The sequence below is a fragment of the Aphelocoma coerulescens genome, chromosome 2 (assembly GCF_041296385.1).
Source record: "Aphelocoma coerulescens isolate FSJ_1873_10779 chromosome 2, UR_Acoe_1.0, whole genome shotgun sequence".
NCBI classification, from domain to species: Eukaryota; Metazoa; Chordata; class Aves; order Passeriformes; family Corvidae; genus Aphelocoma; species Aphelocoma coerulescens.
In genome coordinates this window covers 35,252,963-35,397,141 of record NC_091015.1, presented here as the reverse complement: position 1 = coordinate 35,397,141, position 144,179 = coordinate 35,252,963, and positions in this window count along the sequence as shown.

Genomic DNA, 144,179 nt, shown 5'->3' with positions numbered 1-144,179 from the left:
AATCTTCCAGGTATGACAAGATTTAAGTTACCACAATACTAGTTGAGAGGACATTTTTCTATAGCAGTTTCCTATGTTGAACAGTTGCTGTGAAGGAAGTGTAAGGAGGAAAAATGAAAATATCGAGTAAGAAAAACATGTACCTACATCTGTAGGCAGCTTACACACCTTCTCATTTATTGCACATGGAATTCAGTGTATTTCCACAGTTAAGGTTTGATTTCTCTAGAGCTTATCTGGTCATGTTGTTTGTTTTCTGTGTGATGTTAAAGCTTTCTGTTTAAAGCTTCACAAAGGTTTCAGAGGCAAGAAATGAGGTACCAAGACACATAGGCACTAGAATATAAACACTGCATTATTGCCTCTATATGAATGCTAACAGAAGTGATTGACAGCAAAATGAAAACCAAGGAGCACAAAATGCAGATTAAAAATCCTTCTTTATAGTTTTTTGAGTGTTGGTGGGTATTTAAGTGAAAACCAAAACATATAAGGACATATTCTATGTATGTGCTGAATGACACCAGTGTGAACATTTTGGTGGAATAAATATGGGCTCCCCTGTGCTGCCTGGGGCTTTTTTTTTTTGTGAAAGGTTGAAACCATCCTATGGAAACTTTTTCTAAAAGAGAACTGTCTGGTTTGTTATTGTTATGAAGCTACAGACACCTTAGAAACCCCCATATGCTGCCATAAAGGAGCTGGCATTTCACTAATATGGATTTTCACAGAAATGAATGAGTCAAGCAACACAAAGCAGTTTCAAATAGCTCAGAAACTGAGTCAGAAATTCAAACCGTGCTGAATAGCGCCCTTCTGGGCTATCTCCATTTCTAAGCCAAAATTCCATCTCTGCTTTAAGGGTTGGAATTGAACCTAACACTCTGAAAAAAAGGCAATTTCAGTAGACTGAATTGTTCTAACCACATTGCCACACAGGATTTGAGAGTTTTTAAAGCTCTGGAAAACTCTGATGTCTCCTGTGGTTTGAAAAACTAGAAATTCTATTCCGGTTCCTTAAACAACAATAAAATCAATTAATTCTAATGCTTCCCTATTTATAACCAATCTCTGAAGTTAAAATTAAATATTTTCTAAAGGAGAAGCTGTAACTCAACTTTTAAAATTTTTTGTAACATTGTATGTTCCTAAAATGGAGCAGGGATCCAGATTTCCTTTTCCATTTTTTCCCATAAATTCTGACTTCAATGTCATCGGGGGACCCAAAGGTTAAACACAGTAGGCACTGCCCAACTCTGACTCAAGTCACTTCATTCAACAGACTTTCTGAACAAGGCCCTGATCTTTTTCAGGTCCATTTTTAAAGCTCCCATTCATGCAATCCTAATTGGACTTCATAAATTCATAGAATTCTGTGGGTTGGAAGGAACCTTTTAAGGTCATCTATTTCACCCTGTCTCTGCAGTGAGCAGTGAGACTTTTACTGCCCTTATTGTAAAAAATGTCATCCTTATGCCTAGTCTGCATCTACCTCTAGTCCTATCGCTAAAGGCCCTATTTAAAAGTTGGTCCCTATCTTTCCTGCAGTGTCCTCTTAGGTACTGGAAGGCTGCTGTAGGTTCTCCTCAGAACCTTCTCTTCTCCAGGCTGAACAACCCCAGCTCTCTCAGTCTTTCCTTGTAGGTGAGGTGCTCCAGCCTTCTAATAATCTTCATGGCCTCTGGACTCACTGCAACAGGTCTGTGGCTTTCCTGTGCTGGGGCCCCCAAAGCTGGAGGCAGCACTCCAGGTGGGGTATGACAAGGGCAGAGCAGATGGGAAGAATCCACTTCCTCTCCCTGCTGGCCATGCTGCTCTGGATGCAGCTCAGGATGCAATTGTGTTTTGTCCATTGCCAGTACATGTCCAGCCTCTCATATACAACCCCAAATTCTTTCTCCACAGGGCTGCTCTAAATACGCTAATCCCCCACCTTGTGTTTTTACTGGGAGTTCCTCAAACCTGGAACCTTGCACTTGGTCTTATTGAGCCTTTTGAGTTTTTCATGGATTCGTGTCTCAAACTTGCACAGGTCCCACTGGAAGGCATCATGAATCACTTGGTGGTGCAGAAATTGAGACAACTCTTTTGAAACCTAAGAAATCTTGACATCACCCTTTATGACAACTTCAGCCTGTTTGTTTTTGAAAATCTTTTAAGTTCTCAGTGTTGCCAATAGGTTTTGTTCAGAAAAACATTCTTGCAATCTCCCTTGGTATTTCTACTGGTTTACAAGACCTTATCAGTCAAAGAGCCCATTATGGTTCAGCATAATTTTGGGAAGGATTAAGCACTCTTGTTTCAGCAAGATGAAGTTAACCAGATCCATCTATCTTTCATCTGCTTATATAGCTTCTAAAATCCTTTAGTTTCCCACAGCTCCCATGTACCTCACATATTCATCTGGCCTGGCTCCTTCACAGTTCTGTGCTGTCACAGGCCATCTCCTGAAGAGGAGGAGCACAGGCAGTGAGAAAGAGCTGAGGTTACTACTATGGGGTAAAAGCCTGTATGATGAAAGTCCTGATCTTCTGCTTTCTGGTTTGAATTTTGGCAAAAGTAAAAGCACTGTTTTCCTTATATTTCCTGAGCAGTGAAATAATAAGCCTCAGGTGTAGCCTCCCCACTTCGTCAGGTCAGGTACCCAATGAAGCAAATTTAAAAGCATGTTGGTTTTCTCAGAATCACGAAAATCATTAAAATGTTGGAAAACAAGACTTTGACTAGGGAAGCTAAATTATTCAAGCACTATCCTTTGTGATCTAACCAGTCTGAGTAGAAGATGGAAATTCCTAGGTAAAACTTTTTTATTTCCCTAAGGATTACTAACATGACTTCATATAGGACTTTTTAATAGTTAATGATAAGAGTGACACAATGCACATCACCAACACTTGATAAATGGCATTATTGTCTCTGTAGCAGAAAAGATTTATTTCAAGACAAAGAAATGTGAAAACTAATTTGAAGACTATGAAAGCAATTAGGAGAAATGAGTTCTATCATTCATTACCACGTAAGGTGTCTCATCCATTGAGCTCAGCTTTTATAGCAAAACTGTCAGGCTCAAAAAATGGACTCTTAAAGGCCAGAAAAATAAAAAAAATCACATCTAAAAAGAGACAGGAAGTGGTATGTTATGCAGGTTTGCTTAACATAAGGTTAGACCAGATATGTCACCTCACTCTTCTGCCCTGGATTTTAAGGTGCATCTTGCCATGTCATTTTTATTTCACTGAATGCAAGGTTCTCTTTTGTTCTTTAAAGTGAGAGACAGGTCAGGTAATCTTCTTTGAAGTGCACTCAGGAGAGGCAAAGTGTACTCTTTTCCCCATATCTTGATACTACATTACTGCCAGTCTATCCTATTCCTTTGGGAAATCCTACTATTCAGAAGATCAACCCCCCGAATGCAAGCTGGTGTCAAATATTAACAGTGAATTAAAACTGCAGGTAAAAATGGTGACAGTGGCATATTCCTGTCACTGGGCTTGACAGGAAATTTATTTTGCTGTAGCTGAAAAGTAATTAACCTCCACTGTGAGAAATTCTATTACTAGTAGCTATTCTGCCATGCAAAGTACACTACATGGAAATGTTACAGGCCATCAAGCAGAAAAGGCAGATTTGTCTGCATTTTAAACAAAAGCTGCCCCTGCCCCCACTTTCCATTTTTATTCTCTCTCTCCCCTCACTATATCTTCACTGAAGCTAGAAATTGAGATGCACATGTGGTAGAAAGAAAATGGAATAAGGAATAAGGATTTTCATAAGGTATTTACAGAAGTTAATTCGTGTGTGTGTGTATGTGTGTGTGTATGATAGCAGTAGTGTGCTCCTTTTAACAAATCCAACCCAAGCTCTTTATGGAAGAAATTTAGCAATGATCTAGATTGGTTTTCAAATCAGAATAACTTTGTTGCAAACATGTGTAGGAAAATGTCAACATATCAGCTGACAGATTTCTTATCTTGCTCTTCCTTACAGTCTGCTGGTACTGGTAAAAAGTACAATCATCCTCTTTTTTAAAGGGACAAAAACCATCTAACACTCAAAACCAGGACTATATTCTAAGTTAAACTTTCTCAAGTAGGTTGGATGATTGTACTTTAAAAAATATGATTGTAAAGTAGAAGGACCCCACCAGCTTCTCTGTGAACTTTTGCCTGCCTGAGAAAACTAGCATTTTTGGAGAGAGGAAAACTGTTATCAAGCTCTTCCCACTGAGATCAGTGGCTGTCAAAAATCATTAAGTATGAGAGAGAATCCACCAGTCTCTGTGTGTGTTACAGGAAATATTGAGATGAAAAACAAAATTGGTTTTCTGGCCTCTGAAAGAGAATTGCCTGGTTTTCTATTCACGACATGGTTATACCATGAACTAGGTGTGGTGGGTTACTATGTTTTGGAAGCCAAGAAAAGCAAATATACACAAAATTACAGGGGAAGGAAATTTTGACTATTACAGACTAATGGTTTTCGCCAATTGTTTTGCAGGCAGGTTTGTGAGCGACAGCTGTTCACTAACAGCATGATCTCCTCCTCCCTCTCTGGAAGAAGTGGTAGCTACAACATTGCAGGTATAAAATTACTTCAGCTTAATGATGGACTGTGGGCAAAAAAAAATACATTTTAGATCTACATTTTAAAGCGACAGTGCTCTCTGGGAATACAGATTACTGTTATTAATGAAAGAATGTTTAATGCTTTTCTAGCAGGGGTTTCTGAATCATGTTCCATTTAAAAAATATTTCACTTCTCTGTTAAAAAAAATGTTTTTGGGAACAAATAATTGAAGTTTACAATATACCACCAAGAAACCTATTCAAAGGTCTTTTATTCTCATTTTACAAACCCTCTGCGATCAAAAATCAGAAAATATATGTACTAAAAATGAGTAGTAGACCATAATTGGGCTTTCTAATGATTTCTATATTAATGATGACTCCCAAACCACCTCCAAGCTTTAAGTCAACATTTTACTTTTGGGATTTACAAACAAAACAAAATAAAAGAATGGGAGGACATTGGTCTAAGACAACAAATTGAAAAAACACGTATACTAGGAGTTCAATATTTTGTGTGATACAATGTTGAAAGCTCCAGAAATAACTGTAATGAGGAGGTTATTACCATGGGAAAATGCAAGCCACAATGTGGCTAAGTATATAAACAAATATATATATAAAAATATATATAACATGCAAGTATATATTTGCTTAAATATATTTTGTGCAAGGGACATCTCTTAAATTTTTGAACTTAAGAGTGCAGCTTTTATCTAAATTGTTTTCACTTTCAGCCTTAGTGCTTGCAAATTGAAATTATTCTTGTGTCAGGCTACCGATGCAGAATTCTGTCAAGGATGGATTTTTGTTCCAACCATTTTCATTGCATGTTTTAAGGTTAGATGGGCAACTTTCTGTAGATAAACCTTGTGCATATGACTTTCCATGGCATTTTACAAAGGAGGCAGAGCTTTGCTGAGATTCTGAAAACCCAGTGGGCTGCCTGTGTGTTGTCAAATCATGTTTCCTGTGGCTCATCTTTCATATTTTTGTTATAAAGACAGTGATTTGGGCCTTTGGGTAAGATCAAAATATGGCAAGGTTCACCCCTACCCTCAGATGTAGAGCAAACACCTCAGTTGACATTCTGATGCATTGTATGTGGTAGGATAGTTCTTCAATTTTCTCCATGGGTAGCAAAAAGCCACAGAAAATACAGCTCCCTTACTCATCTTCTTTTTGTCATCTAGACTTCAGTCCCAGATCCCTGGCTTTTGCCTTTGATACTAAAAATTTAGTGGTGGTCTCCCATACAGGACCCCAAAAGGCCATCTGTAACCCCCAGGACTATAACAAATTGAGTACAAGCAGTCTTTGGTCATCAGTCAGCTGCATAATTTATTATTGTTTAATCAAAATAGCAGCAGCACTGTCACCATGGCAGAAGCTCAGAACCCACCCACACTGAAATCTTTGCTTTTCCATCATTTGTTTGTTGTAGATCCAAGCTTTCCAAAATGGCATTTTTTATCTGACTTTCAGATGGTTCTGGTCTCTTTCAGAAAAATATCTTCATAGATGCTTTTTGGGTATTCTTCTATAATTTAACAGACATAAACCTAGATTTGAGTCTAGGTCAGTCCCATTGTTCCTTGCTTTAACATCTTCTTCAACCAAGCTTCTGGATAGGAGGTAAGGGAGGTGACAGTGATATGTTTGAACAGCATTTTGTTGCAAAAGGTTAAAGTTCTTGTCCAATAACAGTAGCTCATTTTCAAACATTGCTATAACAGTTCAAAAAAAAATGACCCTGAAATAAATGGATTTGATAAATGCACTCATGCATTTAAGCTATCTCAAGAAATAAGGATAAATGTTTTGGCCATTTTTCCCCCAGCTATTTTAAACAAGTCTTTGCCTGCTTGCCTCTGAAAACATGATATTTGGAGTAAACTATGCTGTCTCCCTAAAAATTCACTATTACAGTTTTTCTAAAATATACATCATCCTGTATCTGAATTCTAATTGCTCAACATTATAATTGGACTGGTGACAGCCGCTCCTGCACTAGTTTCTCAATGGTACAGGTCCCCACTACTAGCAAAACTTTCACAATTTTATTAATCTCACTTCATTGCCTGGTTAAATTTTAGAGATTATTCTGGGAGGTATTGAAAAACATCTAAAAGACAGCAAAGTCATTGGTCACAGCCAACATGGCTTCATGACAGAAAGGCCCTGCTCATCCAACCTGATTTCCTTTTATGACAAGGCAACCCACGAGTTGATGAAGGGAAGCCAGTTGATGTAATCTTTCTGGATTTCAGTAAAGCTTTCAATACTGTTTTACACAGCATCCTTCTAGACATGTCCAGCACACAGCTGGATAAACACATCATGTGATGGGTGAGCAACTGGCTCACAGGATGGGCACAAAGGGTTACAGCAAATGGGGTGACATCAGACTGACAACCTGTCACTAGTGGGGTTCCACAGGGCTCCATCCTCAGCCCCTTGCTCTTCAACATCTTCATAAATCACTTGGACACAGGACTGGAAGGGATAATAAACAAATTTGCAGATGATACAGAACTGGGAGGAGCTGTTGACCCCTTGAAGGCAGGGATGCCCTGCAGAGAGACCTAGACAAATCAGAGGGCTGGGCAACCATATAAAGATCAACAAGGGAAAGTGCTGGATTCTACACCTGGGATGAGGCAACTCTGGATGTACAGACTGGGGAATGAGAGCCTGGAGACCAGGGAAGTGGTCACAGCACCAAGCTTGCCAGAGTTCAAGAAGTGTTTGGATAAGGCTCTCAGATGCATGGTTAATTTATTTCTAGAAGAAAAATAGCCAACTCATGCCAAAATATAAATATTGCATACCAAGTGAAAATCAAATATAAAGTAAAGTATCTTCTCAGATTCTGAATTGTCTGCATCAGTATGAAGTGGAGCTACATTAATTCAAATATGTTCCTGGCATGTGAGAAAACTTGTCTTCAGAGATTCCAAATGTGATAAGCATACATTTGATATATATGTATTTTATATATATATACATATTATATATACATATTTTATATATATGTGTGTGTATATATATATACACATGCACAATACTAGAATATATATACATTATATTAGAGTTAGTATAAATATTTCAAATAGAAAAGATAAATAAGATGCACCTGTGTTTGGTCTCCCTGCTTCTTTCCTTTCTTCACAGTATCCCCTCTTTCTCTTCTTTTGGTGTCTTTTTTAATAACCTGGAGATTATTTTATAACAAGACAGCTTTCAAACCAATTCCTTGTTGCCACCCATTTTAAAAATAAGTAGGGAAAAAACAGGTCGGTTTAAATGACGAGATTTTTGCTTTGCTGAAAGTGGAAATGTATCACAGAAGCTGCTTGACAGAAACACCTGGTCTTCTTGTCAGTGTAGGTTTCTTTTTTCTGTTTTTCATTGTAACTCGTTCCAAGGGAGATGAAATAGCGATGTCTTTTTAAGCTGGTACTGAGGTAATTGAAAGAGAATGCAATCACTATCTTCAGGAGGGAAGAAATATAGAGAGAGCAGTAGGGAACTACCTCTGTAACAGGAGGCAAGATGTAGCTTTTTGATAGTAGAATTATCCTGAAAAGTAGCCAGGTAACTGAAGTGCAAAGCATAAACAAGTTAATAATGAAAGATCTCTCTTAACAATATTTTTATGCATCAAACTGATACATTTATTTGTAATATGAGGTTAATGCATTTGATAATAGAAGAACACAGATATTTCAGCAAATGAACAACTTTCTGAAAAGGAAAATGGTATCTACAGCAACAGTGACAAGAAGGACACCTGAACTGATATATATTTTATAGTCTGAGTGTATAAATAGTCCAAAATCCTGTCTACACTGCAGACTGCTGTACATTTTAGGAAGAACATTCATTTAAAGCTTCCCATGATGAGGTCTGAGAGTCCTTTTGAAATACTAATTCTATCTGTGCTTTCATAGACTATATTCATAGAATTTGGGTGCAGCATATAAACTCTTTATTTTCCAACAAAAAATATCATGCACATGTATCGGGCTTTGCTGTGAATATTTTGGTTTCCCTAATCTTCCTATGTCTTTTAACATAGGACTAATTTTTATTCCTGGCTCTTATTGTAGTGCTATAGTTGCCCTTCTATTCCCACACTTACACATCTTAGCTGGAAGCTTTAGAGGGTGTTTGACAAAGCATCAGGATACCAGGAGTTAGCAGTGATCTTCCTGGTGGAAATGCCTAAAGCATTGCAATCTGCAGTGAAAGGACTTGAAGTCTGCTCCCTGACTGGAGCCTGGGAACTGAAGAACTTTCTTGCTCTAACTTCATTGAAGAATGCAGGTTCTGGGTGGAAGTTTGTCTTCTCTACTTCAGTAGGTCATCATTTCAGGAAAAAGGAAATGGAAGAGGTGTGACCAAATGAGACACTTAATTTGTTCCTATTAAAGCAAGGGTGCTGTAGTTCTGATCATGGCTTGAGGGGCTCTAAAATCCCAAAATTACCCGTATAGAGAAATGCTCTGACAAATGCTGAAAACAAAAATTTGTAATTAACTTTTGATATGATTTTATGACTTATCTCTGATCATCAGTGGGGTGTTCTAGTGATCCTTTAGCAAATAAGTCTTTGACATGTGTCATGAGTCAACTCCACTGACCTCAGGTTTTTGTTTTGATGTGCACATCTCTGGGTAGCACTAGTTTCTTCTAGTCCAGATTATGTATTCTGGAACCGTGATGCCTCCCTCATTCTTGTTAGTACAGTTGGTTGTTGGACCATGCGGTGAACCAGAAAGAAGTATTGCTCTTTAGTATACGGGAATCTTAGATGACTCCATGTTGTCATATATCCACTTATAGCACAAAAAAAATTCTTCAAAAAGTAGCAGGAGCCTCCTGAATTATAGACATACACATGGGAAGAGAACTGTAATAACAATTACAAGTAACAAAGCAAACATAAATGCAAAGATACCCAAAAATTAAGAAATTTGGATTATCAACCTAAATGCATTTGCATATTTTTGTTGTTGCTGTTGTTAGATAATTGTTAAACCACAAGCACAAGCATAATCGTCACTATGATCTTGAACTATTTTGCAGAGATCCCTTGTTTTCATAAAGGGAGCTGAGGGTAATTATCAGTGAAGAGCAAGAGGGAAAGTTAATTAACCCAAAATCTGGAGGAGCAGAAATCTGTGTTTACACAATTTTGTCCATATAGAATTGTTTTCCAAAGACAGAAGGAGTTTGTTTGCACTAACAAAAATGCATACACAATTCCAGACATTCAGCTTTGATGGTCAGGTTTATTCAAAATTCATGAGACTGGAGCTATCCATATCTGAAGATTATGTTGTCATTTACACCTAAGTCTATTTGTCAACTTTTACCTTTCATATCTTGGCATGTTAAGTGTATGATAATGTTACAGTTTTAAATAAATGTATTTTAATAAGAATATGCTAGATCAGCATGCACGGTAAGAAAAATGTAAAAAGTGAAGGCACTGAATTATGCTGATAGCCAAGCCATAGAAATACTTAAAGGTCTGCTTTTAGATAGGATCCTCTCATACATGAACATTTTTTAGTATAACTATTAACTTCTTAGGAATTCATTTATAAAAAAATCTTGGAAAGTATGTTGCTGTGTTATGGTTAGGGTTTTCTGAAGGCAGAAAAAAATTTTAAAAAATGGAATAAAGAAATTAACCTAGGATCATCTACCTTCTTGCTTTTATTTTCTCTGTCACTGCATGATGTACACAGTATCTCAGCTAGTGTACACCACTTAATAAATTAATAACTGTTCCAATTCTTATCCCCCCCTTTTCTTTTTATAAGTAAAGTACAGTGATTTTTTCTAGAACATGAACTTGAATTCAAAGGCATTGTATGAATCACAGATGATATACAATTTCTGTGTATCTCACTCATTGGAAGTACAGTCCTGAAAGCTTGTCCCAAAGGCATCATATATGTAAAATAATGTGATATAACTGCTGTTCCTGATGTTGGCAAGTGAAATAAAGGGTAGAAAAGGCTTTTCTTTTTCATGAAGTTTTATTTTAGTAGCAAAATTCTTACAGTGTAACCCTGATCATATATTTACCTAAATTAGCAGCAAGATTGGTTATTAGTTAGCTGAGAGGCATTAGCATATATAATATCAGTTATGAATAAAGAAAGCCTTGGATTTTCCTGAATTGAGGTAAATAAAAGGCTACGTAAAAGGAATCCAGTCATCTGAAGTCACTTGAGGACATAAAAGCTATTTGAATAAGGCAATTGCTGTTTGGTAATAGTATGACTGTAGTTATCCAGATCTTACATATGCAGTGTTAAATAAACCTCTGCCTAAACAGATGGGCTGCTTTCTGATCTTTCTTGAAAGCATCTAAACCTCTAATTAAGGGCAGTGATACAAAAAGAAGGAAGGTATGCTCTTTTAATTGGCAGGGTGCACATGTGCAAATATAGAATGAATAATATTAACTAAGCTAAGTAAATAGAGGGCACTGTGAGTTTTGTAACTTCACATGAATGAAGAGCCAGTGGAGGAGTTTGCTTTGAAAATGGATCCTGATGGACATTTTTGTTCCGTTGTAAATGCTGCAGTAAAAACAAACAGGACAAACTTTTACTAAAGATTGCATCTCCTGTGTCTTTTTGAAGTAAAGTTAGCTGAGAATGAAAACTGAAAAACTTCCAGTAATACTCAAATCACATTATTCTAATTAGTTTGAGTATGGATTAAGACAAAACTTTTTCAAAGTGTTGGGGCTGAAGTGTTCCTCCTTTGCATTGACTAAAACAGTAAAGTTTGGAAAGATCAAATAATTCCTTCAGACATAACTGAGCATCACTTGTTCAAAGTACCATAGCTCATTTAAGTGGCATTGATGAATAAAGTAGATTTAAGGAAAGGAAGATCTGCTAAAATAACCCCTACTTTTAATAGTATAGATCTTTATTAATAAATATAAACTATTCTGTCAAAAGCTACTTCCAGAATGAGATGTTCCTATTCCTAGTATCATAAAAGAGTAGATAAGATAGACACCATCATATCTACTTTTATTTGCACATTTTTCTGTCCATTAAAATTCTTTTGTCTTTGTTGTTTCCCACTTAATTTGAAAAAAATACCTCTCAGCAAGTCACATATGGCAATACACGTGTACATTTACTTACAGAACAGAGCAAAAACAAAAAGCAAGTGAAAACAGTAGTGAATGGCTTTGTTGCAAATAGCTTGTAATATAGTGAAATAACGATCATACTGATAATGGCCCTATATTCTAATGCAGGTAAATTCTATATTGAACATTCAGCTGTACTAAGCCCTGAACTCTGGTTTTGTTATTTGTGTGTTGGTGATGTTCAGGTTCATATTTCCTTCCTTATATCTTTGTAGGGTGCTTGACACTGGGTCTTTGAAACTCAGTTTATCTCTTGCTAGTTGTGTAATATTTGATCTTGAATATGGACAAACAAATATATTTATTGATTGACCTTGTTTGGCAGCTTATGATCTCTGCTCCTTTGGGTTTCTTTCCTTTTTAAGAGATTATATCTTTCCTCCCAAGCTCTGTTTCTACTTACTGCCATTACTAGTTGCTTCATGCATTAATACACCAATCATAAATAAGTGTATTGCTGAAATTAAAAGAGAATGTGCACATCTCTAATGATAGAAACAGATCTAGTTCAGCTACTGTGGCAGGTGGACACCTTCCTTTAAAATTTAGATGGAAAATAAGTTATGCTTTAGTTGTACTTGCTGCTACAATTTTCTATCAAACTCCAGTTAACTTCAAGATTAATTATTACAAAATATGGTTAGACCTCCTCTGTGTTCCCATTAGGTTGTAGACCATGCGAAATTCTCTGACCTCTGCAACTTTTCATGCAATTTGTTTTCCTATCTAATTAAGTTTTCAGGACACTGTATACCCTGAGCTACAGAAAGTGTTTAAAGTGCAAGTCATATATGTTAATTATTTGAAGACTTAATTGGAGAAACAGAGGAAAGGAACTGAACATGAAATACATAACCACAGCATATTTATTGCTGTCACTGTAAGTGAATGCCTTTGGCCTTGAGGCCAAGATTAATTAGGAAAAGCGAAGAAATGTTAAAAGCTCAAGAAATGTTGCCAGTAAGGGGAAGTTTCTCCTCTTGTGAAAAGTTTTTTGATAATGAAAAGATTTGATTTTAATTGAGACAGTGTTTCAGAAGATTTTCTTGCTTTCTAGTTGACAGCCAGTAGCTTGTTAGATGTTATTTTACTTTTTTGCTACAAGAACTTGAAGTTTGCATTTCAGAGAATTGTCTAGAGGGGATCTCTAGCTCAAACCCCCTGATCAGAGTAGGGTCCACCAGAGCAGCTTGCTCAGGCCTGTGTCCTGTTGTGTTTTGAATACCCGAATGTATGGATAGCTTACCAACCCTCTGAGCAAGCTGTTCCTCTGAGGTTTTTCCAATAAACATTTTTATCTTGAAGAAAGGGACATGTTTCTTTGGAAGAAATTTCAAACATATCAATTGGTGTTAAATACTGTTACATCCAATTTACAAATATGAGAAAAGCGGTTTGGAGTCTTGACCCCAAGAAGGAAAATCTGTGTTAGAGCCAAAAAGCATTCAGTGCTGCATAATAATTATTATCAATGTCATTTTTTGTTAAGCCATCATGGATGATCCTTCCAAAAAAACCCACCACAACAAAAAAAGAATTAAATTATAAAAGACATAAAAAATTACAAAACTCATGAAAATATTCAGTTTAAAGGCATCTGTACTGAAACCCTTTTGAGAGCAAATATGAAGTGGGATAATTTCATGTTCCTCATACTATCTAATGAACAGCAGTATTTGAAGACAGCAATTTGAAAGAGATGCAAGCAAATTTTCAATCCTCAAAGAAAATTCATGGTCTCAAGGGTGCCAAGCAGGTGAAATATATATCCAACGTGTTCTTTTCCTGTCATATGGAGAAAGGGAGGCTGGGAGGAGACCTTATCGCTGTCTACAACTGCCTGAAAGGAGGTTGTAGCCAGGTGGGGATTGGCCTCTTCTCCCAAGTAATAAACAACTGGACAAGAAGAAATGGCCTCAGGTTATGTCAGAGAACGTTTTTGACAGGATATTAGGGAAAATTTCTTAATGGAAAGGGTTGTAAAGCATTGAAAAAGGCTGCCAGGGATGTGGCTGAGTCACCATCCCTGGAGATATTTAAAAGACATGTAGATGTAGCACTTAAGGTCATGTTTAGGGGTGGATTTAGCAGTGTTTTGTAAATGGTTGAATTTGATGATCTGAGAATTCTTTTCTAAGATCTTGATTCTGCAAAAGGAGTGAAAAAGACCACAATTTGTTCATAAGACTTAAAGTAAAACAAAGGGTTTACTTAAATGCATCTGAATTTGACCATATTTTGACCAAACCCACTAGATTAAGTATTTGTTGACACCTACAAATCTGCTAATTCCAAACGTCCTATGCTGCTGGGAAATACATGAGACTTAGTGTTTCTAAGTTGAAGGAGAAAATATGAATTAACTCTTCCTTTTCCAAATGTTTCGCTCCAAGACTAGCAGTGGTTAGCTGTGGTTACTATTGTGCAATGTTACAGTTTAGAAACTTAAAAAGATCCACTTGCAGCAGTGATAGTTCAACAAAAGACTCTCATCACAACAGAATAACTGAATGCTTTTTATCATTGTGACCACAGGTTTTCATATTGACATATCTATTCATTTACATTCAGATTTCCAAAACTTATCATTTGCTGTCCGGTTCTTTACAGAATAGTCCATGCTGTATTTCAAGAATTCAGGAGGTATTTTGCTATATCCTCCAGAAACACAAATTTTGAACATTGTATACCTTGAGTTTTTTGTTAATGTTTCAAAAAAAAAGAGTAAAGGCATCTCTCTCTCTCATGTTTTTGAAACATATTTGCTTTGAAATGGAAGCAAAACATCGAGAACTTCAGCCAAAAAGACATGCATCTGAAAGAGTTAGGAATAACTAAAATGTTGCAGTTGCTTTGGTTGATTGCTTGTTGCACTAGGTTTGATAAATCTTGAATTTTTTATGCCTCTAAAATTATATCTTGAAATATGTTTTCACCATAATTATTTAGATTTATCATATTTATTAATTGTGTCAATTGCTTATATCTTTCAAATTTTTTCTTGTCATGCTGAAGCATCTTGATTTAGGCAACACTTGCAAAGTATTCTAGTTTCTAGCAAAATAAGAACTGAATTCATTTAGTTACAACTCAATGCTATTGCATTCAGTAAATCTGCTAGGTGAAGAATAAGTAGTTTTCAAAGAATGACTGTACTGTAATTACTAACATGTGAAATTTGTCTTGACCCTGACCCTGAAGAATAAAGTTATTCTCCATCAGTTTCTAAAGCCAACTATCATATGTAGGCATCACCTATTAATGTTTAAAGGCATTCAGTAACTACGTTTCATAAAGGGTGTGAAGCCATGTGATTCAGGACCGAAGAATTTCATACTGAAGAAGAGATTGTTTAAAAATAGGGCTTTTTTTTTTTTTTTTCATTCTCAGAGTCCATGTAGCAATTCCTTTTGGTATATTATTAATAGTAGAAAGTATGTTTTCTTTTATATGACATAATTCGGCTATGTCTCAAGAATGACTGCACTGAAGAACTAAATATTTTCTGAATTCTAATACATAATGCAGATATTTGGAAAGTTTAAGCCCCTTTTTTGCATCTAATTTTAATGTTATTTATAGTCATTCAGTATTCAATAAATATAAATTATTATTATTCAATAAATACAAATTATAATAAGCACCAAGATAATTAAAGTATTTTAAGCTAAGACTTTAAATTTTTAGCTGCCTGTTCCTGATGTTTTCAGGTGTTGGTTTGTCGAGATTTGGGCTTCCTTTTCAAAGGACACTAGTAATTCTACTCATGCTCACCAGGTATCTTGTAACGAAGTGGTAACATCCTACCTGACATACATAGACCCTTATAGAGAAGGTACAGCTTCTGCTATGTACTCTCTACAGTCCAAAATTCTAATTGATATTCTGTAACACAAATACTCTCCTCAGCTGCTAGGGAATTCAACAACAAAGGCTATTAGAAGTTAATTACCACTGTAATGGAGGGCTTTCACCCATCTTTCCTTCCATTTAGAACAAAAAGGAAAAACTGATTAAGGAAATCAAGTAGAGATTTAATAAAAAAGATAAAATTATGCCACTTACTGGGGTGTGACTAAATGGGGAAGAACTCAGGAAGCCTTCAATTTCCCATCCTGGTACTTGCACAAAAGTGAGACCTCAACTTATAAAAACTGGAGGATGCAAATGGTTGGTGCAAAGACACAGCAAAGTGACAATATTTGATAGTTTCCAATGTGACAGATATCTATCAAATATTCAAGTATTTTTACCTGTTTTGCACTTTCTTTTCCTTTTTTAATTTTTTTTTCCTCCATTGTTTTTTAGTCCAGATAATTCCCTTTTTTACTTTCTAGAGAAAGAATCAAAGACACCACTTAAATATCCTCCATCACAGGAACTTTTTGGAGATGGATTAACTGATAGATGTACATTATTTCTCACAGACAGTGGTACATAAGTACAACATGCCTATAAAGCATTATAATCCTTATAGTTCTATGGTCCCTTTACATGAATGGTTTCTAAGAGCTGCTGATGAATTAGTCTCACACTGCTCCTTTGAAGCAGCAACATGAGAGAGAAAAATTTTGATAAATAAGTTCCCCAAGTACAATGTATGTTACACTAAGTGCCTGTGACTTGCCCAAGGGTTCACAAAAATATCAGTGGCAAAGATGGAAAAAGTATTTCACTTTCCTTAACTCTAGGTCCTGTTCTGTTGGCAAGAGATCCTCTTTCTCCACTGTAATTAACATTAATACAAATTATGCTATAATTTAACTGATTATAGCACCAGTCAATTAGTGTTAAGAGACGCTGCATTTTGTGCCTTCAAAATAATTTTTTTCAGAAAGATAGGGCCCTGATTCCCCTGGGAATCTTATGTACCAAAGCATTGAAGCAACGTACCGAGAAACCAGTCATTGGTTTAAGTACTTGTCCTTCTCTTATGAATCATTTTGCATTGCTTTTATGGTGTTTATATAAAAATCCAGGTAAACAGCTGGCAAATCAATGTAGTAACAGGGATTTGGTAAAGCTCCGACTATTTATCTCAGTTGGAAATTTCTTTTTACTGTTATGTTGTTGTTGTTTGTAATAATACATTTCAGCCATCAGTAAAATAACAAAAACTACTTCTGATGACTTAGATTTTAACTTTTATATTTTTCACTGCCTAGTGTGCAACTCTGAAGTTTCTTGTAGCCTGTTAACTACTGTTCTCTCATGCTAGGTAGGCATAACAAAGCCTCGCCAGGGCTGCTCTCCAAGGACACTCAGACTGTCCTAGGCCCAAAATGTGTAAACTAAGAGGAGGGCAAACTTGGGGTAGTTACATCATTAACTGAAGTTTTAATTGGAGAATTAAGCCTACTATGAAAATGAACCAAACTTATAAAAGTGTGAAAAACCTGTGACCTGTCATCCATCTTGGGTGTAGTCTTTGGCCTGCCCAGGGGGTACTTTTGAAGGCCTTTCAAATAAATACCTACCTTTATTCCCTTATTCCTGTCTAGTCTCTGTTTTTAGGTGGCCACTTCAGGCATCACCTCAGATATCTGAATTTGTGAAACCAAAGAAACACAAGGCCATTTAAGTTTGCCTACCAGTTAAAAGTCCAAAACTATTTGTTTGACAAGTTGAACAAGATTGCTTTCCCTGATTAGGCACATGAAGAGTTGTCAGCAATGAAAAATATTCCCCCTGTTGGCTGACAGCCAACCCTGCCTTCCGGAATTTGATTTATTGAACAATAGGAGTTTCCTTATCCCATTCTATAGCAGATGCCAGAATGTCCAAATCAGGACTCCTCACAGCTGAGAACTGTACTTTTTTTCCCTACATATAAGTTCTCGCTTTTTTTGGAATCTTTTTTTTCTTCTCCTTTTCCACCACATCTGGCAACATGGTATTTTACGTGTTTGTCATGCACATTGGAATCATCACACAATGTATTTCACCAGTCAAAACAAATTCCAAAACAGGTGACCATAATTGGCTGCAGTGTTCTCTCTTCTCTATACTTGCAAATGAAATGACTGTACTGTTCTGAAATCAAATTACAGAAATTTGTATTCTCAGCATGATGTTCTGCTTCACTCAAGTTTTAAGTTCAAAGTGTAAGTATCTTGTTATTTCAGAGGAAGAGATGTTGTACCTTCACTATTTAAGTGAAATGAAACTACTTTGCAGCTTTTATGTAGATGTCTGAGCCTTATGCAATTGGGAACGTTTCAAATTGGGTTGAGTAGAGGAGAAAGAGATAATAAAAAATGGCTATCAAGCAAAAACACTGAAGATAAAAGTATATCCTGTCCTGGACTACATCAGCGACATGCAGTGAGTTTCTCTTGAGCTCATTAATTGCCTGATAGGGATAGGCAAACACTGAAATCAGGGTCAACAGCAGGATACCCAAAAGTTAACAAAAGATCATAAAAAGTCCAATGATTTTTCTCCCTCATTCACAGGCCTCATTGACCCTATCGGCCAGTCAAAGAGATAGAGAAAAAATCAGTGCACATCAACTGTGAGACAAAGATGAATGGAGATATAAGAGGAGATGGATTGGGTCAGAAGAATAAGGCTTCAAAATCCCAGAGTTAGGACAAGTACAGACCCAAAACCTTCTGGAAGAAAATCTTTTCATTAGCTCCTCCACTTATCATGAGGTTTAACATATCTACAAATGTGTGCTTATATGAAACTTCTCAAAGAAACAAACAACCAGGTCCAGTTCAGCTATAACGTAAACTCTACTGTCTGAGCAAATGCATTCAGAGAAGAGCAGGACAATGGTACCACGGATGGGCCAGAGCTACAAATGTGGTATCACACTGTTATTTTAATTGCTAACTATTTCTGGGAGAAATGAAGGCTCTAGGCCTTGTAATGTTATAAAAATCACAACAGTGGTCACAGTATGTCTACATTTATTTTAAAACAAAACACATGGCAAGAGGACAAGGAAAAGTGGCAATTACCCCTTCATTTGAGAAAGATGGTTCTGTAGATAGTGTAGTTTTGACTTAATCACCTGTGAGTTTTAAGATTTTTATGTTGTTAATAGCTAAATAAAAGCAAAACCGTATGTAAATAACCACTTCTCTGTGGCGCTTCTGCATTTGCTGTCTAAGCGCTAGCTGTCGCAGAAGTGGTTCTTGGGAGAGGCAAATCATCCAACAAAGGTGTGACTATTTTTTTTTGGTTTTTGCTTTTAAGAACTTCTGGTTTTCTCTGGAAACTTGCACTCAAGAAACTTCCATGAGATACAATTTTTTGAGATCTCTCGCTAAAGAAATAGTCACCATTGTCATTTGCTAAAGGTTTAACAGAAGGAAGGCTTCCTACACCCAGAACGTGCAGAATATTCCAGGTAGTTGTGTTCTTACTTTCTGTTCATATAACCTTCCACAATCTGTGACATTTGGATATTTGAATCACATAGACATTTTTGCAGGTGGGCTTGGAAGAGTCCTAATTGGAGTCCAGTATTAGCTGGAAGTGACAGAAGGAACAATTCTCTAGATTACTAATTCTGATGTTAATGGCCCAGATGTTATTGGTAGATGCCAGCTGAGAACACAATGGCCAAAACCTTTGCATGTGTAGTCTAATGCTGATGAGAAAATCATTTGACCACATTCTTGGCCTGCATGATTTTAATACCTGGTAACCTCATTATTTGAGTCTATGTCTTAGTGGAGAAATTATGTGAGCTGATTAAAAAAAAAATATTCATTTTAGCTTTCTGCTATTCTGTGATTTTCACAAATCACACTTTTACAGTATGTTACTTAGGATCTTAGATTAAAAGAAAAATCACATAGATTCCAGCATATATGTGCAATTCTACTGTCTTGTATGCCAAAGAAAGATTTCCCAACTTTGTGTCTTTTTGTCACTGTTTCTAATAAAATTGCATATTTATCACCTGAAAACCACAGGAGAACTACTTTTTAATTTTCAGACAGTATTCTCTAAGGCTGATATTTAAAGGTTATATAGAAGGAATTATGGCTGATATATTCTGTCATTTCAGTTATATATGCCGAGTTTAGCACTTTCTGCTAATGGTTTTGAATACACAGAACTCCTTGTAATAGTAATGGAGAACAAGTGCTTGATGATGTAGTTATTCAGTGGCTCACATAACTTACATGTGTCAATGGGTTTCACAATGGATACTTAAGACTTTTTTTTAGTACATTCAATTTAGACTTCTTAACACAAATGTTTTTCTCTGTTTTCTAAATAATATATTTTATGAAGCAAATGCATATATGGAGAATCAATTATAGAAATTATGACAAAATGCAAAGAAAATATTATACCTCATAGACCCTCCTTTGTAATTAGCTATATTATTAGATACTGATGGATGTGATCAAGAGAAAAACATGTCTATAGACATTAAAAAGATGGCCAAAAATGATAATGGAGAGAAAGACATGCAAGGTAGACATGATAACATAAATTTCTAGGAACTTTGGAAGGGCAATGTTTCCTTTCCTAACAATAGTTTCAGTATGAATTGTAGCAGAATGCAGATATTGAACAAAAGTGTAAATTATCTTTAAAAGTGTTAAGGTTCAAGGTATGCTTCAGACTTACAATGTAGATCATACACAATAATCCCGTTTTCCTTGTACAATGTATCTCACCAGATGAAACATAGTATGGATTCTAACTTAACAATTATTTGAAAATCTGAAAACAAAACTCACCTAGGAAGAAAACCAAAAGAAAGATAAATTTAAAATATTACATGACTAATGCTATGATTCTCTGTAGTTAGAAGAATAACAAATGAAAGTAATGCATATCACCATAGAAATACTCACATTCTTGTTGTGGCTTAACCTGGGAGGGAAGGTCAGCTCCACACAGCCTCTCTCTCACTCCTTCCCATGAGGGTTGAGAGAGGTCTGGGAAGGTTAAAGTGTGAAAACTCATGTGCTGAGATATAGACAATTTAATAGGTAAAACAAAAGCTGCAGACACAAGAAAAGCTGAGTGATGCAAGGAATTAATTCACCACTACCCATAAGCAGGCAGGTGTTCAGTCTTCCCTGAAGAGCTCCTTCACATGTAACTGTTACTTGGGAAGATAAACAAAACAACTCCAAACATCTCCTCCCTTCATACCCCAGCTTTTATTGCTAAGAATGAAGTCATATTGTATAGAATATACCCTAGGTCAGCTGGGGACATCTGTGTCCCCTTGTACACCTGCAGCTCACTCACTGCTGGGCTGGGGTGAGAAGCAGAAAGCTCTTGATGTTTTGTCAGTGCAGCTCAGCCGTAACTAAAACACCCCTGTGCTGCCAATACTGTTTTTAACTCAAATCCAAAACAGCCTTTTATCAGCTACTACAAAGACAAAACCAGTACAAAATTCTACAAATAGTAGTCTACAACTAGTGTATTTTAATATACTTGCATCTCAACTATGCCTGCAAGTAGGCAATGTTGAATCCAGAGCTATATTAGCAGTACAGGTGAGACGGAATAAATAAAACCATTCTACATCCAAAAGAAATAATGAGAACAAAACTCCTCCAAGTGTGCTTTCCACACAAAAAACTTCTGTGACATAAAAAACTGTGACAAAACTTCTCTGCAATAGATGTATAGCAAAGAGATGCTATGTATTTTGTCTTGAGTGACTCATGTTAACTAGATGGCTGTCTGTCTAAGGTTCTTGGCTAGCTAGTTCTTTCAAAGTAGATTTTACAACCTACATTGTGAGAACTTACTTTTCAGACCATTCCTCCTTTCTTTTTTTCAATATTTGATCAAGACTGACCAATGGTTTATGTAAAATATAGGAGAAGCAAGAAAAGACTAGACAGAGACAAATCTGGTCTTCTCATGAAATCAAACTAATAATTTCTGAAAAATCCTTTGAATTGATGTTCTCATACTGCTATAAAGATTGTCTAAAAATTATCATTCTGCCAGTTTGAATGTTGAGTATCTCAACAGAATAATGATGCTTTGCATGGAGTTTGTACCTCATTCATCTTGAGCCACATGTACTGTGGCATGATTTAAGGGACCTTTGTCATTTTATCTTGGTACTAAGACTGCAGTGAAAAACTATATATGAGAGCAACCACAACTGAAGTCACAGTGGTCAAAACTGAGTCTTGGATTTAGGATCATCTGTAGCTGGAACCAGCAGACTTGAGGCCTGTGAACCCCTTCTGCTCATTGCAGAAGAATGTTTAATGTATTGTAATGAGCTATAACATGCTGAGTGAGCAGGAAATTCTGAATATATGAGTAATATGCTGAACAGATGTTGAAAGAGAGGGTTGTCCTGTAGCCGGTATGTTTCTGGTGAAAAAAAAAAAGAATATCAATCACATTTAAACACCTGGTCTCAGCTCATAAAAAAAAAGAAAGAAGTGACAAAATGCTGTTTTGCAGCTCTTCATCTTTTTAGCACCTTTCAGGATGCAAATTTAGATTTTGAGGTCCCTCCATGACTAGGAAATAAACCACTTAAACCAGGAACATCATACACTGGGAGGACAGAAAGAATCCTCATAAGTTACCCCATAAGAAATGCAGAGGAAAAATTATGCTTTAACTGCATTCCACAAAAGCATTACAAGTGATTGGTTAGAAGGTGAAACTCCATCTCTACTTGTGAATCACAGCTGTGGGTGTTCTCCACATTTTACTCTTTCTTTAGAAAGTGAATTTCTGAAAGAAAGGTTTCTGCTTTTCTTTCTCCTTTAACTCAAGTGCACATAGAATGTTCCTGGGATGGATGTGATTTCAACTCAGGCTTTTTCCCAAATTGATTTATTAGGTTTTGACAGAAGTCATGAAATTACAGTAGCCAATCAATTGGCATTCACTGTAGCTAATCTATAGTCTGCTCAAGCATTAAAAAACAGAAAACCAAATCATCTAACCTCCTGGGAAGCCATTCTAGCTAATCAGCTATTGAATCACGCTCTGCTCCCAAATAGCTTTTGTTCAAATGTTCTGATGAAGATGTTCTTGCCCTTTTGTTTCCACGCCTTATCTCCTGCCAACATCATAGTAGTGAATTCCTTAAGGTTGAAAGATTGCCAACATTGCAAATAGTAAAGAATTCTACAGGATACATTAGACCTAGCTGCTGCAAAGCCTCAAGGAAGTAACTACTTTCTGTTTGTTCTTCCTCTAATGAAGTCTTTTGGGGCATTGACTTGGAAAACACTAGAAAATAAGTGGAACATTCTGGTAAAACAATTTCAACCAGAACTGTTGAGATCTATCTGTAATATGGTCTAGCTTTGCATATCATGAGTGTCATCCCTCACTGTCTTTAGTCCAGTGTCAATTTTGTGTCTGTATAAGCAAGGCTGAGACACGTATGCCAATCAAAAATTAAAGCATAAGTAATGTTGTTTTAAGTATCTTTTTTCTCTAAGAGAAGTTAATGGCATTTAAAGAGGAAAATAATGTATATTTTTAGGTTCTTGGCTTGTATTTGCTGGCTTGTGTTGGTTGTATCCTGTTGTTTCAAAAATGTAACAGTAAGTCTAATATTTGAATTGTCATATTTTTTAAAAATGCAAATTTCATCACTGCTGGCTTCATGAAGAAAAAGCTCCTATGGCAAAATACAGCACTTTTTTGATTCCTTTTTCTATGTGCTCTTGATTTCCCATCATATATTCTTCACCCCCCCATAATCTGGCTGTAGAATACTTTGAAAAAGAAAACCTTTGAGGTAGAACATTTTCAGTTTTGAAATAAGAAGGGTTATTTCAAATTTAAATCCACTTATATTTATGCAGTAATTTTCTTTGTCTTTAGTTTCTGTTATCAAAATTGCTTTTCATTTTCCTACTGCTAAGTATTATTCCTGAATTAAAGAAATTTGAATAAGAGGAACCCTTTAGAAAATATTTGCCCTTTTCCTCTCCCAGGGAGTAACTTCTTAGAAACATAATTTTGCTGCTGGTAATTAGTAAAGCAGAAGTAGATAAGAACCCTTTTTTGTAATCACAATTTTTAAAGCAAAAGAAAAAGAAAGCCAGTATATATATATATAAAACCAACCAAACAAATAACCCCTCTGTATCAGTTTAAACTTTTACATGGTTTGGGAATTCATTTTGTCTGTCATGATGTATATTCCCTTATGTGTCTTAACTTTGCACTATTAGGTAAATTCCTTCAGTCTGTAATGTTTCAGCTGTGGACTTAGCCACAATATTTTTATGCATGCAGAAAAATTTTTGCCCTGGAATTGAAACCTTACCCTGAAGATGTAGGTTTACATATCTGACAGTTGAAATGGTAGAATCCTGTGGAAAGGGTAATAGGTAACAGTAAGTTGAAAACCATGAGTCACAAGCAGCAGTGAAACACTACAGGCACTGAAGAAACCTGGATTTCTATAGATTTGAGCCTCTTGCAACTTAGCCTCCCCCTTCTCTTTTATTGTTAAGGGCAGTATTAAGGTATTTGCCCTGAGAATAATTGCTTATAGAGAAGTTTACTGCCTGTAATTTGGTAAGGAGGTGAGTTTTGAGTCCTGCATCAGCCCAGCTGAAAAACCTTCTGAAACAATTTAATTAGCTTTGTAACTTCTTATGTATTTTCACAAATCACTGAAATTCATTAGTATGCTCAGAGTGGGTAGAGAGAAAGGGTTCACAGATGGGCAATGAATAGACAGTTTCCTTAAGAAACTGGACTTCTAATATTCAACAATTCTTGCTGAGCCCAAGTTCAGCTGCTTTTTGCAACAGATGCTATTATATTATGTAAATATCAATTTACCACTTTAAAAAGACTTGTATTTTAAGCACAAGAGAAGAGCTTTGACAGCAACCTCCCTGTTCTTCCCTGAGATTTAGCAAAGTACCTGGTGGGAATAAAGCTTTTATTACAGCTACAAGATGTAGAGCAGATTGATGCAGTGCAGACGTACAAGAGAAATACAAAGGTGCAGAAGAGGGGTCAGCCATCCATCTACCACAATGCATCTGTTGTTTCTCACGTTTGAGAAACAGACAGCAAAGGAGATCAGGGCTGGACTAGCAGCATAAGTTTTCAATTTTGTGTCAGGACAGCCCAGGTCATGATCTGAAAATTGTGCTGAGAGATCATTTCTCTTAGTGTTACCCTTCTCAGAGACAGATGTAATTGCCCTTTTCTAGAGTAATGACTGATAAAGATTCATGCTGAGATTTAAAAATGTTTTTGAATTGATGATCATGTCACAACTTCATAAACTTATTGTGTGACTACAATAAAGTAAAAATGGAAAAGCTTGAAGTTATTTTTCTTTGTAATATTTTACAATATTTAATAGCATTTCATTGGGCCCATAGCTGACCTAGAGCACAAAAGAATAATAGAAATTTTGTTCCCCTGGGAGAATACTTGTAAGCAGTATTTCTGGACAATCCATTCATTCTAGTGAGCCAAAAAGAGTTTTGACAATTGACAGAATCACAGAACCAGAGAATATGCTGAGTTGGAAGGTATCCACACAAGGATCATTGATACCAGCTCCTGTGCCTGCACAGAACATTCCCAAGAATCATGTCATGTGTCTGAGAGCATTGTCCAAACACTTCTAACTCTTCTTGAGCTCTGTCAGTCTGGTGATGTGACCAATTCCCTGGGGAGCCTGTTTCAGGGTCCAATCATCCTCTGGGTGAAGAAACTTTTCCTGATATCCAACTTAAACCTCCCTTGACACAGCGTCAGGCCATTCCCTAGGGTTCTCTGACTGGTCACCACAGAGAAGAGATCAGTGCCTGCCCCTCCTCTTCCCTTCACCAGGAAGTTGTAACTGCAATGAGGTCTTCCCTCAGTGTCCTCTTCTCCAGGCTGAACAGACCAAGGGACCTCAGCCACTCCCTAAATGGCTTCTCCTCAAGGCTCTTCACCATCTTTGTAGCTCTCCTTTGGGCCCTTTCTAACAGTTTAATGTCTTTCTTATATTGTGGCACCCAAAACTGCCCCCAGCACTCAAGGTGAGTGCAGAGCAGAGCAGGACAATCCCCTCCCTTGCCCGGCTGGCAATGCTGTGCCTGATGCCCCCCAGGACACCACTGGCCCTCCTGGCTGCCAGGACACTGCTGACTCATGCTCCACTTTCTGTCAACCAAGAACCCCCAGGTCCCTTTCCCTGGCACTGCTCTCCAGCCTCTCATTCCCCAGTCTGTCTGTACATCCAGGGTTGCCCCATCCCAGGTGCAGAATCCAGCACTTTCCCTTGTTAAACTTCATACAGTTGGTGGTTGCCTAGTTCTATAATTTGTCAAGATCTCTCTGCAGGGCATGTCTGCCTGAAATCAACAACTTTAATAAGAGTGAAAGTGCTGACTTGCTTAGTAGGGACTCTCTGAGTGTTCATGTATACGTGTATGAAATATATGTGTACATTTATATACACCATGTTTTCAGACACGTATGTAGCTGCTATACACTTCTCAATCTGTGCACTAAATATTTAATTTACCCATAAGTGTGGAACACTGAAAACTTTGTCCAGAAATAATTTACTTTTTTATAGACTCTTTATGATGATTAAGAAATTATTCATTTGCTTTCTTAAAGAGCATTTCACACAAGCACATTTGTTTTAAACTGATTCACACGAACAAACCTGCTGAAAATATGCATGATTTGTCACATAAATCCAAGTAATATCAAGTAGAAGCAAATTCTGAAAGGTTTACTACAGATCATGTGGTAATGGCAGGGTGAAGCAGTTAAGGCCAGGATTTTCTTGAAACATAATTTTGATTTAGCTAGTGCCCTATGGTAAACAAGGAAGGAAGGGCATAAGACAAGGATCTTAGAATAAGAAAGTGGTCAGGCTAGAAAGCAAATTTTGACAAAGTAAGAATTTACATTCCAGGTACCTGTATTCAGAAGATCTGATTTTTGGGGTGCAAAATATGAAATACACTAATATAATTGCACTATGTAATAACTAACCACATAGATAGTCACAGATACTTCTTTTGGAGAGCATTTCATAGGAGATTCCTATGAAATTCCTGTCCATGTCTCAAAAAATCTGGAAAAAACCCAGAGTAATCTCTCACTCTCCTTAAAGGATAGACAATAGCTACATTTAGTAGGAGCTCTGGGGGGAAAAATGACCTTGGGGCATTTCCTTGCATGGTGTTCCCAGTACATAATTAAGACTCAACATTTAATAAAGAGGTTTACTTTTTTTTTTAGCTATCAAATGTGTTTTATTTGTATACATTTCCCTAGTTCCTTTTCAAATCAATTTCAGTTAATTCTTGCATATTTACATCATTAGTGTAATTACACCTAATTGCCTGTTTTAGTATAAATACTTCTCCTTGCATAATTAGAACGTAATTATGACTCTAGCAGATGATGAATAATCACATCATTACAATTTGTGATGATGTCACAAAAATTCCTAGAAACTCAAAATTTATTACACTTTAGTTATAAGAGGCACTGAAGTGAGGGCTGTCCTGAGTCCTCTTAAATAACCAAGTTAGCAGCATAATTCCAACGCAGAATATGATGCAGATAATTTATGCTTTCCCCAAAGGTAATATGGTAAAGCATAATTAGAGCTTCCAGACAAATGTATATGGAGAAAATCAACATAATTTTGACTGCAAGCAATGATGGAGAAACAGATAGTATGCACAGAGGCATCTAATTACGAGTTTCAAAACAGAGTATGTTAGTACCTTCCAATGATTTTTTTATGTTTTTTTTTTTTTTAATCATACATTTCAGTTTTAGATTCAGCCTTGAACAAAATATGGAGGAGAATGTTAAATCTAGTAATAGTGCAGTGGCTTAGATCCTATACAATTCCTTAATCTGCAAAAAAGAGTTGAATATTACTTAAAGTGTTACAGTTTTTAATTACATACAAGAAAAAGTACTGTACATCAGACAACCTAGTCATGAATGAGTTGGCAAGTGGCAAATACATACATAGGTCAGGCTAAATCTATGGAAGGAAATCCATTTCTCTAGCCCAACAGTGTCTCCAGGTAACTGAGGAGTGGACATGTACAAGATTCATGATAATGTGCTTGCTGGTTTGGGCTGGGGTAGAGTTAATTTTCTTCATAGTGGCTGGTATGGGGCTGTGTTTTGGATTTCTGCTGAACACAGGGTTATTAATATAGAGATATTTTAGTTATTGTTGAGCAGGGCTTACAAAAGTTAAGGTCTTTTTTGCTTTTTTGTGGTGCCAAATTGGTGATGATACTGGGGGTGCATGTATGGGAGGTGCATGTTGGGAGGAGACACAGCAGGATAGGTGACCCCATCTGACCAAAGGGATATTTCAGACCATGTGACATTTTGCTCAGTACACAAAGTGGGGTGAAGAAGGAGGAACTGGGGGGACATTTGGAGTGATGGCATTTGTCTTTCCAAATACCCATTAAATGTGATGGGGCCCTGCTCTCCTGGGGATGGCTGAACACCTGCCTGCACATGGGAAGCAGTGAATTAACTCCTTGTTTTACTTTGCTTGTGTGCATGGAAGACTTTAACATGCTGATGAGATAAGGAACGGAAACCTCATGAGGTTCAACAACAGTAATCACAAATTCCTGCATCTCTCCTAAATGCAAGGTTCAGACAACTAGCTGAAATTTATGATTCTTTTTTTTTTAATTAGTTGTACTAGCCAACATACAGCAGGTCTAACACAATATGTACACGAAAGGTTTTGCTTCATGCCCTCCAGGAAAGTTCAGAAAAGTACTTTGATTCCTCCATTAAATGTTATATACATTTCAGACAAGTTGTAAGGGTCAAATGAGAATAGAGACTGCTGAGCAAGTCAAAATTAGGTCTTTCAGTACGGGGAAATACAGAGAGACATTTACCCTCATACATCAATCCTCTTCTTTGAGAATATTGATGTATGATGCTTCCTATATGAGTCATTCTAAATAAATGCTGCAAAAGATTATGTAGCTGAAGAACAGAGTGGAATACTGTTAATTACAGGTGGACCTGATAGCAACACATAAAATTAAACTTGACTGACACTTCCCATTAAAAATCTGGTATTAAGTTGCTTATATCTTTGTCAAGTTTTGCTCCTATGTGTTGAAATTTGTTGCAGCAGGTGCTTGCCTCAGGCTTATATTTTCCTCTTCTTTTTTAAAGCTCTGTGATAGGTCAATTGTTTCCAAATACAGGACTAGAGAGATTATGTCAGTATAAGACACACAAGTCTATAGTTAGGAAATTCTACCACATTTTTTTTTGTGAAATATATTTGAAAGAACTGTAAAGAATGAACCATCCAGTTATCTTAAAAATCTGTCTAAATCTTGAGAACTACTAGATCCCTAAAAATTTCATCCTGTGTATTCATATAGATGATTACTATACTTAGGCAGCTAAAGCCTCTGAGAGCTCTTTCGTGGCTGAATCTGCAAAATCTTTTTACAATTCCCATGAGCCAACATCCCAAGTATTCTCCGCATTATACATGTTCTTATCTGTGCCAAGCTGATGAAATATTCTGGTGTGTTTAACTGGTATTAGATATCTGTCACGGGTTGGGTTTGTAACCAGGTGGAAACACCAATTAGTGTAGTGGTTTGGTCTAAAATACTCATTACTGTTTATCTTCTGTGAGATAAGAATTAGGAGAAACACAAAGCAGGCACCAAACTTGAAAGAATATAAAGGAGTTTATTAACAGACCTAAAAGAAGAAAAGGAAAGAAAAAAAAATTATACCACCTTCAGAACTCTCCTCCTCCCCCCACCTTCCTCCCTTCTCCCACTGACAATGGAAAGACAACCCTTAAGATGTTCAGTCTGTTTACCACTTCCATAATAACCTTGTTCAGTCCATTTAGAAAGAGAAGTCTCTTCTTGCTCGTGCTATGAAAACAGTATCACACCGAGACAGCCATCCACTTCCAAATATTGTTCAGTCCATTTAGGAAGAGGAGTCTCTCTGCTCACATGTGAGTCCCTTCCCCCGACTTGCAGCTTTTCCCGCAACTGCTTTCGAGGGTCCACTCTTGAAGTTTTTTGGGGTACAATTTTAAGGTTGAGCCGTTCAGAAACAAAGAAACAGACGCCCTTCTCCTTCCCTGGGAGCAAAGGGTCTTTCTTATCTTCAAGACTATCTCTGTGAGCATCTCTAGGAATTGAGGTTTTTCTCCTTTCCTCTTTGGAGCAAAAGTCCTCATCTGGTTCATCTGGTTCATCTCTCTCTGTCCAAACTTCTCATGAAATTACAGCTGCGGCAGCATCTGCCTATTGCTTACGAGTTGAACACTCCAGCCCCCATATCTTCATGAAATTACAACGGGATACTCTGATATATCATAGCTTCACAACAGACTTTCAGCTTTAAGCATCTCCTCTCTCTCTTCCCTCAGGTTTTCAGCTCTTCACAGCAATAAAAGGGTTAATCTCACCTCGGCCTTGCAGCTGGAATGTGGCTTATCGCAGTTGGTCACCTGACCTCTGCCGGACAGAGGTGCCGCTTTGCTGAATCTCGGCCGCAGTGGAGAGGGGGGAGAGCCAAGCTGCTCCGGCTGCCCACGGCAAGGCAGTGGGGGGGGGGTTCCACGGCTGGAACAGGCCCATCAGCTCCAGGATGGCCGTGGCCCGGCCCGGCCTGGCCCAAGCAGGGCCTGGCTGGCCCCGCTGGCCCCCACACGGGGCCTGCAGCCACCTGTGCCAGTGCCGGAAACGAGAGAGAGCTTGGGGGGGAGTTTGTCTATTCTTAAGTGTGGATCACAGAGGCGGTCACAACTTTAAGTGGCTTAAAGAATTGTCCATATTCAAACTGGCCAGCTGATAGGTTCTGTCAGGTCCCAGAGGAAGCTGTAAGCACCCCTTAGCAAGGACATCCCTTCCGGGACTATGCTTGTTAACCTATGACAATATCTTAGATTTTATGCCAAAAAGAGACTCAAAGTTTCAGCTCTTGAAATGAATATGATCAAAATATATTACATTCTACATACTTCATTCAACTACTTCAGAAGGATGTTTTGGTTTTGCCCCCAGGTGTACTAACTTTTGCTTACTTTCATTTATTTATGTTTTGGATTAAAGCTTTTCTGGAGATTTGAAATGTAGAAAGGAATCTATCATTTCAGTCCAAGCATACCCTGGTCCTTAAAGATCTAAATACACTTGGCATTTTTGGCTTCTTAACAGCTCTGAGTTTCCTTATAGATGAAGCATGACACAAGATAGAAAACTTGAAAAATGATTTCTAGGAAATGTTTTCTGTGGATTTCCATGCATCTGGATCCGTTGTAAAGTCCAGGGACACTGGTGGACTTTGTGTTTTATGTAGTGAGTCACAAAGTTGCCTCTATTTTCAGCTGGAGATTTTCCAGAGCTAAAGTATCTCTAAGTACTTTTCCCTGTGCCCTCTAAGTCTATTTGTATGGTGTCTTGCTGCATTCTCACAGCTTGTAGCTTTTCATTCCTCATTTCGAATGGCACCACATTTTACCATTTGAGTCTGGGGGAGGGGGAGGAAAACTTGACCTTTGGCTCTAATGCAGAGAGCATAGTTGGAACAGTATTCAAAAGAACCTCTCTACCCTTTGGGGTATACATGTTTCTTTTGATTTATTGAACTGTTGTGACAACGTAATGAATTTCAGTCCAAGAAATGCCACAACCATCAGCACGGTCATCTGAGACTCCTGCAATGGATGAGCTGTGTTGTTGGGTCCCACATTATTGTTTGAGCTTCTCAGGCAGAAAACAAAAAATGTTGTGAGACTTGCTTGTGGATACATGGAAAGTTATGGTGGAAGAGGTAATTATTTGCTTTAATAAAAGAAAGAATAAATTGAGACTTAAAAACCAACCAACTTGCTTGTGAAAAGCAGATGATGGTAGTTTAAATTTCACCATTCAATGTCACTTAGCTAAACATTAGGGGTACCTTCTCTTCCTTAAGATTTTCTTTCAGGTCTTCATATGGTCCTTTTACCTTTCCTAATTGATCGGCATCCCCAGAATATTTTATCTTTATTCTAAATATGTTTTAAAATACTGAATACAATTTTTTTTGTAACCCTGCTCTTTTTTGTTTCCCCAGAAGTATGGTCTGATAATGGTGCAGGTGCAGTAGCATCTGGATAGAAATAAATATTGAATAAACTTTAGCCAAAGAGTTAAGAGAAGGTTTAGAGCAAAGCAATGATATTCTAATTCTGCCAGAATCTGAAAAAATGGGAAAAAACAATCTCTCTAGTTTTACTGGGGAGCATTTTTCACGTATGATGAAGTGACTACTGTTTATGAGGTTCTTTTAAGTCCTATGTTCCTAAGGAAAAGAAATAAAGAAAGCAAATACTAAAAGTATTACTCAAGATGAGATTTCAAACAATTCTGGATTGGTAAAAATTCTTATATCTCTGCACAGAAAAATCATAATCTGATTTTGAGAAATGTTAATATGTTTTTCCTGTATGTTGTGTTTATTTTCCTTTAAACATAATATTTGGATTCTAAATGTGAAAGAAGATAAATTTAACAAGATGCAGCATTTTGTTTTTACTTCTGAATAATCACTAGTTTTGGGGTGTAAAGACTCTCATCACCATTGTTTCCACTGAGCCCTGAAATGGTTTGGTCAGTACTGATATATTAGCAATTTTCACTGGAGGAAGATCTAATCATGATCTTGTAAAGTTGATGCACAGACAGGAATGGAAGGCTTCATGACTTGTTTTCAGGCTTTTCCGTTGTGTGTGGTTGGGCAAGGTCACATCACCATAAATGCAAATTTTATGGTTTTTTTCTGTTTTTAGTATCTGGAGAAGATATTTTCCCTTTGTCTTAGGCATTTAGTGTGAGTTTAGTCTGTTCATTCTTTTCTTGAGTGAGCCTATCAAAACTGCTTGTTAATTTGCCTCTTCAGGAAATTCCTTATCATAGACTGACAGATGTGAATGGTTGGCCTAAATGGTTTGTTATAGTCTCATTTTCAAGGGAAGTCCTGATTTTTAGTCCTGACACCACTACTGAAGAAAGAAATTGAATTCTTCACCTTCATCTCTGTCAACCAACCTGAACAAACGCAGTTATTGAGCTCCTTAATGCATAATCTTGCCGGATTTCCACTGTTAAACTCTGACCTTTGAGAGCCAGGTCACAGATCTTCTACTTATATTTAATCTTTACTAAAGCCAAGGCTTACAGCTGATTTGATACTTCTTCATATCTTGTAATCAAACAGATTAGCTGCTCACTTTCTTTCCCATTTCACTTCTCATAAAGAAAGGTTATTGTATTCTGTTGTTTATGTATCAAAGAATTCCAAAGACTCTCCTCTTCCTTTTCTTATATCTAGCCCTGCCTCTCAAGGAACTGACAATGCATTTAGTCTGCTTAGCCTGCTTAGTCTTTTTTATTTGATTTGCATTTTGAGTAAAATCTTTACAAGACTCTACTTGGATATTTCCCTATGGATTTACTATCAATGTAAGGCATCCTCAATACCAAATTCATTAGCTATTCATTCAGTGATCATAATGAATTAATTTGGTAGAAATCTGACTGTCATTTTGACTTACATAAGAGAGTCACTGTAACTTATCTTGGTTAAACATTCATTAATCTGCAGACACAGAATATTGCTAGAGTTTACACAAAGTGAATCTGTAAGGCTTTCCTGATTTTCAGTTCACTGCTTAGGTGTGAATCTTTTGGACTAATTTTGAAAACACTAATATTTAACCTTTAATCTGGTATTTTTAGAGTTTAATTGGCTACCAATATATTTTTATTCTTTCTCATCAGAAGCACAAAAGGTTAACATATTCAAAAACATCAAAAGTTGATGCAGCCTGAATTCCCACCTCTGAGATTAAATTTTACCTTACTAATTCTGTTAGACTTCTGGCACAGTAGTGAATAAGCTTTTGGGGAGTGTTTAGCAGGTTAGCATTATGAATGAAAGGATTACTTAAAAGAGAAGAAAAAGCTCTCCACCTAAATAAACTCATAAAAGAAAATGGTTAATCCAGGAGTAGGATAGAATATTTCTTCAAGTTCTCTGTTTCCAGGATTTCATTGATGGTAGACATAAGAGTTCTGAAAGATGTGATCACAGCACACTGCTATGAGAAGTGTTACATTTTTCATGTAACTTCTGAGAGTCCAGGATTTGTGCTACAAGTGCCATAGTCCTTAGTGTTGCTTAGTACCTTATATGAATCACAGGCTGTTTTTGTAATCCAGTTTCTCCTTGCTAGTTGTTCTCGATCCTGAAAGAAAAAAATACTACAAGCTGTTTAAATGCACATTTTCCTGTGGTGTGCATTGTGGTGTTTTCTAGGTCATTTCAAAAAAAGAAGGAGCTTTTCCAAATGGTTATCTTGTTGAAAAGTGATAGCTGAACATTACCAAGGCTAAGAGATAAAAGGTCTTGTACAGAAGCTCCTTTCAAGCTCCATAGAGAGAACTTCTTACAGGGTATATAAAACAGTTGCTGTTTTCTAAACAGAGCTTAAGTTTCCATAGATACCTGAAAGTACTTCTGTAATTAATAGCAACCCAGACTTCCTGAGAAATACTGTTTGTGAGAGAAAACAGTGTGAACTCTTTAGAGAGGCAACAATGAACCAAAAGATCAGGTAAATAACTTCTCTCTGGCAGAGGCATTAATTTATCAGAAAATTTAGGTGAGCAGATGGGAATGGGAAAAGTGTGCCATAATATGGGACCATAAAATGAAAACTCTCACTCTTCAGTGGTAATGAGCTTTTTGTGGCACATTACTAAAAAATCAGTCTATGCTTGAGTGAAAGAAGCAGGTCAGAGAGAAAGAAACACTATTCAGTGAGGAAAGAGAGGGAATGAATTTTCAGAAACCAAGTCAGGTAAACTGTGAGAGTAACCTTTCTGTTAGGAAAACAAAATTCCTCCGTTGAGTAAAGTTTATTTCAAGGAAAGAGCATATTGATGGATTTTTAAACTCAAATATGATCGCATATCTTGAGATGTGTACATAGGTCCAGAAATGATGAAAAAATATACATAAAAATTACTCCTTCCTCTCAAGCACCCCAAAGCAGCAGTTTTGGAGGTAACGGTGATATCCTTCTATCATCTCTGTGCCCCATATTAGGAAAACTATTATGACATCTTATATGAAAAAAAATAAAATAAAATGTTGCCCAAGGTGGTAAGTCCTTGGACCATGTCTCTGTCTTGACCACAGAATCATCTTTTTAAGACCATGCAACTTACATGGTTGAACTACCAAAGTAGACCAGAGAGAATAATTTTCTTTTGCAAAGAACCCCCATAATCCCTACCATGGTGATTACATTTCAAAATGGAATGAGTCAATGGAGACTAATCTTTTTTAAGAAAGGTGTGCAGAAGAATACTACCGACTCATAGAGTCATATCTAGGCTACTGAGACAAATCTGGAATTAAAAGAAAAGTTATGCTCAGATTTATTTATGCACAAAACTGTCTTATGAATAGAAAAACTTTTTATGTTCAGTGTAAGGGAATAGGAATCCATTCAGCTATAAACTGGATGGAGGAGCAGTTTCTGGGAATGACACATGCGAAAAATAAAAGAGGATATCTGATCAGTGCAGGTCTGGAAGTATTTCCCAGCTTCCCAAAAATTCAACCTACCAATGTCTCCTGCAATGTTTACCTCTTCAGTGCTAGTATTTGATGTTAATTTCAGGTTCATGAAACTGTCCCCTTACTTTTTTCCTTTGAGATATAGGCCTTTGCTCATGCAATCATTTTTCTATCCAACCATTTACAGTTTCCTTTACATCAGGTCCTGAGTTTGTTCAGTTATTTATTATGATGAATATTTATATTTTCATTAACATCAAGGATATTCATGGGATTTTACAGACAAATTAGATAGGTCTCTGCTAGAAGAAGTTACTCATGGCTAGAATTTACAGTTTTTCACAATAGAATAAAAATCTTACAGAGGTTATAGAAAAAAAGCAAAATTTAAATAATAATCTGGCAGAAAATGTGTCAAAGTGACAAGTACATTAAAACATTCTTAATTTTAGGATTAATCTTTTCAAAATAATATATTAATACTTACAGTAAAATTATTACAGAATTTAAAAGACTTTCTTATTTGCCTTATGGGCCATGTTTGTAATCTCAGTATTCTTTCAGTAGACCATAACTTTTATAATAAATGAATAGCCCTAATTTATAAAAACTCCGTCTCCATCAATAACCCTAAAGGCAGATTTCCCTCTAACCTGCATGTTCTCTGACATTTCAGTGAAGCTGTCTATTCTCTTTATTATTTCATCTACCTATCTGAGTACAATATCCCAATCTGGAAAAGACCAGAAGCAAATGTGGTGTGTCATAATGTGGCTCTAAAACGTTTGAAGTTTTAATATAGGACTTCATCTTTTCACCTTTTCTTCTTAAAAATCGTTATGGCCACCCCAAAAGCATGATTGAAGTAGAGAGTAAAACTAATGTTCAGGAAAACAGTATACAGTATAATTATATCTTACTTATATTCCATTATATTCTATTTGTCGAATTTTTGCTGGGTACTAATAGAAGTCTTTCTGCCTTCTTGCGTTTAAAAAATATCTTCAAGCTTAAGATAAAATCTTCAAATCAAAAATAAAAATTTAAATTGAAAAATTGAAACATTAGGAAATGTTTAAATGGGACATTTTTCCTTCCCCATCTTGGTTCCCCCTCGTTAATCAAATTCTGTCAGAATTCTCCCTAAGCTTCTGTAAAGTTTTAAAGCATCTTCTAAAAAATGTTCATCAAATTCATACCTCAAACCTTTATCTCTTGGTGTGAACATTTGAGATGAAGAGTCATTAGCCAGTGTTACACACTTCTTACAAATGTTACAAAAAATGTTGCAAATCTCTTACATGCTGTGAAATCTTGATATTGATGAAGTTTTCAGCAAAACTCAATCTTACTAGATCAAAAATCCAAAAGCATAAACAAAAAAAATTATTTTTTATCATTAATATATGTGTTAACAAAGCCATATACAGTCAAAATGCCTTTCAAAGAGAAGTCTCTAGAAAAGAGTATTTTAAAACAAAAGGAATATGCAGTTTTAATGCATATTACTTTCTATTTTGTCTTAAAAAACGTATGTTTTTCTTATTATACAGGATATCTTCTGTCTTCTATATAGAAACAGTTTGAATGCATGAGCTATTTTCTCATCTTTTTAATAAAATTTTGATGAATATATTTTAAAATATTTCATTTTTAAAAATGAGGGGGGAAGAACTGTCAGTGTGTAGAAAACCAAAATGATGGATCCTCTTTAATAACATGAGGCATACATGAATTATATATGTTGACAAAAGTAATACCTTTTTTAAAAATGCTAATTTTAAAAGTGGGATTTTTTTTTATTATTTCTTTTATCAGTACTTTGGTTTTATGCATGAGCAATAGAAAATATCATGCCTGGATTCATTACCACATTAGGAAATATCACACATTTCACTAAAGCTCTTGAAAGAGAATTTGGGTAGAATTGGTCTTCTTAAAGTTGCATAAATATAATGCACCCTGCACAGTAACAGTTAACAGAGAACTACAGAAAATCAGTGCTCCAACCATGTGCTCTTCCCTGTAGGTTTTGATATATTTAATTTGTAAATAAGAAAAAAAATTCTATGTATTGCAAATGTCTCTGTCTTTACACTCTACAAACAGTAGTAAGTAATAATATTATTTCATTTTTTTCCTGAAAATAAAATTAATTCCTGGAAAGAATCCAAAGATTTGTAGAGATAACCTATGGAAGTACTTGTGGTTTTTCCTTCTTGAAAGACTGTGTTGTTCTTTATCCTTTTCTTTTTTGCCTTATTTTATACTTCTTTTTTATTATTATTAATGGATTGAAACTTTCTGATAAGCCTTGCAGTATAAAAAGGATAAATAAAGCTAGGAGGAGGATAGAAATTCAAGGATGGTATAACAGACATACAATGAGCAATGTATGTATTGTGGGATGTAGAGAGAAGCACAGACTCATACAAAATATGAGGTGGGACCTGGAGAGAACATTTCATCTGTTAACTTGCCGCAGGGTAGGACCAACCATATTTAAATTATTGCCAATAATTATTTGGGTAATGATAGAGATTCTAAAATCTCCCTAGGCAACCTATTTTACTGCTTATCTCTTCTCCCCATTAGCATTTTTTTTTAAATGTATAACTTAAATCTCCCTTGATAACATTTAAGCCCATTAAGTCTTGTTCTATGCATAGTAGACAATGTCTTTGCAAAAATCACTTAAGACTCCTGTCAGTGTTGTTCTCTCTTGAATAAACTCCAAGCCCCTATCATTTTCCTTTTACATGATTCTTTCTGACATTCTGAATATTTCTGTTCCTCCACTAACTCTTTTTTTTCTTTTCAAATGATTATGAAACTTACTGCCAGAATTTGAATGTAAGTGCTCCAGCTGAGCCCTTACAGTTCAAGGATTCCTTTCTGTGTCTTATAGAATAAGCTGCTGTCAGAATTCAGAAGACCATGGCTGCAGCTTGTACTTGATAGACAGTACTCGTGAGATTGTTTATCTGCAAATCAGCTTTATATTTGCAGTAAGTCTGATATTGTTCAACATAAATTATTCTGTATGCAGGCAAATAACATCAGTTCTTGCTTTCAGTCTAGGGGCTTTGAACCCTGGATTTCTAAACCCAAATGTGAAAACTGTGCTCGTAGAGAGTTACAAATACCTTTATGTCTCACAATGTAATGTCTGCCCTCTCACAGAACTCTGTGATGGTTTCACTCGTACTCCGCTCTGCTCTGCCTGTGATTTCTTTTAATCTCTGCATCCTGCAATCAAAATGTTTAACCAGGTTATATTTTGCTAACAGAATTTCTTACTCGTTATGTTCAGGTTCATCTTATTTTTGTAAAATTCTAAATCCAATCATGTACTCAAACATGATATTTCTTCCAGCTTAATGCTGTCTTCTCATGGTGATAGTAATGAGGCAATGTGCACACACTATAGATGTAACCGTCGAATAACATTAAACACAGGCATACCCTTGCAGAAACCTACTGAGTGATTCTTTCAAGAGGCATCTTCCAATGCATCTTTTACTCTGTGAGTACTTTTCCCAACATGTTTTTCCCTATCCAAGTAAAGTTTCATCTAGGCTGTCTTGTCCACTTAGCTGTAAGAATGCCATAAAAATAGTGCCTTCTAAGTAAACCAGCTCTTACTCAAATCAAGAAATATAACAACTGCTTCATGATTCTTATTGGAAATAAAAATTAGTCCAATTTAGTCAATATGACTTCTTACTGAAGATTCCACATTGGCTGTTACTCGAGTCTTCTGTTCCCTTTTTATCCATAGCAAATTGTGCCATGAGAAAGTCAGCCATTTATTTTGAAAGAGTTACTCTTAGGCTGTTTTAGTCTAAAATTCCCTGGTACCATTTTTATTCTCTTTAACAACAGACTCAATGTTAGACTGTTCCTCAAACTGTAATAGTGCCAGTTGTATGCCACTAGTGTTTTGAAATTTAACAACAGCAAGTGCTGGATTCTCCAACTCAGACCTGGTAATATGGGTTATATATGCCAATGAGGGGACAAGAGGCTGGATGGTAACCAAGGTGGTGAAAGGTCTCAAGTGCAAGTCTTAACAAGGAGTGTTTAGTTTTAGGTAGTCCAGCAAGGAGCTGGGAGTTGGATTTGGTGATTCTTATGGGTCCCTATTGGAACCCTGAGTTCTGAAAATTTCAGCCTTTCAGTGCTGACAGACAGTGATCCTCAGAAGCACACTGCATTTGACCTGAGGCCTTGGGAAAGGCTTCCCAAATTGTGTGATAACACTGAGTTTGTTGCTGTGTAATTAAAAGTTATATCACTGGGTGGAATATGTAGAGATGTAGAAAAATTAGGTTTATGGGATATATGTAACAATATGGAGGATTTGGGGTGTGGATTAGCTCTTCTTCTTTTCTCCTTCTTCTTCACAAATCTGGGTGTTCTGGTATTGGGTGTTCTGGTATTGGGTCAAAAACCCCACAGTGCAGATCATGAATGGTTAGTTATTGGATTATAAGTAAAAACAAATTAGTTGGCATTCCATAGTTGGGTAATTTGGACCTTAAAAGGCCTTGGAAGTTAGAACTCATGGCCATTTTCACCTTCTTAACTGGGAGGCACACTCTGTGCAGCTGTATTACAGATAAGATATAATGAACATATCAGTCCGAAGATAAACTCCCGGTCTCCTGTATTTTAATTCGAACTCTGAGTAAAAGAACTCACAAAACAAAGGCAAAGAAGAAAAGAAACGATAAAAGAGAAAATTAACAATTGGCACCCAATGTGCGAGGACTCAGAGTTTGGAAACGGAGAAAATTAATAGGTCCCTTTCAACTTGAGATATTCTATGTATCTATGAAATAATTGTCAAATGCCCTGAGAGCCTTCTAAACACCTCAGCTCAAGTTTCTTAGAATATGAGAAATCTGAAATCATCAAACATACAGCAATTTATTCTAAGCTAAGATTCCATGTCTCTGATGTTTTTATTAACGAATGATCTCTTTCCATTTCAGGGAACTGTTAAGCAGGAAAGCATCTGACATTTCTGTTCTCCTGGTTCAGGAAAGGATAAGTTCTACCTGCAGTTTTCCTCCAACAATTAGGCATCTTATAAAGTGATTCTTCTCATGACAATTCTGTCATTTGCTAAATACAACTCCTTTTCTTCCTTGTACTTCACAATTTTGACTTCTGACTTTTTTTCCAAATTTGTCCCAACTACTTTTTCTGATTTTCATCTTCTACATTCTTGTCTCTTAATCTTCAGTAAATCAGAGTTCCTATGCACCAGTATAATCTATTATTGCTATAAAAAAATTAAACTAAATAAACCAATTAAAAATATAGTGATATTTTCAGAATCCCCTCTAAAAGTTTATATAAGTAATATGAGGTCACCTTTATGTCTGAGAATCTGCAGAAGACAGGGAATCTTCTGATGTAGAAATACAATTCTTTCCATTAGGTCTGTCAAAGGTATATGAACATGATAGACTTTGAGATTAAAGTTCCACTTATATATAAACACATATCTATATGCCTATAGATTTTTTAGAGTCAGGTTTTCAGTTTAGAAGCCAGGTTTTGTAAATCAGAATGTGAGCAACTCCAGAAAAAAAGCAATTACTGGTCAGGGACCAATATAGTTTAAGGTATTTTTAGTTATATAATGACACAACATCAATGTAATGGTCCTGAAAGGTGCTGCAATTGCAAAGTAAATAAAAGCATTAGATTTTAAGAAAATCAGGTTATTCCTGCTGTTTTGAGACTAGAAGAATCAAATAATTTAATCCAAACTCAAACAAAATAGGAAAATTATGGATTGATATCAGGTTATGTCGTTATTTCACTTTTCTTTCCACACTAAAATAGGACTCTTAATAGAGTTGTTCATGTTCAGGAGACAAAATATATGTGCTTCAATTATTTCCTGTAAGATTTCTGTGTTTCCATATGTCCTATATGTTATGAGTAAAAAGTTCAATAGGAACCTATTTTTTTTCCTTACAATAATTAGCTCTATATAATTAAATATGAGCCACATTTTGCTACAGTAACATATTTGATATCTATACATTAGTCATGCAAGGGGTGCTTAAAAGGCTTTGGATGTTATCTCACAAAGATAAATGGTGGAACTTTAAATTAGCTGGGAGTTTGAGGGTGAGATAAGAAATATCACCAGAAATTAGAGTAGCTTCAGAAAACAGGTCTCATAGGAAAAAATGTCTTTCCTGAAAGAAATCATGAATGTCAACAAATGCTAAATATCTGGCTTTTTGAAATTGGAAACCTGGCACAGTTAAACTTTGAATGGGAATTTTTTTATTATGTTAGAAGACTTTTGCACTCACTGTTTGCTCAGGTGATATATAAGGTATTTGAAACCCATATTATCCAGCTCTTTTTCTACTTTTTCCTCCTTTTAATCTGAGAATCCATCTGCAAAACCTCATCTTGCATCCATGGATTTGACCTACCAAATACATTTATTAAGATTCCTTTATCTCTTTCCCAAATTTCCTAGGCAGATATTCATATATGATGCAGCACATGCTCAAAGATTCTGGTGTGTTGAAGATGTATTTAGACCTCCTTTACACAAAATGCACATACTTGGACAAGCAAATTTTTTTAAATGGAGGTACACAATATCACTAATCAATTGATTTTAAAAGGTGCCATCAGAGAGAGGACAAAAGAGAAGATAAACTGATAAAATTCACATATTTCCCGAATATAATCAAAACTAAAAAGGCACCTTCTCTTCTCAAAACCTAAACGTAAAAAAAAATAAAAACAGACTACTGGTTTTCTTTTGCTGGGTTTGTGTGTTAAAAATGTGGAGCCCTACCGCTGGATGACTGAAGGAAAGTTAGTTTTGTGATTATCTTTTGATGGACTAGAAGTTTCTTTCCCATCAACTTTTGACCTAGTCCAGTGGGCTTTTTGGCACTGAAAACATTTGAAGTCGACTCTCTTTGCTTTTAATTATTGTCTTTGTTGCAGAAATATTGCACGAGTGCAAGCACCCATGAAGTTTAAGATCCATGTGCACGAAGAGTTGGCTTGCTATTTTCTACCACCTTTACACAGTGCTGGACCATTGTTAAAGATGCAACAAGTCACTTGAAAGCAAATTTCAAGGTCAAACTGGAGGATTGGAAGGAAATAGGCCTGCTCACATACTCTGTGGAAATAAATATTTCCACAGAATATAGATGGATAGTGAAGGAGAGAAGCTATGAAACACCTAATAGGGCATAGCTGTGTATAGAGAAACTGCTACATTCAAGTGTAACTAAAATGTCAGCGTTAGTCATACCAAGCTTCCTCATTTTTCTTTCTTTGACAGCATTTTTTGTAAGAGAACTAGATCTGTATTGTCTGCCTGTTGTAGGGTAGGAAGTAATTTACAATAGCAAGAAATAAAAAGCTATAAAATGTGTTACCAAAGTTACTTCTAGTTTTTCCAGCTACAGTCAAGTTTTTATGGACAAGATTCTTTTCAGACTCGTATTGTGTGCTAAGTGCTAAAAGGCTTTGGCCTGTTCATGTAACCACAAGCAGAGGTCAAAAAATTTTTAGCGTACTGATTCTGTTTCCATTTAAAAGAATGACCCAGAACTATGTTCGAAATCAACAGAACACAGCTCATTACTGCACTCCTCACATACTTCTATCCACCTACACCTGTGCACAAGCACAAACATGTTCCCTCTTTCCTTGTGTTGAAGGTGGGTATTTAAGATGTGTTGCATTGAGATAAGTGCACATCTCCCTACACAAATTTTAGTAAGGATAAGTATCGGGATCCCATTGCCCATTATTCCAGTTGGGAGACTTCTCATATGTATCTCTTTTATTTCAAAGTATTTCCTGTAGAGATCCATTATCCAGTGGTGTTCAGATTCATAGAATCATTAAGGTTCGACTTCCGAGCAAACACCACCATTGTCAACTAAACCATAACACCAAGTGCCATGTCCAGTCATTTTTTGACACTTCCAGGGATGGTGATTTCCAACACTTAACCACCCTTACAGTGAAAAACTTCCTCCTGATGTCCAACCCAAACCTACCCTGGCACAGCTTGAGGCCATTTCCACTTGTCCTGTCATGATCCATGAGAGGAGAGGAGCAGAAGCCTATATCATTGTTGCAGCTCATTTGGTATTAACCTTCGTTTGCAAGCTCAGGACAGTTGCCTTCCACATGGTATGAATTTGTTTGTTCTTTTTGCTGTGTTCTGTTGTTGTGTTGACTGTGCATTTTAAGCCTTCTTACCCATCTGGTGCCATCTTTGAATAATACATCGGTGTGCCTCACTTTAAAGATTTACCAGGTCTATAAATCATTTGAAACACTGTTTGGGCTGATGATGTATCTGAGTAATACATCATCACAAGGTGCTGAGATGATATATTACTCTGAAGATGGCGCTGTAAAGAAAGAAAACCTGGACTACATTCAGTTACCTACCACACTCAATTTTAAAAGGAGCCACCCCTAATGGAGATACTCTTATTTCTTGACTGCATGTCACCGCCACTCTCAGAGGAGTTTAATAAAACCTCCTGTACCTTTTCCAGAAGAGAGATTCCATGAGATTACCAGTCTCTATTACAGTTTGAATTATTAAAAATTCTAGATTTTTTTTTTTTTTTTTGTTTCTTTCCCTAAAATTTATTTTGGATATTTGTTTTGCAAGTTTTTAAAGTCAGTCTAATTTAAATTAGAGAAAAGAAATGGAAATATATATCAGAATCAAAGGAAGAATGATAGATATAGAAAATTGAAGAATCTTTAGTGTATATGGTCACATAAGGGTCAATGAAAAACAAAAAAGTGGTCTGTGATGAATGTTGGATGAATATCCATCAAGTGAAAAATCATCCTCTAAGCTGCAAAATAGTAGAAGCACTTTATGTCAGAACTTTCAGTTTCATTCCACATACCAACAATCTAAATTTAAGTAAAGAAACCCATATAGAGATGTTTAAATAATTAGGGCATTAGTTCCATAATTATTGAAAATATAAAACAAAACCAAGCAATATTATTTTCTTTAATTGGGAAAAAAACCTCCAAAAAAACACACTCCCCCAATGCACACACACACAAAATCAGACCAAAACAAACCCCAAGATATTCTGAATAAGAAGAAAACCACAACAGTTTAAATGAAATATGGTATTTGTGTTTCATCCAAATTAGCATATCTCATTCAGTTTTTCTAGAGTTGAGGGCTTTTTTTCTTATTTTGTTTGAACTTGATCTAGAGAAACATTGGATTCAAATTAACATTAGCAAAAAATCATTTCAATTTAAACAGCAAAAATATAAAAGGCTTCTGTTGGAAATCAATCCACAAGTTCAACATTTGTCTTTTTTCAAATTAGGGAAGATTCTTGAGTAATGCAAGGAACATTTTGTCTAGAAAAGCAGCTAGATTTGTAGACATCATTCTTCAAAGAAAGCTGGATGGCTCATTGCAAGCTTGGTGAAATAGCAGTGTTTAGAGAAGTGCTGCTTCTTGTGCTTCCATCAGGCAGGCTAGTTTGTGTCACAGAGCAGCAAAAAGAAAACTTACAAGAAAAATCACGAATACTTACACTTTTGATACATTGGACTAGATACTTGACTTTGATGAAGCCCTTCTCAAAACCGATGCCTGTGAATGATGAGCCCTGCAGTTTGGTTGAATATCACCATTTATCAAACAGGAAATGAAGAAAAGTAAGAACAACTATATTAAATTAATACAAATGAAATTACGGAAAGTGATGCAGGGATAACAACATCACTGAAACTCTAAAATCTACAAATATGAAATTGCATAATTGTTCTACTGACATAAAATTAATAACTTGGGAGAAGAAAACAAATCAGAAGACATAATAATTTAAAGAAACCTAACAGGCATTATAAAATAATAAGGTGCTACATTGCTGTTTATTGTGATAAAGACAACTCTTCTTTAGACTGCAGAACTTTGCTGAACAGGTTCTTATTGGTTTTGAATCCTTCTTACCATTGAGAAAGACCTCCAAATGTAATTTATTTAGAAGAGAGATGTGAAAACTAAACATTTATATTTCAAGTTGTATTCTATTCATGTTCCTAAAACTTTCTACCTTTTTTTTTCCCAGAAAAGACATCAAGAAGATCAAAAGATCAAAGAGGAACTACTATGACCATTTTATTCCATTGTGAATCAAATGGTCTGAGCAGTTCTTTGTGACGCAGAGAAATTTAAGTGTTTTTCCAGTGTAGACAGATCTCAAAGGTCAAAAATTTGATAATGTGTGTTCTAAAACAATGAAAAAAAGGTGAAGTTTACTGAAACCAATAAAACCCCAGCATAAAAGGAGATTCCTGAGGAGTTTCTTTGTTGTAGCTAAATAAGAGGTTTTGATATATGGACGATAGCATAAGCTGTAAACAGTTCAATTGATTTAATAAATAAAAAAATAAATTAGTAATAAACATTATTTTGATGACAGCTTGATCACAAAAAGGCAAATGGGATTATTTTTCAAGCTTTTGAAAAGTTCACAAATACAAGGCTTAGTGAAAGCAAGCAAGTCCTTTACTAATATATAAATTCTTATATGGGCATGAGAATTACAGCAGCAGTGAGGAAGGCATACAACTGAGCTTATAAGTGGCCTCCAAAATTCTGAGTAGCTGATAGATATTTTTTGTTACTAGTAAGCCAAAGAAAAAGCAGTTCAAAGTATAAATTAATATTAATAATTCTGAAGTTAAAAAATAAATATATATAGTTGACTGATTACAAAGTAAGAGTTAGTCCTGTTGCTGGAGCAGGCAATGATTTGTCCCGGTTTGCGACAAAATTCAGAGGAGTGTCCAAAATGAATGTCCTCTGATAGAAGGCAGGTTTCAGTCCCCCCTCCCCCACCAGGTTCGGAAAGAATTTTCCTCGGAGGAAAGCGAAAGGGAAAAAACCTATTTATTTAACAGACACAATGTACAATGGGAAAAGAATAATGCTAAATAATACAACCTCTCACTGTGGGGAGAACCTGGTAAGATTTTAGAGTCCTTTCTTTGGGTGTGGTCTCTCTCTCTCGCCTCTTCAGAGCTGGGCCCCCTCTGGGCCTCGGTGGAAAGTTCTGAACAGTTCCAGAAGAGAAGAAGAAAAAGCCAAAGCCCCAGGGAGAAAAAAAGTTTAACTCTCTGTCTCTCTCCAGAGAAATAGAGCTGAAAGCTGGCTGAAAAGCAGCAAAGGGTGCTTCCTTTGCTCTTGCTGCCACAGAAGTGCACAGAGAGATAGAGTGACCTTGGAGCACAAACTGCTTTGAAAAGTTCATCTGGATTTTTTTTTTCTTTCTCTCGCACACAGTTTTAAAGACGCAGAAAGGCACAGGAATCATGTCTGGGCATAGAGTGGCGATAGGGGATGCACATCATAAAGTCACCCCAAAACATGATTAAATACCGATTTGACAAATGGGTGGTAATCATAATTCTTATTCGGAAAATGTTTCAAGTTCTTTCTGTTAATTCTACCATTGTATCAGTTATATGGTTGGGGCTTCTCAAATACAGCCATAATACAATCAAATAATAAGAAGAAATGACTGATTCTTCCAATTTTTATCCAGAGCTCCCCTCAGAATTAATATCTTCTGTCTCTTGAGAAGAAATAAATATATATATATATAGGAAAACAGGGCATTTCATTTATGACATAATGAGAAATCAGACAAGCTCTCTGAAAGGGTGAGAGAGTATTAAGAAATTACCAGAGAGCAAATAAATTACTGAAATCCTGTTGGATCTTCATTGATCTCTGTGCAAAAGCCAGTAATAATGATATTGGATCCATCTTTTACTGCTGTCAATTTACTGTATTTCAATCAGAGATAACAGAGCTGAACCAACATCTAACATTAGATCAGTGGAGTGAGGGTCTGTGGGAGAGCTACAAATGCAAACAAGCAAGAGAATTTATGAACTGAATGAAGCAATTATCTCTACTGAGAACAGTGACATTAGGGAACCAATGATTTCACATATTTGATTTTATGTACCTTCTACTGCATTGCTTAGGGAAAAGTAATCTTGTTTCACATTGAAGACAATGAGGCAATTTTTTCCTAATATCCTACATAAAACCATAAAATTTGTGATTATGGTATTTGTGGATCCTTAAGCAATCAATTTAGCTTATGCAGTCTGAGCATAAAGATGACTAATAAGAGGTAGAACTTCTGGTTTAAGCACTAAGTACTCAATAACATATTGTAGAGATCTGATTTTATTGGATGCATTAGATGTACTTTGCAGGACTTTACAAGTACTAGGATTTGACGAGTTCCCTTAAAGAGGAAATGAATCTTTAAATTTACCCACTTCCTTTACTCATTGGCAAAATTTCTAGCACAATGTCTTGATATAAAAAGATCATACAGAAAGTAAAATCTGTTTTAAGACAATGAATATATGATTTCTTAATGCAAAAAAACCCTAGATTAATTTATTAAATATCCAGATTTGAAAGAGAAAAAACATATATGATTGCAACTCTGTGTTTCTGGAGTGAAGCTTGCATTTAGAGAGGTGCCCATTCATACTGAATAGCAACATCTTAAGTAAAAGTAATACTGTTGCACCTATACTGGACTGAAGCAGTAAGTGAGAAAATGGTTGGTATGGTGAGGAAATTCTTTAGAGCATCTGATTTTCTTAAGAAAAACAAACAAGCTCTCAGGTGAAGAATCAGGTGTGGTGGGGGATGTATGTAGCTGATAGCTGTCTAAAGCCACACACCAGCTGAAGGTATAGTCAGATGTCCAGGTATCCAAAACCTGTTGGGACATAGCCTAGTTTTCATAGCTACTGAAAACACGATGGGTGCTTTCCATGGATGGCCAGGAAGTCTACCAAGCCCTTTAGAGCATCATATGTGCTTACCTGTATTGGGTTATTCCTATTAAACAAAATCTGCCTATTATTTGTCGCTCATCAAGAACAAAACTGAACATTGTGAAGACTAGATTTGCTCTCAGATTTTGTGGAGAAACTATGGGCTAATCATCATGTCATATAAATTACCAAAGTGGCTTTGATTGAGTGTGGGTTCTACAAAACTTGTCAGAAGCAGGATGATTTTTCCTAACACTTGACCTTGGGGTTAGAAAACATAAATCAGAATTATATATTGGTAATATGATTGTTAAAGGTTTGACATTTATATTTTGTACAATAAGAAAATATCAATACGCAAAAAGTTTAAAAGAGCTATTTGTCTTTGAATTTAGACAAGTCAATAAAAAAGAAGAGACTAGAAGGTGCTCACATGATTTTTAGAACTGTATTTTTTTACAGTAATTAAGCAATTTGAGCGTTGAATGTTTGGATATGTGCACAAAGGCATGTGTATGTGTTGTGAAAATGTGCATTTTCCAAGGAATTTCATTGTTCTTAGTTTGATTCATCATTTAACTCTTTTCCCGAGTGCACTAGTTTTACCATTTCCCAGAGGGGCATTTCACTTAATTTCCTTTTGGATTAGCTGCTGCTCTGAGTTTGAATTTAAAGTTTAAAGGAACCATTTGATTTTAATAACTTTTATGTGTAGTGCTCCATTGAGTTTGGATTTTAGCACAGAACACTACTTTTCCATAAGGTGATTTTTAGTAAATCCCTGTGTGTAAAAGAAAGATAAACACGCATCAGTGATTTTGTTACTGAAATTAAATTATTGGATTTTTACATTAGAATATGTTTTGAACACAGAAAAGCATGAAGAAACTGTTTTCTCATGTTGGTCATAGACACTTTTCTAACACTTCAAAACTTGAAATAAGCCTGTGTGTTTCCTTCAATCTCAGAGAATATTAAAATGCCATGGTCTTATATATATATATATATATAGTCAGTTCAGGAAAGCAGTCCTTCTTCAAAGACACTGTTAAGCCAAATTCTTAAACAGTAACCACCTCCTGAGATTTTGAACTCTTAGATAAATATTTATTTGATTATGATTACCGACTTACTTGAAATTCCACACCCTGCTAAATCTTCCTGTCCTTACTAGGTTTGTCTCTCTCCATTCCACTCATTGCAACTAGCTGTAAGGCTCAAGGTTGCTTTAAAGCAGAGTCCAGGCAATATTAAGCACTGATTGCACGCCCATTCATACTGTTTGTGTTTTTTTCTCTTGCCACTTCCAAGTATGAATTAAATACAGTCAACTATAAATCTTGGTAAACCAGGAGATGGCTGTGCACCTTTTGAAATATCATTCTATTAGAAAGGCTTCCGTCTCCATCAAAGTTGAGGAAATATTCCCTTACTATTCACAAGATAAAAACAAGAAGACAAGTTTCTCCTTTCTTCCAAAGGAAAGATAATCCCATATTTTTAGGAGACTTTTTTGGGGTTTCTTTTCGTGGGTTGTTTTCTTTTTGTTGGGTTCTTTGCTCTTTGTTGTGTCAGTGGCCACTCTTGTTCTTGATCATTTCCCTTACTCATTCAGAGAAGCTGCAACCTGTGACATGGGTGTCACAGTGGATCTTCATAGGTCCTGACTTCTGTGTGGACACTAAGGGAGGCTCTTGACTGAACTATTTGATTTAGAAATTTTTGGAAAGAAACATAAAATCTTATCCTTTTGAAATTGCATCTTTTTATCAGAAGACAACCTCTTAGACAGAAAAAATCACCTTTACAGGTACATGAAGTGTTATACATAACACATCCAACACATGTAAAATCTAAAATTTCAACCAGTGTGTCACCTTCTGTTCTCTCAAAGGTCTAGGAGAAATTGGAATTAAAATGAGTTCTGTTGGCCACAGATGTACAGTATTTTGAGACACAGTGGGACATTATATGAATCAGTGTAGACACGTTATTGACATACTAACATACCTGCAGGCTTGCAGGATGGGTCTGCAGTCAAACTCTGGTTTTTTTTAATTGATTCAAAGGGGAGATTTTAGCAGTGCCAGCACCAGTTTAATGCTATCAGTAAGTTAAACTAAAATGTAGGCTTGGAGCTTGGTTTTGCATTACTGCAAAATTGTGCAGTTCAGGAAAGCAATAGCAAATCATACAATTTCTTTCAAGGTAGAAAGAACGCAATGAGGAAGAGAAGATGCCAGTACTATGAAGAGACTTAAATTGCAACTGGCTGATGTTCAACTGTAACTGAACATATTTTTCACAAGTCATTACTCACAGTGGGATGTGCTACAGTTTTCTGTACCAGTTTTTCCCACTACTTATAAACTCACTTTCTGGATTCATACTTCCCTACTGAAATTGATACCAGCATTATTTAATTTCAGCTATTTTAGATGACAGAGACATAAATAGTGGAAAATTATGGTGAAACATAAAAATTTCCCTTCTTAACTAATGGAGGTAAACCAGTTCTTCTGGTCTCTGAAGATAATGTTTTAAAACTGTAAGAATTCAAAATGGCCCTGTTGATGTTCATGATAATGAAATAATTAATCACTGTGATGTTTAGGACACTGGTCCCTGAAGAAAAATAATTAATGCATTGAGAATAAATAAACATTTTAAAGTCTTCTATGTATCAGAGAATTGGCACAAATTTAAAGTGCAGCATTGTTTAAGATGTGATTTTCCTGTAACAAACCTCACTGAGTAATTCTTGTGTAGGGAGATTTCCTTTGCTGAAAAGTAAGGCCTTTCTCCTTCAAAACATCACTGCTTCTTTCAATGTCTTACATTTTGCTAGCTGGAAATCTTGTCTGCACTCTAACCTTGGTGTTCAAAAGAATATGGTAGTTTTCTAGGAATCACAGTTTGCTAAGAGAATATTTGTCTTTGGAAATGTATTTTTGTGTCACGTAACAAGGAACGGTACTATTTGCCCTCTCCCTGTTTCCACTTCTACTCAATTCTGTTCATCATCTATCTAAAATTCAAACATCCCTGATTTTAAAGAATGGATACTATACAGAAATTTCTAAAAGGCCATTAAAACTATCTTTATACTCCTCAAAAAATGTATTCAAATGAAAATGAGCTATCACAATAATAATCTTTACACAAAACCATTGGAAAAATTCCATTAGCCCCCTCAAGAGAGAATAAGACACTAGGAGGCATAGTGTTGTAAGATACGTTAAAATAAAAAGCAGACTCAGAAATTCACTTCTATCTGTACTGGTTCATACCTCCCAAGTGTTCTTCCAGCACAGTGTCAATAGTGTCAGACATTTATGATAATTTTCTATAGGTTATATTCTTCTATTCTGCTCTTTTTCCATAAAAGTGGAATAAATTTAAAGAATTTTTAAAACACCTCTCTGGTAAATTCTGCTAATACTTCTGAACAAAATTTACCTTTAATATACAGGGCATCAGCACTTTAAGAGTACATTGATATTAATTTTAAGGAAATAAATATTTGGATAGAAAGCACAGGAAATAGTCTACTGAAGTTACTAATGCAATTGAATATTAAGCAGAATAAATGTATTATTACAATCAAGCCTAAAAATGAAGGGAGAAAAAAATTTTGAAAAAACCCAGATAAATAACATGAATCAAGCTCAATCTTATGGATCTTTGATTAAAAGAATATCTAGTCCAGGTCTTATCTCTCAGCACTAAATAAAAGGTAAATAAAATTTGTTAGATTTATTTTTATTTGCAGGACCCTTCACTATATAATTCTTTGTCTTTAAAATTTATCTGATGCAAGAGCAAGCCGATTCAAAGCTAGTATTGGAGGCTGGATTTAATGAAACTCTGCTTTTAGCTTAGCTCATCCTCCCCTCAGGATCCTGAGCTATACCTGGACCTCTCTGATTCCCAAATATAATATAAGAAAGAAGATGAATTTGAAAATTGCTTTTATTTTTCACATGCTTTCCATGTTCTAAGAGATATTATTCTTGTGTGGTTTTTTAACACCATTGCTGTTCAGCATGAAGTTGTCCTCAAGAACAGTAGGGGCATTTGAGGTCTACCATATTGTTTTTTAATATGCACTGGATCCTTTTGTCTTTCGATGGCACCCATGAGACCCCATAATGCCAAACAACAGAGGATATTTTTTTTGGTAGCATCTGGCTTCTTGGCTCACTCCCCAGATAATATTGGCAGCTTTGTATTTGCTTTCAGAGCTGTCATGTATTTCACTTCCTGATAGGCTGTTAGTATTACCTTGGCCTTTTAGATGTGATCATTTGACTTACGCTTGTTTCTTACAACTTTTTATCAGTAGCTTAAAAAACTTCAACACAAGTGTATTCAAAAGCATGTGAAGAAGCAGTCCAAGTTGCTATTTGTACAAATGAAACATTCCATTTTCTTAAAATAAAAATGTGCATGTGAAATGGATCCATTGTTTCATACTGTGTGACTTCATTTTGCCATTAGAAATCAAGTTTCAAAATCCATTTGCAAAACCACAGATTGAAAATAGCCCTATGTTATTTACATCAAAGATTTAGGAAACGACATGAAGGTGAATCCCATAGTGGATGACAGGAAACCCACTAAGTCAATCACATGTCCATTTTCTTCTAAGTTCATGCAGAAATTGGATCAAAAGAACACTTCACTATCCTTTGGGCAAAGGCTTGGCACTTAGCTGCAGCCCTACTCAGGGTCCCTGTAGGGTCTGCTTCTCTGCTGGAACCACTGAACCTGGAAAGAATCCAGGCAGTGACACTTTGAAGCAAGCATATTTGCTCAGCCTGTGATCACATCATAAACAGAATAGGCTGTGAATGCCAGCATACCAGAATGTTGTTGGAGAGAAACATATGGGTGGAAATACTAATTCACTAATGTCAAAATTTACTGCTCTGACATTTTTAGAATAAAATAATTCTATTTTTCATGGCAGATCATTCCATTTATATTGGGGTTTTGGGTATAGATACATCCTCCCTCTCCCCCCAGAGTTAGATTAATAATTTTTTATCAAAAATTCATTGGAGGAAACTAATAAAATAAACTAATTGCAGTGAAATCCCCTGGTTACACCAAATCAATAAGGAAATTAATAAATCAAATTTTTTTTTTTTTAAAGTAAATGTATTTAAAGGAGATCCTTCATGTTTTTCCTTTTGTTGTTTTTAAATTAGATCACAATCTCAGTTTTTATGAAGTCAATTAAATAGTTAAAACTGCAAAACCTTAAACTAAAAATAACAGGAAAAAGGAATAAAACATTTATTAGAATTTTCAATATATTCACAGTTCTACTCAAAAGTAGTTTCGTCCAGTGAAGTGGAATAACTACTGGGTAGTCTCCAAAAAGGAAGAGGTTTCCAAAATATTATGTGTGGTGGCCGGTGAGCCTACGAAACAAGGGACAAAGAGAGTCCACTGGTGAGACAGGTCCTGGTATCAGAGATGCTCCCCAGGTTATGGTGAACAGAAAAAGCTTCCTCCAGGATGCTTTGCCCTGCGATGTTAATGTACCCCAGTTCTGCTTCCCTGGTTGGCCCGTGGCCCCTCTGCCCCCTTGCTACCTCATATGTCCCACACCCTAGAAAGTTCTTCACTCCAGGTTCCCCCCATTGGCCTTTGCCCCTCGCCACTCCCCCAGAGTTTCTCCATTGGCTCCCATTCCCTAGTCCCACCTTTGTACTGCCCTCATGCCCTCAGATCATTGGTCCCTGGTGGTCGCTCCCTTCCCGTACTTAAACCTGGACCCTCCATTGTCTTTTGTCTTTGTCCTTGCACCCCTTTAAGGTGTGGCTGCAATAAACCTCTGTCCATAGAACTCTCTACAGAGACCGTTCCTGCCTCTTTGCTGTCGACCCATATTACTGAAGCGATCCGTGTGTGTGTGTGCACGCCTGTGTGAGTGTGTGCTGGCCCTGCCGAGCGGCCATGAGACGCTTTTGGAAGGTCGCGGCATCAGGCTCCGGCGCTGCAAAGCCATGCGTGGAAAGCAACAGTTATGGTTTTACGAACAAGACACATTATCTTTAACTGACAGCTCAGTTCCACTATTTTGCTGAATGACTGAAGATTTGGCACTGCTTAATTTTTTTTTTTTCTTTCATTCTTAGACTCTTTTACAAATATGCTTAAGAAACACTAGCAGCCCTGTAATAGACTCTTCGTATTTCAGCACCTGGTCTAAAATTCTTCCTGTTGGGACTATGCATTCAACATAAGGAAAGAATTTATCCTTTATCTCTGCAGCAGTCTACTGATTCTACATCTAAACATTTAAAATTATCAAAAATGAAAATTGAAATTTTGTCCTTAATAGTTCACTATCCCAATGTACTTACCTTAAAATGATTGGTACCTTGTAAATCTGAGAATTCAGTTGATGCATTTGGATATTCAATGCCATGATACTCAAAATGAGGTGAAATTTTCATATATGTACCAGAATGAGGACCATATGCTTTTAATAATACATTTTTTCTGCAGCTCTTTGAAAACCTGTCAGTAACTTGCCTTACCAACTTTGCCTTTATTTTACAGTCTAACGTTTAACTAACATAAAGTGAAACCAACTTTGACATAGTCCAACAGACTGTGCCCCTAGAATTTGTCTTGCAGATATATTGGTAAACCACAGCACTCCACATGTCAACAATTTTGCTCTCCAGTGAAAAGGACACAAAAACTACCCCTGCCTGCAAGCTGGCCCTAAAGCTCTGGAACACCTTGGCTCTGAGCTCTGGCTCACCATTTTGTGAGCTTTTACTATAAAGCATTATTTTACTATAAAGCATTCTTTTCTGAAAGAAGACTTGCAAAGATTTCAGTTGGTTCTTACTGTAACTGCCTGTTATGACATGAACTGACAGGTAAAATAGAAAAGCAGTTTGTGGTATCTTAAAGAAAACTCCAACACTAAGACCAAATATTCATTTGGAGAAACTTCTTGCTATCTACAGGATAAAGTTGCTGAAATGACTTTGAGCAATTACTGAAGGAATCAGCATTAAATAAATACAGCCCTGGAGAGAATGTGCTGGTGATATCATTAACCAATATTTATTAAAGATAACTTTACTGGAGTTCAGTCAAACCTTCACTATTTGAGAATAAAGAATATGAAAAACATGCAGTGAAGTTGGCAAGAATTGAAGTGTGAAGTCTTTATCTTTAGTTTACATTTTGACACCTGCTTTTTTAAGTCTCTTTTATTAGTCCCTAAAAATCAACACCATGCAGACACGAAATTAATTGATAGGTTTTCTTAAAGTTGAAAACAGTGAAATTTAATGGTTATTTCACCCACCTACTTAGTGTCAGTTTAGCAATTTAAGATGAAAGTGAAATTATTGAACACTAAAATGAAGCCTCTTGGGATACTCATTTTGAATTGCGTCCTTAATCTCTTGGATGACCTGAAAAAATTTTAAACTCGAACTTACAGAGAAAGAAGGGAAGGCATAGCTGGAAAGGAGGTATCTTAGTTTCTCCTAGTTTTAACTTAAATACAGAATTAAATTAAAAAGCATTATTTATTTACACAAATTCCAAGAGGCTATGCAAATCTAGATGCATAATCAGAAGTAAGAGAGAGTTGGAATACATTTTTGAGTTCCTCCCTGAAAATCCTAATCCTCAACTAGTAATTCAGGCTGGATAAACTAAAAAAAAAATCTGATCTTCTTTTATTATCAATTTTAAAGATTTTTGTTTGTCCTCCCCAGATGGTGTGCAATAACACAAGATAGCAGTGAAAAGTCAGAATTCGATAAATGTTATCCCCATGAATTCTGAAATTCCATAGAATTTTGCTCTAATAAAAAACATTAATTTATGTTTCTAAGGTGCTGTGATGCAGCTACCATTGATAAGTGCTAATTTCTTATGGAGACAACCATCTTTGGATGTATATGTGTGTTATATAGAAGCAAAACCCTAATTCTAAGTTTTAATTGATATATAAAACCAGGTAATATCCTAAACTATGTATTTATCATTAGTATGGCAAATCATTTTTCATTCCACTTAGGAAACAAAGCACATCAACATGTGTATCAACATTTAATATAATTTAGAAGTTCTGTACAATGAAAAAATAAAAGGGGAGGCTACAGTACTCATAAAGCTCAAGTGACAGTTGTAAATAACCTTTCCCAGATGTAATTCAGCAAAAAAGGCATTCAGAAAACTAATACATATAAGCCTGCAGAGTGGCACTGGATATAATGTATTTTCAGAGAAACCATCAAATTTTTCTTGCCTATTAACTTATTTTCAATGTCAGCTTTCACCCCTGAGATTTTTTCAGCTGTGTTGTTAAATATTGAGTGTAGGAGCTTAACATGGAAATATTAGCAGATATTAGCTACAGTGTTGCTTGTGGGTGAAGCTTTATTGTGTGTTGAAAAAAACATCTAAGATGAGCAAAGTTGTGATATCAGCCCCTTACAGTACAGTCTAACTACATAAAATGAAATGAAAACCTTTGAAGGCAGAATAAAAAGGCACAATACTGAATACTAAATAGTTCTCATGGGATACAGAAGTAATGCAGGTTTTTGCATTGATAGCAAACAGCAGGAGACTGCCAAGACTTAGGTGCCTGAGGGCCAGAAAAGCTTAGTTATAACTTTATCCAGATTAGCTTCCCAAGATTTGTGTAAGCAGCATCCATAAAATGTATTGGAAAAATTGTTGGAAAACAATGATCATCATTTTATGAAGTGAGGAAAAGCTGCACATTATTTTTTCTGTAACTTTTTTTTATTATTATTACAGGATTATCTATCCACTGCCTTGCTTGCTTTTGTTTTGCTCTTTATTCTGCTAAAATATGTGCACATTCACCTACTGGTGGGTTTGTGCTGCCTGGAGACTACACTGGAACCAAATTTACCTTGACTGGGAATGGTAGGGAAACTTGCTTTCAGCTGAAGTCTGGGAATACACATTATTTGGTTATAAAAATGCTGAAATAGGTGTAGATAATGGAAATACTTTACAAGTAATAGAGTTCTATATTCTTCCAGTATGCCTTCTTCTTAGTCTTTAAATTTGAATAGAATAATTTTATTGAAACCTGAGGTAAATGTTTTACAAAATTCACATATAATGACACTTCGTATTATTCAGCTAGACCAAAGTGTGTTTTAACTTCCAACACACATCAGAACTATAAATAAATACTGTCTCAATCCAAAGGAATTATTTTGATCGTTTCAACCTAATAATTTGGATGTATCAGATAATAAAAATGCAGCTACTTGTTTGCTGAAGTGCTGCAATACAATATTCTTAAAGCAGTCCATTGGTTATGCTGTTGGTTTTCTTATTTGTTTTCACAGCTAAGTCAGTCAGGTATAGTTCTAGCAAAGTATAAACTTTACATGAGGAAAGAATAAGACTCTTAGATATTTATAATTATTTGAGACTCTACCCCATTTTTGTATTCCTACTTTTTAGTTCACATTAGTAATTTTGGTAGAAAAATCCGTACAGAAAAAATTATGACGTGCTTCTGCATTCTTGTAGCAGCAAAGATTTTGCATTTAAAATTTTCGGAGTTTAGCATGATAGTTCAGAATGACTATTTATTGATATGTCTGGTCTGCAAATACAAGAGAAACTTGCAAAAAAATATTCTGTAGAAAAATATATATGGTCCCTATAGAAAATCAGGCAATGTCTTCTGTGGATTGAGCCTTTATAATAGCTAGTCTTTGAGGAATTATTTATAGTGAAATAAAAAATATGAGAAATGATCCCTGAATTGCCCATATGAAAGCTTGCATTTCTTCTAATATTCATAGATACTTAATTCTAATTTTGGTCTGAACTAGAAGGCAATATTCTTTCATATAAATTTTAACTTAATGATCACTAAAATTTCCTTTTTTGAATGAATAAAAGTTTTTGGCAGAGGTAAAATTTTATGGACTAAATAACAAGCAAATGAGCCATTTTCCAGTCTTCAAGATAAGTAGATGCAGGAGACAATTACCTGGCATTTAATTACATCATCCTAATCAGATAAATGAAGGGAAATATTGGTGAATTACTATTTAATGATGCCTCTGATATTATTACTTTTTATTATCCCCATCCTTATTGAGACAGTTTCAAGGTCTTTGACAGGTGAATTATTAATTATGTTTTTCCAAGGTACATAACAAACCATGAACCATATACAATATTAATATGTAAGAAGAGACTAAGAAACTTTCTTGTTGTCTCACATTTATGGACAAGATTTCCTTCATGGACAATCTGAATTTATATTAACATTAAAACTGAACAAACACTACAATAAATAAACCAAATTTCAAGCAATTATCATAGTTATTCTATTAAATTATCCAAACACCTTATTACTTCTTTCATGATGTCACTTCCTCTTTATTTAAAAGGTTACTTCATGATCTTCTCTTCACTTTAAGAATTGAATTTATAATGCTGCCTACAATGTATTGATAATAGTTAAACAGTCAGGTATTTTGTGGACTACTAGCTCTTCAGTATTCCCCTGTATTGATTTTTGTGCCTTATCTCATCTCATAGGTTATTTTAGAAAGCAGTAGAAAGCAGTTGGAGTCTTTTTTTTTTTTTCCCCTGTACTGGTGAGTATCTGGCATGCTACTGCTTCCCATCCATAGTATCCTAAAATACTGTGCAATAAAAACCACAATAACAGGACAAAATATGAATTCACAGGTTACGGCTATCAAATAGCAGTGCTTAGCTGAGTATGAACCAGAAAGAGTTAAAATGATAAAAATTTGTCTAGTCAAGGTTTGTAAATCAATTTTTTTTCCTAGGATCCTTCCCAATCAATATGCTTTAATGCTAGCTCATCTTCTTGGCTGTAGGCTGAATTAGACATAAATGGAAGACTGAATATTCAAACATTCACTTTCCGTAAATAATTTGAATAGCTGAGGAAGGAAGCAGTAAAGTTTTCATTTAATTTATGAGTGAACTTTTTTTTTAAAAATAGGAGATATAAAACTAGATGTTGCGGATGAGTGAGGTTCACCAACAAATTTAACCAATCTTATGTGACCAACAAAGAGAACAGTGGAAGCCAAATTCATGCAGTTTTAGAGCTGAAAACCAACCAACATCCCACAAGTTCATTTGCACTGCTGATTACATCTTAATTTTAAGAATGGAATGGGAAATTGTTAATGAATTTTTCTTAATGGATAAGAAATATACAGACTGCCTTGACCATCTACTAAAGAGATGGGCATAAGAGCAGTGATGTGGAATCTCAGAGTCCTATTTCTTGTTAGCTGCAGGTCTGAAGAACCTGCATTCTAGATTCTATGTTTTAGAATCTAGTTGCCTCACTGCAGCCTTTGGGCTAGCAGGGGAACCCCTTTGGTACAATGCAAATATGAAGAAAGTACCTATCAGCCTATGAGATCCAGACTATGTCACAGCTTGTAGACTTGCAATTTCACAAAACCATAGTTGTGCCAGATACAGGAAAGTGAAAGGAGAAATTTTTACTCAATTCTGATAATGAAATATCTCTAAACTATCATATTTAATGTAATGTTAATTAAGCAACACACATTGAGGCACTGTCGGGAGGTTAATGAATGCCTGGGAGTGGCGTATAGATGAAAATTATATTTTGGGTTATAAACCCTAGCCAATAATTAAACCCCAGGAAATGCCCTAGTCTGAGATTAATATTAATCTTAGAGAAATTAACTAAGAATTGAAGAAAAGTCTTAACCATGTGTGATGTTCTTAACAGAAACAATTGCAGTTCTTCCACCCACAGGCTTTTTGTAAGCCTTTAAACCCTGGTATCCCATGTAACCATCCAGTGTAACTTATATGTATATGTGTTATACACACACAAACACACCCACACACAAAAGTAATATATAGTACCTGTCCCAGACACAAAGCCTCTCAGGTGTAAAGAGACAGTATTTCACCTCCAGGTTAAATACCAGAACACTCATTCCACGCACAATTGAAGGCCTTTCTCCATTGTATGCCATTGTATTGATCTTAACTGCTCATAGCTCAGGGGTGAGGTTCTACAGGGTAACCTCTTGCTTTTGTTTTATTCTTCCAGACTCAATTTTTATCAATTTGTGCATGACCTTTTTTTGGAGTTTGCTTAGATAAATGACAGAGCATCAAGCTTTGTAGCTCTTATTCACACTAGGTAACAACAGATTTCCACAAAGCCTAATTAGGAATCTCTAAACAATAATCCTATTTAAAGAGGAAAGAATTAGCCCATAGGAGCCAAAATACGAAAAAAATTCCCTCCATTGTTTATATTGTGCCTTGATAAATTAACGTGAAGGCAGCTTTTTTGTGAATACTGAAAAGCATAATTAAAAATATATATATACTGTGTTAAAAGATTTTCTCTGAACATTGTTTTCCATGAAATGTATGGTCATAAACAGGATTGAAAAATGGTAATTTACAGCAAAGAGAGGAGGCATGGGGAAAACTTATACAAATTCAAATCTAACAAAAAGACTCGGAAATTGCTTTTCTGGGATTTACCAAAAGGATTTTCAAAAGTCTTTATCGGGGAGATTGAAAGAAAAGTAAGGAAAGAAAATTCTGTGGCACTTTAGGTTCTAATGAATATTCTTTTTTTTCAGTAAATCTCTCTCCAGCTCAGGCACCTGTATAATCAAGACACTGTTAAGTCTCTTTGAAGTCCTCTAATTCAGGTTTCATGCATCACATTTGTTTAAAATGTTTAATAACTTATTCACTAATTGCTTGTTTAAACCTACGCTGGCTGCCAAGCATTCTGTTATAACTGATAAAATATAGATCACTCTGAATATTTATGCGTGATTTTTGTGCAAGTGACATTTATGATTAACGCAAACTTAATTTGGTAGTGGAATCAAATAAAAAATGTCTCTGTGTATTCTACTGGAATGATTAGCAAAGGCCATTAATCAAGAAGTCCCTTTTGTTCTTAATTTTATGCCACATGAATGAGTAAAGATACAAAGGAACTGAGTATTTCATCAAGCTCTGGCTTTCTTTATGTGAAATATTCAATTCTCTCACAAGAAACTTCCATATCTTTAATGTTTTTAATCACTGCTCTTTTGTATGTGGCCCTCTTTGTGAAGTGAGACCGGCATATCATTCAGGCAAAGACATTTCTGGAGTATAGCACAGTCATGAATTTGATTCCAAATGGCTTTTTCAAATCAGAGATATAGAGCCACATCTGAATGCTGAACAAGGCCCAAGTTGGTTCAAACCTCTTCTTTTTTAAGTCTACAAAGGTCACAAATTAAATGAAGAAAGAATTTTGTTTGGGGGTTGTTGGGGGATTTTCTTTTTCCTCCTTAATTTGTTCCCTACGTACTCCATGTTGCATGTCAAAATATTGATGTACTACAGCGAAGGATGATCCAATGACATACAGAGATAAAACAGTCTGAGTATTCTCCTAATAATACCAAGCATTATCTCAAGAATTAAAATAAAAAGATAAATAACTTCTTTTTAAAGTGTATCAAAATGCATTATATCTGAGATAAAGAAGTGAATTTTAAAAAGGCTTTTAATTGAGGGCCACTAACAAAAGACAGATACTGAATGGATGGGTAATGACTTCTTGCTCATTACTGATTTGAGTGAGGTTGAGTAATAAAAATTATGTGTGATTGGAGGTGTATCAATATAGCAAAACACACCACCATGACTAACAAATATACAAGTTTAAATATACCCAACAAAGAGTACTAAAAGAGAAACCACTTTTTCTCCAAGATGACAGTAGCCCACTCCAAAAGTTGTACATTGTTGTCTTAAACAAGGCTCATCAGGGTACATAAAAGCAACAGAATTATTTTCACAATCTTATGTATAAGCACAACTCTCAGGACCTATCCTCCCAGGTAGTTTTGTGTGGAAACCACTGATTTAACAGTTTTTCTCCCATGATTTCAGAGTCCACAAAAGCAAATGGCTCAGATTTATTTAAGCTGTTACAAAGTGAACTGCAAAGCTAGAAATCTGTACATTTACTAGCTTACAAATAAACATTTGTCAAAAACTGAGTGGGTTTTATGTTTGCAAATTGTTACAGTCACAATTAGAAAATAACAAAAACATCTGTAGTTGTCAGAAAGGGCAAATACAAGGAAAACAAAAAAAATTAAATTCACATTTGAAGAGTGCATTGAAAGTTTTTATAGATACATAAGTATACCACTACAACTAATTGCTATTTTTTTAACAATGTCTACCAGTTAAGACTGTAATTTTTATTTTTCATGTCACTCAGAGTGAAAGGGGTTTATCTTTGCCTTATAAACTTCAAAAAGTTACAAAAATTACTGAAGACTACACAGAAGATCGGCCATCAACTTTTTTTTTACTACCTATGGTGCTCGATTCAAGATACACAATATGGTAAAATTCTGTAAACTAAGTAGTGTAAAACTGTAGATTATTTTACAAAGGCAAAAGTTTACCTGACACACATGTGACCCAGATAACTTGAGTAACTTGCTGCCACTGTTCAAAATTCAGTGAAGGACAGAGCAAAGAACAATTTTCCTCTTTGGCTAGTTTAAGCCAAATTACATATTCTTTCCCTGATATCATAAAAGATAAAATCAAAAACAACTCCTAAAATATGTCTTGCATTCTTTAAATTAGGCAACTGTACACATTAAATTACGTTCAGATAAGTGGTTATGTACTGGTTGAGAATACCGAAGCATATAAAAATTTTAACCTTTAATGTTTCTTGATGTGGTTTTATCGATGTGGTTCATGTAGCAGTTTCAGAAATCCTCTGATTTCAGATCCTCCTGTTTCTGCAGAGTCAGTCAAGAAGTCAATGCAGGTTTTACACCTTAGAAATACAAAAAGAAATTGCTAATATTTGCTAATCAGTTGACTCTTTAATAAACTTATCTGTTATATGTCCTGTCACCTATCTTTTATGAGGCCTTTTTGTTTTAAGAATTGCTTTTTTTTGTTTGTTTTTTCTTTTTGTCTGCTTATATTTCTAGCATTTTTTTGAAGGTCTAATGGAGAACTTGATTGTTAACTATTGTTCTTGCATCTGAGGTAACAGAGGCTTGCATTAAAATCTCGTAGCTCTTACTAAGACTGATGTCCATTTTTTGCTAAAAGCTTCATCTCCCTAGTAGTTTGAGAAAGAAAAAAAGGAGCACGAAACATATTCTTCTTCACAGCAGTACTGTCTGATTCTCATTTGTGGTTTCTCTGCTTGTTTCCCAAGGCAATAGGCGCCCAAAGTATTTTCCACTAAAAGAAACATACTGCCCATTACTTAAATGATAGTGCTTTTACCCAGTTTGAACATGAGAACCTTGTACAAGATTTCCTGTAGAGAAAAATAGAGTTTTGGAACTGATGTCAATCCTTGTCTGAGTTCAGTTTTAACCACCTACAAAAATCAAATGTCAAATGACCAGGATAAGAAAATTGCAGAGATTCTTAACCAACGTCATTTTCTTAGTGGGTGCAAAATAAGTAAGCCACCTTGAACAGGAGTGTATTGTGCATTAGAGCTGCATAAACTTAACTTCCAGAAGCTCTACTAAGTTTTATGTTCTTGTTGAAAATAATTTATGTGATACAAGCTTCTTGACTTGGCATTATCAGCTGATAATTACAAGCAACACAGAAGAAAAACCCCACAAAAAACTGACATTCTGCTGAGAATGAGGGTAAATATCCATGAATGAACTAAAATAAATGACCATAAATATATGTCAGTTCTGCCTGAAAAAGTCACTGAATATTTCTAGTCATTCCTCCAGAAAGTACTTTGATAGATTAGTTTTCTCCAGGTGAAAGTCATTTCCAGCTATGACCATGAATGCTTCTACTGTGGATGTTTAAATACTAGAGTGCAAGTTTAAATCAGCAGAACATGCAGGTGGAAATACCACACTCAGGTTCCATGGGAAAAAAAAGTGCAGATGAGCTGAGGAATGAAGTATAACCCTAAGACTGGGAGTGAGCCGCAAACCCAGATGTCCATTCAAATCAGTAGGTAATCATATGGGGCCTCCGTTCAAGGTTCTCTTCTGCTTTTTGTTATAAGCTCTACAGAGGTAGAGTGGAGATGTACTTTTCTCTGTGTCTCCTCAGCAAGCACACCACAGAGCAGCTGCTCAGCTCTGTAATGCTGCTACTCACTACAGTTTTACAGTACTGGAGCTTTGACATTTCACTTTGATGCAGTAAATATATAACAACCACAAGTGAGTAAAATCAGTTATATTGCTTTGTTGGTAACAGTCCCAGATGATTGCCTGAGCACTTACACTGTTGAAGCACTTACTGGGTTCAGTTTTCTAAGCTTTATGTTTTCCGTGCAGGATCTGTCCTTTTTATTCTGTGTATGTGTGGTCTCAAAATTAATCAGACTTTATGCTAGAATAAAGTCCCCAGATAGTGCTGTACTGCTAAAAAAAGGTTGGTATTTCAAAAATAATAAAAGCTGTTAATAACAAAAATCCCTCTTAATGAGATAACATTGAATGCTCCAGAATGCATATGCTGTCGAGTTTCTTCTTACTAAACTTGTCCTTTGAGCTTTCACATGCAATATTCCCCACACAGTAACAGTCTAGTCTCAGTTCCTTTAAGAATTTTAAGCTGATATGAAGCAACAGTGTGAGGATTTCCTTCCCTAAGTCCCCTTTTTTCTTCATTAATACAAACATTTCCCTTGTGGATAGTGTCACTTTGTAAGAATTCATCACCTATTGATTGGGCAGTGTAGAGTGCATGGATGGACTGGTAAACCCTCAGAGAGGCCTCTTCATTTCAGTGAGCTTCTGACATATCATGCTAAAGGATTTCTTAACAGAATATTGACAATCTCTGGCAGATTCTCCATTTTATGGACTAAATATTGTATTTTGTGTTTGTTTTGTCTGATTTTTTGTGATTTTATTGTCAGTCATTGTTCTTGAGTTTCTTTATTTACTATGCGAGTATCCATATAGCATCAACATAAATCATTAAAATCAGATTAAAATCAGATTAAAATTAGACAACATCATATCATCGAGTTTTTGTAAACATCTATATTTATCTATTATGTATGTGCCTAAATATGTATATATTTTTGATACATGTGCACATACATGTGCATTTAGAGATCTCTGGTTGGCATGCACTACCAGTGGGTCAGCCCAAGACTTCCAGGATTGTGTGTTCATATGCTTAGAGAAAGAAAGGTGCTTCTTTCATCCTGCTATTTTCTAAATAAGATGTCTTGCTCTTGAGCTTGCATGTGAGCCATGGATCATATCTCGTTATTATGGAGATAGTGAAAAAAGCACCTCATGAGGATGTGGGGAGATGTCAGGACTACAGAGGCTGACATCCTCACAATGCAAAAGAGAAAGGGAAGAAGGAGGAATTACTAAAAATCCTAGAAATATATATCCGTCTATGTTGTATGCCAGTATGTCTGGACTGGAGAGATGACATAAACTTAAGCCACAAAAGACATATTTGGGGGCTGTCTCAGTAAAGGTAAAGAAATGTGAAGGAAACAAAGAACAAGAAAAAAAAGAGGAAGGGAGAAAAGATGTAACACAGCCAAAGAGGCTGCCTGTGTAACTTTGGTTAAAGATTGTGCTATGCTATCAAGAAGATAATTCTCCTAATCATAAAAACAAGCTGGTTTAATAAATACATACAATCAAAATAAGGAGTAATTCCCTCTGGCACTATAAAAATAATAAAAGTGGTGATGTTATTTTGAAAAATACATGTAAGAATGGCTGAAAATACATTTAAAGTTGTCCTGAAGGAGAAAATATAATAAGGTGGAAATCTTTTGGCACTGAATAGGTTTTTGCCCTACCTAGTATGTAAACTATTTTACAAGCTATGTTTACAAGACAAATCATTTTTCTTTTGGCAGTAATTTGTCTCTTAACAATATCAATATTTTATTACCTATAAGCCATTACATTATTAATTTCAGTGGCCTGCAGTAAGCAGCACAGGTAGTTGGGTACCGAGCAGTAAGTTTTCATTGCTACTCAAATATTCCAGTGATTTAAAGTTGTATTTTAAAAAGAACAATTCTTTTTTAAGAATTTTTATAAATGAGCTAACAAAACAAAGCAAAATCTGAAAATGTCAGTCTTTTAAAAGCATTAAAAAATATTGCAATAATTTTAGAGGTATTTATTACAAGTGCATATAAAATAGAATGTCTGTATGTCCATTTATTGTAAATGATAGTTATTTTCATTTAATCAGTAAAAATAATGTCATATAAATTACGACAGACGTAATGCTGAGGCCTCTTAGAGTGCATGTCATTCTCTCTCTCTCTCTGTCCTGTATGAACCTGTTTGAATACCTGCTGTCATCAGTGACAAACTTGTCATTCACTGTAATATAGAACACCATGAAGACATTCTCTCAAGGACTGCTCAAGTGTGTCTGTACTTGTATACACAATAGTTTTCTAGAGGATAAGAGAGTCTTCATTGAAAATCATATAATTTATGTTTACAGTTTCCATAGCAGTTGCTACAAAAACATAAATAATCTTTAACCATTTTGTGAAATTTGTTTTAATTCCTCTGTTTTTGAGATGAGGTCCCTGCATTTCTTCTATAACAATATATCTGGAGTTCCAGCATACTCCCTTGTTTGTGATTTTGCAAAATGATATAGATATGAAAGATTCCACTGGCCAAAAGAAATTATTCCCAGGATTACTAAATTTTGAGGTTTTTGTGGGGAGAGGGGTTCTGGGTTCTTGGTTCTGTCTTGGGTTAGATGGGGTTTTAATGACTCAGGATGGATATTTTTGCTTAGAAGAGATTGAAGACTATATTGACAGTCTTCAGTTCACTATATTGAGATCATCCTTCAGGCAATTGCCCAGGTCTCCACATCATCTACATATTAGCTGTCATGTTGAGTCTCAACTGATGCGAGTCATCTCTCTCCCCAGGTCAGGAAACCCAGGCAAAGGACTCAAAGGTTCACACTGATTTCTACTCCAAAGGGTTGCAGGGATTCAGTCACCTGGAGTCACTCAGTCTGAGATGTTCAGCTTGATCATAGGTGCAGTTCTCAGGCTGTAACTGTATTTACCCACTTGGAAACAGTGAGGCTTAGAGCAAATAATGTGAGTAGCTTTGTCCAGTTTCTCTTTCTTTTATCTTCTGTAAGGAAAAATGCTCTTTATTATTGCTAATCCTCACTGGCATCTTATCCTTGCAGGCAATGGAGAGTTGTGAGTTAGGATTGTAAAGGATCATTTCTATTCACATTGAAGTTTACTCTCTTGAGACTGTAGTAAATGTGTGAGTTCAAACAGCTGTAGATGAATCAACATCTCATGGAAAGCTTATGGAGGACAATGAATATGAAGATTATCAAAACATTAAAAAAATATTTATTTCTTATATATACATAAAATGTTGTGCTCTGTATCTATATCACACGCTTGTCAAGGTTACTTCTGCTCACTTGATGAATTGCACTGATTATGTAGCTATTATTCATACATTTTTGCCTTTTTATGCTTAATGACATCTCTTTTTTGACCCAAACTATATAAAAAAAGAAAAAAAAAATGCATGCAATCAAAATGGAGAATGTTACTGTTAAAATGCAAATATTTTATTAGAAATCCTGCATACTTGCCATCATTTGGTTTCTTTCCAGCAGAATACTTTTCTGGTCAGAAAATGAAATTGCAAACATTTCATTAATTTTATAAAAAAGGCGAGGTCTGAGTGGCATTGTTCCTTTCCTGAGTACATAGTTCCTTTGTATTTTTCCCCTGTTCAATTGTGCAGCCATAATTACAGATTCTTTGTGGAATGTTCATGTCAATCATTTTTAATCTCTAATTTCTAATCATGGGCATAAGTAGGTTTAAACTTCATTGCAAATCTTTTGAGAATTCGGTGGGTTTTGAGAGAGAAATGGCATGTTGCTCATCTTTGTAATGTTTTCTGGAGATCCTTGTCAGTAATTTTTCCAAAGGGAAAGAAGTTATCAGAAAGAGGGGCGGGGAGAAGAAAAAAAAAGAAAAGGGAAGGACCAAGATTCTTTCTAGGCAAGAAGTTATGTTCCAGGGGTTTTAGCACTTCACAATTATGGCTGGATTTATTGGTGGGTGTGACAGTTCCTGGTTGTGCTGCTTCAGTGAAAAGGAAGATAAATAAGGAAACAACACCTAGGAGACATGTAGGCAAGATTGGATGAGAATTAAGAAACTCGTCTGAGATTCAGAAAACTATGAAGAAATCTGGCAGAGCTGAACTGTTAAAGTTGGAGCAACAAGAAACAAATTGCTTGGAAGTTAAATGAAAGAATGGTATATTTTTAGGTTGTTGCTTTATTTGAAATCAATCAGCAGCAGTGAGGCTAGCAAAAAGGCACCACCAGCATTTAGCTTTAAAAAATGAGTGCCAATCATACGTTCCTTAATACAGTATGTTTTTCAATATTTTGGGTTGCAGCCATTTATGGCAGTAGTTCAGTAGCTATTCCTTATATATATATATATATATATATATATACTATAGTCATAACTTAAGTTTTCCAATACTGCAATTTTTCTATCATCTTTTGTATTCACTGTGGCAGTCCTACTTCCCTGTATGTCAAATCTGACTTTCAGAACTGGAGTACTGCAGGGTGAAGTAAGTCAGCCTCAACTTCACTCAGTGTGGTCATGATAAAATACCTGATTTTCTTATTAAAATATAAGGGCCCAATTCCAAGTAATTTTCAGTTCCAGTGATTTCTGTAGCTTTTACATGGGTTGTAATAAAATATTTCACAAATGACCTTTAAAACAAAGGCAAACAGCACAAAATAATATGAACCAAGAGAGTATTTGGTAGTGGGGCCTGGAGAAGTCTAAAATTAGGTGGATCCCATGGAACAATTAGAGTGCACAGTGTACTGTTCCTTACTGATTTACACACCAAAAAGATACCTTGTATTCCTCTCACTGCTCAATAGTAGTTAAAAATATATATATATAATTTGGATTAATAGGAAAAGATTATAGAACAAAAATAAAACCTCAGCTGTCTCATAAACATTCAAACATTCTCAATACAGTAAAACTATTGTTCCCTCAATTAAAAAAAAAAGTGGTACAACTGCAAAAGGTGAAAGGAAAGTCAACAAAGGTAATTAAGTGATGAGATTGATTTAATCTCTCTCCATGAGTGGAGAGGTTAACTGACCTATCATCTTTAGTTTGAACAACAGACAGCTGAGGGGAATATGAAACAGGTTGCAATATAGGAAGGAGCATGAAGAAGATTAAGGGGAACAATTCAAGAAATAAAGGGCATCAGGTGGAGTTAGTAGATTTAAAGTGCACCTAATCAAGCACTTAAGCTATGGAACTCATTGTGTTGAAGCTGAAGAGATAAACTGTGCACAATGTTTCCCCACTTTTTTCTCATATCTCTTTGTAGTTGGTCACAGGCAGGCATAGGGCAATAGGTTAGTCTTTGTTCTGAATAAATATGGTTGTATCTATGCTCTTATAAAATACTTCTCCAGTTATAAAATTGTAAAAAGATTATAGAATCTTTTTTACAAAAGAATTTAAAAATGAGTAAACGTGTTCCAGACAAAAGACTGGAAAGAGAATATTACTCTCTCCTACTGAAAAAAAAAAAAAAAAAAGAATAGCAGAATCCAGGAAAGACAACTAGCTGATGCACAAGTGGAAGAATGCAGGAAAAATAATTTAGCAGGCTGTCCAAAAATTTTCACAAACCACCCACCTAAGAGGAAAGCAGAAGTCAAGAAAATCAATGGAAGAGTAAGTGAGTAAGTTACCAAAATGTGACTAAAAAGCATACCAAGCAAATCTGTGGGGCTTGGCCAAATAGCATACAATTACTACCTTAACTAGCAATTAGATGGAATAGATTGAGTTTTCACAGATTTTGCCCAAACACGTCAAATGTAAATTAGGTTATAGTATTTATCCAACAGGCAATCCTTTTGTTTAATTATCTAAATGGAACACAGTTTTGGATTTTTTAAGTTATCTTATTTTGTAGTGTAGTGAAGAGTGAGCATAAAGATAATCCTTTCTTGAGATGAAGTCATGCAAAACATTGCCATGATATGCTGTAACTTGAAGTGTTCTAGAATCTAATGATAACAAATTGTACTGGAATTTCCACAATTATATTGTAATGGGAAATAAACCAAAATAACTTGACAGAGTACAAATATAACTTTATGACACTTTCATGTCCTTTTATGTCTTCTTGATAGGGGAAGTTAACATGTGAGCCATTTTGGGGACAGTTAAATGTGATCTTCAAAATACTTCCATTTTTTTTTAAAGGTCTTTCTAAGTCCAGACTACATTCTGGTTAAACAGGGAGCAGCTTCCTTTTCACAGCTCCAAATCCTTTTTCACTTGGCCCAAATGCTCACTTTCTGTCAGACTTAGGATGACACCTTCAATAGTCTTCTATATCCACCCTTATATTTTAGATTTCATTCTTCATGTTTCTTGTATCGCCTGTCTTGTTACACACGACTTCAATTGCAGTACAGTTTTTCAGAGCTGTCACTTCCAGATTTTTCTCCTCCTTTTAGCATCCCCTGCCTTAGAGAAATTCTGAGCCAGTAAAAACACACAGCTGTTAGAAGTTTTCTTTCTGCAGATAAATGTTAGCAGAAAGTACACATTTTAACTTTCTAGCACTCCCCCCATTTACCTGCAACAAAATGTAAAAGTTCAGGCTCGTGCTTCCAAACAATTGGGGAAAAAAAAGATGTAGTTTCTTGATTTACAGTATGTTTGCACTTCCCAATCTGCTTTTTATAGAACCAAGTCAGTGTACAAAGTGATGTTATTCTTTGAACTGAATTTGTCTTATAAAGTAGTAACTGGATAAATTCCATGAGAAATAAAGCAAAAACTTTACTCTGAAAAAGAATGATTCCTCCCCAAAAAAATGCCCATGAGAAAAATAAATCAGCTAATAAATATTATCCAGAGGAATCAATTAAAGAGTTGATATTTACTTTAAGATCTGAAAAATAAAATTATCTGAAAAAATGGTCATGAAAGCAGGTTGAATATTACCCTTTTTTCCCTTACTTACCTATGTTTCTACACCGTTCCATTTGAGAAAAGAATTACATTTTCACATGTGATCATAGCATGTCTATCATGAGAAATCTATGATCTTAATCTAGTCCTCTGGGCAAAAAGTTAAGATTAAAATAACAATCAATAAAGTATTCTGTAGAAATCCTTTGGAAAAATGTGTGCAGTACAGCCAAAGCAAGAATAATACTAAAACAAATAATTATAATCATCTTTTATTTATATTATTCCAAGTGTTGCAAAAAGATAATTGTGCTTTGATTAAGACAAAAAATAGATATGTTTATAATGAAACAGGATTTAATTTATGAATCTTGCAATATTTACAAGTAAAAAATGAGTTAGTTCCAGATAGCCAGTTTATGCCATGTCTGTTTTTAGTGATTAGACTTAATACCAGACAGCATCCTTGATCCTGGTCAAAAGACACACAGAAAAGTGAAAAGTCCTTCCAACCAACCATGAGAGCATTGTGCTAACCTTGTCTTAGTTGGAAGTCTCTTCTTGCATATCTTAAGTGGATCACATTGTCCCATGTCTTTATTTTATAAGGATCAGATCTTTCTGTTCACTGTAGTGAGGAGGGTAGGAAGGCTGAAATACAGAAGTGATTTGTAAAGTGCTTTCAAAAGTACTGTCAAAACTTGACATGAAGTGCTTTTAAAGTGAAAACAGCAAGCAAATGAGTTACTAATCTCAAATGCCTGTGTGTATAAGCTGACAGCTTCTGTCTGCCCCTTGCCTTTGAATCCAAACTGCTTGCCTGATGTAGATGGCAAGAACCTCTCCAATCATGCTCTTTGGCTGTTCCTCCTGAAGCTGTCAGGCCCATCTCATTTCAGTGACTTTCTTCTGTTCCCTTTACTCTGTGCATGTGTCAGCTTGCTATGGGGAATCAGAGCAAAAGCAGCTGTGGAGCAGAACATGCCAGCTGCATCAAGAATAAGAGAGAGAAGGTCAGGAAAGAAACTCTGGAGGATCTTACAGTCCAGATCACATCATGGGGACTGAGGGACCAGACCAAATGTTGTGAAGACCAGCCAGCTCCATGGTGGCTCTGAGGACATTCTTTTGGGCTGCATTCAAATTTTGCAAACAGAGTTTACATGTTTTCTTTCCTTCAAATAACTTTATTACTAAAGTACCTAAATCTGAGCTGTCTTACATCATTCATGACACACATTAATTTTGCAGGGGAAAAGACATGAGCAAAATAAGTTTAGTTGGGACCTGTCTTAGACTCACTGTGTTGAAGACCATAACATCTAAGGTCTTTCAACATGAAACAGACTCCTAATTTGGAAAAAATTCTTCCAAAAGCTATTTTATCAAGGGGTATTCAATACAATTCTTTCAAAAGAAAAAAAAATAGGCTTCCTAATATGTAATCTATTCCAAACAAAATCACTAGTCTCCATATTGCTATAGTTCTGATCTGCATCCCTTAAACAAGTGTTTGTCCAGTGGGACAAGTGAAGAGAAACCTGTACTCTGAGACAGATACATTAGAATTCTAAATCTACGTGCACACAATAGAAAAATCACCTTTTGAGGCATAACTGCTATGAAAGCTGTAACATATGCCCTCCAAATTTGATATTGATTCATTGTGTTCTATGCAAATGTGGATGCAGGCTTTTTTTTGTTCTTATGAATGAGGTAACTGATCTCTACCACAAATCAAAATTGGCTTTATTTGCTCTGACTGCAAACACAATAAACAAAAATGTTGTCAGTCCAGGGGAGATTAACTTTCTCACACAGAATATCTGACATCTTTGCTGGAATTAATCCCATTTGTTCTTATAGTTTTTATTTGCTTCTGCTATCATTTCATAGTTTAGGAAACCTTCCATTTCAACACTGAGAAGTTCTCCAGGTCAGTTTTATAGTTATATGGAATGATATTTTCTCTTTTGTACTGTAGCTCTGCACTTTGCAAGTTACATTTGCATATAAAAGCATTCTGAAAAGATTTAATCCAGTATTAATGTACATTTGGTTTGCAGTTCAGTACTTTTTAAATAACTGTTCTTATGTATGCAAGTCCATTATATATATATTAATATATACATATATATATGCATACATATATACATGTATATATTGATATACACATATTAAATACTTCCCCATATTAAATAGTTCCCCATATTTTCTTAAATGAGCAACTGGATGAGGCTTACAGTGAGTGTCCTGGAAATGCAGCAAAGGTGCAAAGACACATTATGAAGGGAATAATTCAGAAAACTCATTCTTGCTTAAATTGGCATTTTAAATGTCATTTCAGCCATCTTATATATAATTTGAAAAACCTCCTCCTTGAATTCTCTATTTTTGTCAATCATGACCTGTATGGCAGGGTGGGAGACTGCACCAGTGTCAGGCTGTTCTAATTTCCTCTAAGACACGTTCTTCACCCCACAGGGAGCACAAGTTATCATAAATGCCTATGTGCATATGTACTCAGTACTGCAAGAATATTTGTCCCATTGATTTCCTTCTGTGTGTGAGTGTGAGCAAGAGAGGCGGGGGTGGTGGGGCAGTACTTCAGCTCTTCACACACTACAGAACATTCCCAGTTCCAGAATTAAATTACAGAGAGTGATCCATAATATTCATTCAGTCACTACAATGGCTCCCTTAGTGCTCTTGTTACTAATGGCATAGGCTCATTTGTGAAGATTTTCATGCAGTTTGCTTGAAAGGGACTCAGCAATCCCCCACTTCTGAACAAATTACAGACCAACAATGCGCTCACCAAAGGGGTTGCTTGGCATGGAACAAGTTATTTAGCTCTATTTGGCTAGCAAAGAGTACACCAAGAGAGGAGAGGAGAGTAGGAAAAGGGGAAAGGCAGTAATCTGTGAACAGCAGGGAGGGATGAAGTAAGCAATAACATAAATGAGCTATTTACACTTTTTAACTATGAAAATAAAGCCTCTGCAATTAACAGAAAGCTTTCTTCTGGAATAAACCTGTTTATGTGAAGTGTATGTGGCTTTAAAATACTTTTGGAGGAAAGAGATTCTTAAAATCAAGGTCTTCATTCTGTCCATGAAGTCTGTGGATTGTAAATCACGGTGTGTTCTCTCCCCAGGCAACTGACAGCAGATTAGAGAGGATGCATTGGGTGTTCCTTTATGATTGCCTCACCAAAATGCAATAAAGCTCCTGCAGTATGTTGAATCACAAAAAGAAAATACATGTTTCCACATCTTAGCTGCAATCTTGATTCTTCCTTCCTGGCCAGATTCATTCTCCCATGATCACTTCTTTACCTCAGGCTCTCTACAGGGAAAGTCATTAGGGCCTGTACTGTCCAACTTCAGTAAGGGTCTTGAGATATCTCTCTTTTTTCTTCTGTACACTGTCTCAGGAACACTTGATTTCATGCAGCTTCCCTGTTTTATCCCGTGATGTCAAAGGTTTTGGACAGAGGACTGAAACTATTTCCTTCCACCTGTTGACTGCAGGTTTTGATGGGAAGGCTGTCTTCTTCTTGACAGGTCATGATGGGGAAAGGTAAGGGCAATAGAAAACTTTGGTCAATTCAGCAGAAAAAGAGGTCAGCTGACAGAGAGATTTCAATTTGCTGTTAAGATTCCCTCTTGGCTCCTAAACAAAAATTATATTCACATTAGGATAATGGATTTAATAATCAGTCTTTTATGCCTGAGTTTAAGCTTCTTTTTTTTTTTCAGCTGTTAACAGAAAGAAAGATTAAAAGTTTATTTATTCATCAGGATCAACAGTCACAGACACTTAAAATCCTTTATTTGTCTTCTCACATTATATCCAATGAGAGCTCAGCATGCCACAGAGGTGAACAGTCTATGTGGGAACAGTTAATTCTTGTGTTACTGGCATATCAGAAGCTCAGTCAGAGTTCATTTAAATTTTTTTATCTACCAGACTGCTGCAGATGGTGAATATAAAGAGCTGAGAGGTTATGTCAGTATTGAAGTGTGGGCTCTATCTATAGGTACATGCTTAGTCCTTGTACACTGACAGACATGACTACAGTTATTTTCTGAAAATTCAGGTAGTCATTCCTTCTTTTGTTCACATACAGAATTTAAACACATTTAAGAACTTTTACCTGTATATCTAAATATTGGACCTTGACCCAATAAAGCACTTACTCATCTGTTTAACCAGAAGGGCAGTCCCATTAGTGCTTTGAGTGCCTGTACTATATTTGCCTGTATAAGGCACAACACAAATAAATGTAGGCCACCTCTGAAATCAAGCCCTTTATGTTAAAATAGATTTTATTAAAGCAATTATCAGTGAAATCTGACTCACAGAACCACTCAAGGGAGCTACAACAACATTGACTGCCAACATATGTTCTCTGTTAATGAAGACAGAGCAGTAGTGTACTCAGCTTTTTGGAGATAGTTTTGGACAGTGCATTAAAACAGTAGGTTGCCTGTTAAGGATGGCTTCTTTTAAAACTGACTGGGAAAATTTATACCAATTATTTTCATTAATTATGTTATGAATTTCACTGCTATTTAACATTTCAGTAACTTCTTAGTAAGATTTTTGGGTATAGAAAGAAATCGCGAACCCCACAAAATACTGTCAGCTTAGAGTATGTGGTTGAAGTATAGAAGGGTCAAGTTCAAGAAATGTTTCTGCCTAATCAGCAAGGCAGCTCTCCACAGAGGAGAGCAGGGACCTTTGACATCCACATTCCAGATTTAATTCCCACAGATAATCTGTATCATTCAGATCTGTCATCTCCTCTTTTCAAACTGAAAACAGATGTTTAAATGAATTCAATTTTAATGCAGGACAAAAAATACATTTAAACCTTTTAAAGTTGCTGTAAAATTGAAGCGGCATCCTCCAGGCAACACTAAACTCTTGCAAAATTTTCATTCAGTAATGCAATAAACATAATTGTGCCTTATGAAGGACAAATGCATATTTAGGTAATGTGTATGTGGTCCTTTGTAGGCAGAGGCAAATGACCTCTGCCTGCACTTTGTGCTGGCCAGAAGCCAGGAGGATGTGATTAGCATAGTGTTGAGCCAGAACCAACACTAATAAAGCTCCCTGATTGTAGGGGCTGTTACTTGGGCAAAGTTCCACACTAACGATGCTTGCATAGCTTCTGGTTACATCTGTGTTACTGTGTTAGGTCAGAGTATGCATGTCCTTCTGAAATGAATGTCCTGATACCTCTGCTCACTGTATTTTTGTGAGCATGAACTGGTTTTGGATGAAAAGAAATGGGAAGGTCTGATTTCAAGGTGCACTGCAAGCAGTGCAACTGCTAAGGAGCATTCAGTTTACAAGGTCAGACTAGAAGTAATCTGAAGTAGAATCCCCAGCAATTTGTACAGCATGGACATTGAGTCCTCGACATGAAGTGTTTTGCTCTGTGTGTTTATTTTTAACATCTTTGTTAACAGAGTGGAATGGCTCAGTCCTGATAGTCTGGTATTCTTAGTTTGTTGTGTTCCATCAAAAGGGAAGAAAATCAATGTAAATCATCATTGCATTGTAATTATGAACTAATTATGAAATAGGAGGTTTAGAAACATGGATTTATCTTTAAGACTTATGGAAACATCCATCAACATGATATTTTAGGTATCTAGTAAAATATTTAAGTGTTGGTCTTCACTACCTGAGTGTATTTATAAATAGTGACTGGATACAAGTTGCTTTTTAGGGAAGAATCTATTTCACAGTCTTAAAGAATAACATGTTTCATCTGTTTCAGGTTCTGACTTGAAGCAGACTAACATGGACTAGGTTGCTGAGCCTTGGCCAGGCAAGCTTTGAATACAAGCAAGACTGGAGCTCTCTATGTGAGCTCTTCTTAATTTATATTTTTAATTTGATAAATATTATCAGTTTTTTCTTATTTTACTGCAAATTTTGAAATTCCTGTGAAAAGAAAAGATTTCTATAATGAAGGCCAAGCTTTATATCTTTTATTGTTTAGGATTTTTTTACCATCTTGTTGTTCCAACACTTTGATAAAGCAATGGTAATGAAATGATTTCCAGAGACGCTAGAGCTGCTAAGCATTGTACAGAAAACTGAAGAGTTTGTTAAAAAAACATTGTGAAATTTGGAAATTTAAAAATCTGAAAATCTAGAAATGCCAAGATTAAGGCTGTTCTACATTTTTAATTCACTCTTTAAATATTTACCTAAACGTCCTGCATCACAAATAGACATCCTGTAAGCCTTGTGCAGTTCATGAACCTTGTGCCAGCCCAGCACTGGATCTTTATGAACTTAATTATTGTTATGACAGTCATAACTCATAATTCAGCTAATGCTGAACAAACACTATCGATTTTACCTTCAGAAAACTTTTTTTTTCCTGTTGGATACATATGCAAGAAGGAAATAAAAATGGTTTACAAATGAGAAAAACGAGGCTACTTGGAATATTTTTGGGAATTTGGGCTATTTTTGTTTTGTTCTACTTTGCTTCGCTTTGCTTTGCTCTATTATACAATTTGTGCTTCTCACTCTATGTTCATGTAACGAATTCACACCCTGCCCTGCTATGCCCACCTGCCCAGGGTCTTGTACTTGGTACCTCACAACTAGAAGTAAGCTTTCTCTCCCCCAGATTGCCTACACTGCAGAGTAAAGATGCTTAGGAGAGGTGGCAGAAAAGCAAAAGAATGGAGGGAAAGTAAACACTGAATATTGTGTATTTGGATATGATGCCCATTGTCTTTACTTGGCGCTGCAGTGGCTCCTACTTGGACAGTTACAGATGGAATAGTGGCTCTTGAGGCACAAGATAGAGTGAGTCCATTTGCTCTATAAAGGATTGCTGTTTTTTACTCATCCTGGTTTTGTATTGGCTTTTATTTTATGGTGGCATTTTTTTTCTGTGGTGGGCTTGAATATACTTAGGCAAATTTAAATGAGAAAAATTAAGCTGGAAGATTTTGGTCTTTTTTATTAAAAAAAAAAAATCAAACAACAGCCAGTTTAAAAAAAGAAGCTATCAGTCCAACAGCTGTACAGCCACAGGAACCCAGGAGAAAGGAAAATTAAAAATAGATAGATTTTTAAAGAGCATCTCACTGCATAGAAAAAAAAAACCACAAGCATGATAAAATTTCCATTATATCAAGTACAAAATTACATGAAAGTTCTTTCCTCTAGTGAGCTGATGCAATCATTAGTTAAGAACTGTTTTAAAACAATTTAAAACACACCAAAATATGAAAGATTTCATGGAAATAAAAGCATTTTCTCTTGCAGAATAGAACAAATAGACAAGCTTAATTTTCATACCTTTATTAAACAGGTAGAGCCATTTTTGAAAAGGCATTTTACTGAACACATTAGGTTGCTTTTAGGCTGATGTAAAGCATAGTTTGAATTTATCTCCAGCTTTATACCCATTTTTAATTACCCTAATAACATACCAGAGATTGTTAAATATTGTGAATGGTAGTTACCTCAAGAATGACGTGATTAGTCTTTCTTTTGTATGAAGGAGTTCTTTTTACTTAAATCAAGAAGTAATTGTCCATCAGATACCAGTAGAAATTAATTAACATTGATTGATCCCCCCCCCCCCCCCCCCCACTGATTAACAAAATAATCTTTATAGCTGTGTTGCATAGCTGGGAAATATTAACTATCAGTAAACCTGAAGTAGAGATCTTGATTCCGTGTTTGAGGCAATTTCATTGAAATTATTTAAACAACCATTTTAAAAGTGTGCAAAAATGCCAACTTGATGGAATATCTTCCTTAATAACTCGAGTACATAATTATGTCATGTTGTACATTTGTAAAGAACAAAACTGAAATATTAACTTCCTTTTCCCCAACTCCAACACAGCCTCATCAAGTTGTCACCATCTGCTCAAAATCTGAGATTTTTGGAATCATCTTAACTAAGATAAGATTTGGGATTCTGCCACCAGACTGATAAATTAGAAATAGAACTGTTTTATTGAAGGGAATATATAGTAATTCAGAACCACAGAACTTCCTGCCATTAATGTGTATGCATTGCCTGCATCAACAACCAAGTGACAAGGCAGAACAATTGCTTTACTCCAGCTGTCCTATGGGTCTTTTTCTTTCTGTCCAATTAGAAGCTGTTCTCTACATGGAATTCTAAATATTCCGCGAAATCTTTTGTTACTAGTAGAATGTACTCTCAGCTCTCTGTCTGGCTAAGGGTTCTGATTTGTTACAATATGATTAACAGTGTTGCTTCTAGAAAGCCAGTAAGACTTTTCTCCTTGGGCATCTTCTTATTATGAATCTTTAGTTGAAGATCATTCTTAAGACACAGGTACATTTAATTGCAAACCCAGAGACATTCCAGACCCTCTGGAATAATTTCTGCTGAGGAGAGTTATGCCACAGCCGAAAAACAATTGATAGAGCACCAGAAGGTGAAGCAGATGCAATGGAAGAAAAATGAACAGGTGTCTGGCACTAAGAGAAGCTGGAGCTGGTTTTCCTCTCTGTCTGGTGTCTAGAAGAGATAATGGTAACACACAGCCTTGCCAAGAATTTGTTGTTTACACAGTGTTTGTACACCCACCTGTTCCATCTGAAAATGAGATTGTGAAACTTGTGAACTCACCTGACTGAAAAAGACAGAAAAAAAGATTGATGTGGTTTTGCATTGTGCCTGTTGAACTCGCAGAAGACATTGAAAATTAATAATATCCATGTAAAAGGAATATCAATGCCTTTACAGTTTAAATGAGGTTTTTAAATTTTTGCCTCTCTCTCTTGCATTCTTTAGTTTGGATGTGGATGTGAATATATGTATCTGATACACCTATTACAAAGACTACCTTTATTTTCACGCTTCCCTTTTTCTGTGAAGAAAGTGTTAAAATAGCAATGACAGAACCAAGAAACATGCATCTGATGTATTTCATGTTATGAGACATGAAGTAGAGAGACTCATTTATGTTACGGTGAGATATGTCCAGACAACTGCTTAAGTGTCTGCATAAAATCAGCTGCAAAAAGTAGACACTAGAGTAAAGACTAGATGGACAGTTAATCAACACTTTGTCTGTAGGTTAACTGAGTGAGAGCTGTTTTCTTTATTTCAAGAAAATTTGGATGGTTCAAAAATTGTAGCTACCCAGGAATGTGACCATAAAACTAGGGGAGAAGGGAGTAAGAAGAGACTTCCATCACTCACACCCAGAGCAGATGAGCAGTTCATAAGTATCCCCTCAAAAGCTGGATATGTGCACATACCTTGGATCTTGAGCAGGTAGCCTGTCCTGCCACAGTTCCAGTCCTTTATAGATGTCATCTTTTTCACGTAACCAGTTGTCATCAAAATCTTCCTGCTCTGTTGATTAGCATGTGAACTGCATCTCCCCTTGCTGTATTACCCAAATTTTCCTGTCATTAAGCTTAGTCTAAATTTAAATTCACTAGCAGTGGCTATGGATTTATAATAGCTTAAATGAGGCTATAATTTGGTCTATTAACTCTGTACAGCTGACTACCAAGATATTTTTCTTTTCTGAGTAAAAAATTCATGCTACTCTTCTGAATGAAATTTCAGCATCTGCCAACTATTTTTTAAAGTACATACTAAAGTGTGTTTAACACATTGCATTCTGTATTTAACACATCACATGCTGTATTTTGTTAAACACTGTTTCAGAAGTAACAAGTCAGACTTGTGCCTCCAGACAGGAAGTACTGAGAAATTACAATGTCTATTATTTCATATTTCTTCTCATCAGAAAAATGTACAAAACAATGCCAATATCCTGAGTTACTGGAGTGGAGCTGAAACTAGTCAATGAACTACTTTTAAGAGGGAAATAACACAGTAGAACAAATTTATTATTGAAAAAGTCAATATGGAAAGGTAGTACCCAAAATGACCAAAGGCAAGAGTTTACTTTAAAATACATATAGTATACTAATATATATTCCTTTAGCATTTTAATAATCTGAATTTAAAAAAAAAAAAAAACAAAAAAAAAAAACCAAAAAAAAAAAACAAAAACAAAACCAAAAAGGAACCAGTGCACAATACTAGAAAATGGAACACATAAATTTTTTGTTAAATTATTTTTTCACTATTTTTCTAGGTATTTTTGGAGGGAGGCAATGGGAAAGGCATATCCTATTGACAAAGCTCAGCAGATCATTTTGTTCTATTTCTTTTCCTTTCTATTTCTTTTCTTCTGGAAGAGTCTGGAGAGTCAATCTATTTTTATCCTTTAAAAAATAAAAAGTAGCCACAGAAGAGGAGGCATTTTCACATTTCACATCATCACCAAGAAATACAGAGCCCTGACAACCAAGATGAATGAACAACAAACCAAAAAGCAGTGGAGAAGGGTCAAATCCATTTGACTTATAGGCCATTGTAGAGAACAGTGGGTCACACAATCTTTTCTTTTGTTTCTGAAGCTACCAAGTAGAAAGTATATAGGAGAAATGCTTCCCTGACTTCAAAGTAAAGAAAGAGGAAGGTAACTTAGAAACTAAGGGCTGGCTATGCCAGGTACTTGCATCTATTATTAACACTTGTTAGTAGCTAACCTTGACTCATTTGCTTAATATAGGTTCAGGATAAGCAACAGGTAATCATAACTTATTTTTTGATGTCAAAACATTTCTTCATTTACAATCAAGTACTGATTTCCTTAGTTCCACCAAAATTTATTTGGCTGAAAGTCTCATTGCAGGAAGTAGGACTGGGCATAGGGGTCCTAGGATCTGGTCTTTTGTGCTCTTAGCTGTGTTAAAGGGGAGAATATTCATGTTCAAGACTTGCTCTTTTTCTATCCTACCTCATTTATGTCTCCTTTATCTCTTTCTCATGCTTCTCAAAAGATATAATAACAGTGCAAAAAATTTCATTTTCACATTGTTAACACATTTAGGAAAAAATTCTCTTTTCTCCTTCTCTTCTCTTCTCTTCTCTTCTCTTCTCTTCTCTTCTCTTCTCTTCTCTTCTCTTCTCTTCTCTTCTCTTCTCTTCTCTTCTCTTCTCTTCTCTTCTCTTCTCTTCTCTTCTCTTCTCTTCTCTTCTCTTCTCTTCTCTTCTCTTCTCTTCTCTTCTCTTCTCTTCTCTTCTCTTCTCTTCTCTTCTCTTCTCCTAAATGAGAATTTATATTTTCCTGACTGTGCAGAAAGTTGACAGTTGTCATATAACGGGAAACAGGAAGCTGTAGTCAAATGATAATACCAATTTGCTGCATCCGCTAGCCAGGAATATGATCATGAAGTCTTGGTCTCAGAATAGGAAAGATCAGAGGAGGAAAGAGCTGCTGTCAGACAAGTGGGATAAATTAGTATGGAAGATTAGTCAGTGATTAATATGTTTCAAGGGTTGTTTTTATACTGCTACAATTATAGATATATACTTATCTCCCCTTCCTGGCTTGCCTCTATTTATGGACAGTAAAAAGATGAAAGGGAATAGAGAGAGAAAATGGGATTTTTCAGAATGCTGATTGTGCAATCAAGCTAAATACATGGAAAAGATTCAAACATCAGGAAAAAAAAAAGGAGGAAAGGAGAAAGTGAGCAGTGTACAAAAGTCAGATTCTTTATCAGAAATTAGCCTCCACCATATTGCTTAGGCATTATTATACCTCCAGATATTCCTCTCTCTGAAGCAAAAAATATGATACAGCAGTAAAAAAGTTTTCTCCTAAGTATCGTGCTAGGTTCTGACATTACTAATGTATGGTATCTTCATTGTTTACATCATCAGGACCGCCTCTGTCATTGCTTTAATAAGACATGAAGGAGTCTCATTTTTTCTCTCAAAACCTTCTTCATGTGCCCATGCAGTGGTCCAGTTCATGCAAATAACCTGGCTGCAAACTGTTGGGTTTTCATCTTGATATGTCTTCAGCTTCCTTGATCTGGCTCATTAGAGAACAACACAAACATTGTTATGACACATGTGAAAAGGTAGAGCTGAGCCATTGAGAGAAAAACTGTTCAGAGGAGTTACAACATGATTGCAAAATGACTGCCATAATGAGAAAAACATGATGTTAGTTTGGGTTAGAAAAATATAAACGTTATGGACGAAACTGTACCATTTTTTCTTGTGAACATGTTGACATGAATACTGCATCCAGAACAGATTATTTTGTTCCAGAAAGACAGCAAAATAAATAAATCATTTTCATATATTAAAAAATACTTATAATCAACTAATTAGATGCAAACTGTGCTTCTTTTTACCTCTCCCTGTACTTTGCCTTTAGCAGAGTGAATGCAGTAAAAATTCTATATTGGACATTGCTGTGAAGGTGACCCTATCTCCATTTCACTGAAATTCATCCTTCAGTAAAATGAATAGAAAAAGCTGTGAATATTTCCTAACATTACAGAACAGCTAAACAGAGAATTGCCCTTACCTCAATCAAAGAGTCATAAAACAATTTTGGTTGGGAGGGTTATATGAGAGTCATTAAGTCCACTGACCTGCTAAAAGAAGGACCAGGTAGATGACTCTTCTCAGTGTTGTGTTTAGAACATATGTCCAAGGATGCAGATTATATAACCTCTCAGGGGAACCTATTCCAATAATATGAAAGTTTTTCCTAACATTTGCCTGGAATTTCCTTCAGTAGATTTTGTGTCTACAGTCTTTTGTCCTGTCACCATGAACCTTCAGGAAAAGTCTGTTTTCATTCTCTCAATGTTTTCACATCAGACATAGATAGTAACCAGACCTCTTTTCATCCTCTTTTAGACTGGATGAACCCAGTTATCCCAGCCTCTCCTCAGACACTATGTGCTGCAATGTCTGAGTCATCTTGGTGGTCCTTTGCTGCACTCACACCACACTATGTCAGTATATTCTACTGAGGAGGACCAAACTGGGCAAAGTAGGCCAGATAAAGAATAATGATCTCCAGATTACTCTGTATACTTGGCATTATTTTCCAAATGGGTTATTTCCATGTAAGAGATCTTGGCATCACTGTGGGAATCCTCTGAAATGCACTCAAAGAATGATAAGTTTTGTCAAAATAAACAAAAGCCAAAAATTAAACCAGGAAAACATTATTGTGCCACCGCATTACACATTAGAGTGAGTATATATTGAATATATATACTGTATCTTCCACTGCCATTGCAGGAGGGTCATGATGAAACATTAAAAAGCAGGGAATAGAGCAGCAAGGATTATCAGGAGTATATAAAAGTGTGCTTCAGCTCTAGAAACCCATGGCATCTGGGAGTCTTATAAATATTTTATTTCCTTGTTGTACAAATTCTACATGTCTTGTGTGCAAGAATGTGTATTTACATCCAACTCATTTTCCTACAAGTTTTCCTACTGTCACATATGAGTTTTCACTTTTCAGGGGGTTTGGTTTGGTTTGGGGTTTTTTTGGTAGGTTTTTTGTTTTGCTTGTTTTTTGGTTGGTTGGTTGGGTTTTTTGCTTTAGGGGGTGGGTTTGCAGCATCTCATCAGGAGCATTAGCTTTCCTAATGTTTCCTCTTCCGAGATGGCCAGGCTACTTTAACCTGGGTGCACAGTAGTTACACCAATTCTGTGTAACTGAACCCGTGGCTAGGCTTTCAAGAATTGTTTCCTTCTCTGTGGTGTTTGTTTTCATGTGGCATGATAATGCATAGCAGTACAAAGGAGTGAGACAGGACATGGTTATTCACTTTTGCTGTCACCAGGTGCTGTAAATCACTCTTAAAACACTGCTTTGAGTTCTGCAGACATGAACCTTCTTTCTGGCAGTTCAGTATAATTTCCCTTCTGCCTTTTATAAATAGTCTGTGAATGGAGCCTAATATTTGTCATGGATGCTTGAGTCAAATTTAAATAGAGAAATACTAAAATGAGTATCTCCTCTCCCACCCAGTTTGACTTTTCTACAGCTGGTGAAAAGCTGGTTGGGTCTGGAATAAATCATTTTCATCTGTTTCAAAGCCTTGTAAGATTTTGACATCTGTGGTGAAAGAAGTATCAAAATTAAGCAAACCAAAACAAACCTAAACCCCAGCTGCAAATTTTCAGATAGTTCTTTTTCTGTAGAGTGTCAAATTTGCTACCTCAAAGTCCAATTAGCGTTCATTTTCTATCCAGTCCCGCAGCTGGCAGAAGTTGAGTGAATTTGCCAAACAGCTAATGAAGATTTTCGCTGAAATAAATGTTGTTTAAACAGACACAGTTCAACGACTTTAAATGCTATTGCAGAGATAGGTATGGACTCCAGTTTTTAGAGGTTTAGTAGTTACTTGTTCTAGGGCCTTTTCTAGGTGTTTGAAAGGTTTGGTTGGCTCAGGAAGGAGTGATATTTTTGAGTGGCTGCACAGTTTTTCTGAGAGGATTTAAACTCCTACAGAAAGTCACTGTGAGACAAGACAAAAGTCAGAAATTATGAGATTAGTGGTATGTGAAATGCGTGCTGGAAAAAGGATGAGAGCACAAAAGGCACTGTATCACCTGAAGAGGCATTTTCCTTTCATTTCAGGCAAACTGACAGGTATGAACCACCAAGGAACAGTAAGTTTTCACTGAGTCACATAAAACACCCAGATGTGTATGTAATAAGGAGAGAAGTGTGAGTGGTTGTGAAGCACTGAGGATCATGTCTGCACTTTATGTATTTCTTGCATAAGAGCAGAGGAAGATTTTCCTTTCCCTTCACATTCAATACAATGTTCTGTTTTGATTTATAGTTATAAATATACAACTGAGCAAGTGTATAGATGATAGTTACAGACTTCCCCTGATATACTTGCACTTCTATGGGCACAGAAGCTACTAAATTGTCATATAAAAACAAAGAAATTTTTAATGAGAACATTTCTATATTCCAACTATTTTCTCACCATTTTAATACAGGATTGCTTTTTCTGATGATTTTTTATGTCTGAAATCTGTGATAGTGAGACCAGACACCAACTGCCATTAGAATTTTGGCATTCTTCATCCTTCCTATCTTCAGTTGTCTTGTTTGTTTTTATGCTGTATTTTCCTTTTGAAGGTTTTGTCTCGCATTCTGTGTATTGTAACATATCATGAGGCCAGGAATAAAGCAAGGAGAGAGAAGCATTATCTAAACTCAGTGATGTTAATATGTATCTTCTGTTGCTATTTTTGCACATTTTAGGTTCCTATGTCCCTGTTCAAAGACTTGTATTTGTCTGATCTTGAAGTCCAAACTACTCCAAGCCTGCATTAGATAGGAAACCAATTTAGAAATCCCATTTCCGGTAAGCACAAGCCAAATAGCTGGATGTCTGATGAATTTTAATCACAGAAATAAGACCTGAGAGACTCAGTGTGACTTCTGAACTGTTGAATAGGAAAAAAATGTGCTTAGTTAAAATCAGTGTTGTTGATTCTACAAGTTCACTTGCTCAAAATTCACCTGTTCTTTTTCAAAGAAAACCTAATACATTTTTGATTTAGTGACTGATGTTTTTAAGAGTCCATTTTGTGATGCCCCAGGTCCTCCTGCAATCATTCTGCATTATCCTCCCATGTATATATTCTTCTTGTAGTTCTATTCCCATTTTACAGTTATGTGTGGACGTAACTAACTTTATTAATTACTCATGATAGTAGAACAATCTTCACTAGCACATTGAATATGTGTAACAAAGCAGCCACTCTAAAGGAAAAAAAAGAACATTATGGCTATAAGTAGTATACCCACTTAAAAAATATCTGAAAGTTCATAAACTCAGAGTAGAAAATATTTAAATTGAAAAATAAAGGTTGCAAAAATATTATAATACTGTGAGTTACTTCCCAGAAATGCATCAATCTCACATTGTTACTTTTGAATTTTTCCCTTTCTGCTGAAGGCAGTGGTACAAAGTGGTTGATAGCTACAGTTTGAGATATAGACTGACACTTTCTTCTGCAGCAGTCATGAGTGAGTTATTCCAATCTGTGCTAGCACAGCTGGAAAATTTACCTTCACACGGCTGGAATTCCATTTCAGCCTGTCATGATACACTACACTGCGTCTGTTCCTTCATGAGCTACAGCATTGGTGCAATGTGTTCTCTAAGGTTCCTGCCATCACAAATACAGTCACTAAAGCCATCTATTAAAAGAAAGTTGAGATTGAAGTGCTTTGATATCAAAAAATAAATTATTTTGTAAAGAGTCAGCTCTCTCAGGGTTAGAAAAGCTTACATAATACCATTATTTTATTTCACTTTTCTTTTAAGTTTTTACAACTGCCTTCTTGCAGTTAATTTATAATGTTCCTGGACCAGGTGTGTTTTAAGATTCTCTTTCTTCGTGCTTACCAATGGGTGGACTGCCTTAGCTTTTATTTTCTTCAGTTCAAGGGAAATGAACTAAAATTTACCCTGATAATTGGTTGACATGAGGAGTATAAATATTAATTAATTAGCATGGGTTATTCCTTCAAGAAGTCAGTAGCAAAAAAAAAAAAACGTGAGGCCTGGAAACTGGACCGAGCTCAACGCCAGTATGTAAGTTAAGCTTTCAGTAATTATCTCAGCTTCTAAATATGAAGCATAATTTCATTTAAACACTACCATTGCTTAAGTCCATGGAGAATTGCTATTAAGAATGTGAATTCAGCTGGTATTTTTCCTCTTTTTTTTACTGCAAAAGTTTAAAATGTTAGTTGAAACTAAAGCTGTCTTCAGTATTAGAATTGATACTCAATCATCACAAAACAATTCTTTCATTTTACCCCTCTCTCCTTTAAATCCTAAGCAGTGGAGGTGGTTGCTTTGTCTGATCCTGTAACCTTCATCTCACTTCCTCTCCTAATTCACTTAGAATTTTTTCTTCTAGAGTTACCTGTGATTGGTGCTGTGAAACATGTTCTGTAGTAAATCATATGTGTTCACAGCAGAACTAAGTGAAAGGCACAGCTTGCATGTTGTGTGCCTTCAGCTCAAGTCTCCTCTGGTCAAAATCAGTGTGTTGATCACAGTGCTGATTTTGTAATGCAGGTAAAAGCAGGAAGCATAGAAAGGAGGAGAAATAACAGCAGGGCTAGTTTTTTACAGTTAGTGAAGCTAAAGCAAGCCCTGTTACATCAGCTTTTTTACCTCTTTAATGGTGATTCTTTTTGCTGTATGTGGCAGATTACAGACATGACTAACAGTTCCTATGTATTTATTGACCTTATTCTACTTTAAATGGGCTAGCCATACATTCTGTTTGTTCGATATGAAATGGGAAGTGGGTGTTAAAATGTTATTTACAATGTCCTTCTCTGTGCATCAAGAAATGAGCTACACCATGGTGAGCACAAAGAAATAAGCTTTCACTTGTGTAGGCAGGTTACGGTAGGTACTGAAGAATTTTTTGAGTTTATAAATAGGAAAATGTATTATCCTGCTGTGGAAAATGCAAACACATTCAATAGCAGAACTATCATTTACAGTTTTCAGAGTTTAGAATGCCAAGGAGTGACCAGCTCCTCAGTAGGAAGTCTGGTTTTTGCAGTTTGCCTCAGAGGTATTTAAAAAAAAGATTTTAAATGTTCTGAGTCCATGGAAAATTTAGAGCATTCAAAACAAGTTAGCACCGACTCACTGGGTTTTACTGTAATAAACCAATATCCTTTCAAGAGTACAGTTTTATAAATAAAGTGATTGGTTCAGTGCTGTGGAATACTGACTTCAAAGGCTACCAACAGAGTGGTACTTCAAGTGGACATTTTGGGGATGTGTTAAAGGAGAAATTTCAAAGTTTTGAGACAATGAAGATGGGATTTACTTTACTTAAATATAGGTACCTAAATGATAGACTTTTAATCTCTGTAAACATTCTGGGAAGACAGCATCTCCAGAGAACAATCTGCAGCTCCTTTTGCCTCCATTTTTAGTGAATTTTTTCTCCATTCAAAAATCTATAGAGATAGCTCTCCTTATTGTTGCTACATTGTCTATGCAGACATCCTAGGCCTCAAGCTTAGTCTAGACAATTAAATTGTAGATAGCTGTATCTTGATGATCTTTCAAATCCTGTGTTTGTATAATTAAACTCTGGTCTGCCCTTCTAGAAATCAGTCCACAAAGCCTCTCTTACAGAAATTTATCTTCTAAGGGCATATAACACATAGGCTTCCTAGTGAATGGGCTGCTCTTTCTTTAGCATCATATCTGGTTTTTGTTTGGACCTGATATTGATGGACAAATATCTAACTCCTTTAGATAAAAGTGGGACTGTCAGTTTGAAAGTGTGTGCATCTTTCAGTGTATAAAGAATACTAAGGTTTAAAACCACTCAGCTGTTTTGCAAGGAATATTTCACACAAAATGGTAAATCAGTAAATCTACAGGTAAGTACTGTATCAATTGCTAGAGACTGCGTAGCGAGAAAATTAATTCCCCTGCACACTGGTGAGGCAAATTTCTGCCTTTTGGAAGAAGGATTTCTAAAATTATCTATTAATTTTCAAAATTCTATATTACAGGAAACTTTATGCAGAGATTTGATTATGAGTAGAAGCCCTGAAAAAAAGTATATAGAAATAAGGACATGGTGGAATAAAAAAAAAAAACAAAAACTTTAAGGACTTTAAGATGTGCTGATGAAAAGCACTGTAGAAGATGTAGGTGCTATCTTTCTCCATTGAATATGCAGGCAGTTTGTATCTTCTAACTGAAATCCCTCTTTACATCAGCTAAACTTTCAGAGGAAGATTTCAAAGTCTGTGGACACCATTTATAAGTGCAATGCATCCTTCAATACTGTGATATATGCAATTGGTCACTGAGCTCAGACTTGTGGATCACTCAGTGACAGAGGTGGAGGTGGTGACATTTTTTCTGTATGAGTGTTCTAAGTCTTCTCCTTGACCTGTTTTTATTATTGCTGAATGAGGAATGCCTGACCTGAGTCACACTAGTCTTGTTGAAAACATGCTTGCAAAAGAGTCAGTTTTGTAATAGGAGAGTGTTGCCTACTTGAAAAATCACAGAAGGCACTGTAAATGTTTCCATGCTATTCACTCCCCTTCTGACTCCATGTTTCTGTGCCATGGTGAAGAAAAGTGTTCATCTTTGTCTAGATATGTGACCTTATTAATTGGAATTTCCCATGTTTTTTTTAAATATACAGGGTCTCTGTAGTATGCAACATCTGCTCTGAATCTCAACAATGGTTTTCTGAAAATGTAAGTTTTGAGAAGTAGAAAATGAAAGAAGCAGACACTACATGTATACATGTATACATGCAATGAAAAAGATGTAAATGATCTGTTTTGGATCTTCAACCCACCAGATCCTGTTTTATACCACTGCTTTTTGATTAAAAGCACAATTTTAAGTTACATAAAATAAGTTAAATGTTGCTTGATAAGGTACATCTAGATGGCAGAGTGCAGTTAAATTTCCTCACCCACAGTCTTCACGTAAGATTATAATAGAGTCTGGTCTACATTACCTTTGCAATTGTATAGGGTTTTAAGCATTAAATTGGGAGGTGACCTTATCAAGCTAAAAAAAGTAGGATAATATCAGTATTTATCAGAAAATCCACAAGTGTCTGTGTGGGGTTACTTCTACTGTTTGGTTGGACATGATAGGGTATAGAAGTTCTCAAGAGTTTTTGTCATGCTGGGGATATTAAGAATCTCTTGGCCCTTTATCTAAGGACAGGGTGTTACCATTTAAAAAAAATTCCAATGCACCTAACTTCACTCTGTTTATTTTTACATTGCCTTGTTTGTTTGGATACAATTCACTTTTCATAACTAGTGGGCTACTAAATATGAGCTGTAAACTGCAGAAAGTAAAGGTATCGCAGTGTGGTAAAATCATCTCCAGTGTTCCTTCCTTCCATGTTAGAAGAAATCGGAAACCTCTTTGTTGGTAAAATGCTTTCCTGATCTCCATTAAAAAGCCACAGTAGAATTTGAGTATATTATTCTCTCAACATACTTGTGTGCTCTCAGTTTGGGAACACAGACACTTTTCAAAATACCAGCCTATTATCTTCAGATTGACCCATATCAATCAGCTGAGTTTAAATTGTAGGTTTTGTTCCTCAAGCTGAAAAATACAGCTCATTAGATCACTCCTTTCAGTATGCAAGAAAGCCTTCAGAAAATTTTTCTTTGAACAAAGACTTATACAAAAATTTTCTTTTATTAAAGGAAAAGAAATAATATTTCTCACTTTTAGTTTTAAATAAAAAAAAAATCTGTATTAATTCAGAGTAATCTATCTAAGTTTACAATATTTCTAGGCAGAAATACTTTTCTGTTGCACATTTGATACTGATTCTGTATGATGCATTGATTTATTTCCAAAAACTCTGTGAATACAAAAGCTTAACAGTTCATTGTAATTATAGATCAATGTGATTTACAATAAAGACTTGGCATTAGGATCTTGGATAGAAGAACATAGTAAACACAATTGTGACATGCACTTATTATTCAATTCAAGTGTCTTTGTCATTTTGTATTTCATACTCTAGAGAGATTTCAAAATGAAATAAAAAATGACACTAAACATGGGGTCCTTCAGCATACAATGTCATTTTGAAACTATCTAAGCAGACGAACCAAAACCAAAAAGAATTGTCTTTACAGCATGAAGCCATTATCATTTCCTTTTTTGAGTTCTACAATGAAAAGTCATGTAAGTAGCAGTAAATCCTACATGTTTGACTACACTAGCTAATTAGGAAATAATTATGCCATGGCATTTTGTCAAACTTGCTGGTGCTTCATTAATGTGCATTTCAGATTTAGTACATAGAACACGGAATTATTTCTTATCATTTGTTGCTTTTGATATGTGATGTGGTTATTTTGTACAATAAATAAATAAAACCCAGTTGATAGATGATATAGAAAGTTTCTGTGTTTAATTAGCTTTGAAAAGGGCACACAAATGAATTACCACAAAACTCTTTTCAGTGCTTGTATCCTTTTGCTTTTGCAAAACACTGCGAAGCAGATCAAGCTGAGAGAATTTCCTGATACTTATCAGCCACCCAGAGTTTCTGCCGGCCATATGAGAAATTGCAGGCTACATTTAAGTGTAAAAAGAAATGAATGAATCCTTCTCTCTGGCTATTGATTCAGATTAGGCTTCCTTCAGCATCTGTAACCTTCCCTCCAGGGTTGGTATTATAGTGATTTACTTAATTTGAAATTTTCAGAATCTATTTGTCTGACACTCCTTTATACAAACACAAACTCAGGGACAAAGGGACAATAGAACTAAATAACAGAAATTGTTAGTGAATCAGAGTCATTATTCCATTTATTGAATTTGACCTTTATCAGAGTTTTTTTGGACATTGTGTATGCCCTTCAGATGCTCCATCTTTATATAATAAGTAACACGGAGAATGTTGTAAAGTTTCAAATTTATCTTTGCTTTTTTCCCCTGTACTCCACTCTGATGAGCCCCCACCTGGAGCCCTGTGTCCCGCTCTGGGGCCCCAGGCATAGGAGTGACATGGACCTATTGGAGCAAGTTTAGAGGAGGCCACCAACATGATCAGAGGGCTGGAGCGCCTCTCCTATGAAGACAGGCTGAGAGAGCTGGGGTTTTTCAGCCTGGAGAAGGCTCCAGGAAGACCAAGCAGCAGTCTTCCAACACCTAAGTGAGGCCTACAAGAAAGCTGGAGAGAGAGTTTTTACAAGGCTGTGTAGTGACAGGACAAGGTGTGGGTACCTGGAGAACAACTGGTCTTAATATAAAGCCTTAAGTAAAGAAGGAATTAAGTGAATCAAACTCTTCCTCATCCTTTGTCACAATGTTTCCTCCCACATCCTCTAAAGGATGGAGATTCTCCTTAGACCCTCTTTCACTGATGCAGTTACAGAAACATTTTTATTGTCTTTTATGGCACTATCCAGAAAAAGTTCTAGTTGAACTTTGTCCCTTCTAATCTTCTCCCTGCATAACCTCACAACATCCTTGTAGTCCTCCTGAGTTCCCTGCCTCTTCTACCTAATGTCATAAATTCTCTTTTTTTTCCTGAGTTCCAGACAAACTTCTCTGTTCAGCCAGGTTGGACATCTTCACCACTGACTCATCTTTGTTAACTTTGAACAGCTGTATTCCATTAGGTTTTTGTTTTAAACATTCTGCCAAAATAGTTCACATATTTAAGAAGCAGGCAATTCATTTTAAAATTGTAAAGCAACGAAGGAACTACTTTAATAACTTTTCCTCTTTATTTAAATACTACCACAACATGTTGCTGGAAGTTTTAAATGAAATATTATTATGCATTAAGCAGCAGTTTAATTTTACAAGACATTTTCTAATTCAACATTTTAAAATTCACTATAGGCTGTTATTTGAAATTGCATTCCAAGAAATTATAAATTTTTATGAGTTTTTATGAGCAGCTTTCCAATAAAATTTTATCAAAGGTGGAGCCATAACATTTGAATAAGTTCTTATTATGTGTAGTTAGTACAGTGCTTGCTTTTTAACATATGCAATACTTAATCTAAACTAAGTAGAGAGCACTATGTATGAACATGTAATTATACATACTTCAGATGTTTTATCTACACTTTTTAGTGTACAAATGTGTTTGTTTCTAACCTGCTTTTCTAGCAGACATTTCTGTGTATATTAACTATTTTTGCCAAATTTACAGCAAAATAATTACAATTAATTAAGCTATTTAGGAATGCCAGAATTTAGAATATACCTTGTTTAATCTGCTCTTTTTCACTTGTATTATCCTGTAGTGTGGATTTCCAGAAAGTGAATTAATGTATATAAAAAACAGTGGAAGCATGCGCTGCACCAAAGATTTCCGTCTTCAAATCATGCTTCAGAAATTTTTAGTTTGCAAATGCTGGTTTGCATGAACTGTGAGATTACACATGCAAAGGATTTCAAAAGCTACAGCCCTGTTCTTGCATGTAACTCCAAGAATCCGACATAAATCTGAAAATGAATAAGTTATTCAGCTCTGGCTGCAGAGCTTTGGAGAACAGGTAAATATACACATTTGTGACTTAACATTCCTAGGAATCATTTTTCTGCACTTAAAAAAAAAAAATCATCGTATCTAATTTTATATCTGTTGAATTTAAAATAGCTGGTTGGATTACCTCTGTACACAGCTGGAAAATGAAGAAACACCATAAAACAAGGACACACTTTGGGGAGTACTCTTTTTCTGTGAAGAAGTTAATATCTTTAATGAAGACTGGCACTGTTGTATCAAACTGGGAAAATTCAAGAGTACTAGTCTGTAGTCAAAAGAGTCATCTGAGAGATGAACAGAAAAGCTGCCCTCAGTGTGGCAGCTAATGTTTTAGTTGAAAGTTAAGCCAGAAAACTACATGATAGAGATATTCAAACCCCCTGGTTTTTTGTATGGGTTAATATCAGGAAGAATCTAGAAAGGGATCTGTTACATACAGGTTGATGTATCTGTGCTAATAACTGCAATTCTAAAAGAATTGTTTGTTGGTCTGGCTTCGTTGCCAAGAGTAGACCAAGGCAGTAGTTACTAGTGATGTACTTAAGAAAGGGGGCAGGTAAATTTTAGTAGAAATTTCTATTGATGGCTATTAATTACTGGATAACAGGGAGAATATCCTCAAGAGCTATCTTTCTATTCCTAAGCACCCATTACAGCCATTACCAGAGATGGGTTAGAACGTTACACAAACACCTTAGAAGAATTCTCCCAGCTACAGATTCAGACTCCTAACTTTGCATATCTTCAAATACTCGTCTGCATTTCAGATATGTGGTCAAGCTCCTATTACAGGAGTAGAGAACTGTTCAAACAGTCTAGAGCATCATTTTGATGACCTGCATCCACTTTCAGTTCTAACAGCAGGTTTTTTTTGCCAATAGTTACTGACAGATCATTTCCTGACCTCCCTGAAGCTATTATCTGTTTCTCTGTATTCTCAGGTTTTATTTGAAAGAAAGTAAATCTCTAAACATTGTGTTTGTGAAGTTTAGATGTGAATTGAATACAAGCAACACAAAGGTATGTGAAGGAAGAACAAAAAAACCCTGAGATGTAACACAGTCGTCCCCAGCACTCTTGAAGAAGAAAATATAGAGAAAAAGTCATATTTAGCAGATGTCGCCACTCTCAAATCTATAATTTCTGCACCTTTAATTAGCTGATTTACATAATGGTGTGCAAAAACCTTTATTCTCTACAGGTTTTCAGGATTACAGTCTCTTGCTAATTTTCTGTAAAGAAACAATGTGTAATGATGCCAAAAATTAGTACAGCTTTAACAGTATAGTCAGTTAATTTCTGTACAAGCCTTAAAAGGCAAAATGTAAAGATCTTTGCAGGCCTCTAGGCATAACTAGGGAGAATCAAGCTTGTGAAGCTAACTAAAACCAAGAGGTAGTACAGTCATATTTTGCATGGACTTAGTGATGGAGCCTTGCTGTACTTATTTCTCATCTTGTTTTCTTCTTTATACATTTACACTGTTTTTGCACAAGATACTTGGTGTTCCACAACTAGTGAAATATCTAGTGTGAATACAGTAGATACTAATATAGTGAAATAGTACAATAATTTATACCTGATTATAACATTAATAACACCTCAGAGAAAGGTGAAATATATAAGCAGGAAACAACCCAAACTGTGAAACTTTTCTCTTTCACCATGTCTACTGTGACAAGGAATGTCTAGGTGCTTGTATCAGCAAACATATTCATCCTACAGAGAAAGTTATTGCTGTCACGGTGAGGCAGCTTTTCAGTCACAGCAAAATAAAAGTTTATCTTCTGTAGAAGTGTCTTTTGTTTGTCAGAGACAGAATTTCCTAGAATAAATGCTGCTGCCCTTCTGGTAAAGTCCATAACCACTAAATCTGTGTAACTGAGGATTCGGCGTCCTATCTCATCTCTTATCATTGGCCAGTTTTAATACCCTTTATCTCCCCAGAATATTTGTCAAGGACTTAGAAATCATCTTCAAGGTGCAATGAAATATGTTTCTGAGAATCTTGAAGGAGTGAATTTCTTCCTGCACAAATAGCAACGGAAGAAATTATTATTATTATTACTATTATTATTATTATTATTATTTTAATAACATTTGGTTAATAAGTGCACTTGGTTAATAAGTAGCAGTGGTAGTCTACAATGATTAGGAGATTCCCTGTGTTGCTTTAGTGGAACACAGAATATGGTGGTACTGATTCAATAAAAAAGTAGGAACTTGTTAAAATTTCTCATCTTGAGATTATTTCACCAGAATATCAGAGATAATTTTTTACCTGTGGCCATTTAACATGCCAAACTTATCAGTTTCTAATGGCTTTCTGATGCTAAGATAATAGCTATCCCCTCCTACAAAAACTGGTTTTTGGCTAAACCCTTTTGTGGTCTGTGCTTGAGTGTGAGTAGATAAAGTATCTCATTGTGTTAGAACTTTTGTTGAGAGCTTTGAGTATTTTAGATGACAAAACCTTGTGGTCATGAAAGCATTTCAACATTTAAAGTAGTTTAGATGACAAGGTTAGTTGGTGTCAAAAATAGAATAAAAATCAGTCATGAGATGATTTGTATCTAGATTCATCTGGTAAAGTGTTGTAAACTACATCCAAGTTGTCCATCTAGATCATGTATATTTGTTTTATCATGAAATGGGAGAAAGAACATCTTTGGTTCATCTCATCCTGACGAAAATATCTAAAGTATGTAGAAGTGATATAGGCAAAATAGGTCAGATTACCTGAGCTTTGAGCCTAATTTCATCATTTGACTAAATAGAAGCATAGGATGACCCATACAGATGTAGAAGTTAAAATCCTAAAAAGCTTAAATGGGTAAGGTCAGTCCAACTCAGCCTTAAATCATAACCAAAGAACTTTTAAGTGTTTCAGTCTTTTTATCTGTCAATGCTGTATGTCAATAGTATTAAACTGCTCACAGGGCCTGCTTGTTAATATTGGTTAATGTGCTACCCAAGAATTAGTGCCTATTTAATAGCTGGATCTGGCACTGGACTTGAAACATCTCACAAATATAGGCTGAAGGGAAGTAAACAGAATAGAAATATCCTTCCTAGGATTTCTTATATCCCCATGTGAATCTTTTGAATGAACCTTACAGCACACAGGAATTGGAGAAACACTGTAGAGGTTCAGGTAGACTCCTAATGTTTTTAATGCTCATCAACACCTTTATTGTAATAAAATGCAGTAATAATAAGCTCTTGTACTGGTTTTCTCACAGGTAGAGTTAATTTTAGTCATAGCAGCTTGTATGGTGCTGGTTTTGATTTGTGACCAAGACAATGTTGATAGCACACCAATGTTTGATAGCACACCAAGCTATTGTTGAGCAGTGCAAGTGGGTGCGAGTGGGATGGAGGTGCACAAGAAGCTGGGAGGGGAGATTGCCAAGATAGCTGACTCCCACTGACCAAACACATATTCCAGAATATATGATGTTGTGCTCAGCCAAATAAAAAAACCTAGAGAAAGAAGAACAGGACATTTGAAGAGGCATTTGTCTTACTGAGTAACCAACACCTTTGATGCAGCCCTATTTTACTGGAAGCAACTCCACACACAGCTTTTACTTCACCTATTAATGTATCTTTATCACAATCCACAAATTTTCTCATTTTCACTTTTTATGTGAATGAGCAGATGTATAGAGGTGAGCTGTATACCTTGGTGTAGCACAAAATAGCTCTTAAAAGGCAGAAAGAAAAATTGGGAAAAGCTAGTGTTATGTCATACAAAGCTATCTCAAGGATTTAGTTTTATTATTTTAAGAGGGAAGCAATATGCCCAGCTAAAAGAAGTAAAATTTAGATACTATTTTTTTTAGTTTTTTAGTAGCCTATTGTGCTTGTTATTATTTTCAAAATATTTTCATCTGTGATTTGTCTAATTTTCTTTTAGAAAGTTTTAGCTCACTGCAAGTGTAAAGTATAATTGTAGTGTCTATTTATCCCAACTAAAATGAATGTTCCACTTCTCACATTAAATAACTGTTAAGAAAATATACACACCAAACAAAATGTAGTCAAGATTTCACCTGATGCAGAAATACCCCAGTCCATATTAATTTCTCTCAGAAAATCTTAGGAGCATGTGTTAATCTTATCATATGTTTTAGGAAAGCTAAAGAAGCCAGACTAGGATGGAAAGCTCACTGCCACAGTCCATACAGACAGAAATAAGGGTGAGCATGCTGAATTTAGGATTTAAAGAACATTGAGTGTGATTATCTCTTTCATAGTCTGCTGGGTCTTGTCTGAAATCTGGAACTACAATTAAATATTTTCCCACCAAGAGTTACTGTGGTGGCATGGATATGGCCCATTCCCTGTCTAGAATACTCTCACAAAGCAAGGTAGCCAGAGTTACAATTTTTGTGCTAATAGCATTTTAACACACTGGTCTAGAAGATGAACAATTAGGGTTGCCTGACTCTGTGTGAAAGGTTTGCATTGCTAGAAGGGTTTTACTGTACTTCTTAAAGGATTCAGAATCTAATTAAGTCTTGGAATAAACCATTTGGTAAAACTATTGTCTTCATTTCAGCCTAGAAGGAACCTAAGGTCATTATAATCTATTAGAATGATGATGCTGGGATGAATTAACATTTATTTAATGGACAACCACTGTCTAAAGGAAGGTCACAGGGTAACCTTATTGCTTAGCACAAAGACAAGAGCAATGTAGAGGGTAAAGGGACAACTGTACTGAAGTCCACATGTGGTAGAAGAGGTCTAGCAGTCTGATTAAATACATAGTCCTGAATTTAGTACTTGAAATAATCTGTGTAATACTCACAGATATTTTTATATCAATGAAATCCACAACCTGGAAAGTCTGGCCTTGCTACTTTGAAAAGCTTCCTAAGTTACTGATAATAAAATGACATCATCAAAGTCTTTTACCTACATAAACAAAGATTAGATACTGTAGACAAAATAGCAAAAGTATGGAATACAGCTTTGGGATATGTTTATTTAAAAAATCTAGTTACATTAAATTTATGCTCTAGGTAATAGAATTAAAAATGTAGACTGAGATGTCAGGAGCATAAAGCAAAGTAAGAAATCATATTGAGGAGATCTTGTAAACTGTGTAGGTAATATTGCAATGTAAGATATATTTTAATCACAAATGAATACAACTTTCTGATATTATCCTCAATAGAAGAGAAAAAGGAGTAAGCCAAATATTTTCATGTATCTTTACACACACAGAGACATGAGCACAGACTCATACCTGACTCCTGATAGAGCCTTCACCTGGCAGATAAGAAATTTGGGCTTGCATCCTCTTCCTCTGAGGAGAGCTTTTTTTCTCTATGGTTGACTACTATGGAAAACTGTAGCAGTAGCAGTCATTGATTAAATTTAATCTGCATTTTGGATATTTGTGCCACGGTACCAAATCAGAGTCATTGAGTAGCACTTATGTTTAATTTTTACAAAGAGGTGTACTATAGTTAGGGCTTCGCCTGCAAAGGCCTGAACAACATATTGCAAAATACCAATGCCTAGGAAACACGGGCAGCAAGCAAGCTTCAGGTCTTAGATTCCATTTTTTAATTTAGGCAGTTCAATCTTCTTCAGTCTTGCCTTTGATAACTGATTTTTCCTTTTAATCTCAGCCATCATCTTTTAACTGGTCTGTTTCTTTCTTCTTGGAGTGGAGAGACATCAAATTCTGAGCAAAAACTGATTACGTGATACTGTCTTTGACTGGGTGCAAAGGCAATCATCTTGCAGAGCACAGAAGAGATAATTCATAGATTTTTTTAATTTTTTTTTTTTTTTTTGCTAAGCACATTTCTTTCTGCTATCCCTCTTTTTTTCATAATATCACATTTCACTGACACATAATGTGCTATTTAATACACCATGGGCAAATTATTCCTAAAATGAAACAGCATGATCTCCACTCAACCAAGAAAAGAAAATAAGATTGATGTACTTTAACTGAATTACATGAATGAAGGTCAGAGTGCAGTTTTGATGCCTTTGTGTCATATTGGTATGAAAGGTAAATCTTAATATGGCTGCTGGGAAATCTGGCAATGTTTCATTAACCATTCAAGCCCTTGGAATCTCAGCTCCCAGGGCTAAATTTGTACACTGAGTGTTTCCAAACTGCTTCTTAATACTAGGGGTTGAATTAGATGCATGGAGTAATATAGATGTAAAAGAACAGGGACTACTTTTGGATGTCTAATAGTCCATCCTGGATATCTTTAAATTTCTACACATGGCAAAAGGAAAAAACAGTATGAAGGTATGCTTTCAGATCAGACAACATGAGGGAACTATATTGCTTTTCCTGAAGGTTTATTTCTTTAACCTCATGAAAACTTTTAAGTCTTATCATGTTGTTTCTGTGTACTACTTGAATTAAGAGCTGCATGATAAAGAAGATATTGCAGTGAGGTTTTGAGGGAAATAAGGCAATACACTTAGCAACAACTTGAAATCATGAAAGATTTGGGCTTAGTGGTAATGGCTGAGAGACAAAAAATGCTAGTTATGCCTTTGTTCTTGATTTTATTTTGCATTTTTATGACTGCTGTCATTGTAAGCAAGATGATTATGTCAATGGTGAGTTAAAAGGACCTGAAGGCATCTCTAATTTACATCAGATGATAAAATATCTAAAAAAATGAAACTAGAGATTGAAGACTGTAATCATGCCCTGTTTCCTGTACTGTGGTAGCTGTAGTGAGAAAAAGTGTTATAATTTATGAGTCCTGATACTGGTGTTTTAAGTCACAAAGACATATCCACCTCCTGTAAGCATACTTCTTTGCTATGAAGTGCAGCTCATCAGAGGAATCTGAGTGATTCATTTGGAAATATGTAATTCAATAATACAGGCAATTCCTCTACAGTCTAGATTGGTTAAAAAGTAAGGTTGACTTTCTCAGAATTTCTTTAGTAGAGGGAATTCTGTCAAGATCAAAGGATCTAAGCATAAGGATTGTGGTTGTACATGCTTTTCCATGGATAAATACACGAGAGTAAGAAGCAGAACTGAACAGGAAGGCCAGATATTTTTTTTTCCTTTCTATAACCCAAGACTTTTTTTTGTTCTTCAGATCCTGAGCATGTGGAGCTTCTAAGGAAGTAGAAGTACTTGTGCTAGTGGAACTCCTTAATTCTAAAATAAATATATAATCCAATTAGAATAATTCCTTGAAGTTTACTTTAAATCTAGCTGGTAAAATAATCAAGAGTTTTACACTTCTTTTTTTCTCTTTTTTAAAGAATGTTAGTGGAATTAAATGACCTGAAACTTTTTCTTCCATCCTTCTTTTTTTTTTCCTATCATTGTAAGAAAAAAAACTAAATTACAATATTGATGTATTTGAATACATTAGCTATAATTTCATAAAATTAACAAACTCTACTCTCATATATAACTGTTTATAACATATCCATTTTTAACATAAATGTTTCAGAGAAAATCCATATGTATGTTATTGTACTATACTGCATTTTTCTCCCCAGTTGATATTTATATTCCACATTTGAAAGGCTTGCATCCTTTATTCAGTCACCAATATTTGAATTTGAAATTAAGTTGAATTTGTCATCTGTGATGATAAAAAACCTAAAGATAAACATCAAAAATGTTTTCATTCTCTGCGTGTGTTACTTTGAAAGCTCCAGAAGACATTATTTTAGAGTATTAGAAAATATTTTCTGCCGCTTTTCAAAATTTACTTGTATTTTGACATTCAAAAAGATGGTTTCAGCAGTAGAGCTTTCTGAATAACACTTACAGTTGTCCTCTTTGCTGTTTGCATTTAAAAAGGATAATCACAATGGTACTTATCAGGTTTGCTGTGAATTATAATGCTTTTGCACCCATCACTAATCACCAAACCTGCAGCTCACCATAAAATGGAACTTTAGAGATTGGATTGCTGCTGCAACTTCTATTGGTGGCTTTTATATTTTAATATGACTCTCCATTATAGTTAGTTCCTCATGTTGAAGTCATTAAGTATTTATGTGAAGTAGCATATCTTTATCTCTGTTGCTGAACAGCAATTATTTCAAACAGTTTGGGTTGCTATTAAGTGAAGACAATTTTTAAACTGTTTTAATTTTCTATGTGCCAAAGTCTATATGCCTGTTCAGCTTTTTTTTTTGCCTTTCTACTCTTTGATCTTCTTTTTTTCCCTCTGTACTTCATTTTGTTAAAGTGGCTGGCAGGAAGTAGAGCTGGCTTTTCATTTTAAATGCTCATGAACACAGTTAATTCAAAGATTTATTGTATTGGGAAACAGGCAAAGGTTGACACTCCAAGTTTCTTTTATGTAAGAAGTCCACAATTTCAGCCACATGCCTGCCTTCCCTCCTTCACTCCCTCCCTCCCTCTCTCACTCCCTCCCCTTGTGCTGCTTTGGGTTCTGTATTAGGAATCTAATTTGTGGAAAGCAGGGTTTGGACAGTACAGGACTAGTGGGACCTGGAATTTTTAGTGACCTGCTAACAATGCCAAATCTATAACTTCAAGTTCACTCAGGAGTTTAGAAAAGGCTTCTGTGCTTGTAGCAATCAAGGAGGTTTTATGTCTGCAACTGGCAAATTCCCCTAAAGTAAACTGCAAATTCATAGGGCATTAAATGGGCTTTTTTTTCTACCACTGATTCAATGGACAAAAATAAGTTTTCCCTTTGCTTGACCTCCAGTGAGTCACATCTGTCCTAAATTTTCATATACACTATAAAGCACGAATGTAATTTCTCTACCGTAAGTGCTCAGGACTGCTTAATAGAACTACTCCCCTAATTTGAATTTTACTCCTATTGCAAAAGGAGCAGGGTAATTATAAAGTACCATGTAAGAGGGAATGTTAAGTAAAGGTATCCACATAGGTGTGAGGTTTGGCCTTGTGTTTTTGGCCAAGAATGCCTTGACTGCATGACTCAGCTGTAAAGCAACAGATACAGCCTCATCCATCAGCCTCATGAGAGGTGTATGCTTTAGCTTTGCCACTTCATCTGCTCCTGCCCACAACTTCTTTGGAACACACTCGGGCACACTGACATTTTTCACAGACAAGTAATATTTATAACTGATTTACTTGTGTAATAGCAAATGTTATGTGTAAAGAAAAGGTGTTTAAATAGTCTTTGTTAACTGGATGGGAACCTTCCAGATGATCCTGGACTTCACTTATTTTTCCTGTCCCAACACTTTGTGAACTTTTAAAGAGAAAAATTAAGAGAGTTTTTATGGCAAAAGAGACTCACTATTGATATCAACATATCTAAATAAATACATGTCTCCTGACTTAAAAAACAAACAAACAAATATAATAAATCCCATGCTAAAAAACTCTTCAATTTCAATTTGGAAGAGTGATTAAAGTAAGCATGTTTATTTAATTGCATTGCAATCTTTTACATTGTAATCCCCTGGGTATGTATATGCATGTTCTCTTCCTGAAGACTGAAACTCTTGATTTTTCACTGCCGTTATAGAAGATTAAAATATTCCAGCTCGCTTAGAACAATCATAACTTGCTTTATCTTTTTTTTTTTCTGAAATCTGTAGCTTGAACCAAATTTTATTATGTAAAGTGCAAGTAAACAAGGAACCCTGATTCTTCTTATTTTTTGACTTTCTTATTTTTGTAAGAAATTCCTAAGATTTCTAATGTCTCAATTTTGCTACATCACCATCTTTCCTTCCGTTCCCTAACTACAAGCAACTTCTTTTCCATTATTGTGTTTTGTCTCCAAGGACAGACTTTGAGGCTAGTGGTTTCTCTTCTGGAATGTAAGCTGGCAGAAAATTGCATTATCTCCTTCAGTCTCTACTTATGGTCTGTTTCTCCATTTATGCTGATTGTACACAATTTCTGTTTCTGCCTGTTTTCCTTCTTTTCTCCCTGTCTGTTTGCACAGCTCAGATTCTTCAGTAGATTTGATGACCTTTTAATCGTTGTGCAATCAGGTTGGTTAGGCACAGTGTTTCTGAGAGCAAGTGGTGGAGGGGAACAACTGCTGTTTGCCAAGTTCATAACGTGTCAGGCATGACTGAATCAGCAAAATAACCCGATTCATTGTGGTCCAGAAATTATTGAAAACACCTTATGAACAGTCATCCCCTTAACTATGCTCTTTGAGTCATTTATTTGCTGCTTTGTTCCTGCTTAATGGATCAGTGACCCCTCCAGCTGTCCTTACTGTGTTGCAATACTACTGCCTTCTGGAAGTGCTACATTGTGAGACAACCTGAGGTATCTTTTACCAAGGTGAGGTGCTCCAAAATAAATTTTGGAAGTGAGTGACACAAAGTTAACTTCCATCTTTCTTCAAAGTACAATTCATGCAGTCTATCCAGCTGAGGTATTCATGCACCATCATGTATAAGCAGAAGCATTACTTTATCATTGTCCATCACTGAATTTGTCTGCCTTAGTTCTTTATCCACTTTATCCACGTTATCAGTGTAATACCTGTGACATCCTGAACATCAGATCCCTGTTTGTTCAAAGAGAGCAATTGCATGAGCAATGTACAAGTGCCCTTGCATCTGCACTGTTCTACATCCAGTTTTCAAATTCCTGCCATAATTTTGTAGCATTTGATGCCACTGACGAGGACAGAGTATTGACCCCCGACAGTAAAAAGAACACACTTGGTTAAGTATCAGCTTTCATGAATTGGAGTTTTCTGAACTAAAAATAATGTATGAACTGCTGGGTGCTTTAGTAGTCAAAAGAACACACCCCTGAAGGAGTTTAATATGCTCATGAAGGCCAGTGGGCAAACAGATACAAATCTAGGACACAATATGATCTGCAAATTCACAATAGTTTTCAAACTATTTTATGCCTACTGGCAGCTTATTCTTGTATAAGAGAAAAGTTTCAGTTACTCAATGGCCCACAAAATAATGTTCTTTCTGTTGTTCTGTTCATTGAATTCTTGCAACACAACATCCACTGTTCCCCACATATACCTGCTACTTCAAAAAACAAGTAGCAAAGATAAAATATGTTACCAAAAGTTTTGACCAATGTGAACTGAGTACAGTGTTACAGCAAAAGTCTTCAAGCCCCTTACTAGAGTTTTGTGTGTGTTCCCATTCCCAAACTACAGAGAGAAAGCCACCAGAATCACAAACATTCCTGCACATGTAAATATGTTTTTTTTCCTAAGTGTTATTCTCTTGGAGAAGGAAAAAATTAAAAGTTCTAGTATATTTTTATGAGACAAATAAGGATATAAATGACATTCCCACTCTATCACTAGATCATAAATTGAGAATCAATTTTGGCTGTATTTTATCAATATTGTGTCACTGAAGCACTGTCATTTCTTTAACAGCTTTGTTTCAATGAAGAATTGATGGAGTTTTGTTTGAACGGAAAGGGAATGCAAAAAAAAAAAAAAAAAAAAAGAACTTTTTTCAATCTAGTACACTGGACAGGGAAAAAAAAAGGAAGAAAAGAAAAAAAGGAATAAAAATTCATAAAGATTATATTTCAAATTAAAATTTCCCTGATTGTTAAGAGTTTTCATAATGTTAATTACTATAATTAAAAAATTTATATATTTATATAAAATTATTGCATTAAATAGTAGTAATATTTTGTGTCAAAAAAAGGTCTGTATTTGCTTTCTAAGTTTTATAATTTGTTTCTAAAAGATAGCTTTGATCTTAAGTTTCATGCACAAATGTTGCAAAAATGCAATTATTTGAAAAACATTCTTTAGCACACATTACAAAATACAAAAAACCAGAAGTTTTTACAGCAAAATTTATTTTCGAGTTTCAGACTCATATTGAATTTTGAGCAAAATATTAATTTCATCTTAAAAGGGAAAAATTATGCAGTAGACAATATTAAGATATGTGGGAGTTACATATTATGTTACATTTATGACCTCTATTATCTTATTTTGGAATACAACTAAGTACAATTCTTTGAAATAATCTGAAAAAATTGTATGAAAACTTATGATAAAAACATCCTTATACTGTATGAACTAATTTCATCTCCTGAGGCATGTTCTGTGACAAGATTTTGAATCAGGTATTTATTACAATAAAAGTTTTTGGATTATTAAAAAGGAAAATTCTCTCAGGGTCATTACAATTCTGTCTCTCTTTAAGCGCATTTTAGGTCTGAAAAAATGAATTGGTGTCTTCAAATATAAGTTAAAGCTAACTGGACATCCTGTGTCAATCATTCACTGGATAGTCAAGGTATCAGTAGTGGCAGATGGTTTGTGGGACAGATTCTTAGCTCATGTAGATTTATGAGTATGCATTAACATCAGCAGAGTGACATTGATTTATGTTGTCTGGAAAATATTATTTCTTCGTTTGCAGAGTCCTACTCTGTTGCAAATGTATTGAGATGTCTGTTCCTCACAACAGTAAATTAAGTAAAGGGAAACATGTTTGCATGTGTCTTTTCTGTGACAATTATAATGTTTTCACTTCCCAGAAGTGCCCAATAAATTACAAAAATGTTTCTCCTGAGCACAGTAAAGAATAAATTTTGCTAAGGAAGACATTACATTCCAGCAGCACACTAGGTATCAATTAAACCTCAAATGCCAATCTGTAAGTAGCTGCTGAAATGAAGAACTAGGTATATGAAACGACAAGGTGAACAGAAGAGCTGCTCTGATTCAGTATTGGCAGACTTTATACTCTACCAAAAATCTTCTGGCTTCTTTAATACAGCTGAAGGTATTACCATCAGTTTAAAGATTTATCAGCACTTTCCCACAGTGCAACAAAATATTCTGCTCTGGTTCCTGTCCCCTGAACAATGCAACCTTTTTTTGCCAAAGTAGCAGATCCTAACATTTCCAATTCATGCCATGTGGATTGTGGATGCTATTTATAAACACCTGTGTGGGGAAAGAAAAAATTGGGAAGGAAAGGTTAGAAGTAAAAATTAATCTGTTTAATTCCTCCTGAAAGAGCCAACTGTCCAGTTTTTAATGCACATGATATCTTTCAAAACATGGTGAGCAAATACAGCCACTATGTCTCATATCTCTGCGTAGGGATAAACCTGCTGTGAGAGATGAGCCGTGCAGAGGGTGTTATAGCTCCTGCAGTCCATTCTACCAGTCGGATCTGGAATGGGACACCCTGTTAGGACTTCCATGTCAGGGAAAATATTTTTTGCAGGTGTTTAGCAAATGAAGAATATTAACAGGAACTACCTAATCTTCAGTGAACAGGAGTAACTTCTTTATAACAACAAAATCCCATTCTTTGTAAAAGCCATTCTTGGAGACAAAACAGAAGTAAACAATAAAAAAAAAAAAGGGAAAGTTTTTCTTGAGCAGTTCTGTTACTTCTCCTTGACTCCTGTAGTCCTTATAAACTGATCTGAGAAGGATGGAGACCAACCAGTTCTTTGCAACTCATGAGGCTTAAAAGTGTTTTGGGGAGACATAGCATTTTCTTGGCAAAGCAGCATTTCAGAGGCATGGTGAAGGCCATATGCCTCTAGCCAGGTTCTATTCCACAGGCATCATTAACTTATTTTAGCTTGTCATTAATGGAAATTTCATTCGAGTAGTGCAATAGAACTAATGTACCCCTGAGAAGAGAAAGAAAAATAAGATAGGCAGACCAAGCAGGATGAAGGTTTTTTACAAACTATTAGCTGAGATTGTCCCTTTTCATTTCCATTTTTAAACACAGAATGCCTTCTGTAAAAAGAAAAATAGCAGTACTTAGCATACTGTTATGCTAAATAGATATGATGGCAAGGAAACAGGAAAACTAAGTTTATCAACTTCTTCTCTGCACACTTTCAAGTGATCTGTGAGACAAATTAGGATATCTGTATTTCCTGAATGGTAACTAAGAGGTCTGAAGAAATTCTAGAGGTACTTCTAACTGAGAGACTCCTGGTAGGGACAGATAGCTGTTGAACTCTATCAGTCCTAAAGCCATGCCTCTGAAGAGCAGTGAAGCTCCATTACGTAATCCATACAAAACCTATGGATGTTTGTATCTGAGCCAGGAACATTAAATAAAATGCAAGTCTTGCACCAGTACTTCTAGCTTTCTGCAGTAACAAAATAGACAGGCATATACATTAATCTAATTTTATCTTCTTCTGACAAGGACTAAAAGGGGAACACAAAATAACCTCTCTTTCTTCTTGGAAGAACTCCCAGCTGACAATAGCTCTAAAGGAGAGAGGCTGGTTTAAACCAAATCCACCGAGAGGGAAGCATTTCTTACATTTCTCTTGCATTTCACTGAAGCCCAGACCAAAGAAAGAAATATTAAAGGTTACGTTTCATTTTGCTGCAGTGGCATTTCTTGACTTAGCAGAACATGAGTAAAGGTGGCCTGTTGAGATTTGACATGACAACCAATGTCATCTTGTTGAGGTACAGCTTATAGAACAGATGTCCTTTTTTGGCACAGTACAAAATCTTTAATGCTTTTTAAAAGTAGAGCTTTTAAAAAATGCTTCTTTTTTTAAGGCATCTTTTCTTTTTTCAGAGACAAAAAGCTACTATACTTTATGCTGGCAACTACTGCAGCACAACGCCCTCCTTCCCACCCCAGTGTGATTATTCTCTGGGAAGTCACAAATGAATAATAATATATAATTTCCTTTCAAGTTAATGGAACAACAAAGAAATCCTAGACCTCTGGCTTTCTAATAATGATTGTGGATTTCACAAAAGGTAATAATTAGTTGCAAGAAGGACTTTGCGGGTTTTTGCAAGATTAACAAGTCACTTCTTCACAATCTCAATGCCTTCATTATTTTTAAAGCAATAATATATAATTTAATTAAATAAATATTTAATTGACATAAGTAAGGAAGCTTGACTTACACTGAGAAAGAGAATAGTTCTAAATGCTTTGATACTTCCAAAGTTTTCATTTCTTCTATTCAGACTATTATATTATAGTAAAAATATGGATTGATTTCTTCATTACTAATTGGGAATAATTCTTTCTTTCCAGGCTTTCTAAGATGTGTAGTTCTAAACTTTGAGACATATCAGACACAAAAGTTTGGCAAATTTCTCTTTCTTCTGTTTTTGAAAGAGTAATTCACAAAGTAAAGTCTCTTATATTAACGTCTCTTTGACCTTATTTAAGAATTTGCTTATGCCTCATTGGCTTTAATATGAAAGAAATGAGCATAAATCCCAGCATGTGCTTCTATACATTTCTGAATCATGGCCAAGGTGGTAGAATAACTAAAGGTAAAATCTATTAATCCCTGTACATAGTACTTTATTTGAGTCTCATACTGCAAGGACAATGTGTCCTTTACAGTTGGGGTCTACCACATCCTTCCTGGTTAATTGATTGTCATGGGATTAAATAGAAAAGGATGTGAGTTAATAATGCCAAACATATACATAAGCAGAAAGGTTTCAAATTCCAATTGACTCTAAATGGTATGTAATTGAGGGTTTTATGCCTTAGAAAATGTCCCCCATTGTAATATTTCAGCTTGCTAGCTAGAAGTGATTGTGGTTTCAGGTGATTAGGAAAGCTGAAGATGTGTTTTTTGAAGTGGAAAGGTATGGACAGTACTTATTCTGTTAAGTAGAAATAGAGTTATCTGCCATTAAATTGTGGAATATAGAAGCAGCTAGGACAAAAAATCAGGTACAACTGGAATAGATAGTACCATTTGTATAAAACACTGGACATCAAATCTTAGTTTGAAAAGCACATAATGAAAATTAAAATAACTTGTTTCAAATTTTTTTAGAATGGGAGAGTCCCAGCACATTAGACCTCTAAATATCTCAGTATAGAGCTTCAGGTTATTACTAGCTGTTTGCTGTTGCAGCATCCATATACTTTCTAAAAATACTTGTTTGTTAAAAATTATATATTGTGTCTTCAAAAATATTACTGGTATCACTGATTGCCAGAGTGCAAATTACATCATAGATTTGAGTTAGGTTATATCATTCATAAAATCCATTGGATGGCATACAAACTGCCTAGAAATTGATCCTCATGCTAACATAAATTCCTAGAACACAATATTTATTAAAATACATAAGCTCAGTGATTTCATGATCTTGTGTTGTATTGTAAGGCCTACATCATTAAACTGCAGAAACCTCTGAAAACCTGGAAAACTAATAAAAAAGACCTTGAAACCATCTTTAATTTCATGTTAAAACTTAAGAAATTAGAAAATGAAAAATGTTAAGTACCCATAGTCCATCTTTGCAGTCAAGAAAAATGTCCCCATTTACAGAATCATAGAATGCTTTAGGTTGGAGGAGATGTTAAAGGTCCTCTAGTTCCAGCTCTCCTGTCATGACCAGGGACACTTTCTACCAGACTAGGTTCAATGCCACATCCAAACTGGCCTTGAACACTTCCATGGATGGAGCAACCACGGCTTCTCTTAAATGGAATGAAAATAGCAATAAAAATGGGAGGTGAATAGCACAGCCAGGCAACAAAGCAAAAATATTTGCACCATCTCTATATGCATAACAAATCCTCACTTTTACTTTATACTCAGATTTTTTTCTTGGGTTTTTCATTGCAGGTAAAATATTAAGTACTTTTTTTACTTATTTAGGAAGATGCTTTCTCACAGGTGATCTGAGCATCAGGAGCAGCAGCAGTTGCTAAACAAACTTTTTTTGCATAAACAACAGAGTAAACAGCCTCATAAAATCTGCATGAGCTGTCAGTTCATGACTTTATGGTTACCTTGGGGCTGCAGCAATTAAAATATGATATTTACTTAAAAAGAAAAATGTCAGGCTCTTTCAATTCTCAGAACCATGAGTTGGTTTTGATTTTTAACTACTCGTTTTTGCTATGGGACCATCTGTAAGCTGAATATTATTAAATTGAATATAATAAGAAAATTATATTACTCAATTCATTGGGTAGGCTGTCTAAAGACTCCATCAAGTTGGTGAGAATGTCTGTAGAGAATCTGGATGTACAAGTCAGAATTATATAAGCAACATGCTTACAAAGAGATCTTATTCAAAACTGAGATCTTTTTAAAGACCTCTTTTTTACTCTGTATTAATTTCTTATGAAATCTTCAGGTGTTGAAAAATCTGGACTTGCAGTGTGGAAGGAAATGCTCTGTGTTTGTGTCTTCTTTCTATTGTACTTCCTTTCACTTTCCAAGAATGAAAGCTCTGACTGATGACTGGAATATGTCTAGTAGAAAATAAAGTACAAAACAATAGGAGAATTTTGTTAATATTTAACTAATTAATATTTGGCTCATCTTGCCCTGAAATCAAGGACCTTTAAAGACACATGAAAACAATGGAAGCACTGCATGTTTTCCTTCTTTCTCCAAGTCTATAGCGCTCTGAAATTTGTTCAAGAAATAGACTTGACCTTCAACCTGTATAATTGCAGATCATGACATTAACAAAAACTGAATTCATTGATAATTAATAATTAATAACAATATGTTTCTAATATATTAGGGTAAATTTAATGCATTGTCATAGGTTAGCAAGCATAGTCCTGGAAGGGATGTCCTTGCTAAGGGGTGCTTACAGCTTCCTCTGGGACCTGATAGAACCTATCAGCTGGCCAGTTTGAATATGGACAATTCTTTAAGCCACTTAAAGTTGTGACCGCCTCTGTGATCCACACTTAAGAATAGACAAACTCCCCCCCAGCTCTCTCTCGTTTCCGGTGCTGGGACAGGCGGCTGCAGGCCCCGTGTGGGGGCCAGCAGGCCCGGCCAGGCCCTGCTTGGGCCAGGCCGGGCCAGGCCACGGCCATCCTGGAGCCATGGGCCTGTTCCATACGTGGAACCCCCCCCACTGCCTTGCCGTGGGCAGCCAGAGAGGCTCGGAACCGCCCCCCTCCACTGCAATAAGAAAAATTCAATATTCCAGCTGCAAAGCTGCAAGGCCGAGGTGAGATTAACCCTTTTATTGCTGTGAAGAGCTGAAAACCTGAGGGAAGAGAGAGAGGAGATGCTTAAAGCTGAAAGTCTGTTGTGAAGCTATGATATATCAGAGTATCCCGTTGTAATTTCATGAAGATATGGGGGGTGGAGTATTCAACTCATAAGCAATAAGCAGATGCTGCCGCAGCTGTAATTTCATGAGAAGTTTGGACAGAGAGAGATGAACCAGATGAGGACTTTTGCTCCAAATGGGAAAGGAGAAAACCTCAGTTCCTAGAGATGCTCCCAGAGATAGTCCTAACGATGAAGATAAGAAAGACCCTTTGCTCCCAGGGAAGGAGAAGGGCCTCTGTTTTTTTGTTTCTGAACAGCTCAACCTTAAAATTGTACCCCAAAAAACTTCAAGAGTGGACCCTCAAAAGCAGTTGTGGGAAAAGCTGCAAGTCAGGGGAAGGGACTCACATCGTAAGCAGAGAGACTCCTCTTCCTAAATGGACTGAACAATATTTGGAAGTGGGCGGCTGTCTCATTGTGATACTGTTTTCATAGCACGAGCAAGAAGAGACTCCTCTTCCTAAATCGACTGAACAAGGTTATTATGGAAGTGGTAAACAGACTGAACATCTTAAGGGTTGTCTTTTTCCATTGTCAGTGGGAGAAGGGAGGAAGGTGGGGGGAGGAGGAGAGTTCTGAAGGTATGGTATAATTTTTTTCTTTTCTTCTTTTAGGTCTGTTAATAAACTTCTTTATATTCTTTCAAGTTGGTGCCTGCTTTGCGTTTCTCCTAATTCTTATCTCACAGAAGATAAACAGTAATGAGTATTTTGGACCAAACCACTACACTAAATTGGTGTTTCTCCCTGGTTACAAACCCAACCCACAACATGCAAAAAATATTCTGCGACCTTCCAGACTGAGATGTTTATGCCTGATTGCTAGACTTTTTTGGACACAGAGCTTTCTGACTATGATTTAGCTCTGCATGTTTACACACATCCAGGCAAAATCACAGAGAGACTCTTAGTGGCTGGGTGATATCTACAAAGATGCGAAAGTCAGGTAAAGCAAGGACTTGAACCTGGCTTTCTCTTAGGGAACTGTTGGACTCTATTGGGATACCAGCTAAGCTAAGGTATCTCATGTCTTCATAGAAAAATATGTTATTAAAATGACATGTTTCCCGTAAAAACCTTTTGCCTAATAAACCATAATGTCTGTCTTTTTTCTACTAACATAACAACTTGAAGATGAGCAGAAAAAAAACCCCATAATAGAAGTGAATTAAATATCTTGTTCTACTCATTCTAATTAGAAAAAACACAAAATTTTTTAAACTAAATTCATTTTTTTCTTTTTAAGAAATGAATATCTCCTGAGTTATTTTGTCTTTTTTTAATTGCTTCATGAAATAAGTAACTCTTGTTCATCTGCTACCTACATCCTATTTACATCATCTATCCTAGTTAATAACATGTAAAGTCCCTTCCACATGGTTATTTTGCCTTCCTGTGAGGCAATGAAATTTCTCTTTTTTTTATACAATATAGAGGTGACTGCTTTGTAGCCTGAAGACACATGGAAGAGGAATGATTTCAGTCTGTGGGGAAGCACCTGGAAAAGTTACCATGTGTGATACGTCTGGAAGCTGAACTTAATATCTAGATTTTATTTTTTTTCTGAAAAAGAGAAAACAGCTGTCAATTTCTCTGGTTCCTGCAACTAAGAGACTCAGTTCTGTTCAAAAGAAAAAGTATAGGAGGAGCCAAAGGTTCAAGCCAGTGCAGAACTACATTTCTTGTGAGGATGGCTTCAGGTCTTTGAAACTCTTCAGGGATTATTGTAGATCTAGGACAATACAACATGTGTAGAAAGCAGATTCCTATCTAATATGGGAAAGAGGAAAGTATATCAAACTCGCATAGCAGGAAAGGATCTCATCATAAAATTTTTTCATAGATGTCCATTTTACACAGTATTTCTGTGTAAGTAATCTGGGATAATTCAACCCTCAGTGTATGCTGTAGTATACACTGCCTGTGATAAAAAAGCAATATATGTTAAGGGGTTTTGTGCTTTTTTAAAAAGTTTCCTTCCTTTTTATTTTCCTTTTGCAATATCAGAAGAAAGTGCTCTCTACTTCTCATATTTTTTTCATTAATTAGCTGGCTGATGGACTACAGCCAGTTCCACAGCTCGCTGAGCAGCCTAATATTAATATCATGTAGCTTTGTCACTTTACCCAAATGCTATACAGCTTCTATTGTATAAATAAACAGCAACTCAGTAATGAGAAAAAGGCTCTATGTCTTTTTTGCCAGGGGGTTTTTCAGGGAGGGAAGGAATTGGGTTTAAAATATTTTATGTGTGTTAAGGACAGAAGAATTAAAAAAAAAAAGGTGGACTGGTGAGTCCTGTATGTGAAAGCACTCTTGCAATCAAGCAAATTGAATAAAACAGCTGGATAAGAAAAATTTTAAGCTTACATGACCAGAAAAAATATTGATGAAAACAGAAAAGATTTTTTTTTTTTTTAATGGGGAAGAATTCTGAAGAAAATGAAAAAAAACCAAGATGACAGGGGTTGGACCACATAACATATGGGCAGAGACTAAGGGAGCTCCATTTGTTTAGGTGGAAGAAGACCAAAGAGGTGGATCTAATTACAGTCTTCAAGTATTTAATGGAAGATTACAGAAAAAAAATGAAGCCAGACTATTTGCAGGTTCTCAGTGAAGGGATTGGAGGGGTTTGGGCATAAGCTTTTGTGATGCAAATTCTGATTGCAGGGAATAAAAAAAATAACAAGAGCTTCCTGTACAGGCTACAGGGCCTTTGTCTTTGGAAATAATCAAAACTCAAGTGGAAATGGTCCTGAGCAAGATATAACTTTGAAGCTACCCTTCCTTTGAAAAGAAGGTCACCTAGTTTGTAGGTGATCTCCAAAGGTCTCTTCTATAATAAAATATTCTGATTCTATAAGATAAGACAGGTTTAATTCTGTGGATTTAGCTTTTTTCTTTTATTTGTCTTTTTATTTTGTTTCTTAACTTAAAAAGCCTGTCACACCCAGTCTGAGAAAATAATGATCTGAAGATTGAGAAAGAATTTTTAAAAGTATGTATCAATTTTCCCCAGGCTGACTAATTTTTATGAGGTCATTACTTGCATTTGACCTTTGTGTGTACTTCCTGAACTTGTTGAAAGTGCACCTGGTGAGCAGCTTGTGTCTGAGCAGCTATGACTGAGCCCACAGAGACCATCTATATTTCCTGACTGAAGTTTAATGAAACAATACTTTGCCACTGAAAGGACCATTAGGTTTGAACGGCTCTGTTCAGGATATGGAGCTGCTGGAGCTGTAGTATGGAAATTCCCCCATGGAAAAGTGAAAGTGGGAAAAGACTCCATTTTCTGTTTGGAAAGCTCAAAAGACCATGATACAATAGTCAGTGGAGACACCTAGAAGAATTGTCTGGTGTAAAGTGCAAAACACAAAGAGCTGAGACTGGTGTTCCTATGGGTGATAAGAACACTGAGACTGTAATCACCAGTTTTTTCCCCAGTCTGTAACTTCTTTCAGGAATAAAGAGTAATTTGTGTTTCTTTATTTCACAGTCAATTTCTTCAGAATGGTCTTGTCTGAAGGGAACACGTTAAGCCACTGGAACTTTGGAAATGTTACACATCTTGACAGTCCACTGCTCTAAAGGGTGTAGATACGTTACACACACACACACAGACTGACAGGCACAGACACACATCTGATATATATGTAGTGTATGTGTAGATATATATGTATGTATATTAAGTGTATATATATACATCTCTATAGTATACTATGCTAAAAAACCTGATGTGTAAGAGCTATCCTCTGCACATTATTAACTACAGATATCATAGAAGCACATGGTCCCACCATTTGACAGACTAATTGCAGGATAAATTTTATTCAGAAAACATGGATAGACTGAGACATACTTCCCAGATATCTAACAGAGCTCTCAGCTGCTGTAACTTATTATTATTAGGAACAAGAATGTCCATAGTGATTAGCAAGGCAGTGAAACTATTTATCAGTAATAAACCAACATGCTAACCAGCTAAAGTTTTGTTGTATTGTTTTTACATTTGTGGATAGACAGAGCACACTGATGAAACTTTCTAGAATTCATCCTCTATTTTGATTTTTTTTTAATGAAGTTTGGTCAGTGTAATTCTTAAAATATTTCTATATTTGACTCTCAAATCAGAAGTTTCAAGATCACAGCTATGGCCTGTACATACATATGTAAACCCTATGAAGCAGCCTTACAGAGCCAGAACTTTCTGTTTGTCTATAGAGAAGAAAAGGGTCATTCTTAATCACCCTGAAGGATATACAGATGTCAAGATTTCAATAAAAAATGAGCTTTCTGTGAACCAAGTATATTGGTGAATATTAGAATTAGTGAAGACTTAATCTCTTGTGGATCAAGAAAATATTGAAATGCACAATTTCAGTCACATGATGAGAATTCAGAAACTACTTGAAGGAACTATTTGAAGCGCCATTGTTATAACCTACACAGGGGCATGATCATTGTTCACCTGGAGTGCCCCCCAGATCTGCATTTCTCTTCTATTAAACAAGGGAAATTAATGTGGAGCAGCAGGCCCAGATCACAGCACAACCTGAAATTCTTTTGTTGCTCAACACAGAGGTTAAATTGGAACATACTCCTTATACAGGAAGTATTAACGTGGGATTTTTCTGTCCCGGACATATTGCAACAATGAACTTACCCAACAACTTGCTTTATGATAGCAAATGTAAATTTCTAATGATGGATGGAATGTCCCTTATCTTAACCATCTCCAGCAAAAGAACAGTCTGAACACTATCACCCCTACTAGGAATAGTCTTAACAGTGGTAAACAGAAGGGGGAAAAACTCTTTCCTCATAGAGCAATATACATCTGCCAGTCTGGCCCCGAGCTACCATGCCATCTTTTTCAGCTCTGATGTGTGTATCATAAACCTTTTGGTCATACACCAACACAAAGTGAAACAGCATTCCTTATCTGTAGTAAATGTGATGATGCTGTATCAGCTAATCTGTTGATATGGTCTCTACACTGATGACTCTGAAGAGACTGAATGTTAAAGACTGAATATTGCCTTGAAAATAGTCTTTCAACATGTTTTAACTCATGTTATTTTTCTTGTAATCTCTCTTCCTTACTCTCAGTATTTGGTGTATTTACCCCTATTACCATTATATTGGCTTTTCTTTACTCGGGATTATATTTACTGAGTATTGCATAGATTTTCTTTAGGGTTTGGTGGTATGAGTGAAAAAAAACATTATTCTCCCAGTGATCATGAAATAGCACAGGAGTTGTGAACTATAGCCGTAGCTGACTTTGTTAAGAAAAGCCAAGCAAAGTGTGAAAAGCCCAGAAAGATTATGCTGGACATATTCAGCTTGGAAGTTTCCTTCCAGGATCCTTCATTTGGAGAGTTTATGCTCTGCAGGAGTGGACCTGTTCAGATTAGTGATATAATAAAGTAAGCGGTGAAACTTAACTGGAGAGGCGCTCTCACCAGGATGATTTTATGACACCCTATTAGGCAGTGCAAGATGGTGTAGATCTCATATCACAGTTTCTTAACTCAGTGTATGATGTCATTAACTCAGGTAGAAAAGCTGTTCTTCTGATTTAAAAGAGTTTTGAATGCATGAAGCTATAGCTATAAAGTAACCTGAAAATAAAGAAGGAAACAAATTATTATTAGGGACCTCTCTTACATGTGAGAAATAGTAGAGAAAGTAATAAAAACTGCCTTCACTGTGTAGTCACAGAGGTAGGTTTGGAGTAGCAGAAGCAGAAATAAGTTTTAAGTATGACTGCACATGTACAGAAGAGTGTGTCTGAGAGCTGTCTGAACTGCAATTTCCCTGTTAGCCTCTCTGGAATACTGGTACCAAAGTAGGCTTCCTGTCAACCCTTAGTTCTGATAGGAAGTCTGAAGCAGGAAACTGATGTATAGCCACCAGTGAGGAGTCCAGTGGAGGAGCAGAGAGCACAGGCTGAGAAATCAACATCACTTCACTAAGTTCTTTTAGGCTAAAGCTGAAGTGAAAAAGAGCAACAGGACCTCTGGCTCACTTTTTTGAGAAGAGCTGACCTTGTGTGCAAAGAAGGATCCAGGGCCTTATGAGGAACAGCTGAGGGACAGCTCCTTCCACTCTTCCTTCCTTTTGCTTTTAGGTTCAGCACAAAACATGACTTCCCGATTTTAAGGGTATAAACCATCTAGCAAAAGACATGTAAGAATTACAAGAATCCCATTTCAGCAGCACTACTGGCTGTGGCTTGAAATGTCTACTCTCATAATCATAGTATCCCAAGGATGCACAAATAAAATGCATCTATCACAAATTTTTTTCACTGGTGGCTCCTGTGTCATTTATTTTCAGGGCAGATACCACTTCCACCACGTACATTGCTGTCAAATACCCAGGCAGAGAAAACAGAGAGTACTTAGCCATGTGATGTTAGAATTGCAATTAATACAACAGCTGACTTGTCTCTAATGTGAATATTCCTAGGGAAGAAATTGTAATCAAGCAGCACCATATGGACAACAGAGATTTGGATCAAACAGAAAAGAGAGAGTGACTAACAAGAAATGATGAGTGTAAGTTATTGTTATTCTGGAAAGCAGAGAGAAATTTACTCCTGTGTCTAAAGATGTTGAAGCTGGGGAACTTTCAGTACAAAAAAATTTAATTGCTAACAGAGAATAGCAAGCCTCTCATTTCTCTAAATCTTTGCAAACACAGGCCAAAAGCAGTAACATTTCTACCTTTTACATCTCAGGGGAGTTCTAATTTTTGCTTTATAAGAGCTTATTATTTTGTTTAGAGTGTATTACAAAATTCTAGAAATTGAAAATCTAGTGGTAGAATCAGCAGCAAAGAAAAAAGTAGCTTGTTGCTTAATATTAATAAATAAAAATGCACTTTGGTTATGTTACAGGAGTTTATGCCTTAGGGCAGATGCCAATCAAGTCATGTTTTATGTCTCAGCACCTTGCTATTAAAAACAATCAAGGTTACCATGGAGACTGCAACTTTATCACATGCTACTTTTCCAGTCCTTCACCTCCAGAACATGTTATTAAATAAATATTTCTGAGTGAGGTGTACTTATAAAATTCTTAATATTTTGAAGGAAAATATTTTTAACTCACAGTCAAACTGTGCCTGTTAAGCTTATTTTTTTATTTTGTTTCTAGCAATATACAATAAAGACTATATTAATAAACACATAAGACCTTTTTCACTCCCCAAATATTCAATTGTACAAAATAAAATGGAAAAAAAAGCTTCCCCTTTATAATCATGTTAAAAATATAATTAGTTTAGTTCACAACGTGTAAAATTATTAAATTTTAAATATACTTCTACCTTTTCTTTCATTTAATTCACCTGCAATTAGGTAGATAATAGCTTAAATTTTTATGGGGTTTATGATTATATTTTTTGGAAGAATGTTAAGTGTTGTATTAAAATTCATTATTACAATATGTTTAATTTATAGTCTTGGTAGTCTCTTTTCAAGTTTATAAAGTGAAAAGAGTTTAGGTCTTTGGTTTCTTTTTTGGGAAGATAATTTCTGGTTTTGACAGTAATACTGTATAATTGCAAATATCTGAAGTGTAGTTGCAACTTGATTATTTCAGGTATATAAAGTGTACATAAAGGTATATAAAGCTCATAAATGTCAATTACAGTTATTTGGCAGAATGAGTAACCCAGCCAAAATCTAAAGTGCTACTCAACAGGGATGATAACTCTTAGGAAGTAGACACCCGGCAAAGCGAATTAATAACTGTCCTACAAAGGCAATAGCAGGATTTCTCCTAGTCAGCTGACTCTCATATTTAACTATGAGAGTATATCAGTGTTAGCTTACGAACTGATGGAAGAAATTAAGTTTACAAGAACAGGATTTTAAATCTGGATGTGGTGTTTGATTTGGAATAGATTCCTCATCCTTATGAAAGTAATTGAACAAAATGAAAATTTTGCTTTAGAACCAATACTAATTTGTTGAAAGACCAAGCAGGAGCTTTCATGAACTTATCTCTCAGATTCTTCCAGCCACTATAAATAAAAGTAACAGAAATAGCATGATTAAACAAGTGGGCTGGGCATATAGATGTGAGGTTTGAAAGGAAAGAATATTAAAAGAAATATTACCACAATAAATATATTAATAGTGAATTCTGGCCAAATTTTTCACTTCCATAATTTTAAAATTTACAGACATTCTGCCACATTTCCCCCATGGAGCTTACACTCTTGCTCTCCAGACTACTGTATATAATAATTTGTCCCGTAGGACAGCATAGTCTTTATATAAATACATCATTTATATTTCAATGGGAATGAGATTTATTTCAATTACAGTTCTACTTTTATTATTAGCAATACTTATTTATTGGATACCAGTATTAAACAGAGGGCAGTAAAAATTGCATAACATTAAGTGACTCTATTTGAAGCCAATGTAATATGTGCTTGCCTTTATTTGTATACATCAAAATTGTGGTGGTTGAGTAGTGATAAATAGCAATAAACTATAAACTTAAATTAAAACCTGCAGTGTTGTGAGTGAATGATCCTTTTACACAGCAGAGAAATGCTGAGATGGACTAAACAGTCTGCCTTGTTCATTTCAAAGATGCTAGTCCACTTAATATGCACAGGAAACCCCATTAAATCATGCCCTTCTTTTGTTTTAGAGTTGGGATTTTTAGATAAAAATGAGATGGAGCAGGTTCAGAGCAAGCCCTCATTTCTAAATCGTTACTTACAAGGTAGACAGGCCCTATATAATTTAGGGAAAACAGATTTTTTTGCATAGATGTGCTTAAGCTGGATCACTCTATTATTTTCTATGACACCGAAACCCCATGTTTTTGACCATGAAGAAGGTCAAGAAGGTGTTTTTCTGCCTAAAGAAGACATAAGCCTCCATAGACTTGTTACTCCATATGTTCTTTATGGAAAACCAAGTCTGATACCGACTTTGCCCATTCTCCCTTGCTTGGGAGGCCCAGAGCTTTCAAACAGGCGGTTCTAACAAAGACGAGCATAAGTATTTTTCGTGGTGCTCTTACTGCAGATTATTTTTATAATTTAGGCTGTTCAGCTTCTGGCAGTTTCTCATTTACTATGTAGAGAGTGATCTTGTCCCTAACAACAGATGGGAACCCTACCTGATGCCTGCTTCTCACAGCCTTGCAGCATGTGCTGAGCAGTACATTGCAATCAGTCAGGAGTATTCAGCTGAAGTGTTTTCTTTTCCAAAGCACTGTCTTACTTTCTCTCTGTCTCATACCTCCCCTCCACTCTCCCTTGATATACCTCTCCTCCATCTTTATGCTGTGCAGTTTTTTTGCTAACATTGCCCAGATATTGTTTAAATGGATTCAGCAAGCCATTGTTTCCATGGGGTTACCTTTGTTGCCTCTGCTGACACCTTTTCTACACGAGCAGCAGACTGCATTGCTGCTGCCACTGCCTGAGAAACAATTTCACAGTGAGGATTTGCTTCTTTTTTCTCTCCAGCCTGCTTGACAGTGATGCATGAGGAGGCTACTGTAAGAAGTGTTGGCCTCCTCCCTCTCCCCACTGACACAGTCATTACTTCTGGCTTTGTCACAGCTTATAGAAGATCACACCAAAGCTGAGGATTTTGCCTTGGTGACCGCTGTTTCTTTCTGATACTCTGATCTAAGTGGAATCATTGAACCCTGTTTTCCTGTGGTAACATCATGCCTTTCTTTCAATTTTCTGGTAAATAACTATTCCATCTTCTGCTTGGATGGGTACGTACATGAGGTCTAAATAAAGAGAAATAGAAGAAAGGCAGAAACACAAGCATCTTACACTGACAACCAGAGAACAGCCTGTTCTTGAGATGTTTTGTCTATCTTATGACAAGCAAGATTCTGCTTTAAGTTCTGGATAAGCAGGAAATAGGTTTTTTGTCTGCTGGAAGTAGTAATCATGAAGTTTTTGTGGGAGTCTGGGCAAAGACCTCTGAGGTTACGATTGTTCATTTAAAGGTAATTCTGAGCCAGAAGAGGATTGCCAAAGGAATTAGGTTAATAAAATCAGGGGGAAGAAAATAAACTTACAAAATGTAGGACTGGGAAAATGCCTGCTCTTGCTGGTTCTGCCTCATGTCTCCTGTCTGACAGTGGGCAAGTCACCCACTGAGAAATCAACTACAATAGTGGCAATGAATATTTCACCACATAGGATTAAACTTGCAGCAGAAAGTACAGGATACAGTGTATATATGATTCATCACTGATAGAAAATTTTATATAAAAATTCTTTGTAATGTAGAAGTTGATTTCAAATGAAAATCCTTCATTTGGATACAAAATTATGCATCCCAGAGAAATTTATCTGTATTTTTTTGGTAAAACGGAAAGTCTGGAAAGCTTTCTTTTCATCACAAAAACTTGTGTTATCAATAAAAAGCATAACACTAAATATTTTAGATGAAATGAAAGTCTTCTTTTATTACTTATTTTTTGCCCAAATCTCATGATTTTTCTCTCCCTGCCCTCATTTCTATTCATTGCTCCTTCTTCTTTATTTTGGATCTCTGGGCTCAAGGCCCAAGTCTACCACTGGATGTGGAAGAAGACTTCCCATTTTTCCCAAGTGATTAAGAAAAAGAATGGATAATGAATATGAGGGTGACATTTTTATAGAGAAAGAGATGAGAGAGCATTTACTGTCTTCAGTACATGGGAATTTTGCTTTGATTTGTAGTTTTCCACAGGTATACTATATCTAAGCATATCAGGTGAGATATGCTTAATTTCAGACAGAAAAGCTATATTATAGTTAAGGAGATTCTGTGCAAAAAGGATGGTGCAAGACAATAGATGAATAACAACTAATTGTAGGTGTCTAACTCTCCTAAATTCCCTTAAAATCTATCTGTGAGTTAAATACACATTTAGGTTTAGGCAGACAGATACCACTATTTTGCCCTCACTGCTTGTTTAGCCTTTGACCTTTGATAATGGACTTGATGGAGAAAACAGAGTACACAAGGGAAAAAAAATTATCCTATATTTAAATACATTCAGGATCAAAATAAAATACCAGCTGGTATTTTCATTATCAGAGTAATAGCATTTTATTTTTTCTCCAAGCATCTGCTGCATCAGCAAACAGAACTGCAGTTCTACAGTTTAGCTAAAAGTAAATCTCAAATAATTTCTTTATTCTGGAGACATGAATATTAATATCACTGTATAAACCAAAACACAGCAAACAAGAAACAGAGTCCAGAGTAGAGTCCAAGCTTTGACAGCCTTTGAGTAGCATACTTAGTCCAGTGCACTCAGTCACGTGTTTGAGTTTTAACTCTTTTATTTCTCTATTAAGGTGAGATGAACTTTGGTATCTCAAAGAGATTGGGTTTTTTTGTTATAATTATGGGCCAGAGAGCACTGACCCAAAGCAAGCAGCTTTGGCAAACACAGAATGTATCAGAGGCTTTAAGGGATTAGCAATCCACAGACAAGACAGTTCTTGAAACATATGAAACACTGGCTGAGGAACAATGCAAGGAATTATCTGGAAATATTTACTACTGGAAAAGAAAAAATCCACGTGCGGAAATATTGCCTTAAACCAGACCAAGCAGTTTCAGTGGTGCAGAAATCTGAGGCAATCTTTACTCAGAACATCTGTACCCTGATGCCCCATACAACACAGGTTAAAATATCACAAAATCTCTTTTGCTTTCTCCCTCTCTAAAACAAATCAGCAAACAGGCCCATCTGCTGCCTTTTGTTGATGTTGAAGAACACTTAAGGCAGCTGAGAGTGGAATATTTGCTTTCATTATTGGGTAGAATTCTATCCACATATTTACTGTATAGTTAAAATTAAACACAAGAATGCAAAAGGAGTCCTAGCCAGCCTGAATTTATCTACATATGAGGGTATAAAAGTGGTGCTTGAAAGAGCAGTACTCCAGGGAGAGTGAAACTGGAAAGTTATCCACGAATATAAGTGAATAGGTTTACAGTACCAATCAAGCATGCTGAAAACAAGGACCACCTGCCAGAATAATCTCTCTCTCTCTGAGACTCTCTTAAGGAGCTAAATCACCTGCTTAAAGTTTTATTTAAGTGAAATGGCGCAGAAAAGCAAACACAGTGTAACTGTCAGCAGGTCCTCAAGGGAAGGGCTATTTGTTGCTTGCCCAACTCACCAGGCTATGAGCACTACCTTTTCACCTAGTCTGAATGACTGAAGTTTGTGTTGACTAGTAATTCTTCCCTCCTACACATATCCACACAGAGTGGCTTAAGACATGTCAAAAGAATTATGACTTTGGTCAAACACATGTTTAGTATGGCAGAACAGGCATGGTTGTGACAGCTACCCATGCACCTAAGGTACCTCTAGCCCTTAGAGTGAAGCACAAGTAATCTGATATTTTTGTAAATTCCTTTGGTGGTATCCTGAATGAACTTTATATTAACATTGTTTCAAGATTACTGTACCTATTACAGCTTATGTGTTTATGTACTCCTGGTAGCAGTTTCACTCAGCCAGATACAGATACATAATATAAAATAGTTTCAGTATTGAAAAGTCAAGAAGGATCTTGTTAAAAAGTATAATTATTTTCATTTTGCAGGTAGAAAACTGTAGATGGAAATTTCAGTGTCTCACCTCAATCAACATAACAAGTTGTAACCCTGCTAGGACATGCTCATTTTTCATTGCAGTCTAATACCGTACAGAAAGATTTCTCATTGTGACCGTTATAGGAAAATAGCTGACTTTAGGCAATAATCTGAGACAGCAAAAATGTCAGCAATTGCTCAGAAATTATTAAAAAAATGTGACTGATTTCTTTCTATTCTGGCGTATGTATTCACCATAAGATATTTTGAGTGCAGAATCCCTGTACTGTAATGTGTCTTAAAGTTTCACAATCCTTATTCCATACTCTCAGACTGAAAATTTTTTGTACCACTTGGCACCTACATTACAAGCTCACTGAAGAAAGGCTTCAAGCAGTGCATTATGTCTTGTACAGCCTCACTTACAACTACTCACTTAGTTCTGAGCACCAGATTTTGTCATTTTCATTCACAGTAAATTTTCCCTTTACTATATGAATTGCTCCATTGGTTTTACAGGCTTTGAAGTAAAAGATGGAAAGTAATAGAATTAAGTTCAGTATCTTCTGGGCTGCACTAATTCCTGGAATGATGATGGTACCATTTTTGTCTTCTCCCTCCATCATTGTCTGGGTCAAAGCAGAGATCCAAATCAGAAAAAACCCACTATTTCCCACCCCACCCTCCCCCCCCCCAAATTTATTTATTAATATGGTGATATTTGAGGCGTATATAGGTCTTGATTGATTTTTTTTCTTTATATTTGGACCCCATGTTTGGGAGCATTAATTAGTTAAGAAAGGAAGGACTTGAAGTCAAGGTAAATCTTTTGCCCAAAACATGTTGCCTTCTATGTCACAGAGGTAGGTAGAAGATAAGATGCTTATTTTTTAATGAGATCTTTAAAAAGCCATCACTGTTTTCTTTGCACTTTTTCCCCACTTAATTTTCCCTCAAAATGTAACAAAACAAATAAGCAACCTTCATTAAAATTGCATTTACTGACTGAAATGAATGCAACATTTTGCAGTAATATGTTATTTGCAAAGATCTCTGGGTGGCCACAGTAGAACTGCAGTGTAACAACCAATTAAAATTAAATCCTGTATAACATAAAAAAAAAAAAAAGAAAAAAAGAAAAAAAGAAAAAAAGAAAAAAAGAAAAAAAATAGGTCAGATAATTATCTATAACAAGGCTTTTAGCATTGCAAGGCTATATTGTTTATCTAAAAATAATTGTACAGTGTCAAACACACTTAACCTCTGAATGCATACAAAAGGCTACTCTGATGTTTTTAAGTTCCCATTTTTAAAATGTAGCTTCCTTAATTTGTTGATAACTTGAAGTTTATAGTTCATGGCAGAAAGGCAGACCTTTTCCAAAAAGAAAGAAAACTACATGCAGGATATCCAAGTATGTGAGTGGACACATATATATCACACTGAAGACAAAAAATAAAATAATTCCTCCAGCCTTGACTAAAACTGCACAGTACTGCCTCTTTAATGACTAGGGAAATTGTTTCTGGAGTAACTCAGTGAGCTGGGATAATTTTTATGCAATAATCTTTAGGAAAAAAGTGGTAATATTCCTTGTTTTCCAAAAGACTTCAGCATCTTCTCAAAAAAATTTTGGTGTCATTAATGTGAAAAGTGTAAAATGACAACCAAGCCTCTTTTTTTGGATGAATGAGTGCTGAGGTGTTTCAAATCCCAGTGAATGAACATTACATCAAAATAAAAGAAATTATTTTCTGAAGTAGAAATTATCCAGAAATTGTGGCTATGTCAGAGGAAGCTGAGAGTGTTCAGGGCTCAGGAAAATCCATCCTTTTCTTTGACTGTTAATGCCTCGGTAGTTCAAATTTACTGTATAAAGTCATGGGTGATACTTATCACATCTATTTTATAGTTTTACTGGTTGCAAAGTAAGAGAAAATTCTAAATAAGTGTTCCAGTTTCTATTTTTCTTTTTTATTTATTATCTAGGGTAACCTTTACAATTACAAGGTTTCTGCCTCAGACATCTGCTGGATCAATGACCATTAAGGTGACAGAAAAGGAAAATTTCCTGTCTATATTCCCTACACACAAAGTAATACAGCTGATGGCACAAAAGATATGCACTATAAAATTCTTAGGGCCCCTAGATGGCAGTCAATAGAGGGATTAGAAATGACTTGTTCCTTCCACTTCAGAAAATGAGTAGCAGGAACACCTCTGTGAGTTTCTCTTGGGACACTGTGATAGTGATTCCTTAATTCCATGTCTTCAGTCTAGCTTATTTCCTTGACATTGTTGTGTATTTTTTGTGAATTCCTGCCTGGTGCTACCACTATTGTCATTCCTATAAGCCTGCATGCAAGCATTTATGTTTACTGCTATACCAGAATGTACAGTTGTAAATGCAGCAACTGCAGCAGAGGAGATTGAGGGACTCAAAGGAATTGATGCTGCACAGGACATTCATGTTTGCTATGCTCTGCAAAATGTGGCTCACACAGTAGATGTGCCCTGGAGTGCAGACAGTGGATTTATGTGAACTTGCTGGTGATATGCTTCTGTCAAGGACAAGGTCTCTGGGCCTGCTGAAACCCCCAAGACACTGGGACTCTGACAGAACCACACCAGCTGCCTTTCCCTTCATCACACTCTGCAGACCTTGCTAATGCTTGGTCTTTTTACTCTAAATACCTCTTTCTGAGTAAGTGTGGAAATAATTTCAAGTTCTCTACTTTCTTATCAGTCAGAAATATGATTTCCCACATTAAGTATGCATAACCAAAAAAACATGATTTTTAGGGCCACTGTAGGAAGAAATGCAGAGTCCAGTGATCTTTACTCACTCCTACTCCTGTGCATAAAGAAATTCCTTTGTCCCATAAAATTTAATTTTTTAAATTGGACTGTATTTTAAAGCATTTTAGAGTATAGGAGCTGGTGCCTCTTTCTTATGTCTTTTATATTAAATGAGCTCTTGTGATCAAGTTCAAGCTTCTACTAAGCATAAAATGTGATTCTATACTTAAACTGAGAAAAAGCAATTTAATTTTCAGTGTCTTTGAGAAAGCAGAACAAGATCAGTGTGTTCTGTGAGTTATCAGAAAAGCAGGCCTTTAAATTAGTATCTTTGGTTGGGATCTGAAAAGATTTGTTAGTTTTCATTAAAATTAGTTTGACTCCTTTGTTTAACTTCTGGCCTGTTGGGCTGAAGGCTTTATATTATGCTTGAATATCCTTGAGCCAGATTTCAAGGTCCTTACCAAAGATCCAGCTCAAAAATATTTTTAATCAATTGTGTGCTTCTACATAGCAACAGTGGAAATTTGTGAGTGTTAAGACCAAGTGAAAATTGTGCTCACTGTGGTCCATACTCAGGCAGAAACAATGACCTCCATGTACATTTCAAGCACATCATATGCTCAAATGCCATGAAGAATTCAGATGATTTTCTGGAGAAAGATTTAGCTTTTGACAGTCTTTCAGAAGATCTCTTTCCCAATCAGGTGAAAAAAAGCTATACTACAATTTTTGTTTTTTCCCATATAGATCTGTATGATTTCTATTACAGTCAACAGAGCAAATGGTGTGGCTGTTAGATTGCCAGTTCTGGCCTGAAGAGGTCCATTTTCACATCCCTAAGCACCCTTGTATTTTCACTGCTGTTCTAGGCAGGACTCTGTTAATAAACTATCATGGGCTATTTCATTTTATTGTCATCTATTGATTTTACTTGGAATTAAATAACATGCAAAACTTGGCTTTGGTTTTTCCACCTACTGTCACCCATCTTGTCAGGCATGTAATCTGAACTGACTAATTTAGGTCTGTGTTTCTTCTAGTCTACTGAGAGAGAGAGGAAAGCATTTCCAGAAGCTTTTATCAAAAACTGCATATTTAGAGTAGTGAAAATAAACTTTTCTCTGGAAGGAACGTCTTTCTATCTTGATGTGCTACAGAGGGAGGCTAAATCATTATCTTAGACTCAGTGGTTAACTGTTCAACAATTAGCTATGTGTGATGAATCAAACCAGCTCTGTCCAAATAGCCATTTGTAAAAAAGGAACGGTACCTAAAAATCTCACTAAACATTTAAGATTCATCTCTCACTAATTAAAACGTTTCTAGGGAAGATCTCATGCAGAAGATTAAATTTTTTGAGATATACCAGAAAAAGGAAAAGCATTTTTTCATGGTTGAAAGCTTGATCACCTGGTCACTTCTTAGAATACTTCATTCTTCTTTCATGGCAGGCATAATCACATTGAAATAGCATAACTATGTTGACATTTAGTGACCTATTTGGCTGTCTTTTCTGGCTTAATAAAAAAGTATTCTTTTATATTTTATTTTTGTATCTGAAAGACTGTTTACTCCATGTTAAAATTCATAATGGTTTTCTATGTCATGCTGAAAGCTACATATTAACAGAATGTCATTAGTAGCTAAAGTAACAAAATGAGTGATAAAAGAGTCTAATGGAAGCGTTATTACCTATGCAGTTCTTTTCTTAAACCTCAAGGCCCACAGCAAAAAAAAAATCTATATCCAAGATTTCAAAATTATTTTCCAGACCTAGTAGAATGAAGTCACACACAATGGTTGGGGTTGGAAGGGACCTCTGAGATTATCTAGCCAAACCCCCCTGAGAAAGTAGGTTCACCTAGAACAGGATTGCCAGGGAATGAGACTCTACAACCTCTCTGAGTAGCCTGTTCCAATGCTCTCAAGTCATCCTCACAGTAAAGAAGATTTTCCTCATATTCACATGGAACTTCCTGGGTTTCTGTTTATACCCACTCCCCCTTATCCTGTCACTGGGAACCACTGAAAAGACTCTGACCTCATCCTCTTGACACCTGCTTTCAAATATCTGTATACAATGATGAGGCCCCCTCAATCTTCTCCAGGCTAAATAGCCTCAGCTCCCTCAACCTTCCCTCATAAGAGAGAGAGAGATGCTCCAAAGCCTCATCATCTTCATAACCCTCCAATGGACCCATTCTAGTAGTTCCTTGTCTTTCTTATACTGAGGAGCCCAGAGCTGGGCACAGCACTCCAGGTGTGAACTCACCAGGACTGGTAGAGGGTCAGGATCATCTCCCTTGACCTGTTTTCAATGTTTTTCCCAATGCTCCCCAGGATACCACTGGCCTCCTTGTCCACAAGGGCACTGCGGGCTCATGATTTACTTGTCCACCAGAATCCCCCGTTCCTTCTCCACAGAGCTACTTTCCCACAGCCTGTGCCGTTGCCTGGGGTTATCCCGCCCCACATTCAGGACCCCTTTGTTGAACTGCATTATGTTCCTCTCTGCCCAACTCTTCAGCATGTCCGGGTCTCCCTGAACTTTGGGTATACCAGCCACTCCTCCAGCAAACTTGCTGAGGGAGCGCTCTGTCCCTTCATCAAGGTCACTGATGGAAAAGTGGAACAAGACTGGATCCAGTACTGACCCCCAGGGAACACTGCTGGATACAGACCTACAACTACACCCTCTGCCAGGGATTGCAACCCTCCGAGCTCTGCCACTGAGCCAGTTCTCAATCGATGCCACTGTCCACTCATCCAACCCACACTGCCTGAGCTTATCTATGAAGATGTTATGGGAGAGAGTGTCAAAAGCCTTATTGAAGCCAAGGGAGACGACATCCACTGCTCTCCCCTCATCTATTTGGCCAGTTATGCCATTGTACAAGGCTGTAAGACTGGTCAAGCATAATTTCTCCCCTGATTCATCCACATTGACTACTGCTAATGGCCTTCTTTTCCTCCATATGCTTAGAGATGATATCCAGACTGAACTGTTCCACCAGCTTTCCAGAGCTGGAGGTGAGACTGACTGACTGGCTGGTTGTTTTCTGGGTTCTCCATGTTGCCCTTTTTGAAGACTGGAATGACATTGGCTTTCCTCCACACACACCTCTCATGTTCTCCATGACCTTTCAAAGATGATGGAGATTGGCTTAGCAATACCATTTGCCAGCTCCCTCAGCACTCATGGGTGCATCTCATCGGGGCCCAGGGCTTTGTGCATGTCAAGTTTGCCTAAATATTTTCTAACCTGATATTCCTTGACCTAGGCAAAGTCTTCCTTTCTCCAGACTTTCTCTTGCCTCTGGGGCCTGGAATTTCTGAAGACTGATTTTAGTAGTAAAGACAGAAGCAAATAAGGCATTCAGTAACTGTGTCTCCTCTGTGTCCTCCATCAAATGGGCACCCACCTGACTCTAAAACAGATAGGATGTACTGTAGGTGAAAAGGTACATTTACTGCCACACATTCCAATGTTCTGAATAATAATAAAGCTTTTAAGCACTGAGTACAGAACTAGTAAAAGCAAGGTGGACACTCAAAACAGTCTGCTGAAAGCTTATATAGCGACTTTTATCCTTAATAACCAAGGATTTTTTTTTTTCAATTTTTAGGGGTTGGATAAGGCCACATCCTAGTACTCCTACTTGTATTGTTTCATGTTGCAGTACAGTACATTGAATTTATGGGATTTTTTCTACCAACACAACAAAGGGAACAAAACCTGTTCCACCTACATAAGTTTGTCACCCATTCTAAAGGAAAGGGAAAAAAAATACTGAATGTTTGATATTAAATTGTTGGCAGGTTCTTAAATTACAGATAAAGAAATAAAAGTTTGATAAAAACATGAGGTTTCAACAAAGTAGTCTATGTTTTTGACTGATTATAAAACTTGCTTTAAAAGGAAATTAAATCTAAAGTTTTCTTTAATAGGCCAAGTAAGCTATGTCCCTTTCAACTAAACATTAAATATAGGGCTATGAGACTTGGGCATCTAGTCCCTCTTACAGTGACCATGTAACAAAGAAAGTTATGTTCATGAAACTAGGTTGCCCAGAGAAGCTATGAATGCCCCATCCCTGGAAGTATTTAGGGCCATCCTCTTGTATCTTTATTCTTTATTCCTAATTTTGAACTGCCTATGGCAACATTGATGGCCATATCCAATTCTCTTACAAGATTAAATACAAAATTTTTTCAAAATTATCCTTTCTATATTTACTATTGTTCTTATTAATATCTATCAGTACCTCCCAGCTTCTTTTTTTCTTCCTCAATAGTATTGCTTATATTTACTTCTAGATACACATTTATCTGTGTTTTCTTTTTCTTGCTAAAACTCAAAGTAGGAAGTACACTAACCTTTCACAACATCTTTCTCTCCATTCCTTAGGTTAAAGTTCTTCTTATCTCAATTTCCCAAACACTGGTTCAGAAACCTCAATTTCATTGTAGCAGTTGTGCATCCTCAAAGCACCCTCACCACCACCTGCCCAGGAGACCCATTGCAAAGGAAATCTATATCCTCCCTCAAAAGTGTATTAATAATACGAGCTACAGCTTTTCTATTTAGAAAGCAGATCTGAGATCAAATTCCTCTCTGAAAGCATCCCCAGTCTAGGGTAGGAAAAATAGCAACTCAGTGTTAAATGTGCTGAAGCAGCTTAGGTTGCTCCAGAAGTGGAGGTTGGAAATGCACGGGGTGTCACCGTAAGAATCCTTATAGACTTGTACCAAGAAAGACAGGAGCTTTCAGAGTGTGAAAATTAGGGATTTTAATGTTTTAACTGACATTTTGTTTCTCCAAAGTTGTTCTCTTATGTGTTGGAGATAAGCTAGATTTGCTGAGCTGATGAGGCTCTCTGAATTCTCACTAGTCTGCAAGAATTTCGGGTTTGTTTCTCCAAGTCAGTACAAGCCTTCTTTTCACGTCAAAGAAACTGAATCAGCACCAGAGAAAAAATATTATTTATTAATCCAGAAATAGTTATAAAGACCAGAAATAGATTCAACTGTCCAATGGAACACAAAGTCATGCAGATAAAAAAAGCTAGGAAGCTTTGACTGGTGGAGCAGATTGTGCTGGCAAGAAAATCACTGATACAAAACCAAAGGGCAGTCAGTGGAGGACAGAGTCTTGATCGAATATGTGCTTGGTAATTTTGAATTCGTACTTAGATTCTGAGATAGATAGCAACATGCTGAAGGTGGATCAGAACTATATTGCTATCCTGCTGTCTTCTAGAGCACACAGTAATCTTAATTAATTAATACCAATCTACTTTTAATAGAGTGTTTCTGAGCCACATTTCAGTAACAAATGTTACACACCAGAAGATAAAACATAGCCCTATCTGATATATGTGGAGCCTCAGCTGTACATATTTGACCCCTATTTTACACAGTTGCGGCTCATTGATTCTTTCTTTTAAACTCCTGGACTGAGCACTCAGCAATCATTGGACCACCCATACATCTTCTGAGATGATTTAGTCTATGAACTGTAACCCTGCTACAGGGCTGTAATGTTTCTGGCACCTACAATGCTGGCTGCTTGTCATTATGACATATAACCTAGAAGATGTACTTAAGAACAAATAACCTCAGAAGTGTTAACATGCCATCAGTCTTTTCAGCTAAAGCAAAGACAGGGCTTGGGACTATCCAAAAATGAATAAATGAGCAAATTCACATACTATCCCAGCAGCCACCAAAGTTCAGGTTTGGAACCAAAAGTGTCAGAGAAAGAAAGAAACTTAAAAAATATCTTAATGGCTCAAAAAAACCCATTCATTTTATCTGATGAAAATCTTCAAAGTTACATAAGCCATTTTTCTTGCTTTACTTGAAAGATATATATGCTTTTATATATGATGTCTGCAATTGCGGTATGAATCTGATGATGGGCAAGCTTAAATTATAAATATTTTCCTTTTCCAAGGTTTATTAGCAGTGCCAATATAGGAACATAGACTGTTTGAAATAGAGCAACCTAATTTAATGTAATAGAGCTTTCTAAAAGGTCAGGCAGAACATTTTACACTGAAAATTAAAATATAGATAGCACTAGAGATGGAGTTACTGTTTATCCCACTTCAGTCCTGTTCTTAATAAAATTGCATTGAATTTTTTATAATACATCAAAAAGTCAACATGAAACAGTTCACACAGTATTAAATATATCAACAATATAAAGCTGGGTAAGATAATGGCAGAATTAAACAAAGACGAAAGGTAACAATACTGGCTTCAATTAATGTAGTGAATTAATGAATGATCTCTATTACTGTACTCATGTTCATTAAACAAGTATAATAGGCTTCTGAATTGTCCATATGAACTCAGAGAGTCTATTCAATCAAAATTACCTATGCTTACTGTCAATCCCTTACTGATTATTCATCATCAGAGGCATACATAACTAGCCCTTTGGCATTTCCAGTCGCTGAGGACTCAGGCATGCAGTATTACCAGGGCTGTGAACACAAACTCCCCAAATTGAATAACCCCCCACCTTATAGAGTGTGTGGGGGGTGTATTTACACACATAAATAACATATTGGTCTGTATTAGCTGCCTGTAGGGCAATTTTCCATCCATGAACTCTTCCCATCTTTTAGAATAATGGAGTGATTTTGAATATGAACTCCCATAGGTAGTAACAGTGGTGGTCTTAAAGACAAATAACTTCTTTCGATCCAAGTAGGCCCTTCCTAGACAAAAGCAGGAAGATGGAAGTATGGCATGGACAAAACTGTCCCTTTCTGAGTTAGCAGCAATAAGGTGGAGGTGTCCCAGCAGTTGCCAGTGGCTGCTAAAACTAAAAGCATTTCCTTGCAAAGAAAGGGATTGCTGCTTATTTAAAATATGTTGTCTTGAAGGAAGCATCAATGTTTTGCTCATGTTTATCCAATTGGTTTTTCACAAGCCACAGAAGCAGGATTGTTTTGCCTGATTTGCTTTCATTTGCTTGAGTTAGGTGATCAGAGTTCAGCCCTTAACCTTCTTATGTTTTGCTTGCTGTTTCTGAGCTGAAAACAATAAATCTTTCTCAATAGCTTATACAAGACAGCCCTGTGGTTTTCTTTTAAGATGGTACATTATTTTTGTGCTATTTTATGACAGGAGTATTAGAATGAGGTAAAAGCACTAAACTCATGTTAAATGTTTCTGTAGGAAAAATGGTTGCATTTATTAGGATTAATAGACTACTTATACTGGAAACTAAAATCCTCTTTTCATTCACATGCAATATAGTGTGCAGTTAACCAAATTCCAATCTTCTTAATCCTCAGTGAAGCAGCTTTTTCCCTGACTTCAGCGACAGTTCAATTTCTGTTATGCTAACCATATGCTCCTGATTGATTATCAGTTATATTTAATTATTCAGAGTTACAGATGGCAGTTTTGTGAGGCAAACTGCTGATCTCTGGAGGCCCTGTGTGCTGATGCTTCTGCCTCTGCAGTTACAACTTTTGAGTCCCTGAGGTTGAGAAAAACAGGTAATTTAACCACTCCTGTAAGCTGTATTGGCCTATCCAACTAGGAGAGAATGAAAGGATCCTGATATTAAGCTAGTGGACTAAATACATAGAGATGGAAGAGAGGATATTAAGATAAATACTGCTGCCAGTAATCAATATCACTCTTTCTCCTTATCCATCGAAAAAAACATTTAAGTTTTGCTACAATTTTTACCTCCATCAAGTTTTTCCTATTCTCCACATTTGAAGGGTATTTGTACTATAGTAGAGAAGCATGTCCTTCCTTCCATACCAGTCGGATCTTAGTTGTGGGCTCTCTGAGGCCCTGCTATCATGTGTTGGAATCCCAGTATGTGCTACAGAACAAAACCTGGTGTTGTTTTATTAAGGTAATGTGGGTAATAATCATTCATAGCAGAGTGAAAAGCATGTAGACTGCAGAAAACAAAAGAGAAGAAAATATTCCATCTTCCCTTCTCCGCACGTTAGTAGTTAAAAAAAAAAAAATTCTCCTCCTTGTTCATTTTTTGGTGATCAGTGCTACAAAGACAGTGGGAAAGAATCCACTGGCACCTTTTTTTCACACTACTTTCTTGAGAGAGGTTTTTTGTTTTCAATTCACCTGATAGTGCAGTCCCAGCAGAAGGCACCTAACAAATCATAGTGAGTGTCTGCACCTTGCTATGTATCAAAGTCCCTTAATGTGCCAACAAAGTTCTTCAAGGTCAGAAAAGCAGTTTATCAACCTCTTATATCTCTTATAGGAGACAATAAATTTATTCTACTGTTGGAATCTATGAATAATTCAGATGCTCTGTGAGATAAACACTATTGCTTAGGATGCTCTGCATGTCATTGTCAACTAGTACCAAATACTGTCATTGCTCCATGTACTCTGTACTTTTTAGTTTCCTCTCAGCTCAGGAAAATGCACTGGTATCTGGCTTGCATTTCTCTGTGTCCTTAAGTTCCTTAAAGTTTGTTTTTTCTTACTACATCTTTCCATTAACAAATAGGTTGAGAAAATTAATGTTTTGAATACCTGCTTCTTCCCTTCTCTCCTAATTTCTAAGCAGCCTAAAAATCTACTTTAGAAATAATAAAACAGCTGTCTTTTAAAGGCCTCTGTATTCCTTACTCCTATCAACAAAGAAAGCAAAATATCTTCCTTGACTACTTTTAAAGCATTCAATGTGGGATACTTCCTGTTTCTAGTTAGCTTAAGCATAAGTATATAATTTAATATATACATAAGTCTAGTTAATCTTGTAAGACCTTTATGCATCCCTTTAAAATATCTAATGAAATATTCAATTCACTTAGAACAAAATCATTTTGAGTTTTATTCCATTTTAAGACAAATACCACCCTATTGAACCAAATAAAATTTTGTTTGTATGATCTATGAGACAGGGAATATGAAAAAAATTAGGATTTTTTTTAACTAACAGGACCTTTAAAGCCAAATATAGTATTGGACTCCTTCTTGTACTCTTTCCTTGATCATAACCTTCATATATAAAAGTAATATAACAATAGTTAACTGCTGAAATTACAGATTTTTCTGGAAGATTTCAGTCTCTATATCTATAAATAACCAAGAGAACTTAACTATCATTTTGAAACTTTAGTTGATAGAGACATTTGGCTTTTAAATTTGGGAAAGTGATGGAGATAACATATTTATAGACAGAACAATTATATATCTGAGTCCATATCTACAGAAAATAACAACTATTAAAATTCAGTCTGTGATCCACCATGTATTCCACCATATTTCTAAATAAACTTAGCCCCATTTCACCTGAAAATGCATCTTTCCAGAGTAGCTTAACATAATACTAACACTCCTCTCAGAAGCTTAAGACTCGTAATTTTGGTAGTGAGCTTTGTACTAGAAAATGTGAGTATGCCCAGTTTTATGTGATGTGAAGTAAATGTGATTACACTGGTGATGAGCTCCTCGCAGAACACATAGATTTTTGAAATAAAACAAGTAGATATGCATAAGTAGTTGTACAAACAGAAATAAGTTTACATCTCCTGATTACTTTTTAAACAGCAGTTAAATTAATGGCAGCTTTCCAGTAAAAGTAAGAAAGTCAAAAAATCTCAAAATTGAAAGAATAATAGGAATTTTTGGCCTCTAAACAAGAAAGTTAAAAGAAATAATTGTTTTAGCTTTCCTTTAACAACTTCACTGATGACACACTGCTTTGTGCAGTAATTCTCAATAAATCATTGCAATTTAGTAGACTTATTTTTTTCTGCAATAGCAAAGCTATAAAAGGAAAAAGAATTGTTTTAATTTGGTAGATTTTCTGGTCATTTCATTGCTTATATAAGGTAAAAACTTTAAAGGAGTTTCTGTATTTGTTTCTTCACTTGCTTGGTGTGATCAGATACGTAAAAAAAGAACACGTCTCTATTGTATAGCTAAATTGAATCATATATTTTAAAAGAGTGTTCCCCCAGACTGAACATATGGATGTAAGGTAAATGTTCTGTCAAGCCTGTAGTATGCTATGAGCCAGCAGTGTGCCCATGCAGTCCACAGGGCCAACAATATCCTGAGGTGCATGAGGAAGAGTGTGGCCAGAAGGTCAAGGGAGGCGATCCTCCTCCTCTAATCATCCCTGGTGAGACCACACCTGGACTGCTGTGTCCAGTTCTGGGCTCCTCAGTACAAGAGAGAAAACTGTACAAGGAGCTACTGGAGAGGGTCCATTGAAGGGCACAAAGATGATTAAGAAGATGATTAAGAGGCTGGAGAGTCTCTCTTACGAGGAGAGGCTGAGGGAGCTGGCCCTGTTTAGTGTGGAGAAGAGAAGACTGAGAGAGCATCTCATCAATGCACATAAATATCTCAAAAGTGGGTGCCAAGAGGATGATGCCAGGCTCTTTTCAGTGGTGCCCAGTGACAGGACAAGGAACAATGGCTAAAACACAAGAAGATCCACCTCAATACAAAGAACTTCTTTACATTGAGGGCAGCAGAGCACTGGAACAGGCTACACAGGAAGGTTATGGAATCTCCCTCGCTGGAGACATTCAAACCCCACTTGAATATGTTCCTGTGTCACCTGCTCTAGGTGACACTGCCTTGGCAGAGGGGTTCAACTAAATGATTTCCAGAGGTCTCTTCCAACCCAAACAATTCTGTGATTTTGTTATTCATTTCAAATGCTGCCTTTAAACAGTTATATGAAAGAGTAATCCTTTCTGTGGTTTATGGTGGCTTATGATATGATGCTTGCATTAAGCACTAGATAAAAATTGAAAAGCAGTTATCAAGAAGATTGGATTTTCTTTGCTTCTAGAGCAAAATTTAAAAGCCTCATTAACTAAGTAACATTCAACCTAAGTGAATAAAAGCTTCTTTCATTTTATCTTAAATGGTTTTCCTGTTCTACCTTAAATCACTTTTCTACCTCAAGGTGCCCTTAAACCTAATCCTATTTTTTTTAATTGATTGAAAATTATTTGACCTTTTTTTTACTAAATTTATTTAAATTAAACAAAATATTTTTTAATCTGAAATAAATACTACTATTCAGGTTTTGGTTGGTTAGTTGATTTTTTCTTAGACACAGAGAATATCCAGAATTTTTAATGAAATTTTTGTGTGCATTCAAATGTTTTGAGTCTCAACATGAACAATTGAATTTCAGCTGAAATATTTTATTAGAAAATATTATTAATTTTCCCTAAAAAATCCCCCAAGTGGTTTTGATTATATTTTTTTCATATATAGTATATGTCCTGTGGTAGTAATCTGAAAAATCATGACTAAACTTCACAAATTCAGATTATTTTCTAACCAATATGAATTTAAACTAACAGTGTGTTTTCATAGATATTCCACTAGAATGAAAAAAAAAAAAAAATCAAAACCAAAATGTTTGTGAAAGAGGAGATGATATCTAGCCTCAGATTTCTGGGACAGTGACTGAAAGGCACAAAACCACCTCTGATTAACAGTCCAGCCTCTGCTTGCTGGCAGTTAAGACATTGCAATTCATGTAAAAGCAAGCTACTTTTTTTCACCATCCCTTCTTAGGCCTTTCCTGAGTTACAAGGACTAAAACAGGTGGGTGAAAAACCCTTGGAGGGTTTGCTTCCAGTCAGCCCACATGGAGTCTGCCACATACACCCTAAGTGAGGTGGGACACATGTCAAGAACCAGACTAAAATCCTTCCTCTCACTCTGTAAGGTAACATTTTTTGCTTTTTCTTTTTTTTATTCCCCAGTAAAAATGCCTCTTCAGTTACTGATGGAATAATTATGCATGCTCTAGATCTAACAGGTATGAAAGGCTCTCAGGCAGCCTTTCCTACTGTGCATTTCTGATGGTAACCTCAGTATGTCACTGGATGGATTTTTGTCTTCCTCAGACTGCTATAGTCCTTCAGCTACAGAAAATTCATGGACAATGCCTAATTATCCGTACTTTCTTGATGGACCTAGGACAGATTTTACACTTTCTGTCATTTGGCTTCATTTTATTCAGTTCGGTCTAGTAGAACACAGTTAAATCTGCTGTACACTGTTAAATGAGACTATGCAGTATTTGTTAACTGCTGCAAGAAGTGATAATAAAATGAGTAAAAACTTCGGAAGTCTATAAAAAATATATTTTTATATAATTAAGCCTCTTCCAGAATTATTTGACAAAATAATGTCAAAAAAACCCAGTGACTATTTGCATAATGGATTTCCTACAGCATGAAGTGTTTCCTTGTAAACCTGCCTCATCTGTGCAATGTAAACAGTATCTACATATTTTCATCTTTAGTATGGTTGTAAAGTAATGTTTCTTATCTTCCAGCTGTAAATTTAATAGTTACTGCAGACTATACCACTGACATTAGTTTTAATGATGTGAGACTCCAATAACTCCTAAAGAGTTTAAGATTAATGCAAAAGAACTTAACTTTGTGAGTCATGACTTACTTTTATTAGTGACTCTGCAGTTTGATTTAGATTGAGAATGGGAGAGAGTATTATTTGCTGATAGAAATGAGAGGCTGTTCATTTTATTATATCATTCATAAGTAATATGTCGGATTCTAATTTCTGCATGCAATAGGGACTCAAATATTTGGGGGCAAGTAGGGTCAAAATTCTTGCAGACTGCACAGTACCTGAATAGGACTCTTTCAAACAGTAGAAAAGGGCTTTGCGGGAGGATCTGATCACCAGTTTCAGACCTACACTTCAAAAAGCAAAAGCAAGTCTCAAGCACCAGAGACAGAAAACCACAAAAAAAATTATTTGCTTTGCTGGTCCAACAGCAGAGAATGGAGTGTGCTGTTACATCAGATAAGGACATTGTCAAGCTGAAGCCTGATAATTTCTTTGTACCCATCTAACCAGACTGTTGGAAAAGCAGCTCCCTATTTCATCTTTTCAGGTAATAAGAATGAGGCTGTCAGGAAATGAAGTAAGGAGAGAAGAGAATAAATAGTTTTCATATTGAAGCTGTCTGACAATGAAGTAACTGAGATACTGACAAAAGTATGTAATTTAATGTGAATAAACTGTTATACTGCATGGCAGCAGATATTTTAACCATCTTTAAAAGTCATGTTCATCATGTTTCCAGGGATCTCAGAAAACTTGAATTTAGCTCACTACCAGGACAATCCATGCAGTCTTCAAAACAAAATTGTAACCATTATGATTTTATAGACAGAGAAAAAAAACCCCAAAAGAGTATTCTTTCCTGTCAGATAAAATATCAAAACACACCAAAACATGACTCTCTGAACCATTTGATGATAACAAATAGCAAATAGTGTCAAATAATTTTGAAAAAGGTCGAACTATTTAAAAAAAAATTCTGTATAGACTTCCCATATTTTTATTAATTTTATTCCTGCAGCAGTTAATAACTATTTTGGTGATGTCAAAACAGTGGTTCTTACCACTAATCATTTATCAGTCATTCTTACTATCAGAGAAGAGTAATCAAAATTACATTAAAACAGACCCATGTAAAGGAATGGGATTAATAATTTGGGGTTGTAAAATGTTAAAAAGAGACAAAACAATATTAGACCCATCCCAAATGATAGGCACAGAGAAGATAAATGTTTGGTTTTGTTTCTACATTCTCAGGAAATGCAGTTAAGAGATTTTTTTAAAATGTTAAAATGAAAAAATACAAAACCAAATGATAAAATATAGTAAAGTGGACACTCCTTCTAATGCCATTTTTATTATTTAATTTTGTCTTGCAGTTTTTAGACTGAACTGAATCTTCCATCTCTTTTAGTTCATCTTTACTTAGGAACACCATCTTTGACTTTCAGTAAATGCCAAGTGGATCTCACCTAGTCAGGAAAAAAATAAAGCAGACTAATAACTCCTTGACCTGAATTTAAAAGGTAATCAGTGCGTGACATCAGGATAGATTTTACTGTGACCAGGCTATGATAGAAACACAAAGTTTTACCAGGCATCCTCAAAAATGTGTCCCAAGTTCTTGGCATGCTTTCTTAAGATATAAAATAAAGAAGCTCCTAAGGAAGCAAGACCTATGCCATGAAATAAGCAACATTACCCACTAAATAACAGTTCTCTCAGAGTTGTGTTCATTAGAAATACCAAGCAAAGCCACAAATGCTTTTAATCCCTCTTGGTTTCGGTAAAAAGCAAGTTCTAAAGCACCCAAAAAAGCAGGCATTTTTTAATGGGTTTTGTGCCTAGAGACTAGAAGTGGAACCACCCACTGAATGAAACAATGACTGAAGAATGAGGATAGTATTTCTAGGGCATTTCTGGAGAAGTGTTTGATTCCTATTTCACAACCAGGAAACTGAGGTGTAGAGAAATCACTGGTCTAATTTACTAAGGTTTCAGAGACTGCAAGCTATGTAGAACCTCTCATGGATTTCATATTTGCTGCTTTCTAGAGCTGAAAACCAGAGTCACACCTATCCTTGTTTTTTTCTATTTTTTCTCTTTCCTGTTTCTTGCATCTCCAGCCAGGTCTCCTTTATGTTGTCTCATTTATTTTCAAAGAATTTCAAAGAATTTTAGTGATGACTGACACCTTGCCAGATGTACCTGCCCTTTTAATAGATTTTCTTCATAATTTGGGAATTGAATTGGGAAATGAACAACTATATTTTCAGAAGTTATTTGAGATTAACCACTGCAAGAGTTTTATCTTTAGATTAGCTTAGTATGTACCTCAGCTCAAAGAGGGAACAATAAAAATGAAATATTGACCTGAGTATAAAATTCATAATTGCCAATTTACTACTAGGTTAAGAATGTATTTTTCTTGTTTTTCTGGTATTCTGCTTCATTTGTTAGCTGTGTTTAAGTACTTCTGTGAATAAATCTTGTTTGTTTATGCCACCCAGTCACAGCATTGCTTGTAAATAAAAGTTACTAAAAGCAATAAAAATCTCAATTTGCTGCTTTGGAAACAAACTTCATTAAATACATAGAATTCAGGGTCTAGCTATAAAATCTACCTCTTTCTAATACAGCTCAAGATGGTTTAAAGGACCATAGACTCCACATAACCTAAATGAACTCAAGGGAAAAGTACTTCTTAGTGAGGTTTTTTACAGTCTGACTTTCATTAAAAGTTGAACAGAGGATTTTTTTAAAGAAATCATAGTCATTATGAGAAAAAAAAAATTAAGTACATTAGAAATCATCATTTGATGCACTCTCAGGTTTTTTTACTAAATATCCCTATTGACTTTGATAATCAACATACTAATTCCTAATTTCTTTCCTGTCAATCGTAAATCACACGCATATATTGACATGAGTGCATTGCTATATCTGCTTTATAATAAAATTTATGTACTCTTTCTATTCTATGTATTGTGTCTTTACAGCTGCCTGTAATGTTAATGAAGCACACAGACTCCAGAGCTTGTTGTGTAATAACTGAAATAAAAATATCTAGGCAAAAGTTGTTTGTGTAGCCAAGTGCAATCTTTCTCATAAGTGATGAAACCACACTCATAACTCCTCTGGGCTGCCTCTGGATAGAGAAGGCAAAATTCTGAACCTTTTATGATCTGTTTTTTAAACATTTCAAATTAGAAAATTCCTAGACTGAGCAAGAAATTATTTTTTTAAATATTAATTTGTTCATATAATGCAAGAAGTATGATATAAACCACCAAGAATATATAGGTCAGCTTCAAAACCTATAGCATTTTGCAGCACTGTAGAATACTTTGTCATATTTACATTTAGAATTTATTAGACTGAACCAGAACCTAACAACAAAAGCGATGAGAACGCCTCCTTCTGAAGGAGCCCCATTTTATCATATACTTCTATGAAGAGCAAACCATATGGCAAATTCACTAGAAAACTCATGCTGTTTAAAAACAGTAAACATCTTTCTTCTTTAAACAACACAGAAGGAAATTGAAAGTTTGGTGACCAAGTTAATTAAAACACCACATGGCACCAAAGGAAAGCAGGACCAAAATATGTTTGGTTTCAAATCCTGTGAAACAAGTCAGTATAAATTTGGCTTGAGAAATTTGTAGACTATTTACAGGTCAACATTATAAAAAGTATAAATAAATAGCTCAAATATTGTTACATTCTTCATCTAACACAAGCACGGTTTGCCAACTTTCCCATGCTGGCAAATGGTTATTTCCCATCTTTAATACAGGTAAAGCAACTAAAAGTAACTGATGAGAAATGCTGGATTTTGAATTACAAGGGTAATATTTGAATTTATGAATGGACCTTATGATCCCAGTGAAATAAAGATCCCTCTGTTCACTAACTCCATGAAATTCCTTTTCTCTTTACTTCAACCTCTGCATTACAGGCATCCAAGTGTCTGAAAATTCTTCGGCTTTTTTAACAAGTGAAAGGGTATAGTACAGCAGGTATGTGTGAGTGACAGGACCTGGCTTTGGATCTATTGAGGTTCTCTTTCA